The sequence below is a fragment of the Scomber japonicus genome, chromosome 16 (genome assembly GCF_027409825.1).
Source record: "Scomber japonicus isolate fScoJap1 chromosome 16, fScoJap1.pri, whole genome shotgun sequence".
NCBI lineage: Eukaryota > Metazoa > Chordata > Actinopteri > Scombriformes > Scombridae > Scomber > Scomber japonicus.
In genome coordinates, this window is record NC_070593.1 from 24,705,738 (window position 1) to 24,849,916 (window position 144,179).

Below are 144,179 nucleotides of genomic sequence, written 5' to 3' on the forward strand. Positions count from 1 at the left end.
CTTGTTGCTCTCCACCTTGTTGAAAACGTCAAAGTTTATCTCATCTCAGTAGCTCATGTATCAAAATGATCTCCCAGTTCTCCAGTTTTGGTCCAATAAACTTCCGAGCTGGCTTGCTCTGGACAATTTTCAAATTATCTCTAGGTTTTTTTTTTCTTTGACCTTTTCCAGAAAATGACCTACCCCATCTTTACTACTTTTACCTAAATAAAGAACTTCCACCACTGTAAATGGTCCTAATGGTCAAGCTGGATGAGTGTAAGGTTATATACTTTCAGATAAAGGTCAGCAAGATGGCAAGGTCAGTAAGGAAATTAAAATGCTATTTAATCCAGTAAAAGATGAGAAATAAAATGTGAAATAAAGGTTAATGAGCCTTCCTATCAGCTGAACATGGTTCTGTATTATTAAACCAGACTACTTAGACATGAACATGACATTAACTTTTTAATAATTGGTTTTTGCCTGGCAGTAAACAATATAGCTGTCATCAATAAGACAAAGTCTGTTTTTAACACGCTTTCAGACTACAGCCGCCGCTCATGACCAGGAAAGTGTGAGCCATTAAGTGGCCTATCATTCTTTATTTGATCTATTATGGGTTAATATGTTTTCCAGCCTCAGGGAGTGTTTTTCTTGCAGTATATGATGTATGGACTTCTTAGCTGTTATGTTACTCTTGCTGCTGGAACACAATTTAAAGTATCATGAATTTTCTATTGACCTTCTGTTATGGTGTTTGTTTCTCTGTATGGGAAATAAGAGAAATGTGTCCTTTACAAATCCATTCCTTCTGCTGCAGGCAAACAACATTTTCATCACTGTAATCATATTGATTTTGGAAAAACATACATATCCTTGGCTCTGTTGTAGGAGAATAATTACACAAAACCATCATCTTCATGATATCCAAGTCTATTGCTTGTTGACAAATTGCAAAAAAGCAGGCAATGTTCTGGTCTGCCTATCATTCTACCCAGACAGTCTTTTTTGTCATTTTAGGTACAGTCATTATACTCACTTAAAGGTTTGTGAACCTTTGTGTTCTTGTTGGTGGGGGCTGAGTGGGCAAGGTTTTGGGAAGGCAGGAAAAGGCACACAGGCAGTGTAAGCTGTGCCCCCAGCTGTCCAGCTTTGCAATTGAATTAAAGATGATGAGTCTTATGTTTTCCTGGCAGTCATTATGACAGCAGCTATCAGGAACTGGAGTCTATGTGCACTTAATGCTCTGCCCTCACAGATTTCAATTGAATTTACAAATGTATGTCTAATACACCTGGTGAAAGTTGTCTCTTCAAAGAACAAACCGATGCTTATGTGTGTCTTAGGATAGTGTGTACACTATATTCTACACCACAAATGATCATTTTTAAGTATATTGTCTTTTTAGTTTGTTTGTTTTGTCTACTTTCCAGGCAATCACTGGATTTATTTCAGCTCACTATGAAAACGGGCTCGATATTGGAGAGATTGTAAGAATCCATCACAGGTCAGCTTCATTTCTTTTTTATGTTGTTATTGTCATGAGGTTATGCAAGTTACAAGTTGCAAAAGTCCCTGTGTCACATAAACACCACTAAACAGTATACTAAGACTCAGCTGCTGAACAGTACATTTTTAAATTAAGGAAATTACTTTAATTCATATGGGTTTTGTGATGATATCCAAGTTTATCTACTGGATTTCTTAAAGTCTTTAACAGACATGGAAAAGAAATGTTTATTTGCCTTTTTCTGGTATAAAAATTTGAAGATTGTTGTACCTCCTTGTCACGCCCAACATGTCTGCTGAGTGTGGTTAGATGGTTAATGCTCCCGATCAAGAAACACTCTGACAATGTGAATGAATTTTGTTCAAATTTAACCAATAACAATGATGTGTTAATAAGTGAGATTTAAAGGTAATGGCAGATCAGAGCCAGGCAAGCCGTTTCCACCTAATTCCAGTCTGTGTACTAAACAAAGCTGCAGGTTGTAGTGTCATACTGTATTTGTGTACTAATATGAGAATATGATACAGCTGATACATGATACATCTAAGTCAGCAAAGGAAGCCATGAAGCTCATTGCTAAAAAAAAATGGAACCATTCCCGTCTGTTGCTTTTTAAGGAAGTTATAGATATTTATTGAAAAAAGTTTTTAAACATTTCTCCAAGGCTGGATTACCAACCAACAACTGGCCTTGGGCCCTGGTTCCCAAAGAGTCCCAAATGCCCCAGGTTCACTATTTGTTGGTGGTAAATCAAATAACTGCAAATGTGTTTAGGGATTTGTACCAACTAAACCTGTCCTGTCTTGTACATGGTTCTTATATCATAATCTAATTTTAACACTTCATTTTAGTTCATATGCTGCTCACTTATTGCATATTTTCCTTAATAAACCTCCCAGGGATCCCAGAACAACACATCCCACCACTTAAATGTTAGCAAAATGTAATGAATTGCTTTAAGAATCAGATTGAGAAGTTAAAATTTGGTTGATAAAGGTTAATCATCACGGTTGACATTAACTGAAACAATGGCTGCCTGGAAAATTGGAAATCAACTGACAGAATAACCATATGAGTTAGAAAATGCTTGGTAATAGCAGGCAAAATCACAGTTAATGAGCTAAAACAAGCAAATTTACCTAAGTGATTGTTTAATGTGGCATTATACATAACATTATGCAAGCTTCATACCTTGAATACTAAAGTGAGGCTGCAGTAGAGTGTAGAACACCCCTGTTTCCCCAAATCTCTTCTACCATGAGAGGTTAAATTAAAATGTAAGAATCAATACAAATGGACAAGTAATCACTATGTCCATTTTTCCTTTATTGTATATCATCTCTCTTATCTCTCTGATACCTGCTTTCCAAAATAAAGGCAAAAAAAGGAAAAGACAGCTCTTTCCTGAACTCAACATTGACAGATCTTTTGCCTCTTATGTCCTTTTGATGTCCCTTTGGAAGCAATCACAGTCTGTCCTTGGTGGGAAATGATTATATTGTGTTCACCTTACTGACATCACCTTACAAGATTTGAGGCTACCGAAGCTGAACTTTCGGTATCTGTGCCACATGAAGACCCGAATTCTCAGAACAAGGTTGTCCACTGCAGCTATAATGGTGACATCAGTACTCAGACAAGTACACTTCATCTAACTGAATGTCTGGCATGTCAAATAAAATGAAGGTGGTAAGAGATGCAGGCAATATAATATGAATATTAGTCCATAAATGTTGATTTATTTGGACATGTGTGATAACAGGATCACACCCTGGGGATGGCTGACACACATAACAGAGAGGAAAACACTCATCACACAAACTAATTCACACTGTTTCTCTCATCAGTATATAGAGCAACATTGGCACGATACCACCTGACCTGGTGTTAACTTGCTGTCTATTGCATTCTAAGAGCTGCATTCCTCACCACACTGGTGTCATGGCTCACATCCTCTCCATAGTAGTAGCTGTAAATCTCTCCCCCGAGGGTTCAACCCATTAGGATAAATAGGCACAGTAAAACACACGCTTCTCTAAAGGCTTATCCCCTATAGCCTCAACCTGCTGGCATGCAGCACCATATTAACTCTGACACTCTTTTATGCGTGAGACACATTTCCAGCTGTTGTACGGTACTCATCAACAAATACAGACACAAAGGCGTGCATTTCCCAAAGGAATTCTTGCATTACAGATCCACTGGAGTTCACAGGGAAAACTGATATCCATAATCCGTGCAGTGGTTTAGTGTTGTTGAGGTATTTTCCCTCAGAGAGGAGGCATATGTGCTTCAGCAAGCCATGCATGGGCTTTGTGCTACAATTTGTTGCCTTGTTAATGATACCTCATTTGCCTTTCATCTGAGTCAAATGAGGAGCCTATCCCTAGGATTAGCCAGGGGAGAACTGGGGCTGTTTCAGCTGTGGTGTATAATAAGGGATATTCATAAATTTCACTGACTGAATCTTAATCTTAACGCTCCAAGGATTTTTTTTAACACCAGTTGTTCAGAAATAATCTGATTGGATTTCAGCTATCAGATTGGTTCAAATCTTGAAAATAGGATGTTTTTAAAAGAAAAAAAAAGATTCTGAAATCAGATTAAATCAAATGATCTAGTTTTGGTTTTGATCTGAATCAAACCTTTAGTATGTGTTGTTCAAAACTTTTTAGTAGGATCGGGATGAATGATTCAAAAAAATCAGGATTATCTTGATCCCAACAGAAGGATGGATTCAGGGTGGATTTCTGGAGTATAGATACATTTATTTATATTTTGCACTTGATGTGTTTAATCAGTCCAGTGATAAAGTAGATAACATATACTATGTCTATTAAGCCTTTCAGTACAGTGAAGTTTAAAAAAGGATTTGGTTCCCTTAAAATAATCCCCCAAACAGCTGTCAACATCAGACACAATTATTTCTTATTTAATGCCATTTATCACTGAACATTAATTACACCAACACAACCATCAGAGATTAACCAGCCAAAATAAGTTTCTATATTGCATACCTTATTGCTGTTGCATGCTCCCCCTCTGGTTCCACTCGCAAGTAGTCAAAGCATGCAAAGCACCTCTTTAGACCTCCATTTAAACGCTCCATTGCACATGTTGTTTTACAGTGAGCAGCGCTGAAGTGTTCCTGCTCAGGTGTGTTGTTGCAAGAAAAGGGGTCATCAGTGGACCTCCTGATTCTATGCCATCCAGTTGGCTGGTTTGGAGCTCTTTGTATAGAGCACTCTCCCTCAGGATACATGCATTATGGACAGAACCAAGCCACTTCAAAGCTCAGGTTGTAATGAAGAGGTCAGCTTCACCCACAAGCTGGATGCTGATGTTGTGCCTCCCCTTTTGGTTGAAAAAAACTTGTGGTAGGTCTGTGAAATCTGGTCATCCTTTGGAAATTAAACAAAATGGTTGATCAGGCAACTGACACAGTTTTCACTACATCTTTCAGCTGATATGTCCACACTTATATTGTCACCAGCAATGTGGTAGAAACCATAGAAGCACAGAGCAATGAGGCCCTGTTCTTGGCCTGACAATGTATATATCAGCATTCCCAAAGTGAAAATGAGCATACAGTTCCTCAGTGGTGTATTGCCCAAGTGGTTTCAATGCTCTACGTGCATCCATTAATGGAATCCTCTCTTCACACAACAGTGGTGGTGATGGACAGTACTTGCCATGTCAGTACCTCTCTGTAAGTCCTCTGAGTAAGGCTGAATAATATGACTATAATTGGTCTTTTCAAATACACACCAAGTCAACATCAATTAGCTGATGTACTTCAGCTTGTGTTCAATTAAATCAATCATGCCCAAGGCCTATAAACTCTGTTCAATAGACCAAAGAGGTGGCATCATTGACTCAAAAAGTTGCAGTCACTCACTGTTACAGAAACCCATGTACTGCTGAAGGGTGTTAGATGTCATGCTTAAATAGTACAATGTTTTAATTCAACTTAGAGTGGAGAAGTGACTGACAAGAAGAAAAAAGTAATTTTGGGTTGAAATCACCCAGAATTTGAATGCTTGGCAAGACGAAAATTTAGAAAGAATCTAAATGTCGAGGCAACAAAGGACCCTGCTGAAGTAAGCATGGTGGTGGTAGACATTATTGGAAGTGAAAACTCGTGAGCTCTGTGTGGGATTAAAGGTGTTGTAGTACGGGACAGTGAGCCCATGATTATAGAGGAAAGCGAGGCAGTTCCTCCTTATGCAGAGGATCTCAGCCCTGTTAATGAGAAACAAGGTGGATCCTCACAGGTAGAGCCAATAGTTATTGCCACAGGAGATCAGAAAAGAGGCTGGAAGCGTTCTTTGCCAAAAAATGATGATGATGCCTATAAGTCACTTCTTAAACGAGAAACCAAAAAGAGCAGAAGTACAGATTTGTCTGGCAAAGGAACAAATCGCTGTTAAAAAAACATTTCACCAGGCACAGCTTAGTCACCTTCTGGCTGTGATGCTGTTTTGTTCCTTCCTCTGCATGCCATCATACACCACCGGGAACATTTCAAAAACAGAGCATTTTGTTCCTGCAGTGCCAGAGAGAAGAGAGCCAACCCTCTACCTGAAGAGGAAGCCGGGGACTGGAGCAGTCATGGCAGCAGTGGTGTTATATGAAATCTTGAGATTTTCCACCTTCAAGATGGACCACTTGTCATCCATGGTGACAAATATCTTCTGGTGTCACTGGTTATAACATAATGTTGATGTAGTGATGTAAGATACAATCAGGAGTCTGCAGAAGGTGTTTTATTTTGAAAATTTGACATGCACTTGTTGATTATACCTTACTTAACAAGCTGTTACAAGTCAAAGGAGACCATTTATTTCACTGAGGCTGTCGAATACACTCTGCTGTACTTAATTATTGTTAATTGTAGACACAAGTACACCATACTGTAATTTGTATAATATGTAAATTTGATTTAAATTTGTATAATTTAACTGTATAATTTTGATGTCTAAAAAACTAACCTGTCAACTGTTAGAAAATGACTAACATAGTGACTAGTTTGTATCTACACAAAGGATCTACATGATTAATTCACATTCATTTTAAATAGATATCTTACTTGTAGCTCTGTAGTTTTTGGGTGAACAGAGAAACTTTGATCATTATAGCTTATCTTAGAAACTCCAATTCAGGAACATATGGGGCTTTTTTTAAGTAGCTTGTTCCTGTCTGTCCTATCACTGGTCTAGTTAAGAAGAATTTTGTTTTTGTTTGTCTTATCTGACTGATAGGATTAAAAGCAAAAGAATGTGATTGTATTGAAGTGAAATCTGTGATAATGCTAGGCACAAATAATAGTTTCATTAATAGAAAATAATCACAATTTAGTACATACCCTGAGGCAGGGGGAGTGGTTTTACCCACCATAAAAGGAGATTGTGCTTTAGGGGCGGTTCCTGCTATGGAGACACGCCAACGGTCAACGGCCCCGTAAAATTACCCTGAAGTTCCTGCAGTGAAAATGGCCCTACTATTGGTCTGAAAAATCCCAAATTTGATATTTTCCTCAAAGGATTCAGCCCTTCACAGATCAATACTGATTCATATTTCACACAGGTAGCAGGTGCCTGTACAAGCCAAACACAGTTAGCTTATTTTTTCACCTCTGACCAACGAAGGGAAGGGCAAAGTCAGGAATAAAGACTTTTCCTTTGAGCTCAGACAGCAACGATGCTCTCTTCTCAGTGAACTGACTAATGCAACAGAAGTACAATAATATAATTTTTAAATGGACTCTTTCACTCTAAATAGTATTAATATGTAATCCAATCTAAAAATTATAAGTATCAACTGACATGCAATATGAAATTAAACAACTTTGGAATGTGACAGAACTCTACTAAAGCTTATTTATTTCTAATCAGTGCTGCCATTTATGAAATATGGCACTCGATGTGTACAAGAGACATACTGTAATAGCCATTAAATAATGGAAATTCTGTGGGATAAATGTCTTTTGGGCTGATAATAAGGCTCTCTTAGCTTACTGCACCAATAAAAAGTGGAATTTTCTCAGTGTTTCCGTTCCTTTAATTTTATTTCTGACATTTAAGATACAGAAAGAAAATGAGAGCAGATGGTTAAAATGTTCATTTCTTGCAGTATGACAGAATGTCCTTTCAGGAAGCCTGAAAATAGCTCTCTTAATTTGTCCTAGTTATGTTTTTCACCCCAAACCAGATCCAACAAAAGTGTATGCTATTAGAGCTGATACAAAATCTGATATTTATCTAATATTCATCTCTTGTATATTACTGTTGTCTAGCAGTGAGGACATCTTGCAGCAGGAACAGCCTTTATATAGAAACTATGAACAAAGTGCTGAAGTTCAAATGAAAAAAAGTGTTAATGAACAGCAGCACTTTGCCCATGTGGGTAATCCAGTCTTCATCAGGTTTATAATTCCCTTGCAGCTACATCCCCAGCCCATTCTATATGTCTTAGGGAATCATCCATTACTTATAACATTATAGGAACACATTCACATTACCTCTCTAGAGCTCATTAGCAAGCAATGCATTTGTTTGCAATTTTTTTTTGAGGATTTCTTCTTATTTCATAGAACCTTACTATCTTATGTATGCACAGCAGTAAATAACATGTCAGCGAATTAAACATACATTACATATATAATATCCTTGCATATTAATGCATTTACACTGAACACACATTTGCTACAAAGACAACTCTCCATCTCTCTTCTATCAGCATGTAGTATAGAGACACCAAAAGTCATTTTAAGGAAGAAAAGGTGAGATAGGTGAGGAATAATAGATATTTCAGAGCATTGGGATCCTTCTAGAGTGTCATAGGGACAAAATATCACAACCCACATGTATCAGACTGGTGAAACACAGACTAAGATGAAGCTGAAGCTATGTTTAATCAGCTTCAGGTTATTTAAAAGTTCCTCCAGGAAGGATATTTCCTGAAAATAAACCTGTCCCACTGAAATAAGCTTGTGTTTACTGATAGCGTTGCTTTGTGGAACAGCCCTCTGGTCGCAGGTTTATCACTTTCACTTAAAAAATGTTGACAGGTAAGTTATTTTCCCTTTAAATGATCCTGGTTAACAACACATTCCACTGTTATTATCCCCCTTCAAGTCACTGATGAAAATGACCTGACTTTCTCAAGCATTGTTCATGCTTCGTTAAATGGGGTTCTGTCACAGCTTCTGCCATGGCTGGAAAAAACAAAAACAACACTTCTCTTTTAAGGAGAAACTGAAGAAATCCACAAACTCACAGATGCAGGTTTGCTGTACTGGCGTTACTGTATCCTAATATAGGTGAGAAAAGTTTGACAGGTGTGACTTTGGCTGTTTCTTCATAACAACAACCTGCTTGTTATTTTTCTCACTTTTTTTCCCACGGAATTGCTGATTTATCACAGACAGGTATTTTATTCTGCCGAGACAGCCATGGTACAAAAGCATATATTTTAAACTCTAACAATAAGGCTGCAACTATTAATATAAACATGTCACACCTTGTTACTGTGCTTGATGGCCCAGCTCTTATATTTTTACATTATTTCCCAACCAGCAAGCAACTGACAGACAATTAGTGGAGGCATCAACCACAGGTGCAGAAATGTCTTCACAGTGTAATATGGAACATAAGAAATCACTCTGAAGTAGAAAAGGAAAATGACATCAAGGACACAGTGTCTATAAGTCACAAGAAACACAGGTGCTTTGCTACAGAAGTGCTAGGAAGAATCAGGATTTCAGGTAACAGAAGTAAAGACAGAAGTTAATGATTTCTAAAGTTATCAGCTCAATGTAGCCTGCAAGTGAATATTTAAAAAGAATAATCTGATAATTTACCAATCAAAACTGCTTTGTGGTTTAATAAATATATGATTAAAGGGGAAATATAAAGCTTTTTGTCTGAAATTTGAAATTTGTTTAATTGCCCCAAGTGATGTCACTACAAGTTTGAAAATGAAGAAAATCTCAGTATGTGGCCGTGGAGTTAGAAAGAAGTGTGTGCCACATCTCTGAAGCACACTCCTCGACTCTGCTTGAGGCTGGTGACTCAAGGCTACATTAGCCGCCAGCATAACACACCTGAGTCTCTACAGCTGAGTGAGTTGTGTTGCATTGTGGGTAATGTAGCCGCCAGGTTTTGACAGAAAAGAATATGTGGGAATAAAAAAGAAGATATCTCTGGTTCTGCTGCATCAATTTAGATACTTTTTTATTCTTAAAGTGTCCATTGTGAGTCTGACAATGTTATAGGAGTGCAACGCTAAATCAGTGGACTACCCATTTAAGTAATAAACAGAATAGCAAACATAACTGTTCAATAAGTGGTAATGAAGATTTAATCTCTACATGACATGCAATGCATTATTATCACTATTGATCAATTTCTTGCCTGCTGTTGAATTAAAACCTAATTTTATAGCACTGGCCACCCGTATAGCTCCAAGGGGCTACCTGATCAATATTCAAGATAGATAGATAGATAGCCTCACTTTATTGATCCCAATTGAAAATTCAGTTTCCAACAGCTCACTGTAAGCATAAACAGTAAAGCAACCACAGCAGACAATAAAAAGACAGTAAAAGACATGTTAAAGTACAATAAAGCCAATAGCAAGATTAAAAAACAAAACAAAACATGTAATATAAATAAATAAGGACACTAAAATGTGTTATAAAAACACATGATCTAATAAAGTGCAGGTTAAAATAAAAAAACATGGTACTGGTTAAAAGGTTCAAATTAAGAATAAAGAATAAATGATATGGACAGGTCTTATGACCTCCCTCACCCTCCACTCCTTCCAACATTGGAGTTGTACTGACTGATGGCTCAGGGGTACAAAACAGTTTCTGAGTCTGTTTGTACTGCACTTGGGAAGCAGCAGCCTGTCACTGAACAAGCTCCTCTGTTTGATGAGAGGCTGGCTGTCATCATCCAAAATGGCCAGCAGTTTTTTTAAGTGATCTCCTCTCCGCCACCAGCTCCAGCTCCAAGCCAACCACAGAGCTGGCTCGCCCAATCAGCATTTAGACATTGTGTGTGTGTGTGTGTGTGCGTGTGTGTGTGTGTGTCGGTTTAAAACTGCCTTGGTATTCATTTTTTTTTCGCAGATGATGAAAAAAAACAACTGAAATAACGAAAATAATTGAAGCATGGGCAGTGTGTTATTTTTGGTACAGCTAACGTATACCTAGCACATGTTAAAGTCTAAAACAGCATTTCAAGAGTCTAATTTCCTTATCATGACATATTTCCATTTATAAACAGGATAGACAGGTGGGACATAATGAATTTGAGCTTAACATTAAAGTGGGTGTGTCATATTGACTCTTTCCTACTGTGTTGTTAAAAGTTGAAAAATTGATTGATGGGTGGATGTCATGATATTGGTTGAAATCAGCTGTTTCAATCCTACCTGATTGGACGTCATATTTTGTTTTACAGGAAGAAAAAATGATTGGATTTTGACACACAAATACTAAGAAACTGATGTTTTTGTATTTTTTGGCATGTATTATTAGATATATGCAAAGTGACCAATGTGACCTAAATGGGTTAAAAAGGCATTTTTAATTCCATCTGAACATCAATAGTAAAAATTTGCATTTTCAGCAACTAATGGATATTTGAAATATTCTGGACCTGCACTATTTAAGAGGCTGCTTACATAAATTATCTTTGTGTGTTATCCTCATTTCACCTTATTTTAATTACATGAACAATGTTGCTTGTTTTCATAAAAGAACCGACATCATGTGGAAACAATAATCCTTCAGCATCCTGTAGAAAGACTTGACTGTCAACCAAGTAGCACCGGCCCCTTCAGGTGATTTCACTGCCTTTAGAGACTCATCAAAGCCATCCAATTATACCAGTAATGAAATCAATTTAGCGATTAAGATAGAAGGAGCAGATGGCCACCACCACACCCAGCTGAAAACCTGCAAAGCTCTTCCTTGAAGTTAATGAGCCAGAGGGAGGAGGCACGCTTTCTTGCTTTGAGAGTTTTTTTGGTATTTATTAAGCTGTTGCATAATGTCTGTGAATATTCTTTTTTTCCTCTTAACATCATGCAGCATATTTATAGCATGATCTATAATGAGCTACAGAAGGTAAAGTTAAAAATTTCACTGCAGTTTCTTTTAGACAATCCTCAGATACATTATTGAGTGAGAAATCAGATATATTCTCCTTCAAATGTCCCACAATACTAGTCAAAACACATCAAAACTTGCTGGTTGCGTGACATGATTGCACACAGCATACTTATGTTCTATTTAAAGCTACTGTGAAACTCACAAGTAGGCTACCTTTCACCTTGTCAGCACCTCCCACGGTACGCTTATCAACACTGCAAAAGCCCTGAATCACCCATGTGTGACCAGCTGTGACCGTGACGGACTGCCGGGCCGGGGGAGAAATGTGGAGCACAATGACCCCCGAGTGGATAATCATCGGTGTGTGAATGCCGGTGGAGCGGCACCAGCTGTGACTGCGGTCCCAGAAGAGAGCGAGGGGGGGTCCGTCTCTTTCGGGGGCTGTGACCTCGGTGTGGTCAGTGCCAGGCTGGTTTTTCCGAGCTTGGCGGAACGCGCGCTGACAAATGTTTAAAGATGCAGCGCACACACACATATATAGTCTACACACAGGCACACACACACACACACACACACAGGCTTATGTTGCTGAATTTCAGAGGATGCTCGCTGACTACATTACCCTCTGCAATACATTGTGTGCGTCCAAAACCACCCATGCCTTTAGTGCTGTAGACAGCTCTGTTAGCAAGGTAACTTAACAGTGTATACATGTGCATCCTAAGGCCTCTCACTTCAATTATATATCTCTATCTCAAGAGGGTTTTAAATTGTTTTATTCTCTTATGAAGCATAGCGAAATTCTCTTTTTGGATGTTCACATGTATAGTTTTATTTCTCATGCCTTGGTCATTCTGATCCCTCTCACAGCTCACTCATAATTTCCTTGCTGTCATTTCTAGGGCATCAATTAAGACTACGTTTACACATGCCTGGCTATTTTCATGAACGGGCATTTCATCCTCTCCGTTTACAAAAAAAACTGCGTGCACATCAGTCCGTTTTCACAAAAGTTTCCGTTTACACTAACCCGTGTATATATGCCGTCAAGAGCAGCTCAAGCCCACGTTAGCCAATCAGAATCCCGCATAGCAACAACAACAACGTCACTTCATTCCTCCACATAGTAAAGCACTTGTATTTGCAAATGCAAACAAATACAAAGGGATTGCGACTGCTATTCTGCATCCATGATCACCATAGACTGTAAACATAGACTGTAGATTGTAAACAATATCGCATTTAACCCAGGAGCAGTTTCCGGCTCCCCAAATCTCTGCTTTTCTCTGTTTATATGCAAACAAAAAAATCATCAATTTTTGGCTAAAAGAGAAGGTTCTTCTCTCAAATGCAAAAATGGGTCAGTTTAGACCTTGAACAGTATATAAGGGTATGTTTATTCCCTCTCTGCTTTAGTGCTTTCTTGTTTCCTGTTTGCACGACCCACCACCTCCCCATCACCACCTCCCCATCACCACGCAGTCTCAGCAGCAGTCATGAGCCAAACACCAAATCATTCTCTCTGGGTTTGGACTGACCCCTTTCACATTACACTTTTTTTTCTCCTTTTAATACAATAAAAATATCAGTGCAGCTTTAAACTCAAATTGAGGTGACAAAATGACACTTGCTGAAGCTTTTTTCATACAGATCTACAGCTTGGTACAGTTAACTAATTAACATCCCATCATGCTGTGTGACATGTATAATCATGCTAAGCAGAACCAATTGACCTAAATCTTGGATCACAATGACAAGAGGAAACAATCTATCTGACTCATTACAAAGACAAATCACCATATGAAAGTTCAGTGGTGCGAACCGCAACGCTACAGACATGTGGAAAGATGTTCAGATGAGTCATCCTTCACCATATTCTTGACAAATGGGTGAGCACATGTGTTGAATACCTCAAGCAAATGGCACAGGACAGAACTCGCCCCTCACAGTGAGGGGGTTTGGTTGGCTCTGTTATGTTATATAGTTTGGGTCAGCTTGTCTTGGAGGGAAAGGTCACTGCAAGTCAAAACAAACGTACTCTCTGTGATAACCTTTTTCTTTTGATAAAGCATTTCTAACTTGAAGAGAGTGCTCTCCTCCAGGATGACAATATTCCAAACTGCACGGAACAAGGGGTCACTGAAAGGTTTGTGTAAGAAAATGTACAAAATAAGTTCCAAAGATTTGGAGAATCTATAACCAGCAGTGTGAAAGCTGTTCTGAAGGCTCATGCTGACCAAACAGGTACTTACGTTTGAGCTCTTATTTTGTAATAAACATGCAATACCAGTCAAAAGTACAGAATAATGTGTGTGAATAGCTTTATATCTGGTGGTATATAACTGCAGGCTATCTTCTGAAGAAAAACCTCAGCTCCTCACCTCACATCAACTCTGGATTAGGGAAAGGTTTATTTGCAAGTGCTAATCCTCTTCAGTTACTTGTTGTGTGTTACAGTGCTCAGAAAATCCATGATGATGAAAAAATGCAAACTTGTGGTTTCAAAATAGAGGTCCACAAACCAGTGGGTGATGTCACAGTGTCACTATTTATTTGCAATTATAAATCAGCTGATAACCTATACATTGAATTTATGAATTGTTCATGATTTAGATGATACTAATCTCTTATGATCACTTTATATGTACATTATACTATTATACTGCACATTAAAGTTCAAGCATGTGTTCCAACATAGTTAGTAAGGGTGGCACATACAGTATGAAATTCTTCTATTCACTCTTAGGTAAGATGACTAGCTGGCAAACTCATTTTGTGGTCTGTGCGCAATATTGTCAACATTATTGACCCAATAGTCCTCAATCTTTACATTTCAAGGCATTTTGTCAGTTTTCTGCCCTCTTGAAAATCTTAAAATTAGGAATACCACCTCACGGTCATACACCTCCGCCAAACAGTCAAGTTGCACTCTATTCCAGAAACACCTAAGATTAGTGTCACCAAGGGAGGATCTGGCCAAATGGAGAAATGTGAAATATGGTCACAATCTCCCCTTCTGTTCCTGAGTTATGGTGTTGAAAAATGGCCAGAAAAGTTTTGAAAAACATTATGATGCCACAGTGAGGTTTACTTTTTGGATATTAAATGTAATTTCATCAAAAACATGTGTGGTGAAGTCACAGTGACCCTTGACCACCAAATTCTCATCCTTGATTCCAAGTGGACATTAAGTGCCAGATGTCACAAAATTCCCCTCAGATATTCAAGAGAATGGGACGGACATGAGGTCACAGTGACCTTAACCTTTGACCACTGAAATCTAACCAGTTCGTCCTTGAGTCCAACTGGATGTTTGTACAAAATTTGAAGGTGCTCATGATATATTATGTCCATTAAAATGGGATGGACAACCCAAAAACATAATGCCTCTGGCCACAGGTGTCACCAGCATAGAAGCATACACATACCTACACAGAATTTAACAGCCTCACTATATTATTTGTGTGATGCCCTCAAAATTTCAGCTGCTTGTAATGTTAAGTATGTTCTACATCAACAGGTTAAAAGAAAAGTCATGAAAAGTTAACTCTGCCTCCGAGACAGGAAAATGAAGCAAAAACTTTACCTGAGAACAAAAATTTCACTGTGCAATTCTAGGAATGAAACCACTGAGGCAGAAGCTGTCAGTTGTTGTGTTTCATTCAAATGATTGCTTGAAACATCAAAGATGGAATCGGAGCTAGTGTGTGTTGCGCCTTTGCTATTGGTAGATGCCAGTTGAAGAGAGCTGAATCGACGGCTCTTCTTCCTGTAAGACACATCTCAAACTGACTTTCATGCCAAGTTTGGCTGCTCATGCACCACTGTGCATCACAGCTCCCTCACTGAGGTGCCAGCAGAAAAGAAACCAGATCAAAGCTCCTGGGAGAGACTCCTGAGAACTGTGTGGACTAGGTGTAAATGCTCTAGCATTTTGGACTGATGCTTGTGCGTGTCACACTCCAAAACAAATATTACGTAGCTGGGGTTAAGGCAAGGTTTGCAGTTTAGGAAAACAAATCTCAGTGCAGGTTGCTAGTTGCTAAATACAGTGACACAGCTTTAAGAAAAAACAACTCTGCTGAATGCATTTTAACACTGTAGTCCTCATTCAGAATCTTTTGGACAATTGTAAAACAGATGGTAGTCTATAATCACAGCTCGAGACTGGTCCTCTCTCTTTGAAGCGCTCCCTCATTGCAGTTAGAATGTCAGGAATCTGCTTGATGCCATTTGGAAGCTAATAACACTGTTTAACTCAAAGATAGGAAAGCTAAAGATGTGCTTTCTGCTGTACGGCACATTCTTCAGGGTCCAAAGTGACAAAGCTAAACTGTACTCAACCGTGAAAGCAAAAGGCAGAATGAAAGTTACATCTTCTGAGAGGTATAAATATGGAGATTTGTGTGAGATTGTATTTCAAATGCACAATTTTGTCCGTGAATCAAACCAAAAATGATGAATTGTGTGCTGCCACTATTATTGTATTTACCTCTTAGCTGTAGTGACATCTTTATCATTTCAGGAATTTGCCCATTTCACATTGCTCTATTGAGATTAAACCTATACTCTACTCAATATGTTTTATAGTAACAAAGGATCAAATGACTATGTTCAATGTTAAAGGGACCACTTATAGTGAAGAATGCACAGACGTTTACTGCCCAAGTCTGCAGCTCTCCTTATCTTTACACTTTTTTAATCCACTTTCAGCTAAAATCCAAAACAATTAGCTACACTACCTGCCCTGCACCAAACAGCTAATACATGGCTAATAGTTAGCAGCAAGCTAGGTAGGGGAGAATTTAGCAGTTAATGAGCCAAATATTTTCTTCAGCTGTTTGTTGGATACCAAAAAAATGAGCAAAAAGGATTACATTAGGTTTATTATTTGCAGATAATTTAAATACAGTGGGAAAACTGAAATGCTTATTCATGACCCACTAGACTTGTTCCTGTCTCAGCCAAATATCTCTGAATTGTTAACAAGTGGTCCAAAATGCTGCTGCTAGACTTTTGGTCAGGTCCTCCAAAAGGTTTCATGTGACACTGATTCTACTCTTCACAGTCTACCCATCAAATAAAGTTTAAAAAAGGCCTTTATTGTCATGGCATCTGATATAGGCTATATTTAGCTTTTATTTTCTCCCTTACAATTTTGTTTCCATGGTTCAATATGAGGATGAAATATTCAATTTAATTCCTTTTAGAATTATTCATAAACAGACTCTGCTGGCACTAATATTCTTCTTAAGACAAGCAGGAAATTACATATAAATTAAGTTTACAAGTCAGTAATCATTTCTTGTACTCTCAAGCAGTGAGAGTGAAAGCCATTTCCAGAAGCCTCAGCACTGAACTGGGTGTGCATGCTGTGCTGGCTGATTCAGTTTAGTAGCTCAGACGTTCAATGTCAGGCTGCCTGAGCCAAAAGAGGATAGAAAAGCGTTCACCGAGCCAACAGTAGATCCAAGAGAGGAGTTAAGATTCACATTTCCAAATGCCAAGACGTGATTATTTTTATTGCAAATGTCAGGAGGAAAAAGTAGGCTGCAAATTTGTACAGTTTGATGCATTAGGGTTTCAAAATAGTTTTCCCTCCTTGAGTGTCGTAAATATTTAATATCGGTATAAATATGAATGTGTATGCTGAACAGTGATCTTTTTCATTTGAATTATATATACTGTATGTTAACTGACCTGTTTTAGAATAGAGATGAGTACTTGATTTCAATTAAGTCCACACTGGTCTTTCATATTTCTGTTAAATACCAAAACAATACAGTAAATGTTCCACAGACAGACTGATTAGATAGGAAGTAGTTAATTAAGAGGTGGACCAACTTCTAAAATAACACTTATTTACTTTTCGCTTCTCACCCTCGACTGCATTATCATAAAACTTGATTTTCTCTGTGTTGTATCTGTTTCTACACAATCACTACATTCATTCATACAGTGTTTTAATACCCAGTGTGGACTGAATATTAATGAAGCGACTAATTATTCTCCTATTTGTAGTGTAAATTTTGGCTCACTGGTATACTTCATAATTAATGTTGCTTGTCAGTATGGATCTGGAAGAATATAATAACCTGAAACGCCCTGTAGGGGAAATGAGGTAATTTATTGTAGCTATACATGTGGCCTGCACAAAACCTCACACTTTTGAAAAGGAGCATTCCAATAGTTTTGCAGATCAATGCCAGTTTACTTGCCTTTCAAAGTAGAAATGTCATGCTTTCTGTGATTCTTTATTTTTCAAACGATATGATGTTGTGTGTCTATAGTGTCAAAAGTCAGGACTTTAGACTGCTTTGAACTCTTTGTTCGACATACCATCAACTGGGATGGATTGGGATGGGATTGCGAATTTATGAGAAGTGGAGTGTTTTAGTAAAGGTTTAAGTGAGCAAATAAAGGATAAATTGGCCTCCCGAGATGATCTCCCTAACCTGTCTTCACTTGTTTCCCTTGCTATCAGACTAGACAATCGTCTGTGTGAATGCCACAAAGAAAGAGTCGGCCAAACCCCATTGCCTTCAGTGCCCCATACTCCGGTCTTCGAGAGCGTAAGGAGTTAACTAGGAACCTATGCAGTTAGGTCATGCCTATTTGTGTCCAGCTGAAAGACAGCGCAGAATTCAGGCTGGTGAGTGTCTGTACTGTGGTCAGGGGCATTTGGGCATTTGATTGCTACCTGTTCTGTGCAGCCAAAAGACGGGACTCACCAGTGGATGTGGGAATACTGGTGAGTCAGACTGTTCCTGCAGCCTAATCTAGACTTCAGATTCAAGCTACGCTTTGCTTTAATCAGCTCTCTTTGCCCCTTCTGGCATTAATTGATTCTGGTGCTGAGGATAACTTTTTGGATGAGGAATTGGCTTCACAGTGGAATTTCCATTGGGGTCCTGGAGCCTCATCTCAAGGTTAATGCCCTGGATGGAAAGTTTCCAGCTCACATCACACATCAAACTGTTGCAGTCACTTTGGTTCTGTCTGATAATTATTGTGAACAGATTCAGTCTAACATTATTTCTGCTCCCAAGACTCGACTGGTTTTAGGTCATCCATTGGGTAACTTTGAGTACCTAGTCATGCCATTCGGCTTGACCAATGTCCCCGCTATGTTTCTAGCCCTAGTCAATGATGTGCTGCATGACTTTCTCAACCGCTTTGTGTTTGCACCTTGATGATATACTCATCTTCTCCAAAGACATTACTGAACACATTTTTCATGTTCGCCAGGTCCTCCAGAGGCTTCTGGAAAACAAACTCTATGTGAAGGCAGAGAAATGTGAATTTCACGCCAGTTCTATGAGCTTTCTGGGCTACATCATTGAGAGTGGGCAGATGAGGTCGGATCTTGGCCACACTGTAAAAAAAATTACCGTTAAATAACAGTAAATTACTGGCAGCTATAGACGCCAGCAATTTACTGTTATTTTACAGTATCCTTACTGTAATCTAAAAAACAGTTAATTACTGTTAAAAATATTACGGTAATGTACTGTATAGAATTTTATTACAGTTATTACAGTTTATTACTGTAATATTTATTAAAACTGTTCCTGTACCGTAATGTGATCTTTACGGTGTAACACCGTTAGAAGCTAATGATTCTAAAATTTTACATTTCAAAATAAAACCCTTGAAAATAGAAATGGCTCAGACAAGAGATAGCCTTACAACACTCGGCATTTATTGAAATCAGTGCAGTGGTAAACACATTTAGTAACTGTTAAACTCAATGTAATTAAATACAGTCCATAAAAACACCATTCCTCATCCTGAATAGGTTCTCAATCTGCATGCTCTAGCACATGTAACCTGGATTCAGTGACAAGAGATGACTGTATAATATTACATTTTTACACTGCATCAAACACATTCAGTAGCTAAAAATAATCAAGTAATACATTTCTTGTAAAATATTGTAACGTCCCTCAATAACCACACGCCGAGACGTTAGCCGGTTTAGCTGGCTCTTTACTCTTGACTGTTACACAGCGTACTGTGGGCCGTAGCCAACGCCAAAACAACTAAAACTTAACATCAGTAGCTCACTAGCCACACACGTGCTGCCGTCTTCTTATGCAGAGGCTAACAACAAACACACCTGCACGCTAGCTGCAAGTCTCACTCTCAAGACACGTTCACAGACACTCGTAAAAACCAGTACTTTAACTGAACAGAACAGAATCTGGCTTAAACTCTCAAATTTATAAAACACAAAACAGTAACATGTCCAGTTCGTTACAATACATTGCATAACAACAATTATCATGTTCAGGTTCTCAACAAACTGTATACAACTTGCTTACCAAACGTAATGTAACCTGCCTTCAGTATCCATCTTTCATTAGTTATGATCATGTGCAATAGAACGCAAATGAAAGAACAAACCTGGAACTGCATAACTGAAATACACTGAAGTGAACACAACTCAATTCTGAGACTTATTACCTTAAAATGACAACATGAACATCTGGTTGCAGTGGTTGAGAGTGAGGTCCTGTGTGTCTCTCGTGGGCTAAAAAAAGCCCCACTCAAAGTCCATGAGTTTTTTAGACGGGTGGCCACTTCATATTTGCTGTCTTTTTTTTTTTGACCGGCTTCTCCATTGTCTTGGACATCAGCTTGGCCTTTGTTGATCAATACATTCCAGGCTGACCTTTGAATGAACTCCAGTGTCTTTGCAGCATGTCTTGGTGTTGAAGTTGAACAGTACAGTCCTGTGATGAAGCTTGGTTGGATGTCTTCACAGATGACATGACTTTCAATGCTGATCATCCAGTGTCCAACTGTGGCTTCATCACTAGCAACTAATGCAGACAAAAATGATAGTTAATGTCACAAAACAGTATCAAGTATGGTCATCAGGGCCCTATCCAGGTATTTTAAAGTAGAATTTGCTTCAGCACACTTGATGACATTTTGAACACGCAAAGACTATATCTTCCTTTTTTTACTCTATTACATGAAGTATCATTTATTTCCACAAAAACAACATTGATGAAAGAACTACATCTACAAGATACCACAACAAAACATAAGTTTATTAGACAGACAGATTGACGTTATACTCTAAGCCTTGCTTATGTGATACTTACCAGGCAGTAACAGGTGTTGTCTGGCTGGGAGGTTCAGTGACAGTAACACTGGCTGCAGGAGCAGGTATCTGTAAAACTTGGACAATGCATCCAAATTAATAATGAAATTATGCTTACATCACAAGCAATGTTCCCCTCCTTAGTATGACACACCCCACACACATTTTTACATGAAATAACCCCACAACACAACAAATGGTAAAGTAGAGACTACTTCACATATTTGATTAGACGCAACATTTGACCAAGCTAGCTAACATTAACTTGATTTAGTCTGCTGATCTGATCATTAATGCAGTCCCATGGATATGCTAGCTAACATTAGCATGCAACATGCGGTTCACAAAGTAGCTAATGCCAAGCGGTAATTTTGACTAATGTTAATCTTTTGGGGGGGAAAGGCAACCAAAGAAATGAAAATTAAACTTGAGACAAAATGCTGAATTTGATAAAATGCAATTACCTTGTTTAGTAAAGCACCGGAGCAGGGTGGATTACAAGACGGAGAGCAGATGGTGGTCATCTTCTCGGTCCAGTGCAGAGCTGGCTCGGTCAGAGTCAAGTCGAAAATCACGTTCTTAAATTCTTCCTGTTTCTTCCATCTATCTTGAATATGTTTTTGCCCATTGTATGATTTTCTAAGTTGACTGTGGGCTAAATGAGATGTGGGACACGAGGCAGCATGTTGCTCACAAGTTGTAGGCGGACTTAAACAAAAAATACTGTATTATACCGTAAAATGACACAGTAGCTTACCGTTAGTATTTTTTTGCATGAAGGCATCAACATTAACAGTATTTAACTGTATTTATGAAAAACGGTACATTACTGTATGAAATTCACTGTATTTTTACAGTAATTTGTTACAGTGCAGGTCAGAGTTGTGGGAGAATGGCCTCAACCCACCACCCAGAAACAGGTTGAGCGGTTCCTGCGCTTTGCCGACTTCAGCAAGGTCACAGCACCCCTTTCCCGACTTACCTCCCCCAAGGTCCCCCTTCTCACACACGAGGTAGAGTCTGTCTTCTCCAAGTTGAAAAGTCTCTTCAGTGCAGCTCCTGTCCTGGTCCAGCCTGAACCCTCTTGGCAGTTCGTCGTTGAGGTATACTATGTGGAATACCTGAAAAAAAACGTAAAGGGTAAAAATTGCAGTGTGGAGCACTGATCATCAAGATCTTGATCATGAGTTAATGATTAGAATCAGGTGTGTTAGAGTGGGGAGATACCTAAAACATGCAGGCCAGTAGCTCTCCAAGAGCAGGGTTGGTGACCACTGACCAGCTTAACCCAATGTCACTTTCAAGGGCGGCCATTTTTTACTCTATAATTTTGTGGGGTTAAAAAAAGCCCCTTCCACAACTAGCACATCAACTGTGTAGTACTTGAACATAATGTGGACGTACATTAGCGGCTGTGTCCTGCTAACCTGCTAACTGCCAACCATAGCTAAAAATCTGCTGTTTTGCTGATAGAAATGATAAGTGCAGTGTGAGAACAGAAAGCTTGACAGTTGTAGCAACAGTCACTAACTAAAGAGGTTAGACCTTAGCAAACAGTCATTTCAAGTTACAAGACTTTTGAGTGACTTTCTCACATTTTCAGTTCTCCTGCCTCTTGTTTAAAGCAGAAATTATGTAAGCAGCACTTTGCTCAGGTAACAGTCCCGTGGGTATTTAATGCAATACACTCCACTCTTCTCTTCCACCTTTTATGTATGTGTTTTCCTCTATCCTCCAACCAGCATTAGAGATGGCACCAGGATCAACATTTATTTTAGCTCGGAGGTCTTTTCTTCCCCACTTGTGCATCCTGAGCACATCCCTCTTTCTTAAAGCGAGCAAGCAGAGGAGAAACTGAAGGAGAGAGATGGTGCACTGTAGGAGAGAGGAGGGTTGACTGATGATCCATCCCTGCAACACAGTAGGTTGTCAGTGTAAAAATGGCCTAAGCCTCGGCCGAGGCGATTCTAGAGTCTGTTGGGGCCCTAAGCAAAAATTCCCAGGGGGCAGTTCCGACCAGTGTTATATTGTTATAAATAATCTGACACCAATGGAAAATGTATGAAATCAAAACTCTTTTTATTCCAAATGTTCACATATCATACCATACATATTAGAATTAAAGCAGCAGGTGACATGTCATGATGAGGGGTAGGAGCTGCTGTCCTGGTGGAGGTGGATGTTGCCGGAACTGATATGACAAAAAAAAAAAAAAAAAAAAACAGGGTATTGTCACAGTCTGTTCTGCTCTTCTCCTGCTGCTGGTAACTTTCCATTCACCACACTCCTGCTCTACCCCTGCTAATCAGCCACACCCACCTCATCAGTTAACTCTGTTCACCTGGGCACTCAGCTGCAGCTCATCAGTAAATCACCTGGACTCTCAGCTGCACCCCATCTATAATCAAGCCTGTATATATACTCCTGTTGTCCACTCACTCTTGGCCAGATCGTCATTGACAATTGCTTCATGCTAGACCTTCCAGCACTTATTTACGGACTGGTTTCGACCCTGCTTGCCTTGGACCTCCTCGCCTCGTGTCTACCCCGGTGAACGCACCAGCCTTCTGTCCCTGTCCCATACACCTTGACTCCGTGAGTGCTACTAGCATGATCTTACCTGCTGCCTTCTGTGTCATAAGTGACCCTGTGCCCTGCCTGTTGCCCTACGCATTCTGCCTGTACTTGTTCAGTTACCTTGTGGACTGTATAATAAAGACATTTAAAACTGTTAACTGGTTCTGTGCTGCATTTGGGTCCTACCACCTCCACCTGTTACAGGTATACATTGTCATAAAGAATCTTTACAGGGCATGGTATATGCTATCAATTAAAGTTAAAATGTATTGATTTATTAAAATCAGTCATCAGTATCATAACTTGGAATGGGCGCTCGAGGTGTCTCTTCCTGCTCATGACAACCACCAGGTGGAGCGGCCACTATCCCACTGGAGGAGGATGTTGCTAGAACTGATGTGACAAAACAATTGTGTATATTGTCATAAAGAATATTTACAGGACATCGCATATGTTATCAATTAGTGGGACACTGGACTTAAGGTTTTCATCGTCAGCATTTGGTAGGTGCACTTTCTGTCTGTTTTGTGGACATAAATTTAAGTAGTGATCCTGAAGAGAGAAGACTTTCAATTGTTCTCCTTGGGCATAGCTTTCATTATTCATTGCTATCATGGCATTCATAGATTAATGCTAGCTATTAACTCTTACACAACTTTATTAGTTAAAGAAAAAGCTCCAAATCACTCCAATACATGTTGTACCTTCAACAAACACCCATGTCCACACAGCATACAGGCACAGCAAGCATGGTACAACAAGTAAACTTTCCAATAAATACTGCATTAAAAGTTAAACTGTAGCATATAAATAGCTGTTAAGGGGTCAATACTGAATACCCCATTTCAATAATGTAACATAAGTTAGCTTATTTACTGTTACCCTGTTAGAGTGCTACTGCTTGCTGTCAAGGAGGACAGCAACTAACGTTAGGTTAACCTAGCATTTGTATTTGTAACTTGCTGGCTATGTAGTAGTTAGACAAAGTAACAGCATTTGTTCAATAATAGTCATTTACTGTTCATGTTATGCTTATTATCTGCTCCACTTACCACTGTCTTTTTTTTTTCTTCTTCTTCTTCCTCTTCACACTACCAGATGGATAGCTCCTCTTCATTTTCCTTCAGCTTCATTTCCAATTTACAGAACGATAATTTAGCATCATACAGGTTAACATGAGGTGGGATCATGGGATTGACATAGGGCCCTTTTTTAGGAAGGTTCTGAGATGTCATTGCAAATCGCCCAAGGGGGATGCGGTCACTGCGGTTTATACATTTTTGAGACATTTCGGTAAAAACAGCCCTCGGGCCCTGAGTCTCGGGGGGCCCGTAACGGCTCGGGGCCCCAAGCAGTTGCCTGCCTTGGCTGTTGACAAGCTGTGCGTCTGAGCCTCGCATCCATTCAATTTAAACGGTAGCGAGCAGGCAGGAGCTCGCTTCAACTCTTAATGCCATGCAGTTGCACATGCCTGGTTTCTACAGAATCCAAGTGACAGATGTCGACAGACAGCGTGATGTACGTTTTCTATCGCCTCCGCTAACATCAAACCTATATTATATTATATTCCCCATTTTCTGCTTTGACGTAAATATGACTTTGATTATCCAGCATAACCCATAATGCAGCGGGCACCTACCTACCGCTTTGTGAAATGTCCTCTTATACTCCTCTGAAGGCTGTGACAAAAGCTTCATTCAAGCAATATGTGAGATCACTTTGCTTGCATAACCCATCAATAAATCAAAGCGGAGACTTTTGCGAGCGTCATTTTGTTTCCTTTTCTGGTAAAAAGCAGAAACAACACTTCAAGTGTTAATTTATGAACAAAGGGAACTGAAAATTCCATTTGTCATTACAGACAACACATACCAATGTCTCTATGGGCAGTCATGTCTCACAGTGAAGCAGCATTGCTGACATTCAGTAATATCGGCCACCGCCAGTGACGTCAACGCTGTTCATGCTCCATTTATTGATGCTGAATTCAGGTTCAGTGCTTGTCTACAGATAAGCAGGTTTGAAAGACAGTTTTGTGACAGCAGAGACACTGGGTGAAGAGGCTTTAAAAGTGAAACCAAATGAGAGCGGAGGGAAAAAAGAGGGGAAAATAATGAAGTGGGGGGTGCATGAGGCTCATTATAAGTACAGAAATTGTCTGCATGGGTTTAAAAAATGGATGTATATGACAGCTCAAATCCAAGGAAAGTATGTAGGGGTCTCAATTACAGCAGCTTACAGTACAAAGACAAAGAACTGAAGGAATGTAATATAATCTTGAGAGTGTGACAAAGACAAGGAAAGAGGACATCTTCATTTATACATGTGATATCCCTCCATGTGTTTCTGTACATTCAAACAGTGCAGATGTCTATTCCCGTCTGCTTATCGTGAGTTCTCAAAAATTGGGTTTTTTATCACACTCTGCTGACATTTTCCCTGACTTTTCTCCCCATCAGATACTTGCATGACAAGTATTCCACTTCTTAAAGGAAACATATACAGTATTGATGCCATCAGGCCGTGACACCAACTCTGGATTACCTGTGATGACTAGTGTCTTGACTGTCTGTCACTTCCCAAGTCTTGCTGGATCAGACTCTCCTGCATCGCCTGCATCTAGAATGACGGATCTTGATTCAGGGGAGAAATTATGTAGGGGGGGTTGCCATAGCAACAGCTCATTCCCCGTCTGTCTGTGCAATCTGATCTTGTTTATCGAGTTCTTCTCTTGTCAGAGCAGCTGCATGGAAACAACCCCTGATGCCTCGGGGCCAAAGGAACAACGTCAGACCTGAATAAAAATTGATCACAATAGGAATAAGAATGTGGCTCCTCAAGGATCCCTGAGAAACTGAGTGTTAATCAGCCATTCATTTGTGAAATCTGTGTGGCCCTTACCTATTGTGGGCCCACACAGACTTTCTCGTGCAATTCTTTCATCGTTAAAATAGATAACTGCTTTGTTCTGTCTTTCAGTGCAGAGTAATTATGTTGCCAAGCACCATTAGCCCGCCTGGCAATGGCTATCTCCTCTCCCTTTATCTCAGGCTACGAACTCAACATTTGTCAACCTTCTGTCCACAGTTCTAAGATCCATTAGAATAACAGTGAGTGCAATTATAATGCTATGTCACATCAGGCATCTTTATATGATATGGTACATGGACAAAAATATGTGGACACCCAAGCATTCAAAATAGTTGAACATATACTTCCATATGCAGCTTTAACAGTCTCCACTCTGGTTTCAGGCTTTCCACCAGATGTTGCTATCTGGCTGCAGAGTAGCCACTAATATTGGGTGATAAAGCCTGGCTTGCAGTTGCCGGTATTGGATGGTGTTGAGGTCAGGACTCAAATTCTTCCACACCAAATTGGGAGAACCATTTCTTTACAGACCTGGCTTTAGGTCATGTTAAAACAGAAAAATGCTGCCACAAATTGGGATGTCTATTATAGAATACAATATGCTCATGAATGGAGTAGTTCTGATTTGGATGTGCCTGGGAAAGGCTGTTTTAGCTCCTGTCTCTTTAATATCCCCCTCTGAATGAGTCCACTCTGCTCTGATTGATTAGCTTTTGGAAGCTACACGTACCTCTGCTGGCTTCCGAAGCTACACAAACAACAGTAACCTGTTCTTACTCTAAATAAAGACTTCTCAAATATGTTCATACATGTTTGAGACCAAAACAAACCCAAAATATATGAGACCTTAAAAATAACCTTTGCAATAAATGCTACTTAATAGATATCGTTGGACATGCACAAACAATAGAATTTTGGGTATTACAGAAACATGTTTCCTATGTGAATTTAGGGAAGAATCTATCTTATATTTTGATAACAACATCTGTATGACAATGAAGATAGAAAACAAAATGAACACCAAAATATTATGACTGAATGGCTACTCAAACTGTATGATGTGGATTTAAATTTTCCAGACCATGTATTAATGCGTATACTGTGTGGACTGCCAAGAGGATTAATTGTGATTTTGATGGACATGCTACGTCTGGCTCTGGAGAGGCCTACATAGAGGCATGGGGCTCTGGGCATGTTTTTGTTTGTTTGTTTGCTGTTGTTTTTTCTTGCTAAGGGTGACCTCCAGACTGACGCTGCAAATCTGTCTTTAACATCACAGCCTTGTGTCTCATTCAGCCTCACAGAGGTCACCCACGTTATCTGAACTCTGGCACCACAATATACACATTTCCCACAAGGAGAAGAGGCTCAAATGAAGGCACTACAAATTAAGGAGATGTTTTTCAAGCAGAGCGGGTAGCCGTGGGTAATTGGGCTTGTTGATGGTTTGCGCTTTGCAATTAAAGCACCGAGTGGACCCGATGAGCCAGTTTTTGTTAGCCATAAAGGCTTTCATGCCATTAATGTGAAGGCCATCAGGGACCCAAATGTGGTCACATGGCATTTGGTGGCAAAGTGGCCTCGATGCACCCATGATTCTTTCGTCTTCAACACCAAGTAGGTTCTTTAGACCCTAATAGGTAATATTGCTTAACCGACTTAGATAAAAATCAGGAACTTCTTAGGATGGAATTTTAAGCCAGACTAATGCTTTGTGTGCTAACCTGTTTACTGTGACATCAACACATACTGTAAGGCAAATGGCTATCTGACAACTCTAGTCAGTACTAAGAAGACAGAGGCAGAGAGAAAATACAATATGGCTCAAAAGAAGTGCCATATACAACAGTAGACAGGAGAAGCTGTAAGTAGACAGGAGAAGCTGTATGGCATCTGGAAAGGAAGGTGAGGCAAATACTGCTAACACATCATTACTTGTGGTGTAGTCTTAATTGTAGATTAAGGGACTTCTTGGTGGGGAGAAGCCTATTGCCTCTAAAGAAGAAGGGGGTATAGTTCCCTATACATTTAATACAAGTTTATTTGTATAGCACATATAAACCAAGCTCAGCGGATTTGTCTGGTTCTCAGTTACATTTACACAACGAGGCAATTCAAAGTTAGAGCAATACATGGCAATATAAAACTACATTTAAAAATAATTAATTAGAAAAAAGTTGAAATAGGATAAGATGGATAAAACAGAGTAAACGTTATAGTGCAGTGAAATGAATCAAAAGTGTTCTGAATCAGCTGCAGCTGTTTGATTGACTTTTTAGAGACCTGTAAAGACACCATTACAGTAGTTGATTCTACTAAAGATAAATATTTGCACAGGTTTTACCAAAATCTAAAATCCGTAAATCCTTAAATTCTATTCTTCAAGTGACAGTAGGCTGACTTTATAATTATCTTTATGTGGCTATTGAAATTCAGGTCTGATTCCATGACTACACCAAGATTTCAGGCTTGGTTTGTGGTTAATTACCTCATAAATCAGTAGTGGATAAACTAAAAAAGAACAACTCAGTCTTTATACAATTCGGATTTTACAACAGTTCTCAATGTAATTCATTTAAATGTGCAAAACAGATTACAATCTCATACAAAATGTATAATAGGTTTTGATATGACATTATTCCAGGCCAAGTGGATGAGCTTTTAGTGCCTGAGCCTAAAGTCTCTAGTAGGAGGTGTGTGCCATCTACTCTGTATAAATTGTATACTTTATACAGAGTAGAGGGTCATTTTAATCACCAAATACTAATAAAAAAATACAGGTTGTTTTCTGACCTTTGCCTGACAGTAATGTGATTGCTGGAGGAGTATCCCTCATTTCTCTTTAAACATAAGCACTTACTGCACTGATTGTTGATGGAATATCTACTATAAATATGCTTTCATCAAAGTAGGCCCAAGAGGTTCTCTCTGGTTCTATCACAGTCCAGCTGTGTTGTCTAAGGACATGCTCACCCATCCAAATGCTCAAAAATGCACACTTCCACCTTCCACTTTGTTGCTGGTAGCTGGTAGCTGGGCTGAACTCCATACAGTCTGGAGGTGCCACCTAAAATGTCAGGGGCCATTGAAGAGGGAATGCAGGATAAATCCACAAGCCCACTCTGGGTTACCATGTATCCCCCTTGGCTTAAAGCGACACATTCTATGAAGCAGTTTGTGTGAGATCAGAATTCACTGCAAAAACGCTCTCTGCAAGGATAATTAAGGGTGTCATAGATCAAAGCAATGAAGAGAGGTTTGGAACTTGAGCAACAGGTTATTCAATGGCATGCAGAGACCTTCAATGTTAATGTTCTCCCAAGTGGTCTCATCATCCACCACGATGTTCCAAACCTTGGAGCCAGTCCAGATGGCAAAGTGGAAATGAGAGCCACCGAGAGGGTCCCAAGTGAGGACCCTCTCTAAGGCTTGATTGAGGTCAAGTGCCTTCATGTGAAAGACATTAGAGAGGCATCACACACAAAGTTTATTGAGGATTAAATAAAACTAGGAAAACATAGATCTACCACTGGCAAGTCCAGGGTCAGCTGATGGTCACGGTCTTCACTGGGTGTGATCTGGTTATAGATACTAGAAGGGATTTCTCGGTGGAGAGGGTGTGGAGAGATGAAGAGCAACAAGGCCAACACTGATAAATTCTACTTTGGCACATATATTCATGCTTTTCTGAGGATTAAATGTAGGCTATAAAACAAAGTGACAATACTGATAGTGGAGGAAGAAGTAAAACTACAGATACGACAATCTAATAGTACTCTTTAGCTGAATGTACTTAGATCAAGCCATTACCTTTTTTAGCCTCAAACCATTTTTTAAATACCTCAAAATTGTACTTAATCACAGCACCTGAATAAATGTGCTTAGTTACTTTCCATCACTACATTTAATTTTCCTGGGCTTTGAGAAAAACTGTTCTAATGCCCTTTTCATAGTTGAATTCCTCTGAGCTCAGACCATTGATGGAAACCCTCCGGCAGGCAGCCAGGTGCTCTCCTTGCAGCCTGTTACTGGACTGATTTGACTTGAAAATGAAGGTAACTGCAATTAGCTAAATGAATGAAAATAAAAGATGTTTTTGCAGCACACTATTTGCACTGTAATTTTAATTAAGAAGATTATGCAGTTTATCACATAAGTGCAATGGCTTAAATGTTTGGCACACATCTTGGCAACTTTATTCATACTGCCATGCCCCTTGTTCATTGTGGAGAAATCTCTCTCACAAACGCTTGACACTGGAATGACAAGTGCAATTGCTGCCAAACAGCTGAGTAATGTATACATCTGGCCCGCAGGGTCATTACTTTGGCTTGATTCTTGTCTTGAGGAAATAATTTTAATGAGGTGTTATTTTTCAACATTTAATTAAACTGGTGTGTCTGTTCTCTGTTTTGAAAATATGAAATATAAAGACATTTCAGAATGACTACTAGGATTTTCTTGGAGATCTCTTTACAAGTAAGTATGCGAGGTAAGCATATAGATAAGTGTTTTAAGTCTGGCATAGCAATAAGCATTAGATTGGGGATTTGATCCTGCTACAGAAGAATGACTAATTCTGGGAAAAAAGGATGTCAGGAGACGGGGTAAACAAAAGCTTGCCGCACAACAACACCGTGTTCTGGGCACGGGAGGTGGACCATCTCTCACAAGTGACCATCTAACGTCACCTCGCTACCTCAACCCTAACTCCAGATGTGCCATACACATCATGCAGCTCCGCTGGGTGAAGATCCTGGAGCCAGGCCCAGTATGCAGAAGCAGGGCGAAGCTGTGGAGGGAGCCGACCCAGGGTGAGACGCGGCAACATCATCTGGCAGGAGGACCACCCCTTCCTCGAACCAGATGTTACGGGGGCAGCTGAATGGTATCAGACGGAGCGTTGTGCGGGTCAGCAACCACCTGAGCCGTATCGAGAGACTGCAGCAGCTACAGGGAACAATAGCAGACAACCTGGGAAGGCTCGCTGAGGCGGTTGAACGGCTGATCCCAGTAACATCTCTTCCGTCCACGCGATCCACCAGGAGTACAAGTGCCCCTGCTGCTGCTAGACCCTCCCGTGGTGCGGTGCGCCGCGCCTGCAGACCCGAGGAGGAAGGAGACCAACGATTTAAGTAAACGTGCAGTTATTCGGCCCATAGTGTTTATGTTGAGGATCACAATGCAATATCTCAGGATCATTCACCCACTTTAAATACCTCTTCTCCGTGTTTGTGTTCCTTGAAGGACTACCACCCCTGGAGTATCAAGGTCTCCTTCACAGGTAGAAACCTTTTTGCCAGGGTCTGACGGTGGGAGTTGTTCTGATCATCATCACCGTAGCTGCCTGTGGTCCTGTCTTCTAGGTGGTGTGACAGGACACTGGTACCATACAATTATCAGAAAGAAAAATAAAAAACCCAAACTTTTCAAACAGCAGAAAATCTAAGGCACTTTCTCAATTAATTAAAATGTCTTAACTGATAAGAGCAAGTTTAAAACCAGACCGTAAAGTTACCAACAGTTAAAGTAAAGTTACCTATAAGTGAATATACTTAAAAAGAGACACCACCAGCATATGCTCTGTGGTAGTGGTTCCTGTGATCAACCTTGAAATCAGAAAATGAAAAAATGCTATATTTTTTCACTAGGAAAGAAATACCAGTTTTAGATCAATGTATAAAGGCTGAACGAATTAAATATTTGCACAAGTGTTTACTTTAACGTCGAGGAAATAGTCACAGCCGAGGAGCTGGGCCAAGCTTAGCAATTTGCCATAGTTGGTGTAGTGGGTTATCCAACCAATGACCAACCAATACAGGCATTTGAACCCCCCAATTACAGCTTCATGCTCCACAATGATGACAGGCATGAAGGCATTCATGACAGAATATCCTTCATTAAAAAAAAGAAAGGTTAAGTGACAACTAATTGTAGCCTCCCCAAACACTACCCATTGAACTGCATCTGAAATTCTTGGGACCGTGATTTGAAAGGGTTGATGATGTGATGGGAGAAAGGCTTAGAAATTACCTAATGCAATGGATTCATAGCATTTAACGCTCTGTTGGTGGTGCTGAGAATTGATATGGTGCTCTCGATAATCCTTTCTGTAATGGACAGCCCCAACCTCCACAAAGGCTATCATTTTAGGACTTTTTTTATAGGAGGCCTGCGCTGCTTGCAAGTGTGACAAACCAACCCTAAAAAGTAGAACAAGAATCAATTAATTTGCAAACCACTGCAATAATTCTGTTCGTAATGGGACATTCTTAATACATTTGGACCCTAATACTGACTTGGCTTCTCAGATCTTTTAGGTTTTTTACACAATTTATCTTGCATTACTAATATAACATAATATAAATTTATAATCTCAACAGATTTTTAATTTTGATTGTTTTATGCGTTAGTCTATACAGTATGATGTACACATGTTTGAAAGATTTGAGAGATTTATTTCTCTGCTGTCAAACTCACCTGCTGTCCCTCCCTCAGGGGAGGCTGTCTCAACTGTTGCCCCTATGGGAACTACGTTCCCCACTGCCCCTCTCTGAATGTCTGTCCCTCTCTAAGAGTCAACGGGAAGCTGTCTCTCCTGTAATGTAAAATTCCACTGTTACTCCAGGTTACTTCTTGACAAAAGCCTACGAATAATCTGTTTGGCTAAAGATTTGCCATCCAGCCATGCTAGCAATCTTAACTAGCCACCTCTACAGCTGTTTCTTCCTCATCTGGTGGTGGATTTTGGTTTTTCTTGAAAATTAAAAAATGCTCAGGATCTGACAACCCAGGGTAGCACTAGTAGTAGTAGCTGCCTGGAAGCAAGGGATGCTTTGCTGGAGATTATGATTATGAAGATTATGATAAGTGTAAAAGTATTTTCAGTTCATTATGAAACTGTGGCGGGGCAAATTAGACTGTAGTGGGCAGTTATGTAATTAATAGGAAACACTGGCGTAATATAACATGGGGCTCATCTTATGAGACAGCTCCTGGCTACACTTTTCTACACCAATTTAAGAAGGCTTAAAATGGCTGTTGTTGACTGGAGAGGAGACAGGGTGTTTGATGTTACTGCCGTGTGAGGAGAGGAGGTGTCTGGTGCTACTGACTGGCAAAGAGAGGAGTTTTCTGATTTTATTGACTGGCAAGGAGAGGACGCGTCTCATGTTACTGACTGGTGACGAAAAGTATATGATGTCACTGACTGATGAAAGGAGGTGTCTGATGTTACTGACTGACGAGATGAGGTATCTGATGTTACTGACTGGTGAGGAGAGGAGGGGTCTGATGTTACTGACTGACGAGATGAGGTATCTGATGTTACTGACTGGTGAGGAGAGGAGGGGTCTGATGTAACTGACTGGTGAAAAGAGGTGTGTGATGTTATTGACTAGTGCTTCAACACGTGTATCTAATTAAATAAATGAAAAGAGTAAGAAACATGAGTTTATAAGTCATACATCTTTCAGCATCTTCCAATGATCTGATGTGCAGTAAAAAAAATACTGCAACGGTACAGTTTCAGCTGGTAGGAAAACATTATTATATATACAGATGCTATCAGCTGCAGCTAGCTAACGAAACTAATCTTAATTCCAAGAGCTGGTTTAAAAAAACAGTTTGCAGATGACCTTTTAATGTTTGAAGCTGATTAAATTAAGAATTAAACCGATAGAGGTCTGTAAAGAGAATCTAAAATATGTATATCAAAGCTAACTATCAAACTAAAAGACGGAAGCTAATATATTCCTTGTAGATTTCCCCTATATTGGAACTAGGGGGGCCTAACCCATATCATAAAACATCCCCAAAGGAAATGTACATGTATATATACCTTTGGGCATATAGTGAAGAGTGAATGATAGGGTGATATTTTATATCGTATTGGCCTCTCCTCCCCCGCAACTCTGCATCTTTATTGAGATTGTTCTTTGGTAACAATTGGTAATAATCCATACACTCTTTTCACTAGATTGCATTTGCTGCTGGAGAGTGAAACAGAGAAAGGGAGACATGAGACAAAAAAGCTCTGAGGGGTTTCACTCCTTGACCAGCTGCGAGCAAATGGAAATCCCACTCCAAGCTTTGACCCTTTAACCCACAAAGAACTATATTATATTTTAATATCATGCATGCAGGCACACATTCAACCACTATCTGGCATTGATTGTCAATGTTATAATTCACAACATATAAAATCTAGTAAATGACAATGAAAATGAAAAACAGGCATCCACAGCCCTTAACTGACACCAACACTGAATGTACTAGGCTATAGATTTTCTACACCCATGGTATCAACAACCAGTTACAGAGCTATCTTCTAGGGTTTGTTTGTCCTTCTTTTAAAACAAAAGGTTTTCAATTCAACAGTAAATGCCAAGTGATTGCCTTTCACAGTTGGTGTAAAAACCTCTATTTTACAATCCGACTATTTTAATTGGTCTTTCAAGGCATTCAGTACCACACTGTCAGCAGGTCTCTCAATTTGAGAGTTCACCTTAACACAAACAAAAATTAGTTTGTGCAAAAACTGGGACTCTTCTCTTGTAGAAAGACTGAATTCATTATGGGAAAGATAGGGTTTTAATAGAAAATCATAATACAGGTGTCAAGGGCATGGGGAGTTAGCTGAGGTTAATTTCATTCTCTCCTCCCTCTCTGGCAGCAAAATGCTATCTCTGCTTGCACATTTAAAAGGAGGAGTAATTGAATAATTTGTGTAGCAAAGGCATTTGAAGGCCACAAATTTTATAACCACAGAGCAGAAAGCGCAAACTTCTCAGGAACACAATGAGTCTCAATAGGGTGCATTTTAAGGAATGAATGAGTTAATTGTGCTCAAGTAACAAAGACTATTCTAGGGTTGAAAAGGTTGTATTGTGGAGCAGATCATTAAGCAGATCATAAAAGAAAGTCTCTCTGGGGGCGTTGCATATCAACATGTACCCAAATGGTACTACAGTACTTGTTCATTCTGGTCTTGCTTCTGGTCATTATGTTGAAGAACTCTTGATAACTTTATTTTTCATATCTGTTCTTCATATATGTTCTTTTCACCTTCATATTTGCCTTGCACTGTTTTCATTCATTTAACACGAAAAAAGAAATGTATATTTGCTCTGGTATACATTTAAAAAAGCTTTAACAGTTACCTTAAGTTTCTTGGTCATGTTCTCTTATGTTGAAATGCCTGAATTAATAATAGATTAGATGAAATTGTGTGCTTGTCATGTTGATTTTGTTCCAACATTAAATCAGCCATAAGAGGTTGCTTATTGTTATGATTATGGATCATTGTCGTCCATGTGGAGTATGGAGTATGGTAGGCTTGGTTATTTAAATAACAATGTAGCAAAAGGCTCTGCATGCTCAACAGGCTTCGTCATACCTGTACGAGGTGTTTGCTGACAAAGGTGTCGCCTCCAAAATGGTGGTGTTGTCAGGAAGGAGGCAAATACTTGTTCCAGTCTTCACTTGCAACTTCACCAGAACATATTTATACGCAGCTGTGAACTGTCTTGCAGTAGAGTTGACGTGCTCTGACAGAAGCTGAGACAGGATCACCTTGAGCTGTTCTCTTCCTCTAAGTGAGGAGATAACAGCATTGGGCAGTAGGCTTACAAAAAACTTCCTGGAAAACATTCCATACACATGTGCAACTGGCAATGAAGCCATCTACACAAGTTTTTAGTTTTCCACCCTTTCCGATCTTTGTGAAATTTTTGTGCCTGAAGCAGTACTTCTTTAGCGCAATCTTTTTTAGAGGTTCTTATCTCATGCTTTTATCCTTCTCTAGGGGATTCAAAGACAGCGTCAATGGTTTTCACAAACTCCACCATCTCTCTATATCCTCTGAACTGTGGCAGATGGAGCTGTGTGTTGCAATATTCTAGAGCATCTGCCATGCTGCTGCTAAAAACCTGGGCTGCAAGCTTCACCTTCATCTTCAGTTTTTCTTCCTGTATATGGGCCATTTTCAGCATGTTCCCAAGTCGTAGTCCCTTGGTCTCCATTTGCTCAGCTCCTACAGATACTTCCAACTGATTTTTCCTGTTGGAGTTTGCAATGTCCTTCCTTCAGTCAATCCATTGCTGAACAGTTTCAGTATGGTGCACACATCAAGTACTGCATGGACCATGTTTGTGGGATCTGCTGGATTTTAAAATGAGGGTTTCATGTCACGCACATCTAAGCTTGCTCTCAGGGCTCACAACATGGCAAAGTACCACGATATACCATCACATGTCGATGACATTACATGTACTGGATATTATGGAGTCAAAGAATGGACTCCTTGATGATATTTGCAAACTCTTCCCCAGTCAATCCATCGATGAAGAGTAGGCTACTGGGCAACAACGATGAGGTCCAAAGCATCTTTGGCTGGTGGTTGCCTTATATCGACCAAGCCACTGGTCGACCAAGCCACATCCATGGGATTTTCCAGCAGCATATTCCACATGCTTACCTATGGGCATTTTATCCATCATGAGGGCACACATGGAGGCTGATTTTGCTGTACCACAAGGATACGGTAAAACATGGTCAAAGCATTCACACACGTAAGCATAAGCTTTTGGAGACTAAAAATGGCGAATGAATGCTACTTCTCAGACACTTTAACCTTTTTCCTTCACTTAACTACAGTGAATATCGTTTTTGTCACTCCATTAAAAGGAGGCTTCCAGCATCTCTGCACAGCCTGTTGACATATGACATAAGAATGTTCTGCTTCAGCTCACTGATAACCTTACTTAAACAGGAAATCTTCCTCATCAATCAAACTGGAAAGATAGAAGGTCTTTCCAGTTTCAGTCTTTTGCGGCAGTTGACCGATCTTTTTGCCCTCTCTTTCTGAATTTTTACCATCTAATTTGCACTTAAGTGTATTGGGAGATACTCCTAAATAACTGTGGTCAGCAGTGGCTGAAATGCCATTACTCACTGAAGTGTTGTGAATCCTCAACATAGTGTTGTAGTGTCACATCATTGTGATGAAGGACTGCATCCAATACCACATTTCTGGTATCATCATGCACTTCTTCCAGCACAATATACTCATTACCATTTGATGCAACTCTGACACTATCACCTTAATGTATTGTAGTCACAGTTGTGGTGCTTTACTGGTGGTCCATGTTAACTGTGTTGCTTACCTCTGTAGATGTATCTTCCATCTCTGACTCAGATGTTGTGAATTATCCAGCGGTAGAGCAAATACTCACAGCCTTGTAGTAGTACGAGTGGTCTATGTAAACAGTGTTACTTACCTCTGTGTGCATACTACCACCTGTATCTTGGAGGGCAAAAATAATTAGGACAGCATTTGAATTTAGCTGTCTCACTGCCAGAGTGAGAACACTCCTCGGTAAAATGTAGAGCATTTATGTGGGAGTGGTGATGTTATTTGGCTTGCTAATCTTACTTTAAAAATAATACATTAGCAAACATTTATTTTCACTAACTTTGGATCCAATCAGGTCTGTTTGCTTCATGTAGTCGTAGGCAACAGTAGATGGCATTTTTAACTATTGTGAACTTCTTGCTGTAAAGACAGAGGTTTACTGGCATAGATGCTGGAAAGAAGGATTGAGCTCTGCCATACTGAACTTGACCTGAACTAGACCCCTCCCCACTTCTTCACCCTACACACACCCACAGGCACATTCTTCTGTGTGTGATCCAAGATCCCAACACACAATCCCAATTTGCAGAGAACGGCATTAAAAACATCCCATGGCCCATTTACATACTGTATAATTCTGTGAAAAGAAAACCAAAACATATTAGCTATTGACAAAAGCATGAGCAAAAGTTGTGGTTTAGCTAAAGTTGGCTCAGTCATTTTTTGTATTTCCTTTCATATTTATCCAAATATCTACAAGCAAGGGTGAAGGTTTGGTTTTCACTAGGACAGGGACTTTTTTGTCAGAATCTCACTGAAATTGGACTTGTATCAGTAATTTCATTTTATTGAAAGACTGTCTACACCACTATCAAACCTGAGACCAAAATTAATATTTAAAACGTAAATATCATTGACTAGAATGCATGCATTGTTTCTTACTCTTTCAGTCCTTAAACACACATTGTTTAAAGAAAATGGAGTGAGGAGGTAACTTTTTACTTTATTTATTTAGAGGTGGTGGAATCAGCAACAGAGTTGTCCAGCAGGGATGAAAAGAAGACAACAGATCCCAGCCATACTTGAACAAGGTGTACTATATTCCTTGTAAGTATTCATATTCATTCTATATGCATAATCCTTTGATCAAGTTAATATAGTATGCTACAATACCAAGCAGTATTTCTGAGGCAGTTATCAGTATTCAGTTTGAAGACAATGATTATACTCATGTCACGTAGGTGCAGGACTACTGGAAAGCAATATCAATGAAAAAAGGTAACACTGCAGACTAACTCCAAGTCACAAAAGTTTAATCTGGAGAGCATTACGATCATTGTCAGATCATAATGATTCTGACCCATTTTTACACTGTGTTTTTTGGGGGGGGTTAAATAAAAGCCCTCAAAAACTAAGGTAAAGTAGTCTTTGAAGCAATATGTTTGAGTATATATGACAACTTAAACTACATGTACCAAACTACATGTTATATAAAGAAGACTATAGTCTGTAACCAATTTTTTTCTATTTCAATATTTAATTCTGTCTAGGTACAAAAGGGTAGTTTAAAGGGGACAGCTACATCTGACATGGGGAAGAAAGATCCAGACTACCAGGAGCAAACCTGGGCAGGATGTGTGGTGGTTTGGCTGGGGTTGTCTGAGAAGGAGGAACCTTCTCACCTTTCCCCTTCTGCTCATCCACTGTGGCAGCAACATCAAAGGTATAAAGCTTGTCAGAACAAAGAAACAGGACCTCCTGCACCTCCATGTCAACTTTATAGAGATGAAAATCATCCATCTTCTATCAACAGGCAGTGTCTCTGGAGGAATGCAGATCTGGGAAAGATCAGCAAGGTCAGAATGTGGCTGAACAGAGTGATGACCAAATTTGTCATTTGGTCAATTGGGTGAAGACAGTGTAAGGCATCCTTGCATAAATTTTGATTACCCTGGCATAATTCTAGTGGAGTTTATTTTACTAATTTGAGGAATTACATTTTCTTTATGTATCATCACACACTCCCTTAAGTCTACAATCTAAAGTTGGTAAAGTTCTTATTTCAAGTTTTCTTTGTCTGAATTTGATCCCAGTTCTCATAGATTGTAGCCTCAACAGGATGTGTATTTTCACCAATAAAAGAACATGACATTTTACTCTATACTATCACTCTATTCACACACATTCTGTGTTCTTCCTCTCCCTCTTACCTTTATTTCCCCCTGCCTTTGCTCTCTTGCCTCCACTCTCTTGCCTCACAAACCTGCAGTGTGTCTGTTCTCTTTCTTCCTCATGTTGGATGTATCTTTTGGTAAATGCCAACAGAATGTTTTAGAAAAGACAACAGCATTATGTTTTGTTGTGTTTTTTCTTGTTGTCTCTGTTGGATGTTTGAGCTTCACTGTGCAGAATGATGTATGTGCAGTGTATGTGAGTTTGACACAAGAAGACTGTTTTAATTTAATCTGCTGAAGGCGAAATGTTTATCTTGTGTTTGAGGTTAAAGTGTGTAGCTGTGAGTATGATTTGTGACATAACTAGTTTGGAGTGTACATGTACTGACAAGTGAAATCATTAAAGATTGTTACCCATTGCACCTGTTTTGAAAATATTATCAAACATAATGTATATGTACAATTTTACCAGAAGGTATGGACTCATTGTGAAATGTATGTTTTCAAATATTGCCCCGCCACATTGGAGATAAATTCATTTGATGGATGCTACACAGCTGGAAGATGGCTGATGGAATGGATGCATGCATGGATGAACCCTTGATAACTGTACTCCACCAAGGTTGGAGATGTCTGTGACAAGAGAGAAAAGTAATCAGCGAGTGACAATGTTGGGGAAACAAACTGTGATGAATTATAATACAACTTTAAATAAAATGCATGATTTACATTGTTAGGCTTGTCAGTTACATATAAAAACAGGAGAGTACACATAACAGGGATGTCCAGGATTGGAAAAGTGAAACATACAGTTGTCCACCAAACGTTTAAACATAATCGAAGTGGGGTCCAAAGTCAAAGTCTAAGACCACATTGAAGATATCTATGTTCATGTAAACCTGGAAATAATCAGAAAGTTTGAGGATTCAGGAACATTTAAAAATGCAAGAAGTTATGATGTATAATGAAAAAGAAATATGTAAGATTGCACTCTATTTTATAGGTCAGCAATCAAATCTAATTAAGCAAATTTGTGGCATTGACCAATTAACTTGACTTGAACTTTGTACAAAAGGTCAGATTTCACTGAGTTGTATCCCGTCCACTGAAGCATTCAGATGACACAGGTGGATTTGATCTACTCAACAGAGGCTTGTTCAAGTAACTCAACCTATAACCAGTGTTCAATAAGTATGGCTGTGCCTCAGGTTTCCAGCAGATTATTGCCCATCAGTAGCATTATGATAGTGTGAAACATGGCATCAGAACAAAGTGAAAGAAGTTACATTGTTATTCTAAACGAAGAGGGACTTCCTCAGTGTCAAATTACGGCTAGACCAAAGGTTTCTAAGGGGGCAGAGAATGGAGCTCTAAACGGCTTTGCAGAAACTGGATCAGTTGTATTCAAAGCACGATCAGTCACACTAAAAGTGACCACACCATCAGAAGATCAATAAATCAAGCTTAGTTCCCTGAGAGATAGAAAAGCAACTTCATCACAGATACAGAATTTGTTAGATAACGAACGCAAGACTCCAATCAGCAAAATCACTGTCAAAAGAAGGCTGGGTAGTAGTGGCCTTAGAGGACAAGTAGCAGCTTCTAACCCACTTCACAAGACAGAGAACAAGGCCGAACACTTAGAATGGGCTAAGAAATACCAGCATTTCACAGAGGATGACTGGAAAAAAGTCCTATTTACTGTTGAATACAAGCTTGACATTTAAAGCAGTAACAGAAGGGTGTATGTGAAAAGACGAACAGGAGAGAGAACAATACCAAAGTATTAAACCTACAGTGAAACATGGTGTTGACAAGTCTTAGGGTGTTTTGCCAACTCTGGAATTGGACACATGCACCAAATTGACAACACCTAACCCTAACCCGAACCCTAACCATTTCATTTGGTGTGATAAATAAATGAATAAATAAAAAAGGCTGTGTCAAATGTAATGACTTTGCACAAAATATGCTTAATCTAGGGCAGCATGGTGGCTCAGTGGTTGGCACTGTTGGTCTTGGGTTCGATACCTGGCTGGGACAGTGCCTTTCACTGTGGAGTTTGCATGTTCTCCCTGTGCTTGCATAGGTTTCCTCCAGGTGCTGCACAGTGGCTTCCCACTACTCCTAAGACCTAGGATGGGTTAAATGCAGAGACTGAATTTCATTGTACAACTGTATGTGTGACAAATAAAGTACATTTACCTTGATCTTAAGAAAGTACTGATAAAGAATTATGATAAAGTAAGTTACTTAAAAAAAGTATACCCCATTTTCATTTATGTACAATATGTCATATCACACTGTATGACAATTTCAGGCACTAATACAATAAATTGGTGAATATATTCTGATTCTAATACAGATCGAAAAGACCACAAATGATTGTTTTGAATCTAGGAGTCAGTACAGCAAAACTCAATCATTTTCATGCCAAATATTTGAAGTTTTTTCAGGCTCATCCCCAGGCACACTGTTATGTTGGCATAATAAGCATACAGCATTTTCAAACGAAAGTATAGGGAGTCTTCTCTACAGTGTCTGACCTGTGCTTACTTTCCTTTTTGATTGGAAACCAACCTGGTTTTCCAAGAATGGCGCTCTAAAGGATTATACAGTGAGGTAAGGTCACCATTTCATCCCCAGTAAACAAACTCCCTCCCTGCCAGGCATCCCTCTGCACATCAAAATTCAGCAGTTTTGGAGGGAATACCAATGAATAACCATCATGATTGAATGGTGTCACGCATATCAGAAGAGAAAAAAAAAGAAAGAAAGAAACGAGCTCTTCCATTCCGAGCCGTGGCATCTTTCTGTCAGCTATCGTCGCTTGCACTCAGTTTTGCACAATCTCGAAGTGTTTTGACAGTTTTGGAGAATGTGCCAACGGATAGCAAGATGGAATGGAATGGTGTCATATACTCAGTATCAACAGGCTGACACTGAGGACTCATCAAAGTGTCACAGCTTCACAACCGTAGTGTGACAAACCGACGCGGGCTGACAGTGTGTCAGACTTTACAGTCGGCTTTCCAAGAATGGGCCACAAGGCGGAAGGTGAACCGACCCAGTGACCCTTTTTTACTGGGACAGTGCCCCTTAAAAAATTACCCAGCATGTCAAACTGACAAGTGTACTGTAACATGTTATTTATTATTAGCAATGGCTAATGGAACTTTGCTAAGCCTGCACACCATTTGCAATGTGCTATGCATGGTGCTAATTTATGTCTAGGAAATCTGAAGCAAAAAAGAACAAAAGCAACATTCTTTCTCTCATATGGATGAATGCACAAGCACACAGTTGAATTTTAGCCCTGTTACCCATGAAAAAGCAATTTCAGGCACATTTAAATTTGAGCCAGTATAATGAATATGAACACTAAAAGCTTGTACTGTACAGTAGATGGTGCGGTGAGGGATTGAAGGCTTCTTTACGATATCAATACCATCATCTAAAGTGCTTTCAGCACCTGATGTGAATACATTACCTCTGGTCATATCAATTGTGGTTGAATGGAATAAGAACATCATGGTGCTATTTTTGTGTGCATGCTGCCAGCTATATGCAGGCACAATCTCTAATTGGTTACCCTAGCCCTTATGCTGCAAAGGCAGATTTGGGCAAACACCCACCTCAACAACTGGCTGCCACGACTGACAAGCAATTAGGGATTGAGAACTGATTTTTAGGTGCACCTTTCAGCAAAGTGAAATGCATATTAAGATCAAAAACTGGCATCACAGCGGGTAAAGTCCTGAAAACTGACAATCCTGCAGAAATATTTTTCATCTTGACAAGGAACAAATCCAATTGATTGTTCACTGTGGTTGGTGGTTTGGTATGAAATTACAGGTTTGGTTTCTTAGACAGGCCTACATCCCAATCCAGATATACTAGAGGGACAGGGACATGCAATAGCAATAGGGAGATAATTATTGTCATGTAATCAGGACATGTATTTATTTGGTAGCGTCTAGCCTGTAATACTCTGCAGCATTCTGATGGCATGAAACTACTGCTCGTTCAGAAGGTCTGGGAGTGCCCAGGTCTCTGTGGTTATGGGAGAATGCTAAATCCTGCATTTGAAGATGAAGCAACACTCCAGCCGCAGTTTGCGTATGGCACAAGACTGCCCTCCAGTGGCAGTATTATGAACTGAAGCTAAAGATCCCAGAATACTGCACCACAGAAATGTGTCATTTCAAAAGACCAATATTGTTTCCAGTAAAATGGATTTGCAGTAGAGTGGTTCCATTTTCAGAGTCTACTTTATTCTATAAAGATGAAAGCAATCATATGAAAGCACATTACAGAGGGCTACATGGAAATGGACATTGACTCCTGCCTCCCCCACTGAGCTCTACCAGTCAAATGCTTTGTGGTTATGGTTATGGGTTAGGGTCTGCCAATCACTGTGAAGGCGGTGGAACTAGTGTTCAAGGCCTGCCTGGAAGGCTTACCTTAGGAAAAATGATATAGACTGGCCTGAATATAAAACACTGGCATGTTTTTAGGGGACAAATCCTAAAAAGACAAACTTAATGTAACCTCAGATAGTTACTACTTTTGATCTTTGCTTACTTGAAATACAGCTATGTCTTGTTTCAACTCCATGTCAGTTGGTAAATGTCAATGTGTGATGGCCAGTTCGATCATAGAGTGATTTTTCTGTCTTACTTTTTTAGGATGAGTATGAATATTATCCACATTCTTATTTTCAGTTTATAATCTCGCACGCCTTCAGGTTTATTTTAGCCCCAGGTACTTAATTCATTGTTGTGATCATGATGTATCGTAAAAATACTTACAAGTTACATAGATTACATTAAAAATAGATTACTTAGATAGTTGATAGTTAGATAGTTGAGCAGTAGTAATAGTAAAATATCAGTAAAATATATTTAAGGTATAAAAAATAAAAAATGTGACTGAGATATGAGTATATGACATTATTAGATTGCTACGACAGATACAGCTATGTTGCATTTTACTGTTGCAACTGGTCAAGGTGGAGCTAGTTTGAACTACTTAATATATATATATATATATACATACATATGGGTACAGTCCAGTGATTCCCAACCTTGGGGTCAGGTCCCCTCAAAGAGTCACAAGGTAAATCTGAGGGATTGTGATGTATGATTAACTGATTAGGAAAACTTAAAAATAAAGTTCTCCTTCACAGATTTATATTAATCTTTTATTTTTCATTTTTGGTGGAACTACTAACAACAACTAATCTGAAACATGACATGGAGCCCCAACAGCACACTGCTCTTTTTTTTAAGGCAAGGCTCGTTTATTTTAGCAACCAGGCAATTCATAGTGCTTTACATGAAACATTAAAAGTATCAAGATCAAGTGCAAAATAAATGTATTATTAAACACATTATTAAACATTAGACATTTAAATACAATTAAAAACATTCATTCAATGGCTAAGAGAATAGAAAACAAAAGCAAGCTAAAATAGAATAAGACAGATAAACATGGAGAGTAAAAGTTACAGTGCAGTGTAAGACATAAATCAAAAGGTTTAAATCTGATTTAATAAAAGGCAGTGACAAATAGAAAAGTCTTCAGCCATTTACTTAATAGAACTTAGAGTTGCAGCAGACCTGCAGGTTTCTGGCAGTTTGTCCTAGATATGTGAAGCATAAAAACTGAACACTGCCTCGACATGTTTAGTTCTGACTCTAGGGACATAAAGCAGACCTGTCCCCAACAACCTGAGAGGTCTGGATGGTTCATAACATAGCAGCATATCAGAAATGTATTTTGGCCCTGAACCATTCAGTGCTTTAAAAACTACCAGTTGTATTTTAAAACCAATTATATGACAGACATGAGATCACAAGCCAAAGGGTTCAGGAAGCACTAGTTTAATCTTTAACAATGAATTATATTGGATCAAATAATGCAAAATACTTCACTAAGGCACAAGTACCCGGATATTGTTCAATACTTGAGTAATTACTACTACTTAGAGTTTGTTACTTATTACTCTCTTAGGTTTCATTTGCAACTCCTAATTACAGTTTTTGGCCATGATTCAAACAAAAAGTGAACCAGACGATGGATGAATTCCAAATTGATGAGACTGCATCATATCTTGCAGTCATTTTACATTTTTAGTTGGGTCATCCCAAGAGAGAAAATATCCATTGATTCAGACTAAGGCGCTGACACAGTGCAATCAATTCTCTCATCTCTTGGGTGCAGTGAAATGGCTGCAACAGTGGCATGTGTATCAAGGGACTCTTTGTATCTGTCACATCGTATATGTCTGGCAATTCATCATTCTGTTGATATAATCATCTAGTCTTGTAATTCATTATTTGCCTTCATTGCAGATGTACAGTATCTCTTATATGATTACAATCTCTCTACTGAAGGAAGGAATATCTGTCTGTCTGTATGTATTCATGTACTGTATGTATGTATGTATGTATGTATGTATGTATGTATGTATGTATGTATGTATGTATGTATGTATGTATGTATGTATGTATGTATGTATGTATGTATGTATGTATGTATGTATGTATGTATGTATGTATGTATGTATGTATGTATGTATGTATGTCCTTCGCATATCTTGAGAGTTGTTCACCCGTTCGATTTCAACCTCTCCAAGTGTATTGCTGGGGAACCAAGGAAGTGCAGTCTGGAATCTGCAACTTGGATATGCAACACGTTCAATAATAATAAACTCTGAATAAACAAGTGAATGGCAAGCCGCTCTGCAGCAGCAGGGTGGGGCTTTTAGGCTCTGCCACTGCATGTTCACTGCACTGTACAACCCAAGATGAGGGGAGGCCACCTCTCTTTATCTGATCATGTTAAAAGTTAGGCATTCTTGTCCATGGATGGTCTCCAGCAACTTTTTGTTAAACGATTCAGTATTAATCATAATTCACATCCTAGTATCTCTTTTATATAAAGTATCTCACCTATGTCCACTCACTGCCATGATCTCCCTGACCTCGAGTCCCACATCAGACAGTCCCTGTATGGCAGTGGCTCTCAGGCTGTGGTTGGTGTAAGATGTGTGTGTCCCTGCCTCTTTGCACATCCTGGGTAACATCTGTGACAGCTGGTTTACTCCCAGGGGAATGGCAGTATACCAGAAGCTGTCTGTCAGAGCTGTTACCCTCCTGGCTGCAGATAGAGGGCTTTTACACCAGACAGAATTTTGCTCAGGAATTTTTTTAAAGAGATGCTACCCCAGAGAGGGGATTTCCCTGCTCCTTAAACATATCATCCTTCTGATTTTCTCTTTCTCTCTCTCCACAGAGGCTTCATGATTTATTTGGTTCTTCATTGACTATCATGGTGAAATACTTTGCTCCATTCTCGTCACATTTTAGGCTGAATGAGTTAGGCTTGAGATCCCAATTCCCCTGTTTGCCCTTGAGTCCAAAATGCAACTAAATATCATACCAGACCTTGTTTAATAAACCTTTTCGATAGTTTGGACTCAGTTGCTGAATATTTTAAGATGCGCTGGTCTTCAGGTGCTGTGTTGTTTTCCCTGTCATTCTTATCTCTTTTACACATTTGAAAACATTATCAGTTGATATGAGGTCTGGGTCCTGCATTAAATTCCATTAACAGCTCACCAGAGGCTTGTTGACATAATGATTTAAACAAGCTTGAAGCACAAGGTAGCTACTGATGCTATAGAACTCCCTTTAGTTGTCCAGGTGGATCCATAAAACCGCCTCAAGACTGTATTCAGCTCAATCTTCTTAACAGACCAGATGTAGCTGTTTATATGTACTTTTGAGACTTAGCCAAGTCTGAAAGCAGTTCAAAGCCTGTGTGCCTTACAGTGTTACCTTCATTTTTGCTCTTCTCTAACTTGTGTTGGTCAGCTGATGACCTGGAGGTTTGCACTAAAGTATCCAGGTTTCTTTTCCTATCGTCATCCTCTACTTACAGCCATTCATAATTTAATTCAAATGTAACTCGTGGAAATATGTTTGAAGTGCAAAGTTTGTTACGATCTAATTTAGATCATTTGTGACAATACGGTTTATCTAAGACCCAAGAGCAGACACTGAAACAGTAGGTAGTGGAAAAAAGAAATTATTTAGACAAGGGTTCAGTCCAGTAGATGAAGGCTGGCTGAGGCTGAAGCGTGAGGATGAGGTGGAGAGGCTAGGCGGTGGAGTGGCAATGGTGGCAGAGCTGGAGATTGCATGTAGTCTGGAAACAAAGACAAGGCGAGCTAAGCGGTCACTAGAAGTTTCACTAGAATCTATTTACTCTTTCTACTCTTCTTTCTTTTTTTTATAAAGTATATTTTTTCGGGCTTTTTTTGCCTTTAATGTACAGGACAGTGGAGAGAGACAGGAAACAGGCAGAGAGAGGGGGAATGACACGCAGGATAAGACTGCTCGGCTCGGGATTCGAACCGGGGTCACCTGCAACGAGGACTGTAGGCTCAAGACATGGGGCGGGTGCGCTACCCGCTGAGCTATGCTCAACCCCGCTACTCTTCTTTCTAAGGAAGAGTAGAAACTATCTGTTGAAGACAGAGACCAGTGTTCTCATGCTGTGGCTGATATGTAGATGGGAAGCAGGTGCAACAGGCAGCAGCTCCATCCAATCAGGAAAGCCACACCCAGCCTCCGAAAGAGAACATGAGATCATGACATAAAGATTGTTAATGTCATTCATTCTAATTAGAACACCTGTAAAGCACAGTGATACATGTATAGTTTAAGTCCCAGTGCTGTTGTACTCTGTATTGGCACTCAACATGCCTCTTGTCTAATTAAATGACCTGATCAGAACTAACTATTGTAAAAGCATCAAACATTCAACACATGATTTAGTTTTTGTTTTCAATCCTCCTTTTCATTTATCCATTACATCCAACTAATGCAGCTGTAATTAAGAACAACAATAGGATACATAGGTTGTTTTGTCCTAGTGTGAATGCTGTTTTTCAAGTGTGAGGGATTTTTTGTGTCATGTGTGTGTCTTAGCCTCAGGGTTTTGTGTACCTTAACTTCTGTAAACACCTAAGCCTCAGGCACTGTGTTAAATCAGTAAAGACACCTGGTAGTAAAACTGACCGTTTCTGATGTAGCAGGGGGTTAGGAAAGGTTATCAGTATTCCTTGGTTGGTTTCTGTTACCTGTTACTTTGTTACCCTCTGTTATTTAAATTTCCACTAGGAGCTACAGTATAATGCTGAAACTGTTTGTTGTTCAGGAGAATGACTGTGTGTCCTTCTCCGTGCTGGCAATGAGTAAAAGACAAAGATTCATCACTCCGTCGTCTGGGATTCTTCAGAGAAACATCTAGTAAAAAACTTCTACTACACACGCATGGCAGCTGAAAAAGAGAGAGAGGGACGCCAATTAATTTTCAGATTTATTAGATTAATTAATTTCAGATTTCAAAGAGTAACCTCTCAAAAGTAAAAATACCCTGAGGAGAATAAGACAGGACATATCAAATATAATATCTATCCATATGATACAGCCTGAGTATGCATTCAAACACACATGTACCCACTCAAATGATCCAAGTCACAGAAAACTAATTATACAAGAGCCCAATATGATTAATCCACTTTATATAAGGATGTGCATTTTTCAAAAGCTCTGTTATGTATTTTATTTGCAAATCCAGCCACCATTATACTTGAAATGAGAAAAGATTCACTATAACAGGGCACTCAATAGAATGTATAATAGAAAGTTAGTTGTTGATACTCATTCACACCTCACATCAACAGTATTCATTTTTATATGCACTGAAGCAGCAATACCTGAGGCAAAGCAGTCAGCCCATTTCAAACAGGAACATTTTGGCACTGCACTAGTAAATAGAATTATGAGGAATCCAATGAGAAATCCAGCGATGACACACTGTCATTTCCACTTTTCACGTGGATTGTTCAGAAACAGACAAACGGGAACCCAAAGTACCATCTGAGCTCATTGTGTAGAAATTAAACATATTCCTCATTCCACTCACAAACTCCAAACTCGGCTGGAGAGATTAAATTTCATGCTAAATTAATGACTCTGCACGTAGGAAGGTAATTAATCATTTGGTGGGGTCCTTTTCTTGAGCTCTCACCATGGTCTGGCCCCACTCAGAGACCCCTGCTCAAAAACCATCTTGACATTTTTGTAATTACACCTTTTCTCCCCAGCGCGAAGCAACTCACAGCAGCTGTTGACAAACCGAGAGGTCACATTGCCGCAGCGCAAATGTAATAAGGCTATAAAAACTTTTTCTATTTTTTTCAAGCTAAAAACTTTCTGACCATTTATAATTGCATTGTTATGCAGAATACATCAACTTGTGCTAAACAGATTGGATTAGTGTCACCTATTTAGTGTAAATACATGACCACAGCTGTTTATATCTTGAATGTACTGAAGTGAGAATGTAGCTCCATAACAAAAAGTTTGCAGACTTTTATTGATATAATTTTGACAGGACGTAGAATGTATATATAAATGTAAATAATATGTCACCCATGTGGTCTGTAGCATTAAGAAAAAGTGAGTTGGACTCAAAGTACATACATACAGTTTAGTTAACAATCCACCATTTAAATTGACTTTAAAGTTATGCATATTTAAGAATGAAATGAAACTTCACTGTTAATAATTCAGTCTTCTAATCCTGTATCAAACCTGATTTAAGTTTCTGCTAATGCTAACAGAATATCCTACTGCCACTGCTTCATGATTAAATTAGCCCAAATGGTGGAACATGAGGTGGTTGTTATTATGAAGCAGAAACACAATGTGGTTGGTGTTGACAGCAGCTGTTCATCAAATATGCATCTACCCAACAAGATGTTGTCATTTTTGGTATTTTTCATTAGTAGAGGATTTTCAGTTTTTGCTACAGAGTAGTGAAACAAGACACTGTATCACTCCTGCTGATACCACCAGTAACCACCAAACCAACCATGACCAAAATATGAAGGATTACAACTTTAAGTCCAATTTTGGACGTCCCTTAATAAGGCAAGTCATCAGAGACATCTTGTACCATTACAAGACGATTGTAACCTGCTATGCCACAATGTTGTGATCTATGAGCTGTTCAAGGAGCCGCTGTCAAACAGGAGGTAAGGCCAGCAGAAAAGCTGGTTTATCCTCATGCTTTCCCTAGGTCACTCCATTATAGCATAGCTCGCATAGCTCGCATCATAAAAAGGCCTAGCTTTTCCTTTAGCTCTCCCATGAGTCAGGTCCAGCTTTGGGGTAGGCCTAGCGTTCTGTTTGATCTTCAGTAGCAGTTCAAAAAGCAAGCTTACCAAAGTCATTTTTCACTGGAAACTTGAGGTCCCCGGGCTCCATTCATTCTGCTGACTTGCTCACGAGTTCCACCAACGCTACTCAGGCAGGCAGTTTTTTTTTTTCTCAGGATGACAACAGTGATTTGATGGGTAAGAAGTCAGCTTCAAACAGGCCTCCATGTTTTTTGTTTGTTTTTACGATTAATTGACCTTCATCAAACCTAGCCTCAATCTGATTGGCTAAAACCTTTTTTCTCTAATGGAAGTCAGGCAATGCTGGCCTCCATTGAGCGATGCATTTCACCAATGAGTAGACCAGTCATTCTCAACTGGTGGGCCTCTGAGTCTCATCTAGTGGGCTGCAGAGGCAGTGGTACTGCAAATGGTTAGATTAAAAACATTCTTTAATTGACTCAATTATTTATTTATTTTGGTAATTTACCAAACTAGTTATTTTTATATCTAAGTGTGCTCAAGAATTCACATCAGTAAAAAAAAAAGTCAGACACAATGACATAAAATGGATAATTTCTTCAAATAAAAAAATCAATCCTGCAAAAAAAGCTCCAAAGTGTGTGGTGAGGAAATATGACCCTGAATACAATAAATTGGGATTCATAATGGCAGGCAGTAATGCTGAGTTGAAAGTATGGTGTGTCAATTGTGAACCATCGAAGCTCCAGAGAAACCTAAACACAAAGCATCCAGGATGTGTTGGGAATCCAGAAGAAAAACGGATCAGCTTCAGGCACAACAGAAATAAAGGCAAGCCCATTCTTTGCCATACCATTTTATTGTTAGTTTTTGTGTGATACTGCAGGGACAGTAATCTTTACGAGGATCTACTGCTTTGCATAAAGCTTCCCTCAAGAACAACAGCAGATAATGTAATGCGCTGCCTTGATGAGTCCTTCACTGAGAAAGGTCTTGATTGGAAACACTGCACAGGTGTTCTGCATCAGTGACAGGAGTACATTGTGGCGTTGTCAAACAGATCCAAGAGAGGGCACCACTGTTTGTTACATAGTGGAAAGTCTAGCAACAAAGCAGATGTCACCAGAACGGCATAAAGTCATGAATGTAGCTGTGAAAACTGTTAACTATATTAAGAAAAATGAACTCAACTCAAGGTGGTTTACTGCTCTGTGTAAAAGACTTGCAGCAGATCATTTGCAGCTCAGTGACGTAAGGTGGCTTCAAAGAGGATGTGCTTAATTGCCTTTTTGAACAGAGAAAAGGTGAGATGGTAAAGCTACTCAGATATTTAACAGCATAGTGTTTTTGGTTTCAGACAAAATCTAGGGCTTAAGAAAATACTTCTTCTTTGGAACAGAAGCATAAAGAAGGCACAATATGACAGTTTCTTACTCCTAAATGAAACTTCGGAAGCCTCTCCTGATGTCAACATATCCAGTACTAAATAACCCAGCATCTGACTCAGTTGTCACAAAAGTTTTTCAGACTACTTCCCAGAGGATCCATGAATGGAAACCTTTAGATTTTGGACCATTTCTCTGTGGATAAGGCTTTTGAGGACATGGCTCTGTCCACTGTTTTAGACAGCAGACAGCAGCCTAAAGCTTCAGCTCACACAAGTTGACCTTGCATCATTCTGGATACTTGCTGCCAGTCAGTATATGCCTCTCTGTCAAAACGTACAAGTCACATTTCTGCATCCTTTCACCACCAACTATTTATGTGAGTCAGCATTTTCCATTGTGACTGCCACAAAAATCAAAAGCAAGGAACAAACTGAAAACAACTTTGAATGCTACTCTACATATAAGCCTCTCACCCATCCCACCACCACTTGATCTCATTATTTCCCAAAAGCGAGCCCAAGTGTCTGACTGAGGGCAAGCAAAAATATTCATTTTAGTCATTTCAGCTGACAGCAGCATAACAGTTATTTTTTCACCTTTTTTGTAATGTTGTTTTTTCTCATTTATATGGAAAGGCGCAGACCTCAGAAAAGGGCCTTAAGTTACAAAAGCACTAGACATAAATTACACAGCACTGTTTCGCTTGCTACACCAGGTAAAGAATAAATATGATGATACGTGGAATGTTTTGATAATGGGGGAAATGTCAAAACTCAGTAAAAGACACAGATGTGGGAGTAATACATTTTATTTTGTTTATTGGAATATATTCATGGGGAGGTCAGGCTTTCTCTGGCCTCTGAGAGAAACTGACTGCAAAAATGAAGTATAAGAGAGGCAAGACACACACAGTGATACATAGGCTACTGTGTCCCTGCCACTGGCCCACTGTGGCCTTTGTTTTATAATGGGTTGTTGTCTTTAAAACATATTTCTTGATATATGATCCATCAAATGTTTTAGTCACTGTTGCAAAAGGTTACATACATCGTTTTTATATATGTTCTGGGGAGCATGACTACTTAGTTATTGTCTTAATGACTGTACTTTGAACAGAAATGGCATTCATTCTTATCATATGAGGTCTATAGTCTGTATACTAGTGTCACCAACTGGACTACATGAGCAGTCTAAGCATTGCAACAACACACCACAGTAGCACTATGTTAATATCAAATCAATCTCGGAGCACATCTGCTATCTGTCTGACAATGATTTGGCCAAATGGTCACTAACCCTGCTCCCTGAGAGCTACTGCCCTGCATGTTTTAGGTTCCTCCCCACTTTAACACACCTGATTCTAAAAATGAACTGGTTATCACACAACTGAAGTTTGTCAAGGCCTTGATAATGAGTTGACAACTAGAATCAGGAGTGTTAGAGTGGGGAGATACCTGATACCTGAACATGCAGGGCAGTAGTTCTCCAAGAGAGGCAATGGCTGATATTTCGGGGGTTCCAAGAAGAGACAGAAAATGACGAAGAATACCAAGAGATCTACAAGATGAGAGAGATAAGATATGTTTGCATTAGCCATTAGGAAATTAGGTGGAGTGTCCAATGGAATTCAAACCTGTACCTAGGAATGTTGAAATCTAGAGGGTAAATATTTGATGTAACCCTGCTCACAGAAAAACTCCTCCTGACAATATTTAGGTTGGAAAACTGGTAGTTTTTTTTGGTCATGGGGAAGAATGGAGTGAAAGATAAGGTTTTACAACTACGTTTGTTATTGTAAAAAGCTGATATTTAATGAAACCACTTGTTCAATGAGCACAAACATGTAGAAAAGAGATATTTCCAACTGCTTTGCCCACAGTGTCCCATCCACATCCACAACTTACTGTTTGACTAATAACATGAAAGCTGTCTGTATGTAGCCTAACTGTTTACCTGAGTATGTCATGCATCTTAAAATTTGGCAAATTCTTAAGGTAAGGTAAGGTAAGGTAAGGTAAGCCCCTCCTATCTAGTAGTGGTACCTGCAAGCCATGACTCACACCAGCAGCAGAGGACAGAGGACAGGAGGACAGAGGACAGGAGGACAGACTGCCTGTACAGAGAGCAGCTGTGCACACGCCCTTTGAATCAGTTAATGGTGACAGATGGGTTGAAATTGTGTGTTGTGTGTGTGTAGATTGTGTTTCATAGACAATCTGGCAAATTGGATAACATCAGACAAACATAAAAAAAACCTTATGGATCCTTGTGTACAACAATTATTCATAATACAGTTTGAGGGCCATGCAAATTACAGAAGTTTGCTGGGAAAGAAACAACAAAACGAGAGCACAGCAGGAGACAGGGTGAATATACAGCAGAAATGTGGGTGAAATGGGAGTGTTGGCAGGTCTGACTACATTGTTAGAGACAACTGCATCAGTCGACTGATCGTTCTCCAAACTGAAGGTGATCAAAGCTCAGCATGTTTCCGAGTGAACAGCATTGTTGTTTCCTGCTGATTACAGTTATACTGATGGAAATGTCTGCTCACAGAGGAATTCACACAATTCCTCTGTTACTAATAACCAGTGCTAATGGCTGTGAGAAGTTTGCACAAGTTGTTGTACAGTATTTGGAGCGAGAAAATAAATTGCTTGTCATGTTGTTTTGTAGTCCACAAAAGCCTTGTAACTGCTATTGTTCCCAACAAAAGGGTGATGTAAAGGTGAATGAAAAGCACCAGGCCTACCCCAATGATACTGGATTCATTCTGGTAACTATGATATCTCCATGTGACCATATGGTGATTTTCTAATGGTCATTTGTAACAGTTTTAGAAGGCACTGACAAACAAAGTCTTCCTGTTGATCCTGGTATTTAGATTTGAGGACTTGAGAAACCATAGTACACATACCTCTGCACAATTTACACCAACACTACCAAATCTAAAAACAAGCTAACGTTATCAAACTGTAACAAGATAATAAATGGTAATACATGACACAGGTTTCCATCAGTTGTTGCTTTTACATCATGTTCAGGAATCAGGTCTACAGCTATGCTAGCAGCTCTGTGAGGTTGTACTTATGTGGCGCTGCTTTGAGCTAAATGTTAACATTAGCATATTCATATGTTCTTGATCACATGTTGCTAATAATCTGATGTTTAAGAGGTATTGTTTTTACAGGGTTTATCATCTTTTAGTGTGTTAGCAACATGCTAATTAGAACCGAACACAAAGTTGCTACAATTCATCTTCAACAAATTTCCTCCATCTAATAGCTGTCGAGATATTTCACTCAAAACCACAAAATGTCAACCTCATGGTGGCGCTAGAAGAAAGCCAGAGTCTTAAGGATTTATTTTCTGGGAACTATGAATGTCTACAAAATGTCTCAAATTCCCACCTATGCAAATTACACATTATTCAAGGTATGGTGCAAAAAACGCATAAAACAACTGTCATTGAGGCTAATTGAATATCAATACATATGACCCCACCAACAATTTCTATAGACAATTACCTGCTTAATTGAAAAAATTGAGAGTCCAACACAAAAGAAAACCACATGTATTCAAAGCAGGCCCTGCTCATTCAGCATGGAGAATTATGCATGCTGTAATTAATTTGCCGTTAAGTCTGGATTGATGTTGCCTTCATGATGCAGACAAACCAAGCCATAATTGCCTCTGGTGTTGCATTCACAGCTTTGCCTCATTACTGAAACAGATGCTAATTTAGCGGAGTGGCTTCAGGTTGACAGGTGTGTGTGAAGTGTGTGTTTCTCAGAGTGGATCGTTCCGCTGTGTTGAGCTACGTGCAAAGTGCACCGCCGAGGGGAGGAGTGGGGGCGGGGGGCTTGGAAAATACATCATAATATGCAACGGCATGTTTACCGGGAGAAAATATATTTTCCTTTTCGGCGGCGCATCTTTTAATCGTAATGAACAGCACAGGCACTAATTGGTATGTGAGGAGAAAAGGACTTAATAGCTCAGGAAAACAAACCATTCTGCTGAATTATTAAGCTGTTTAAACAAATTATTTTCTTGTAGACCTCTTAGTTTCTACCTGCTCTTCTTTCATTAGACTAATTGTCAGACTCCTTATATCTAATAAAAGCATTTAATGACACAAATGAAGAAAACTGATACTTGAAAAGATGTTTATTCTCCCCATTAATATATTTAGTGGTAACATCTTCAGCTATTTAAGAAAAACTATACTCATACAAACAAACGTGAAAAACTACAAAATATTTTGTTCCTCAGCAGTTCAGTTTTTTTCTTAGTCAGAGTCCACTGTCTCAAATGATTTCACATCTTCTTCGCCCGTTTCTTGGGTCTCTGGTTGAAGACGGGCGATGTTCCCATCAGGGAGTCGGGCGAATGTGAGGCGTAGCTGCCGTCTGACGCCGCGCCTCCAGGAGAAGGCGCCATGGCTCCTCCTGACTCGCTCATGGTGGACATGGGGCCCCCCTCCTCGAACACGTCCCCACCCAGGACGCCGTGGTGATGGTGGTGGTGGTGGTGATGCCCGGAGCCCTGGCCCTCCTCGCCGTCTTGAGGCTCCATTTTCACCTGAGGCCACAGGGGGGAGTTGTTGGCCACGCCGCCGCCTTGTAAGAGAGGAGAGAAATGTTTTAGTCATCTAAATTTAAAGCATGAAGCTGCTAGCAGTGTTTAATCAATCAAACTTTATTTATATAGCAGCTTTCATACAGGTTAATGTAGTTCAAAGAGATTCATAGTTGATTGACAAGCTGATAACGACAGGAAAGGTGTAGACAGAGGACAACATGAAGAGAAGGAATAAAAAAGAAAAAATTGGACCAATGCACGCATGAGAAATAAGAGATAAAAAAGAATGATTCAAAATCTAAAATTAGAGATAATAAAAAAAAATAAGTGATGGTTAAAAACAGATTTAGGATTGACAATAAAAATCTAAAATTGAATAGAGTAAAATAAAGAGAAAATAAAAATAAGTAATAAAAATGTAAAGAATTAGGATTTATAATACAAATCTAAAGTAAAATAAAATTATTAAAATGTTTAAAAAAAGATTTAGGATTTAAAATAAAAATCTAAAATTAAATAAATTAAAATAATATGACGAAATTGTAAAACTTTTTTTTAATGATTTACATAAAAAAAATAGAAAATTAAATAAAGTAAAATAAAGGGCACAAGAAAAAGTTTATTAAAAGTTAGAGTAAAAATGAGGTTAAAATATATTAAAAAGACAAAACTAAAGTAAAATGAAATAAAGATAAAGTTCAATAAAAACTAGACTAAAACTATGTTTAAAAAGAGATGAAAAAGAAACAGATAAATGCTCGCAGTGTTAAAGGTACTGAGGCAGTCTTAAATGTCAAACCATATTTCACATGTTTTGGTATTTGAATGAGAGGGAAAAATATAAGCACTAGTAAAACATTGAGGGTCTAACAGGGTTCATTCTTCATAAATGCAGATCAGACATTGAACCAGGACAGCTACCCTCACCTGAGGTATGAGGAGAATGGTCACCATCCAGGCCCGAGGACAGCCGCTCCCCGTGGGCCCCGAGGACTCCCATGGGCAAAGCCTGGTCCCCAGAGGCCAGGTCAGCTTCTGGTTCCTCGCTGACAGGGAAGGAGATGTCACTCATGGGCTCCTCCTTAATCCTGGGGGGTTTGGAGTCCTCCAGAGCTTTTTCTGGATTCACCAGACGCTCGTATTCTTCTGACAGTTCCTTACTAACCTGAAAATAGAAAAGTCCATTTTACTGATTTTAGGTTGGTAGATGATCAATGAGCAGATGATATGAGACTCAGGTCAGTTTCTACATGCGTTGCTCATAGAGACTGAGGATAATCTCCCACATGTATATGTTTAGAAGTCATGTTGGCACTGAGGACGGTGAATCTCTCACTTGGGTTTCTGTCTCACTTTTAAGCAGCTCACACATGAGTTGCCATATGTTTTATTGTTCTCACTCGTATTAAAGTGGCTCTTGCTTCCGGAGATGATTCAGCATTGTTGCTAGAACACTGAGAACGTTCTTGAGGTTTTTCACACACTGAGCCATATGTGATTATATTCCTTATGGATTCATCTGATGATTCATTTAAGATGAATTGTTTCATCTATTAATATATTTCTTAAAAGCAAATAAAGTTTTCCAAAGTGTAAGATAATGTCCTTCAGTTTCCCTCAGGGAAGTGACTAGCAGACTGATTAAACTGTTGGCCTCTACTTTTCCAAACTAATAAATATGAAGGCTTTCTTTTTTCCCAACATAGTCACATGCTGCCCTGATTAATAACTGCTGAGCAAATGTAGAATGCGATCACTTATCTGCTGAGCTGATAAATCTTTTTTGTAATCAGAGTTACAAGATGATGATTCAAACTGTCATCTCAGTCATTACATACATGTGTTTTACTGTGTGATGTAATGTTGATGTAGACTAACTCTTTAGTTCAGGCAGGGTGGGCCACTTGCACTGTAAAATGCTGTGGGAACCTGGTCTTCAAATGTCTTGATACTCGATTTATAATGATAAAAAAAATAGAGAAAATCTGCAAATCTACTCAGAAAGAAACTAGAACAAGAGAATGTTTTGTACTTTTGGTTAATTAATGACACCATTAATTGATTTATTTCCTGTTGACTGGACTATTTGATAGATCAACTGATTGTTTCAGACAGAGATAAGAGAAACCCCCTAGCAGCTAGTCTGTGTCACAGCTCCCATTCTGCTTCAGGATGCAAATTAAATAGCAAAAAATGTTTGTGGAGCCTGGGCAATATATACATATAAAATCTATAAAATTCTATAATTTGATATCTTGTACCGGAATTAATATATCATTGTTGTTCATATTGTGTTCATATTATTGTTATTTTTTACTGTTCAAATATTTGGACAAATTGTATTTTAATGCTTTGGCTACATCATTCTCATAACTTTCCAATAAAGCTTACTGAATTGAAATGAGTTTATATTGTCTTGCATACATATTCCCACCCCTCCAATATCCTGTCCCTTTCTCTAACCTTTATGACCTCTTCCCAGCCTCACCTGCACCATGTAGCTGTGATAGTCCTTGATGCGCACTTGCCAGAAGCGCTGCAGGGCCAGCACGCTGCCGATGCCGACCTCATGGAACACTTGTTCCACCACATCTGGAAAGGGACTGGCCCCCAGCCGCGCCTCCCGGTCCACCGCTACACGCAGCAGGCGGGTCAGGCGTAGGTAATGCTCGTGGACCAGATCAGTCAGGGTCTCCAGCACGCTCTCCTGAGCCGACTCAAAGCCGGCGTGGGCCAGGACGGTGGCCACGGACTGATAGAGGAGCTGCCTGCAGGAGGGCCAACTCAGCTCTGTGACGGGCTCGCCTTTACCCCTAAAGACAGAGGAAGCACAGAGGGAGAAGATTAAAAGGAGCTACATGATGACTAGTTGCTAAAAGAATAAAGCCAGATTAACTTACTTATAGAAGTCACTTTCAGGGTCACTGTGGCGGAGCTGGAAGGGCTGACGGGGGGCTTTGCTGTCAGCTGGTAGCAGATCATCTGGCATGACAGGTGGGGTGGGAGGACGCAGGGGTAGGTTGGTATCACCATCCTCCAGTCTGCTGCCTCCCTCAGAGGCTGTGGAGCTCTGACCCTGACCCTGAGCCTGGGCCGTTGCAAGGAGGCCACGGAGGCGGCGGGCGTGCTGGCACAGCTGCACTGTGTGGATGGTGAGGCTGCAGGGCTCTGAGGGGATGTCCAGCATGGTGGTGGGCCGAGGGCGCTGGGCAGAGGGTTGATGCAGGGGGGGGTCCTGCATCTCCACCGAGCGGAACTCACGCTGGAGCAAGTCAAAGGAGCTGCGGCTGGGAGGAGCCCCTGCAGGTCCAGGGATCTCGCCCCAGTAACGCATCATGATGAGAGATCAAAGGCACGAGCTGGATTCAAACCTGCATCAAGTCTGGAATCTGAAAAACAGGAGAGAAAGATAACAGTGACTAACATAGTCAATGATGTGCTGTAAGCATACACCAAAAGTGGATGTTTAAATACATTTCAGATAACCTTTACTCTACTAGAGAGCTGATTTTAAATTTGTATTACTTTTTTTAAATCACTGAGCAGCTTTGCCCCATCTGCCACAATCTTCCCTCTCCCCTTTACACCCCTGCTGGTACTCTCAGATCTGCAGAACAGCTGTTGCTCTAGGTGCTCAGGGCACGGCTGGAGACACAGGTTACATTTACCTTCCACAAAACAATCAGACAAAGTAGCTCAGTATCCTCTTTAAAACTCTTTCAAAATCTAATTTTTTTTTAAAAGGGCTGTTAATTAGAGTTTATTTGTTTTATGCTTTTATTCATTCATTAAGATTATTTATTTATATTTCTTGATTGAATTGTGTATTGTAACTTCTTTTTGAGACGAAAGATTGAATAAATAACAAATAATAATTATTATTAATGAGTTTATCACTTAATTGTTTTTCTAGGTAGGTAAACCTGTGCTGTTTACCTTCATGTGCCAAAGGAACATCAATTCAATTCGATTTACTTTCACTAGGTTAATCCACTGAGCACCAATATTGTATTTTAATGAGTCTCGGGAACATATATTAAAAGGTACTATAAAACAATTAATAATTCAAGTGTTTATATGTCCATATAAATGTCAGTGGACGTTTTCAACTGCTTCCAATGACCAGTTGAAAACCCAATGGACAACATATAAAAACCTATAACAGCACTGTCATTGTCTCCTGACACTGGTCTAATTCATGCTAGAGGACGGTGAGAATAACAAACATTAACCTACTAACTAGTGAATAGCTTCAACTTAGACATGAAGGTTTCAGCTTTACAAAGACAACACATAAATAAGTCTGACTGGAGTTCAGAGCGAAAAACAAACAACCACACATCAGCAAACACAGCGGCTAAGCTACATGCTAGCCAGTTAAGTACTTAACATGTATGTTATATGTTACATCGTATTAAAAAGGTGAAAAACTAAACAGTTACTCACATTAATGGAAGACGGCTGAAACGTTACTAATGATGTTTGTATTCCGGAACACCTTCACAAAAACTAACGCTTTCCTGTCCTTGCTGCGAAATATTCCGGTGAAGATGTTTGGTTCCGCGATAAAATAATATTTTTGACATAGGTTTATTTGACATGGGTGAATTCTTTAAACATGGTGTATAGTTGTAGCTTTATTTATTTTTTCGAATATACATTTCAGAGTAGACCTCAGAGTATACGTATTATTGGTTGTTTTTGAGTTTCATAGATGGTTAAAATAGCCCGAGCATCATTCACAGCCGCACCACACAAACATGGCCGCGTCCCCGCCGTCAGACGTGAGCGTGAAAACTAAAGAAGACATGAACTCTGCGATGGAAACAGACGAGTGCTCGGCTGCTGAAAACGGAGGGGACGCCGAAAAGAAAGACGTACCTCAAACTGAACCAGAAACAGAGGAGCCTTTTAAAAAACCGTCTTTTTTCGCCATTAAACGTGCTAACGTGTCCGCTCCGTCCAAAGCTGCAGCGACAGAAACACGACATAGAAAAGACAACAACGGAGCTCAAGATGGAGATACCACTGAGAGTGTACCTGTCTGTCCTGTAATTGAGAGCAAAACGTCCGAAAAGGGAGAAGAAGAGAAGAGAATAGCTCATAAAGAGAAAGAAGTCGCTCCTGTCAGAAGTAAACCAGAAGCCAAACCGAGGGTGCTCCCTGCTAAAGGTCCTCCAGCTGGTAAATTCCCTCCTCTCCCATACACAGAGCCGACCTGGGGGGGCAAACCTCCAGATGATTCTTACTCCCTCGAAATCCTGAAAAACGGCACCATAGTGGACACTGTGCCCCTCACACACACTAGCTACTTCGTGGTGGGGCGCTTACCTGTGTGTGACGTCTCTCTGGAGCACCCCTCCATCTCCAGGTACCATGCCGTCATTCAGTACCGCGGGCAGCCGGGAGAGGAGCAGTCTGCCGGGGAGGAGAGCGGCTTTTATGTCCAGGATCTGGGCAGCACACACGGTACAGTGGTGAACAAGAATAAGATCCCCCCGAAGACCTATATCAGGATTAAAGTAGGACACGTGTTAAAGTTCGGTGGGAGCACGAGGCTGTTTATACTGCAGGTGAGGTCACGCGTCACACCTGCACGCGCACATCTCTATTTATACAGTTTTTATTTTGTTTTTATAAATGTTGTATTACTACAAACTACTAAAAACTGCAACAAAATAATACAAGAAACATTTCAAATTAAAAGCTCACTAGCTTTTTAATGTACTTAACTGTGAAATATTAGTTATTCATGTATACTACTACTTCAGTTCAACTGTACAAAATGCGTATCTATATGTATATCACTTAAAATCTATATGTATATCACATCAAACTATTACTATTACTACTATTGTTTTTACTGTCATTTAAGTGCATATTAATTTATGGACTTCGTCAAGGGCAGAATATCCATGTTTAACATATTTTAATACATTCATGAGTTCATATAATATTCTTTCTTAATATAAATATATATATATATATATATATTTATATATATATATATATATATATATATATAAAAGAAATGAAAGAAGGAAGCTTTCAGAATAAAAGCTCTCTAGCCCACTCCTGTTCATGATCATTGATATCTACTGCAGGCTGCAGCTTCTCACAGGGCTTAAACTGTATAATGAGGCAATCATTCAAGCCTTCAAAAGCTATTGTTACCTACTCTTATACAGCACAAAGCTTAAAGTGAAGTCAGACGGGCTCATGATTAAAATAAACACAGTGACTTATATCTGATTTTATTGGTTGTGTTTCTCGGTTACATCTCAACCAGATGCCAAGTGCAAAGTCATGTTAAATAAATCTAAGAGTGCCAAAACCACTTTTACCAAGTTTAGTGTTTACAATGTTAAAATATCCTGACACCTGACATTATAGGTATTGGATTTGAATGTAAGTGACAAAGAAAAAAATGTCAAGAAATGGTGAAAAGTGTCTGTCACAATTTACTTGAATCTGAATTTGAAGATGTCTTTACATCTTTAAATTGAGTTTACTGTCATGTAAAACAGGCAGAAGCAGCAACTCCTTTCAAAATAAGAGGCTGAAGCTTGAGTATGTCTGAATTTCTGCTTGAAATATAACTGAAGCGAATTAATAAATTATTAAAATAGTTGCATATTTGCTACAGGACAGTGGAGTTTTTGTTTTATTTTATAAAAGAGACACAAGTTAGTGTTAGGAAGGGTTGAGATTTTAATCTTGTGGTAATAGAAGAGTTCATTCCAGAAGAGAGAAGAGACTTAACCAAGATGAACGAGTGCAAGGTCATCTGAGTGATTAGACACCTGAGTGTCCAGAGGAGAGCAGTGGTCAGAGTGCAGGGTTTAGCACTGGTTAGGAGTCAGGAAGGAGCTGTGTGTGTGTGTGTGTGTGTGTCAGTGTAGTTAATCCAGATGGGTCTTGTGAGTTCAACATTTCTTATATGCTAGTAATAGCTTTAGGAAAGGATCTCCTCCTTTCTCTGAGTTACAGCAACCTATCACACTTTCCTTTAAGATGACAGAAGAGTTAAATAGAAGTGAAATATCTTTGACATTTCTCCTGCATTGCATCATCTGCCCTTTCTACATTTTCCTTCATCATTTTTTCATTTCTTACAAGAAACTATAAAGCATTCCTTCCCTCAAAACATACCAATAAAATAGTTCAGAATTACCCTTAAGCAAGGCTACAAATCATGTCTATAAATCTGCTGCTAATGCAGAACAACTCTCTGATCTCCTCTCTCTTCTCTTCTCCTGCAGGGTCCAGACTTTGACGAGGAAGAGGAGTCCGAGCTGACAGTGACGGAGCTGAGGGAGCGAGCCAGGAAACAGAAGGAGGAGTTGGAGAAGAGGATGATGGGAGACGGGTCCGACAACGACGATGACGACGATGACGACAAGGAGGGGGAGGAAAAGAGGGCTGGTGAACGCAACAAGGGCAAAGTGTCCGGCGAGGATTCAGGCTGCTCTTGGGGAATGGGTGAGCTTTTATTTCGGCACATCTGTGAAACGCATTTAAAGTGAGTAAAAAAAGATGCAAGTTTAATTTTTTTCCCTTTCACTCCATCTGCCTCCCACAGATGAGGAGGCGCTCCCGGAGGAAGACGAGAACGAGGAAAACCCCTTTTCAACAGAGTTCCAAGAAGACCAGGAAGCTGCCTACCTCAAAGACCCTAAAAAGGCTTTGCAGGGCTTCTACGACAGAGAAGGTAGGACAGGGAGCCACAATGTCAGAGACAATGTGCAAATAAAAAGAAAGTATAAATATGTTGACCTTTTATCTCAGGGGAGGAGCTGGAGTTTGAGTATGAAGACCAAAGCCATGGCAGCTGGCTCTGCAGAATAAAGTAAGTGACTTAAAAACACTAGATTTGTGATAATGAAGGTAAAGACGGTGCTTCTTGTGGCTCATTTTGTGTTATTCTCTGTCTTTGTCAGGCTGCCGGTGGACGATGCTCTGGGCAGACAGCTGGTTGCCGAGGTGACGCACACAGGGAAGAAGAAAGACGCAGCGGTCCAGTGCTGCCTGGAGGCTTGTCGGATGCTGGAAGCCAGAGGGCTGCTGCGGCAGGAAGCAGGTGAGACACAGATGAAAAGGAGGAATTGTGGAGAAGTTCCAGCTGGTTAGGATTGTAACGAGAGTTCTTCCTGTTTTTTTCTTTCTCAGTGTCCCGGAAGCGTAAAAAGAAGAACTGGGAAGACGAGGACTACTATGACAGCGACGATGACACCTTCCTAGATCGCACTGGTACCGTTGAGAGGAAGAGGCAGGAGAGGATGAAGAAGGCGGGAAAGATTGACGAGAGGCCTGACACCTATGAATCTCTGGTAAAACTCAAAATTGATCTGGTCTGGTTTGACTGTTGATAAAGTATAAAGTATAAGAGTTACACCTTTTTAGCCAACTTTTTACAAAAGGAAATTATGTTATGTAGGCCTCATTTTGACAACGCTTGTTGTCTTTTCTGGTCAAAATTGACCTGAAAGGACAACATGAGGGTTATACTGCTGGGAACTAGTGATATAATATAATAATAGTAAATTCATATTGTCTCTACCTTCTGTCATACTTTCATACTTTGCCAGATAGAATAGTGAAACAGGTGTTCTATTTAATTCTGTGTTGTATTGTTATATGTGCATATAAGTAAAGTATTTGTTATATTCAATGTGTATTGTTGTCTTCAATTCATGTATTCATCTTCTTTCATACAGGTGAGCAAACTGTCAGAGGTAGAGAAGGAGTTGGCAGAGACACAGAAAAAGCTCAACTCTGATGCTAAAGGTGAGTCTCTCTCTCTCTCTCTCTCTCTCTCTCTCTCTCTCTCTCTCTCTCTCTCTCTCTCTCTCTCTCTCTCTCTCTCTCTCTCTCTCTCTCTCTCTCTCTCTCTCTCTCTCTCTCTCTCTCTCTCTCTCTCTCTCTCTAGCCTGTGTGTGTGTGTGTGTGTGTCTCACTTTGCTCATCACCCCCCTCCTTCTCAGGATCATCCGGCTCTTCTAACGAGGACTCGCTGGACGCCTTCATGATGGCGGTGCGAAGCGAGGCAGCGATGGACGCCGTGGAGCGCAGGAAGCTTCACGTCCACATGGCCGACCTGCGCAAAGACGCCCAGCGTCTCCGCAAACTGGTGGAGCTCACACGACCTGCGCAGATGCCCTCACTGTTGCCCAGGTGACACTTAACATCCTATCAGATTTTATGGAACATCCCAAAAACTGAATGTTTGATGTTGATATTGACCTGATAATATGGCAACATATATTGCATTGTCCAAGAAATACTATTGTGGTCTGTGTTTGTGTGACAGTGGCAGCTCAGAGTCGGAGAAACCTAAGAGGAGTTTACCACTGTTTGGAGCCATGAAGGGAGGAAGCAAATTCAAACTAAAGACTGGTACCATTGGGGTCAGTGTTGTTTCTTATGTTTTCTAATCACCTGACTCTTTAATTCCCTTTTTAAAAAATAATTTTTATGTCTTTTATAGCTTTTATTTTCTACCATTGATGGGCTTTTTTTTCTCCTTATACAGAAGTTGCCTCCTAAGCGTCCAAACTTGCCGGCAGAGCTCTTCAACATGAAAGAACTTCCACCTAGTGGAGTGGAGGAGGAGGATGAAGAAGAAGAAGAGGAGGAGGAGGGGGCTGAAAAAAAAGAGGACGACAATGATGATGATGACGATGATAAAGAGTGTGCGAGTATCACTGAGTCTCACATGGACTCTGAAGAATCCAGCAGCTCCATATCCAGAGACAGATCCTCTTCAGGACAGCAAAGACCAGCACAGTCTCAAGATACAAAGGGTTAGATGTCAAAATAACCATTAACCACCTTAAAGAAACATACTTTTAAAAATCCTGTTACAGTATGTTTGTACGTTATAATAATTAATACCTCATAATACCACTGGGTGGCAGTAGATATGTAATATATAGAAACCAGATTGCTTGCTATTAATGCTTCTATGTTCATTTTCAAAACCTCTTATTTTTTTATTGATGTAATAAACAGCAACGTGCAGTGCTTTGATGTAGTTTCTCATATTTAAGTTTGGCATTTTTAGATACAGTCATATCTTTATGACTCACACCTGCAATATGAAGGTCATTAGAGAATTGTAGATGTGCACACATCCTCAAATAATCCATGTTTTATTATTTTTGTGTGATTTTTGCATCAGATCAAAGCCACAAACAGACGAAAGGCAACAAGTCCGCAGCAGAGCAGGCTCCACCGCAGAGCAGCAAACAGACCCCGACCACATCCAGCACAGGTGGGTTCTGTGTTTTATTATGGCTGCGTTAACCTGCACTCTATAACACTCTGATGGTGCTGCTGCTCTAACCTCACTACTATCTCCCTAGAATCCAGAGCAGAAGGAAGAGACACAGAGCCAGGTCCCAAAAAACCAGGGAAGAAGAAAGTCATGGGCCCCAGCAGGGTAGATATACAAACACACACACACACACACACACACACACACACACACACACACACACACCCCCAAAGGTATAAACTTAAATTCTAACTTACAGGAAAATGTGTGTGTGTATGTGGAATTTACTCCCATTTGTCTCCACAGCCACCCGTGCAGCTGTCAGGACAGTATCCAGAGGATGATCCTGATTATTGTGTGTGGGTGCCTCCTTCAGGTAAACTCACACATTCACAACCAGCTGATCCTGATTAACCATGCAGAGTTAATTAATGCCAATTTTTAGAATACAGCATTGCATGTCAGTGAGCTGCTGAGCTCATTGAAAGGGGAGGAAAAACCCCAGATTTTTGGTGAGAGGAAGTAAACAAGCTTTCATGGTCCATTTGTCAGCAGCAGAAATTGAAGCAACATTTTCATTGTTGGCCGAGGAACGCAGATCAAAGTCGCTTAAAAATGATAAGATAAAACTGGAGTAAAATCAACTTTGAACAGCTGCCAAACAGCTTCACACTCAGGGTCATGACTAATTGCACCGTGTCCTGTTTTAACACTTAGATTGCAAATCAACAGATGAAGAGTTTATTATTTTATGAACTTCTCGCATTTAGTTTCTGTGTAAACGTGAATTGATTTGACGCTGAAATGTTGCTTTTCTGCACTCACAGGTCAGACTGGAGACGGCCGCACGCACTTAAATGAAAAGTATGGCTACTGAGAGGAGGAAACATAAGAGATAAAACCCCAAAACACACAGCTTCTAGTGTCAGCACTGTCCATTAACCCTCCACCCATCCCATTTCCTGTGTGTGTGGCGGGGCGGGGGGGAGTTTGGCAGAAGTGTCCCAGCTCCTCTCACTGCTGTCATCGAGGGATTCAGAGAGCTACAAGTAGAGATGACACACGCCCCTTCATCTTTTTGAGGCTATTTGCACTCTTAAAAAAAAAAAAAGCCCACCAATCTAATCCACATTAAGTTGGCAAGCTTTTCGGGGGGGAATTGCCCCTTCACCCTCCTCCCTTCAGAGCAGACACTGGGCAGAAGGCCCGCTGGCACTTTCCACCCCCCCCTCTCCTCTCTGCGTATAATAGAGATGGGCCACAACTTGAGTTTTGTCTTTTTTTTTTCTCCACTCTTTTACATCATCCAAGCAGAAAATAGAAAGGGACAGAGCAGAAGCAGCTTAACTGATCTGAATTCAGCTTTCTGGTCTTTTGGCTGCTCCTCTTTTCAGTTTAAATCCACCTGACATCCAATCTGTATCCACCTCCCCTTATTTTGGCTTCAATCAATCGACTTGGCATAACCTTTTATTTATTTATTTTTCTTCTCCAAAGGAGAGAAAGAAAGAGAGAGAGAGAGAGTGTGTAGCAGGGAAGGGGAGAAAAGAGGGAGAGCATTGAAGCAGCTTTTCTGACCATCTGGACACTTGGATGGCTTACTGGATGAAACACAAGCTGATAATGACTCAAGCTACAGTAAGTGGAGTGTATGTGTGTGTGTGTCTATAGACTCAGACACTCACACACACACACACACACACTACCCAACCTTTTTCGAAGTTCTCTTTTTAACAAGATTGTCTTTATGAGCGAGTCAGCTTTTGGTGTTTGTTTGCTCATAGCAGGATTCCCACTCAGTGCTGTATAGTTGGGTAACTGCCATACTTTCCACTTCTTCTACTTTTGTCTCTTAAATGTAAACTGTATTTTCTTATATAAAATGTATAATAAAATTGTCTGTACATAACCTGAAAGTTGGTCTAAGTGCTTTTTTTTGAAAAACATACTTAAAATTCACCCCATTACACCCTCATATATTCGCTTCCCTCCAGATTTTCCACCTGCCCGTCCTCTCTGCTGTTCACCACCAGGCCTTCCACACGCCCAACCCAGTTTTGACGTCAGACTTTCTTTCTCCTCTCTTTCAAGCTCTCACACACACAAAGAGTGTTTCTCAGGGTATGATCTGGCACAAAGAGGCTTGCGGTCTTGGCTGCAGATCTTTGCCGTGATGTTCTGTGCTGTGACCTACTAATCACTGATGGAAAACAGATTTCTCTGCCTCAAACGCATAAGACGAGTCCTTTGTCCTTCCACCTGGCACATCCTCTTTGTACACACACGCACTGAAGATGATGTTCCGCTGATTATAATATAAGCCTATGATGAGGTGCAGTGATTCCTAACAGGCTTGATTAGGGTTATAGTGTTTACAGGGCTATTTGGCATGATCAAGATATTGTCTTATTAGGCCTTACATGTTTGTATCTGTGTGGTTGTATGCAATAAGATCAGCATCTTGAACAAGCAACCTAGCTTTAACTAGCTTGTATAACATGGGTGAATGAAAGAATTAAAGCAGCTCTTGATGGTGGATGCAAGCTGCTAAACAAGCGTCAACAAGTATTGGTGCATTCCAGTTGTACTCGGAAGTCAGAATTTCTGAGTTTCCACTTGGAAATTTGAACTGGAATGCCCCCTGAAGTTGGATTTCCAACTTGGAAAGTCGGATGAACCTCACCAGCTCCGACCTCAAAATCCAAGATGGATGTCCTGTGAATCAACAGTGTGAAAGTTGTACTAATATCCTGTTTATTAGCAGTTTTTCCATATTTGTGTCTCATTAATCAGTGCCACACACAACACTGTCCAACTTCTATCAGTGGGCATGTTGCTGTACTGTATGAGCAAAATACAGCAAAATGCACTTTTACTAACTAGTATTGCTATCAGTAGCTAACTAACTGGAACGAACAAACTTAGGTTTGACATCATTCCCTGCTCCAACTTCTGAGGTAAATGGAACGCAGACTATATATTAAGTATGTCTTCATATTAGCGTTTTATTTTGAACTTGGCAAGATTGGCTAGGAGACATTCTGTTACAGCAGCATTTATTTTTTTGGTCACTTTAGGGGCAGAAGGCTAAAAATACAAAATTAATATCTTACAAAGTGGATATGTGTTGGCAAACATTTGCCTATTTACACTAACAACCAGTTACACAGCAGCAGTAGTATTTATTTGGAGTTATGTTTGTCTTTTCTGTTTTCTAGCTCCTGAGGGAAATATCTGCATCTTTAACTTCTAAATCTTTAACTTCATTGCTAACTGTGTGTGTGTGCTGTTTAGTGCTAGACAAGTAATATACAGTATGTTTTTTCACTGAAAATAGCTTAAAACCATAACAATTAGCTAAAATATGCTATGTTGAGCTAAGGTGAACTGTGTATTCAGGGGATAATTCTATATGGGTTTGCCTCCACAGTTAACTACATTCACATTATGGACTGCCATTTGACCAATTATGAATATCACAAATACTAGTTAGTGCAGCTTTAAAGATTTACTGTTTGCTATGGGATTTAGGAGCTGTTTTGCCAATAACGTGGAAATACCTCAGCAACATTTATGGTAGGCTAACACTGAGTTTCAAGGAGAGAAAAACATCTTGAAAAGTATCTTGTGACAAATTTAGCTTTGATGCTTCTTGGCATAGATTCTACACGTCTCTGGAGGTCTACTGGAGGAATGAACAGCAATCTTCTAAAAAATACCTTCTTTGGTGTTTTGATGATAGCAGTGAGAGCACTGTCCATCACGTCAATACAAAATCTCCCGTGGGTGTTCAGAAGAGTTGAGGTCAAGTAATTTATCACCAACCGTTCAATGAGCCTTGAATGGAAGCATCTGTATTCATTATGTTCCTCCACTCTTTCATTCATGCATTTCCTTGAATTGATCACCTCTGAGTATTTATGTCACAGGATGATATTGATTCAAATAAAATAATCTCCTTAACAAGAGGCCACAGGGCATTTATTGATTCATTTTGTGCAACAAGGGACGAAAAACATGTCACATTGTTACATTCACTTCGGCGAAATCTTAGTTACAGTGGTGACATTGTGTTTAAATCGATTATCAGCTCGTTTCCAGAGCTGAGAACTACCTCAAGTTTCATTCAACACAACAGGAATGTCATTTCAAGGCATTAAGAGATCTTTAGAAACACTGGGATGTCTTACATATACCAGTGGTCCTCTTCTACCTAGAAAGTAATGAGGTACAATATTGGAAAAAAAAAATGGCACACTACAAGTAGGCTATGCGTAACACAGCACCAGATACACTTGCCAAATGTGCAGCAAACTATACTCATACTTCCTTATTTCAACATACCGCTCTTTCTGCAAAACAGTGGAATTCATGCAAGAAAAGAGGATACAAGTACTTACAAGTACTTTGACCTGGACTAATATTCATTAAGAAACGTACATCATCAAAAGGTCAAAGGTCGACTATTGAACTACAATCATACATTTTTGTTACAGCTCGTCATGACCTGCATATTCAAATAGCACATCCAATAAAGGTTGTTTCATCTCGACAATTACAGGACATCCGTCGACTCACCTCGCTGTGTTTACAATATGAAGTTACCAAGAACCTTACAAGATGTCCAGTAATCACATCAAAGGAAGAAACCTTGGAACCATTTGATTGTCTTACATGCATTATTTCCCTTGAAAGCCCAAAACTTAAGTCAGGTTGTAGCCATGTCCCTTTTGTACCACCTCTGGTCCATCGTCCATATGTGTTTCTTGATCGTTCCCTTTCCAATCATAGGATCTTTTTCAGTGACGGCAATACAATATGCAATACCTGAAATATCCTTAGAAATGTTTCGTTTAGGCCATTTTATTCTCCAAATGTTCCTGATGATTCCACGTGGAGAATAATGATCAAAGTGACAGCGTTTACAGGGTGGGATTACCTGAGTGTGCAATAGTTCGACCATCAATACAAATGTCTTTCAAGCGGTCCATTTCATTAACAGTTGCTCCTTGGTCTCGCTGCAGAAGCCACAAAAAAAAGAAAGAAAAAAAAAGCAGCTGTCTGGGAATGAAGAAGCGGGGGGGAGGGCTGGTGTGGGGAGAAGATTATCTGGCAGTGAGTAAATTTCCTTATGAGCAGGGAGGATCCTCGGACGGAGTCAGGGGGCCGCAGGAGGGCACTGTGCTCAGGGACCGGAAGGCGAAGATGGAGGGATCGTAGGTGTACCTGGGCGGTGGACGACTGCTGGTCAAATTCTGTAGATGTAAAAAGAGAGAGATAAGTTTCATGTTGAGTGACAGGCGTGTCAAGAAGTAGGTGTTTGGGTTAATCCAGCTTGTGAGCTTTATCGGGTGGAGATGGCATGTGCCAAAGGGTCGGGATTACCTGCCAAACTTTAATTGGTATGGTATGATTGGTGTATCGGTTTGTGTAAGTAGTGATGTTGGATGTCGGTAAATGTGTAGCAGCGTCATGAGAAAAGGGAACTGAAAAAAGCAGCGGTGGGAAAATGACTGCGCTTCGTTACTACGTTTTCACTCTTTCCTTTTTTTGTCATTCGCGCCGCAGGTTCGATGACATAAATGCTTTTCCACTCACACAGACGCCCCCCCCCGCCCCCCCTCTCTGAGCTGAACCCTCGCTTCTTGTGGCTCTACAAGCCCTCCGTCTAAAATTAGCCCTGGTCATTTTCCTCCCTGCAGGAAACGACAGGAAATGACTTTGTTGGATTTGGCAGTGAGGCAGCACTTTCTCCAGAGCCTGCTGAAGGGGAGCGAAGTTTGAGAAGGTGGTGAGAGTGAGAGAGAACCTCGGGATAGATGGACTCAGTGTAATTAGTACATTTTCCCATGGGTCTAACGGAAAGCTTAAGTGAGCGTGGGCTGTGTGTGTGTGTGTGCTCGGTGTCAAGCATGTTTCTCTTTGCAGGCACCTCTCTGAGAACTTGTCATGAATGCGTCTCTGCGACTGAGTGAGATAGTGAGAGAGTGCCCACTGCTGCTGGAAAAGTACTCAGTGACATCAGTGCATATGAAATAAGCTCCATTAGCAGTGCATGTGAGGCTACAGGTGTTGCTATGACTTCAGACGACATCTTCGGGGATTCGACGCTGACAACTGAGCCGCAGTAACGTGGCAACAATTCCCATAACCACTTAGAGCGGTTTTATCTACCAATGTTAAAATAAACAGGCAAAAAAAAAAGGAAAAAAAAGTGAGAGGTAGAGAGACAAGTCGCAGCTCGAGAACAAGTTACAGTAAAACTTGATAGATGTGAACTGTTCTCCATATGGTAGCTGCAAGTCAGTCCAACTGCGGGGGAGTCATAGATCAGGATGGCTCCCTGTCCACGTTTGCAATCCCCCTTGGAGTTCTGTCTTGGTCACATCTGCAGTTTGATGGACATTTAAGGCCCAGACGGGTCAAACAAAGTACAAGTCCCACAAGTCCTTCAGTTTGTGGAAACCACTAATATCACATGCAGGAGTTGGAAGGCTAAGTTAAAACACCAGTAAGACCTCACTCATCTCCCGCCTGCTGCTAGATATTTATTTTGCCCCTAATCTGCACATTGAAATACTTTCAACAAGTGGTGTCAGGCCTTCTGTTGTTGCAATGGTTTGACACTGTGGGAAATATTCTTGTCTACTTTTTTTTTGTTTTTATGATAAATATGACGCTACCGCTAGCAGGTCAGCTAAGTGTATAGACTGGAAGCACAACACTCTTGCTATAACCTGCGAAGCCACATGACCAATGACTGTCACATGACTGACAGAAACATCCAAAGGTGTCAGTTGGTTACTTTTTGGTAGGCTTGTCAGCTTGTCTGTGTGTACTATAAGAAGGTACACACTAAAGGAGAGAGAAGTGCTTCTTCGTTCTTTCACCTCAGTTTCGACAAACTGATCGAAATAATGCAAGAAACAACTCCAAAATGTTCACCAAAAATTCACCATAACTAACAGTTGTTCATTCATTGTGTCTAGAGTACCCTTTTCTAAAATTAAAGCAACAATGTCCAACCCAATCCTATTAGAGTTCCCACTCAGCCCATAGCCTTTACATCGTGATGATGTCACCATTTTTTAAAATGGCTTTTCTCAGCTCAAGGTAGGTTTTACAAAAATAAAACCTTCATGAATCAAAACTTCTTAATTGACCTTGTCTGCTGTTCGTGGTGTCTTGTCAACAGTTTTACAGACTTCTCTTTTGTCGTCTTGTAGTCTCAGGGGGACTTTTTGCTGCAATATCACAAGTTGGCTGATTGGATGAGAGGCAGTGCCCTAGTCAGTTCTTATAATACAACCATGGACAGTGCTAGCCTGGTAACCTCATCGGTCACCTGACATATTGTAAGCAGCTAGGTGGCTTTGCCCAAAGGTAACAAAGTTACCATCATTTAATCCATACAAAGACCAAGATGGAAAAAATATTCCAACATTCTTCATTCTGAGATAACTTGGCTGCTGGCAGTAGCTTCATATATGATGGACAGGCATGAGTTGTATCAATCTTCTCATCTAACTCTTAATGAAAAATAAAGAAAGTTAATGACCATATATTCAGAAATGTCAAACTATTCCTTTAACATCATTGTGTTCTAATGCTAAAACAAAACATAACTTTACATCACATCCACATCATGTAGTTTCCTTCAATCAAAAAAAATCAAAGCGCATTTTCCTTTTACTCTCTCCATATCTGCCCCATTTCCCTCACCTCGATCAATCTTCACCTCCCCAAAATCTTTCTTTACGGTGGCTGAAACCAGACGCCATCACTTCTGCCTGTTACAGCCTGGGAAGCTCTCATCACCCCCCCACCTCCCAAACACACATACCCCTAGAGGGGGAAGGCCTCACCGGCAGCGGCCAAAGCTGTGTTTTTCATACTGCTTCCACATGACCCCCACCCCCAACCCCTTAAAACACACACACACACACACACACACACACTCACTCACTACCACCACCATCGACCTCCTCAACCTCTTAACAACTCCCATGCTTGAATGCTTGAATCCAATCTCCAAGCAGGGGCCCCATCCAGGTCCAGTGTCTCTCCTGGATCCAGGCCAGGAAAGTGAGGGTCCAACAGATAAAAGGAGGGGGGGGGGACAAAGAGAGAGAAAGCAGCAGAGAAAAGATGTAACAGAGGAGGAGAGGTGGGATGGGCTCACGGTACAGAGTGGTACAAAGGGGGAGCGAGAGTCAACACGAGCCTCCAAATGGCTCATCAATCCCCAAGACTGGCTGTGTACTCTCTTCAAGGAAATCTATCAACTGGAACAGACCCAGGGCCCACAGACGTCACCGACGGGGACGACAACACTACCAACTCCACCAGTGAGAACACGGGATAATGAGCAATATCTCTGTGTATCAGCCGAGCTAAACAGATAGCAGCCGGTCAGGCTATAAATGGAAAATGACTTCATCCCTGGAAATACACCACGAGGGAACCGCAAAAAAAACACTCTTCCTCCTCTTCTTCCTCCTCCTCCTCAGCTCCATCTCTCATCACCACTCTCTTGTTCTCCCTCAACCGCTCTCAAGCATCACTTTATGTACACAAATTTGCTCGTACCTCCCTCTCGCTTCTATGTGGAGCGACCTAGATGCTGTTACAGTTTGGTGTATAGATGTGTGTGTGTGTGTGTGTGTGTGTTTGTGTGTGTGTGTGTACATAAACAAGTGTGTGATGAGCTTTCCATTGACACCATCCCACACGAGGTGATAATAACGTCACTTTTCTCACCACACTGTGCATCCTTCTGGAGTGGCCCGCTCCGTGCCAAGATGCCCGGGCTTGTTCCACTCCGACTGCTTTTCTGACGTGCTTCCCTCACTCACTACAAACACACTCTACCAAAAACCTGTGCACGGTGGCAGTGCTCAGTTGGTGGATGTTTATAAAGATATAATGTTTAGGCCTGAACTAGGCCTGTCATGATAACTATTTTGGTTGGACAATATATTGTCTCAGAAATAATCGCGATAAACAATATTATTGACGTACACAGTGAGGAATGGAGGACACTACTCACTTAGCCAATGTGACATGAATAACCTCTTAGCTGCTAATGTGAAGTGTGGCAATACTGAGGTCCATGATAAGTCCATATATAGACATGATGACGGTGATAATTACATTATTGTACAATAAGCCAATAATTATTGTGACAGGTCTAGGAAGATCACTGGTGATGAAAATGTCTTTGTGTTTACAAAGCTATTTAGCAGAGTAGAATGTACACAACAATTTTAAGACCACTAATGGGACAAGTGGAAAGCCGGGCGATTAAAGGTTGTTGAGTGAGATCAAGAGATCAAATGAGACCGGCCTGAAAAAAAGAGACAAGGGTGCATTTTTTCCCTTTTTGTTGCTTTGTTTACCCCACTGATACCTATAAGACATAGTTTAGCTCGTGTGCTGTTTTGCAAAAGGAATGTGATAGCGCTATCAGATTTGCAGACGTCTCAGGCATGGCTCTGTTGCTCGAATGGCATGGGAACAAACGCTGTTGCCAGATGCTGTCACAGTATGCAGTTGGACGGACATCAAGGTGCTGGCGACGAGACGGGCCGGGCTGTTCACGGGGGCCCGAGCAACCCTTATCGTGGCTGTAATGGACACCCTGATCTGGACCGGCTATTGTGGTTGAGCATAAAAAGGAACAGCAGTGTGTGAGTGTGTGTGTGCGTGTGTGTGTGCATTCAAATTCATACCACTTGTGTAAACAACTTATCTTTATGACAGGCAATCACAGAAAAGTTTTTAACCTAGGGTAAATTGAGCACATTCATCATGGTGATATACAACAGGAGGGTTTTTTGTCCGTTTACGATGGGATAGCGTACGTTGAATAAAAAATGAACTCACCCGGATCTTTATAGTCCGCGTTTTCCCTCCGCAGTTCTTTTTCAGCAGCATTTTCTGTGGAGGACAAGAATGTAGAATGACAACTATGAAGAGGATGCAGCTCCTTTCTCTCAACATGAGTAAACCTTCTGCGGCGGCGTCTTTTATGTGTCTCACAAACCCCAGAACTCTGCATGCTTTATCTCATACAGTTTAATAAACAGTCACTGTGTACATACCAGGTTTATGTGCATGTGAATGTTGATTCTAACTGTATATATTTCACTGAAATGAAACCTTTTCAAACATTTTAAGAGCAACATCGTGAACATCGGCAGTCAATTGATTCAAGATGATCAAGGAAGTGGGGCGAATCCAGCTGTCGCACTAAACAGTCAGTCAATGAAGCTTATGCAATATCCTGTCTCCCACTCCCCTCCATGTCCACGCAGCTACACTGTTCTCCAAAAAAAAAAAAAAAAAAAAAAAAAAAGCAGCGGGGGTGGAGGGACCACACAATCATGGAATTGTCTCGAGTTGGGGAGGTAGCTTCTAAGGGGGAAGGGAGCTCAGGGAAGAATGGAAACACAAGACTCCTGCTGTTGTGATGTGGGAGAGAGCTGGTGTGCACTTGCCCTCATGCTCACCTCCTGCCAACCCTTATCTTTTTTCAAATCACTGGCACCACAGTTCATTTGGGTGCAAGCTGCTTGAAGAAAGAAAAAACCCCATCAAGATAAGGTAAAAATGATGAGCATTTTTATACTGTATGGGATCAAATGACTCAGTGTTGTACAATTATCAACTTTCTAAGGTTGAGCTTTACACATTATCTCCCTCAATATTAAAATGATAACTGATATTGATCTTTTTTTTTTTTTGTCCTGATCTTGCTTCAACCTACACAATAGAGTCATCGTGACCACCACCAGCCCACACAAGCCCCCTACATACATGAGTGACGTCCAACAGGTTGGGAGTGACGCACACATTACAAATAAAAGGAATAAAATATAAAAATGGACAATCTTTTCAACAGTTTTAAGGTGTGCTCTAAGAGTGGATTATCTTTATTATTGCATTTAATTATTGGATTTGTTTTGTTTTCAGTGATTTATGACATTTTAAATTGAAGAATTGAATGGACCTCATCCAAATAAGCCTTATCTAGGCCAGCTGTTGCTTTTTTTTTATCTACTCTTCCAAATGCTTATCTACTTTCTAAATTGATGATGCTTTGACAAAGTTCCCATCATGAGAAAGTTTCATGTCTCAGCAAGCGGCTTTGCAGACTTTAATGACATGAACAGAAAGCCAGTGTCTCCTCAGACGTCAGGAAAAGTCTCAAAAACAATGTTACGCTTAAAAAATGTCTGGCAAGAATGTACGCTAGTAAGAAGAGCCACTACATGTTTAAACACTGTAACAGCCCATTAAGCAAAGCATATTTTTTCTTCTGTTTATAGAGTTGTTCCACTTGCGTGTGCAGATCCCAACATTTTTCAAAACGTCATCGAACGAGCTGCTAAACAGACATCTGCCACGCAAACTGTTGCTCTCCTGCGATAATCAGGTTAACAAACAATCGAGCCACCACATCTGAGCAATTGGACGTGGATTAACATGCACGGGGGATTATGAGAGACGAAAAGAAAACAACCTGCTGACCTTTTAACTCTGCCTCAGAGGGAAAATGATGAAATAAATGAATATAGGCCAGTCACATGGCCGTGGATTAGCAGAGTGTAACAATGACAACTTTGATCGCAGGTTTTTATTCTTCCCACATCAAAGAGGAATCTTCACCAGTTCATATATAACATCATAACTTCTCAATTGGAGCTCTAATAAGAGATATTTGAAAAGTCTGCTGTCTAAAATGGATTTCTTTGGGAATATGACACGAAGGATGTTTTGTAACACATCCTAAATATAAGTAGTGCACTGCTCCTCCACCTACCTCACATATCACACACTATTCCCATGGATGACACCTTTAAATTGCTTTTTTTTTAACACTCCAAAGCAGCATCCCTGAAACAAATGACATGGTGACAGTGTGGAAGTCAAGGCTTACTTTGAGACTGGAAGTTGTCCAGCTAAAGGGTTAATGGGAGACTGGAGCCCTGTCTGCAAGCTACCTCTATAGGCCCCCTATTGTATTCCTGCAGCACCTCCCATTCCACTTGACTGAGTGCACACACACACACACATACACACACACACACACACACACACACACACACACACACACACACACAGATACAGCAACAAACTCACAGACAGGAGGATGCACATGCAGACACAAAAAGACGAGATGATAGACGCGTACCCCAGCGCGACACACACACACACACACACACTCTCTCCTCTTCTTTTTTTTTTTCCTTTTCACCCCTCTTATTGCTGCCCGCTGTCTCTCATCATCTGTTCCTTCCCTCTAAAAACCCCATGGACATATGGACCCCTGAAACCTGCAGTTTCTCTATCTGCAAACACACACACACACCCTTTCCCATCCGTAGTGTGGGCCAACAAGTCTATTGGATTTTAATGATTAGTGAACCGGCTTCTCCATGACTCATTAGTGGCTGTCGTTTTTCTGTTGTTTATTTAATCCTCTCCTTCTGCCTCCACCCCTCCATCGTTTCCCCTAGCTCGCCAGCCTTTGTGAGAAAACGAGGGCGGACATCTGCCGTCCGTGCCTCCCTCTCCTTCATCCCTCTCCAGCCAGACCACCGTGGTGGCGAGCGTCCGGCTATGGAAAGGGAAGACTTTGTTTGCTTGTGCGAGCGTGCGTATTTTGTGTGGCCGTGCGTGTGTGTATGTGTGTGTGTGTGTGTGTGTGTGTGTGTGTGTGTGTGTGTGTGGAGGGAAACCGGGTAGACCTCTTTGTATTTATGGAGCAAATCCACAGCCCAACATAACTGTTTGTGTTGTTCAGTGGGTGGCATCATCTGTTTGGTGCTTTCGACATTTTCACTGGAAATCACACATTATTACAGAGGCAGGTAGTAACAACTGTACTGATGCTGCCAGGATATATATATATATATATATATATACTTTTTTAGACCAAGTGGCATTCACTGAATACTTTAAAGTATTTTGCATAAAGTGAATTTAGCTAACAATAAGACGTGTGAGATAATGTATCACATCCTGTTAGAAAGGTTCAGCATATTTTATAAATATCCTGTTTAGTTCAAAGAAATGTTTGTTCCTCTTTTCTGCCCCGTAGACAAAAGCAGTTCAGAAAACTACATAAAGAATAAGAAGGAAAGTGATTACGTGTGTTATATGACATTATTTTGGACCCTGCTAATTAAGAAGTAAGGTTTTCTCCAAGCTAAACACTGCACTGATGCTGACTGACGGATAAGTAGTGCATCAGTGATATTAGAGATTACTAATATGATAATTATGCAGATAACACTTATTAGTTGCTAATTATCCTTAGAACATGACTACATAGTTACTTTGCAGTGCATCTACTCAACTACTGTTATAATGTACAGATATGAGGTGCTTCTACTTTACTTGACTATCTTTATTTCATATTACTTCTTAGTCTACTGTACTTATTACAATGAGTTTAACAAATACAATGTATCGCTACAGATTAAACTACCCAATAGGATCTAAAGTAGTTCTATCTAATAAAATATATCATAGTGTACCACTCACTATGGCCATTTTACTGCACTGACTTCTTTTACTTTTGATTTGGTTATATGTGATTTTACTTAGGTAACATTTTAATACAGCACTTTTACTTGTAATAGAGTTTTATGTTTAATGATGTAGTATTGCTGGTTTTAGTAAAGGATTAAAGGATCTTCCTTCACCACTGTCATGTTTTTAAGTCAATAATTAAGCCAAACTAGCAGCCATCCATACTCCCAGTTCAAAGTGTTACATGGAAAGAATAGCATGGTGATGATTTTGCTGTTTCTAAACATAAGCTCATTATAGTTTTAATGTATATTACATTATGAGATACCTTTTGACACAATGGGCAAGTAAAGTAAAGCATTTCAATACAGTGTGGGCAACTAACCTGTTGCATTTTCTCCAGGTCAAGACTGGGCCTCCCTTGTTCCCCACCGTAGCTGTGTCTGTACTTCCTGTAAGGTGCCGACTGGTCGAAATGGGTCAAAATGATGGGCCGTGCCACTGGCTGCACCACCTGAAGCTGAAAGCGCATGGGGGGCGGCTTGAGGCTACGTGGCGGGCTGGAGCTGAAGAGCACTGGGCTGGGGGAGGCGGCCAGGCAGGCGCCCGGCTCGACGAGTGGCCTGGCGGAGGCGGCCGGCGACCCGCAGCCGCACAGGTCTCGCACCTCCTCGTCGCTGGAGGCGCTGCTGTGGTGTTCGCCGTGCCGCTGGGGGAGCGACACCCACTTCCTGTTGTCCCCACAGCTGATTCGCTCCAGCTCTTCCTCCGAGGAGTGGCGGTCCAGGTTGGCGTCTAGCAGGAGGCGGAGGCGGCGTAACCGCGCTGGAGAGAGGGGACCCTGGTTGTGCTGCTGGCTGGTGGCCAAAGGGGTGAGGGCGCAATTTCTCCGTCTCTCTGGATGAGCCAATAAACAGGAAATGTCAAAGGGGAAGGAGGAGGCGCTGATACAAAAGAGTTTAAAATGCTCTTTATTTACAACAGCGTCTTTGTGCTCGGTCAATCGAGGGGGCATTACATCATCATCAATAAGTGATGGAGAGTATCATCATCTATTGGCTGGCAGAGAGCACATACCTCTGTCAATCTGTGCAAGCTCCTGGTTCTCTCCCTCTGAGTCATCACTCTCTCCCCCCTCACCGCTGCCATGGTAAGAAATCTGGAAAAAGGATGGAGCCCACACTGTAGGTCAAATATGCCAGATAGTAATATTAACCGTTACATAGATAGGGGCTGGAAAAGAACCCCTCAACAAGACTCTAGAGACTTCAAAATTGTATTCAGTTTCATTGAGTCAGTTGAGGACAAGATTATTAATTACAAAATAGCACTAAATCCTCACACAGAAACCCAGCTCATTACAGTTTATCAGACGTACATGAACACACACATTCATATAAAGTCCACATTTATCCTAGCTGACCACAAAAAACAGACCCTAATTTGCAACATCTGATGTCATTCCTACAGCTGCCTTACATTAAATATGGATGTTTTAAGTCATAAAAAAGCAGCATCGGTAGAGTGAGGATGCCGTCCAAGTTAAGTTCAGGCTGCTTCCTTCTTTCTTTTTTTTCCCCTTCACAGACTGTCTCTTTAAAATCAATTCCTGGTCTACAGCAGTAGCAACAATACAGATACCCTGCAGACTGCAACGCTAAGAGTTAAGTAATGCGCCTCGCACTCAGTAATTACCACTCTGAGGCCTCGCTGAGCAGCTGCCATCTGTGCTTGTGTGCTTGCGTGTGTGTGCGTATGCTTACACACCGACATACAGTGTCCTCCCTTCTACTCTCTAACACACACACACACACACACACACACACACACAAATGCACGCATGCAGGCACACACACACACACACGTCCTCTTCTTTCTGAAGCTCTTGAGAAAGAGGGAAAGGGGAGAAAGGAGCCGCAGCCTCAAAACAGAAACCATTCAGTTCATTTTGAGTGTGAATTCCACTGTTTCATTTCAATAACTGTCCAACATCAAAACCACCATTGTCCTTGTAAACTCCACTATGTGGACATGTAGTTTCTAAAAAATGCTAAATTCAAATCTGATGTGAAAACACTGAAATTATAGTCTAATGACCCAGCACAGTGTTGAATACATTAGCATAAAGATAGCATAAGATACAGCCTAATATTCCAGTGTAAGATCATCATTACTGACATTTGGACGAGGCCTGAGTGCAGCTGTCTTGCCTTTCAATGCTACACGAGTTGAGGGACGGATTCTCAATGAACAGGCCCGCAGCCAGCGTACCAGACTTTGGCTGTCGAGTTAAACTGGCTTCATGAACTCCGTATAGGAAAAATTAACAGCGGAGTAACAACGGTGGGAGGGGAAAATGCAGTTTTGGGGGTTGGAGCTCAGGTGAATTATTATAAAGTTGAGCAGCGTCCACGAGGCAGCTGTTAAAAGAACAGAGAGTGGAGTGATGCTGGTAGGTCATACACTTTGTGGTTTCTTAATTGTGCATGGAAGATATGTTGAAATGTGTGTTCCTGCTCAGTGAGGTCAGCAGGATGATTAGTCATTGTTTTAGATCTGTGCGTCTTTTTACCTGGAAGTCTGTCAAATATGAGATGACACTAATAAGTTGACCTTTTCTTGTCCTTTGAGACCTCCTCACAGTGGCTGTGAATGCATCAGACAACATCAGAAATACACTGATGGCTGCTGACACCTGTGTTTTTTCTGATGACCTCCTCACTTCACCAACCCACAAGTGTTCTTTTGTCACACCACATTGACATGGACTACAACTTGAATATAACTCGTTCTCTCTGTCTGGGGAATTACTACTTATGCAAAGAATGTCTGTGTCAACACCCCATAAAAAGCACACACATGCAAATAGTGTCTGTCTGGGAGTGTAAAACAAAGAGTGAGCGCACGCACACCTTATTAGAACTTTGAGTTTCACTCTAGGTGTGTGGTGTGTCAACCTCGAATCGAGCGTGAGCTTTTTAGACTCAGCAAACATGAGATGTCATTTCTCACAATTACCTGCTGTTATTATGGTTAGACAGGATGAGCTTTCCTCTCCTTTCCTTTCACACCCCTTCATACTTTTTCATTCAAGTATTCTAGATAGATTATTAACTTTAACTTATTGAAGCTTTATTTCTTTTATTTTGAACTGGATGACTGACTGATTGTATATTCTGTTCAATAAAGAAGAAAAAAGCTCTAAAATATGCTGTTAAATGCATTTTCTCATCCATATATGACACATACTGTATTATATAACTGAAGTCCACACAACATCTACTAATCAGCAACTAAACTGATGTCCAAGACTGAATTTACAGTCTGCATCTTCATCATCATCATCATCATCATCATCATCATCATCATCAGATGTTACAGTGTTTGATGCATTTTGATGAAACTTTTCTTTTTCCCTCTGGCTAGGTTTTCTGGCTTACTTGCAGTTCTTTATAAAGCTGTGGTTAAGCCTGGATTGCAAACACTGCAACCTGGATAGGCAGCTTCACACTATAATCCCTGCAGCTAAGCATCGATACCGCCTTTACACAGAAGTGTCAGTTTTGGATGAACTGAGGTATGACTCCGGTGCTCCTGGTGATATTACACATTAACTATAACGCACCCATGTGTCTTCTGAGGAGAGTAAAAGTACATGTGATGCATTTATACAGCGAGATAAGTACACAATGTATAGATGATGCGCACAAACACGACCTGATGTGATGTTCAATCAGGACCACCCACAGTCACACCCTTCCCCACACACTTATTAGTCATTAGCGTTGCATTCACACACACAAAACAAACACAGTGAGGGAAAGGTGCTGAGTGAGAGTACAAAGTGTGAAAATGACTCTCTGCTGCTGCTGTGAGCTAGTCTGCACTCTGTGGAAGCTTTAAAAAGTAATACATCCTTCAAATATTATCTTCAAGTGATGGTCACTGATGGTGGTTGTCACTGTCTCATCCAGCTGCTAAATTTTGCTCCGCTGCTACTTTGCTAGACAAATATTCAAATAGTGTTGAAGGTGAGGATTTAGACCTCTGCCAGCTGTGAGAGCAATATACACTTGCAGAGTATGGACATTGTTTATCTATTTCTAACACTGTGTATTATCACTGCTCCATTTACAGTTCTGAACTAGAGCCCGACTCATACTGGAGTTTTGGAGATGATGCCAATACTGATATTAGGGAGTTAAAAAAAAAAAAATCAGATATCGATATAGTAGCCATGTACAGAATATATACATAAATACTTTTTTGTAGTGACCACTCAAATGTGGTTATTAAATACTTTTGATAAAGATGTGTAATGGAGATGTGATATTTTACAGTTTCACAATAAAATGCATTGTATAACATAAGTAAGTGCATTGAGACAGTAAACTTAATGATTATAATTAGCTATTATGAATGAAAAATAAAAAATAAAAATATCAGCACATGTCAGACAACATATTAATCGATAACGATATATTTGAAATATCGGCTGACTGATATTTTAGTCGGGTAGGCCTGTCACAATAATTATTGACTTATCATACAATAACATAATTATCAACATCATCATGTCTATATATGGACTTATCATGTGATACATGGACATGACCTTGATCATTTTTTTACCTCAGTATTGCCACACTTCACATTAGCAGCTAAGAGGTTATTAATGTCACATTGGCTAAGTGAGTAGTGTCCTCCATTCCTCACTGTGTATGTCCTGAGTGGAGACTACACAATAATTAAAGGTAAATAATCTGTCCCCAACTGTAATGACAGTCTGTGTTTTTACTCTCCAATCCCACCCTCTACCCCCTTGCTTTATTATATTATATTATCATAATATCAGTGGTATTAAATGATCTTCAAATGACAATAATATCATTTATCGTGATTATTTCTGAGACAATATATAGTCCAAAGTAGTTATAGTGACAGGTCTATGGTCAGGTTCTGGTCTGAACCTTTGACTGAATGTCAGTCAAGTGAGTTAATGTTAACATGATGATTTGATGTACAATGCAACATCCAGTGCACATATTTGTACATATCAGGTGTGTTAGGGTTAGGATATGATTTTATCTATCATTCTTACAAAAGGTACTCGTGGAGAGTTTTTTCATATATAATTTGGCTGGTTTCAATATGAAACATTTGGCACATTCTGGTTTTACTTACATTTATTCTATCCTGACTTTCTTCTATTATTTATTTATTAGATTTGGGTATTCTGAATGTTTCCTCATTGTGGATTCATGAGCGTTACGATAGTGTTTTCTCACTTCCTGCTTTTATTCGTTTTTTGTTTTGTTTTCACTTTGTAAAGCACTTAGTTTTACATTACTATGTATGAAAAGTGCTATACAAATAAAGTCTGATTGATTTATTATTATTGTATAGAAAGCTGCACAGCCTCAGAAATTCTAGCTTGCACTTCTCATTGATATTACAGTCAGTGAGCAGTGTGTGTTAAGAAGAGTAATAGCAAACTAACTGGATATCATTCAGAGAGTGGAGACACATGAGTGTGGTGAAAGTGAGCCTTGCGTGAAGAAAGCATAAAAACTGCTTTTGTACGTACATGCCGGGACAAAGAGTTGTGTGTTTGTGTGTCAAGAACAGTTGAATGAAATCCTTGTCAGTCCCTTGCATCGCTGAGCAGCTTGCTAAGCTGGATCAATGGCAATGTCACAGTGTACACACACACACCGCCCAGTTCACACACATATCAGCTTTGCTCTGCCCTTCCACACTGACATGGACACTGTCACACTCCGTCCCCCCCTCCTCTCATGAAAACACACCGCACAGGGTCAGACGTGGTTGATACTCCCACCCATCCCTCACACACACACACACACACTCCAGTGAATCTTCCTCATAGTGTGGTGGAAGTAGTCTTGATTAAAGTGAGCTCCTGGGAATAGTGGTGTAACAAGGGCTGAGAGACATGTAGTCCCACTCCTCTAATGGTCATTAGCCCAGTGACCACTGAGACAGACCTCAGTCTAGGACTGGACCATATAAACCAAACTGCACTCTACTCATCATATAAACTTTAAACTATAACAGAACTAGAAACGTTGATTTAGTGGCTGACAATGCACAACAACAATCAAATCATAGGAATTAAGCTATTTATAACCAATCATATGGCAATATTATAAACAACTGATTAAGCTAAACAAACTGCATGCTACCGTTTTAATTATAGAGAGTGAGTGAGAGAGAGATACACAGCAACAACAAAAAGGGCAACAACAACATTATAATAAAAATGTATCCTCAACTTAAGTTTTTTACTGGATGGCTCCTTTAATTAAATGTCTTTATTGATTGGTAAGCTGATCTGACAGGACAGTAAATAATTCAGCTGTTGTGAAAACTGATATTAATAAATCAGTAACACTACAGGAATGACTGCAAAAACAATAGTTTTTCATTTTCAGGAAATTAAGGTTGAATGAGTCATGAATCAAAAGTCTTGTAGCTTTATTCTTTATCAGCCAAAGACACCTTCCTTCCTTCTTCTGTTTCAGTATGTCTCAGCTCCTTCAGGAAAACATCACGTCACACAGCTGAGTGTCTCCTATACAATCATCCTGAGACTGAAAAGGATGTAATATTTTATTTAAACATATTCTGCAGGTTCTAGCTGTTTTTATTGCTTTTTCATCAGGTCTGTTATTTCAGTGATTAACAGGTTTAAATGGTCTATTTGTGTCTTACTGTGTGACAGCTATAGATCTATAATCAAATGATAAAGAACTGGAGCAGTTATCAGGTGTTTGTTGACATTTTTAAATTGTACATGACTTTGAGGTGTAAACTTTTTAGTTTAAACTGCTACTTAATAATTCCTACATATTGATGATGACTTGTTCATATTTGACAGTAAAAATGCTGTGACACTGGAGTGAGCAAGGACGTTGAGGTTGAAGTTTATTTTTGTATAATCAATTTATTCAATTTCATTTTCAGTTTGAAGCTGACACAATTCTTGTTCATTTTTCACATTGTGAATCCCCTCTAAGGAATTCCTAACAGGGAAGGGGACTTTAATGTTCAAATCATCATGATCAATACTAACTGATACAAAAAAATGGTGATAACATTTTTTTAACCATTTCATCCAATACGCTTCAAACTAATATATCACCTGAGCGACCTCTGAAAAGCATGATGATGTAGGAAACCCCTCTGCTAGAACAAACCCCCAACTCAAAACCGTATCACTATTAAAGCACACAGGAAACATGGAGTGAAACTGGCTTCACATCTGGCCAGCAGTGGCTGACTGATACTGCTACTTTTGCTCAGTTTGCTGACATGAACAAAAACAGGACACCTAAAATAACCAATGATGACTACACCTTTAAGCACTTTCACTACTTGAGTCTTTTTTGATACATGCTGATAAGTCTACTTGTCATGGGAAGTACTTCAGTGAGTGAACACAGTTGCTGAATGTGGAGGGAACTTACATCTTGTGAAAATAACCCTGATGATGTCATCAGCTCTTGCTATGAGACTTTGAAAAAAAAGCCTGCTTTACAAAGTGTGAATGTACAGTTCGAACACACAGGGCCATTTATGATGCAAGAAAGCTCAAACAAAATCTACCACTGAGTTGCATTGTGGGAAATGTAGTAAAAAAAACTATTTGAATAATGGATTAATTGTTTTGAGTGGAACTGCACTGATTAGTTGATTAATTGATAGCAATGGCTCTCAAAGTGGGATCCAGGGACCCCAAGGGGTCTTTAAGGTGGTTCCAGGGGGAGCCGAGTAAAAGGGGGAACCATTTATTTTCACTATAATTCCATCCATGAGTAACATTAGGACAGAATGTATGACTGCTTTGGTCATGGGTTTCCTACACTGTGTAATAAAACATGTGAAAGCAACAATCTTATATATATCTATAGGAATCAACTATTATTAACTAAAAAAAGTCCAAATTGTCTGATTCCAGCTTCACAAATATAAATGTTTTCTGGTTTATTATCAAGTATTAATTAAATATATTTGGGTTGTGGATTGGTCAGCAATGGTCAAGTCAGAAAGAAGACATTTGAAGACATTGCTGTTGGCTTTGGGAAACAGTGACTGACATTTTTCACCATTTTCACCCATAACCAATAATGAAACTAGTCAGTTTTATCCCTTGTAGCATGCAGTGTCTCCAGAGTTTGATCCACAGACTCAGGTTAATCCATCCTCTGCTGCATCAATTCTCTCCCAACTTTCTTGGAAGTGTGGTAAGTCATTTAGAGTACCCCTTTAAAAAAAGAACAGTTCCAGTCTACTGATTCCCATCAGTGGCAACGACTGCCATACTCACCGAAGTTGTCGGGGCAAAGAAACACGAGGGTGTTCTGAAAGAATCCCACGACCGCTGAGCAGAGCAACAAACACACAAACACAAGCAGACAATGAGGACGGCACACTTTACCCCCCCTCCCCACCCCCAAATATCCTCAGCCAGCCATGCCTTTGAACGGGAGCCCCCTTTGGCACAAAATGGCTGCCATGCGTCTATACAGTTGGTTGACACACAATAATAGCGTTGTGGATGGAGCAAGTTAGTGACCCATGCCGGATACAATTCACCCTTCTCCTCACCAAAAAAAAAAAAAAAAAAGAGGCATTATGTAAAGTGAGCAGGGAGGCACTGCCATGGAATCTGTTGTGGAAAATTGCAGGGTGAAAAACACTGAACATGTCTGGACAATTACATTTCACAACAATAAGGTTTTTACTGAAATGTTTATTTTTTTTAAGTCTTTGTACACATCCAAATGAGCTTCCGTTGCTACTCCCACCACACTCTCTCTCTCTCTCACACTCACACACACACACACATCAACCTCTTGGAAACAAGCTGTTCCCTCTGTAGATGAAGAACCTGGACTAGTAGCTTCACAGGTATGAGTATGCCTCTTAAATAGATTATCCTCCCTTCCACACCAGAGTACTCTGGCCAGTTAGTGAGGACACATTATTCCCACTCGCTCACATACGTGCGCACACACACGTACGTATGATTTACTTGCTCGAATGACAAACAGCTGAACTGCTGAGCTGATGAGTCAATGAGTGTCCATCTGTGTGAGTGTGTGTGTGTGTGGGGGGGGGGGGGGGGGGGTGGAGGGGGGGCAGTTTGTTGACATGCTGCATGTTTACTGATGTGTTAGTGGAGCGATGTGGATCTCTAGTTTCTTCTTGTAAACATCTGTAAGCCATGAAGAGAAAAATTCCCCCTTAACGTGGTAATAAAAGGGTCTGAGGTGCTTAGAGGAAGAAAATACCTCAAACGACACATGCTTAATCAGAACACACACACGCACGCAGGCACACACACACACACACACACACACACACACACACACACACACACACACACACACACAGACTATTTCAATAGAGTGGCTCAGCTGCTTTCATGGCTGGACTGTAAGTATACTGTCTGTCTCCCTGTGTGTGTGTGTGTGTGTGTTTGTGTGTGTGTGTGTACACGTTTGTGCTACCTCTGTGGGACCTTTTCCGCTATAAACACCAACCTTGGGACCTGTAACCCTCATAGGGACCAAATCTCAGTCCTAATGAGACAAAAAAATCTGAGGCTCTGGTTATGGTTAGTGGTGAGGTGTAAAATTGAGGTTAGGTTAAGGCTAACCACAATGAATGAAAGTCAATGCAATGCCAGCTTGTGTGTGTGTGTGTGCGTGTGTGTGTGCATGCGTGCGTGTGAAAGAGAAAGAGAAAGATAATGAACTCACTATAACCCCGTTCAGGTTACAGGCTGATAACTGTGAGTGTTTAAGTTACTGCGTAGTCAACTGGCCTACAACATGAACAAGTCACAAGACAAAAAGTAAAGCCACGCTGTTCACAAACAAGCTCACGTATCCTCAGCTGCACTGAACTGTAGTATTTGAGTACTGCGCAAGTGAGCTGACAACTATTCGCAATGGCTTTAAATGACGTTACGACAGCACTATTACAATATGAAGCAACTTAGACAAACTTACCTTCAGTTGAAAAGGATGTATTTCATTGAGCGAGTGTCTTCTTAGCTTCTTCGTCAGAGTCTTTAGCATTTTTGCGTGAGTAGCTTATGGCTTATCCCCTACAATGACGTGTTTTTTTTTTATAACTGTCTCTTATGTGACGGTTACGACTTCATTAGCTTAACATGAACGACTTTAGCTCATTTATAGAAAGAAGGCACACAGGACTATCACTTGACTTGCAAAATGACAACCGCACATATACTTAAAAAAAAAAAAAAAAAAAAAAAGCTGCAAAGTCTTAGCTGCGAGTTAGCTGGTGTCGAAAAAAGGAGATAAATTAAACTGCGTAGATGTGGCTTGTTTTCAAAGGCTGTGCGTAGCAAACTTGTTATTTTCGAGTTCATTGGAGTCTGCTGTTGTTGTGTTGTTGGAAAAGTCTTTCTTTTTTCTTGCTCCTCGGTAGGCTCTGACAGACGACCTCTCTCTTCGCTGCTCAGCCGAGTTACTCACGGAGCTTCATTCAAAAAATGTTAAGAAAAATGAAAAAAAAATAATAATTAAAAAATTAATATTAACTTGTTCGCATTCAGACACTCACACTCACTCACTCACTCACACACATACACACAACCAAATGCACACCAACTCGGACGAACACACGGAGTGCTCCTCCAGCCTGAGCGTCTAAGCTCTATGATTGGATGTGCTGCTTGTGACGTCACGTTACTCTCTCAAGGAGGAGGGTTAAGAGTTAAAGCCACATTATCTGTCTGTTTACTTCCCTCTTTCATATCAGGATCATATTGTATGTGCCATTAAATAAGGTTCAAGAGGTTAGTTAGTGAAGTGAACATAGTAAAAACTATCATTGCATCAGAGTAGTTGTGTTTTTAACATGCATACTAGTTCTTTTAAATCCTTCTAATGACTCACACACATGATGTAATAACAAAAATTAATGCTGTTTTCATTTAGGTGCAATTGTGCATGATGCAATAGACACTTAAATGGAATAAAGCCACCTGTGTTTTCATATGATAACAAGTTCAAATATGTATATTCTGTCAACAGTGTCCGTCTTTAAAAATATACTCCAGGCCACACTTTTAACAAACTGAAAGTCATGTCATTCAATCTATTTGCTTTGTCTTAAGTGTAATGCCACATCCCTTATAATAAATAAACTTGAAAAGGGATGTTGAAATAGTAGGTCAACAGGCGTAAGTGGTGTAAGTGCCAAAAAAAAAGTGGAATGTGTTAAAAACATTAAAGAGCCTCTTCAGAAATATTTTAAGTCTTTTGAAGATACTTCTTGGAATTGCTTGAAATAATAATGTGTGCCTGATATGTTTATTCTATCAAAATGTGCAATCACCTTAGTAAAATTATGACTATTTCTTCCTTCTTATTGAGACATTCAGATATGTAAATATTTTTCATTCTAATAGTTGAACTGCCAGACACACAATCTCTTCTACTTCAGTGAAAAGTTCATTCTCAGTATTTGTTCACTGGAGGATTCAAGTTTCCACATCACACTTGAGTAAGAGTTGCATACTGGAACTGTGATTGACTTCCAAACTACTTTCCATGGCACAAATCATGCTTGAAATGTATGTACGTGTGTCAAAGTAGAGCCCAGAGAAACTCGCCTTCAGTAGATAAAAGTGAAAACAGCCTTCTAGTGTGTGGAACCGAGCCATCGTTAACGTTATCAGTTACAGCTGTACTCTCCCTTCTATGATAAGAATGACATTCTCAGCCTCATCTCACCATTGTGTGAGTCAAACTAATGCAAATCTGTCAATGCATACATATGTATATGGGCACATACATAAAAGTATTAGTGCATTACAGGATGTCAAACAGAACAAAGTTACCTTTCCTCCCTAAACTTGACAGTATCCATTAATCACTGCTTAGATGATCTAATCATGCAAAGCCGATTTCACTATCACTGATTAAGTAGATAAGTTATAATTTAACTGGTGATATAAAAGTAGTAGTATGGCAAAATGTCAAGTTTGAAGTAAAAGTACTGCATTGAAAATGTTACTCAAGTAAAAGTATGTACACATTATCAGCAAATGTACCTAAAACAGTGGAGCTGCTGCCCTGCATGTTGTAGGTATGTCCCCACTCTAACACACCTGATTCTAATTATTAGCTGGTTACTAAGCAGCTGAAGCTTGTCAAGGACTTGATAGCGAGTTAATTATTAGAATCAGGTGTGTTAGAGTGGGGAGATACTTAAAACATGCATGGTAGTAGTTCTCTAGGAGCAGGGTTAGTGACCACTGACCTAAAGCACCAAAACTTAAAGTACTCAATGCAGGAAAATGGCCTGTGTGAGTGCCATACTATTGCATTTTTTGATTATTATTATTGTTATTATTATTACTGATGTATTACTGACGTATGACAGTAGCATTTTAGAGTTGTAGTTGGTCAAGATTTCAATCATACACAGGGACGTTTCTTACTAGAGTATGCAAACATTGTGAAACTGTGAAATAGCTGCAGGTGCTGTTCTCTCAACGACAGACAAGCATCCAAATCTGAATTAAAGTAATATTTCCATCATATTATATCCTCCTGTGTGTGCGCTTGTCATTCTTCGTGATACTTCAACCGGATCTTTTTGTGAAACTCCGGCATAGAGAGAAAAAAACAGTGAGACACACGGAGAGAGACAGATAGAAAGTAGAAGAGCAAATGTCAGGTATAATTGGTGTAAGTGAAGCATCCAGTTTCAGTGATGTCATTCTTTGCACCCACTGTCTTCTCTGAGATGTAGATGCATGCTTGCATATGTTGCACGCATGTCCTGCAACGTAGCTGCAGATACTGTTGTCTTGAAGTTAATTTTTACATTCATTCAAAAACTATTATCTGTATTAAGTAGAGCAGATTTCAATCATAATCATCATAAGATTTATATTTATTGGAGAAATGTGTTTATGCATATGAGGAATTTTAATAACACTAATCAACAGTTTCTTGCTTAACATATTCCATCATAATGGTTTTGCATAGCAGTGCTGGTTATTCAGTAGCATTAACATTCCTTACTTAAACGACTGCTCTGCATGTTGTATTTCCTGTTGAAGCATATGTTGATGTTAGATTGGTGTACAATCTTTCAGCCAGCATTTTCTACTTGCATCTCACACACAAACAGCTTGCTATGCCTTTAAATGCTTCTGGCTCACTTATTTGTGTGTGAGAGGCTTTCTCACTTAACGCGTCCGGTCAATGACCTAGTAAACTATCCAAGGAACCTGTGGCTTGGCTCCAGGTCAAGCTCAATGCAAATCCAATTTACCGCTGAATATAGCCAACGAGGTCTGGACGAGTTTTTTTCTTCTTCCCTCTAATGAATATAAATTGTCCTGAAATCACGACAAAACAAAAGCTACATTATAGTTAGGACCATGCACTGTGCTTGTGAAATTATTAAGAAGACTAATGGGGCTGCTTGACTCATTTTCTGGGCCCGTGTCTTGACATTTCTGCCCACAAGAGGGCAGCATCTGTATTCCTTTAGAAGCAACGAATAAATGGATTACAGCAGAGAAAAGATCCTAGATTGCACGATTAGTCACAAATCCTTTGAACAGCGTGTGGGTGGTGTTAGTGTATATTTGAAGTTTCTGCCACTAATATGACCTCTGACCTTACCACAAGTAAAAACTGGTAAGAATTATGATCTATTCTTATAGAAATACTCCACAATTTACAATGTCTCTATCTGAAAAAGGCAAATAAAATACATCCCATGTAAGAAGATGAGGATGAGTCAAGTTAAATAATGTGCATCCACCTCCAACACACTACTGTAAATAGAAATTCAATAGTATGTTGGAGGAGTTCCTTTATTGAGTGGCCAGCTCTGTAAATTTAAGGGAGTGCACTCTTATCAAGAGTAAGCAATTATTCAGTATTTTTTTCACTATGGAAAAATGTACGTTAAGTTTCCAATACCATACCATACATGAATGTACTGTATGAGCCACAGCAAACCCATTTATCTACTATGTAAGTCCTAGTCTTGTTTGCTCTCTGCTGGCAGCTCGGTGATACTGCAGGGATCACGTGGCGTGTAGGTTGAGCAGGTTCCACATGTTCACATTTGAAGTGTTTGGCAGTGAAAAGGCTGTTTGTTCATTCCTCTGTGTGTGTGACACTGAAAAACAAAAAGCACATCATTTACGCACTCTAACATTGCATTAGACATCATTTCCTCAATGTGTTTAACAAGGAATGTTTATCTCTTCCTCATTTGAGGTTTAGTCATTTATCATTCATCTGTGTTTAAGTAATTCCATGATATGTAAGAGAAGTTGCGGTAATAAAAAAAGTTGTATCAAAAGGTCATCATTGGCTCATGAGGGTTACTCATCATTGCAAATTTACGTTGTCTGAGGTCTAAGTGGACACCAAGATTCAGAGGACAGATCCACACTTACAGGACACGTAACAATAATTGAAAGAGAAGATAAGAGAAGGGAAAAGCAAACAAGAGAAGCACAAAGAAGATCTTGAGTGACCTAAAGGTGACGCTATGAGCCCAGTATATCAAACCCCTTTGACCCAGTATTGTCCTGCATACCAAATATGGCACAATCTCAAATCCAGGAAACATTGTTTGATTTCTCCACCCTTAATGATTGCACAATCGGAAAAATGTGGGGGCAAGTGATGTGAGCATGCACCGGTGATGTCAACATTTTCCCTCTCCCTCGTCAGTTGTTTAACATTGCTGAAATAGCTGATGACAAATCAACCGGCTGACCTCAGAGCGTCATCATGTCCATTTTTAGCATTGTATACTGCAAACCTCGGCCCACTTGGCCTTGGAAGTCCTTGTCTTTCTCTTTCCTGCTGCCTGCGTCGCCCACACTCTCCCCTGGATGGCGGCACACGGCCACAGCCTCTCCTCTCGCCTCCACTCCCCACCACTCTTCCCTCACCCACTGACCCACTGGCGGAAAGCGTGGGGGCCATCTGTGGTGGAGAGGCTACTTTTAGTCTTCCAGGCTGCTATTTTCTGTTCACTGATTGAAAAAAAATCCTCACAAAGCACAGGCTTACTTACGCAATACTTGTCTCACTCTCTGGATCTCTATCCCGTTGCTTCACAGGTCCTGTTTACACAATAGCGCACTTGGCCCTGTGGCAACACACCCTTACACGAAGAATGAATTTAGACATGAGATGTATTCTTCCCCCGAACTGCATGAAGGAATCAATGGTTTTTTAAAACTGCTCTTAATTCAAATGTTCACACAAAACCTTTTAAGCAGCAATAATAATGACATTTTTATAAGATACAGATACAGTCTGTTTAAACTCAAAATGGATAATGACTGGGAACATTTTAAACCCAAACTGAAAACAGCTGTTGAAGAGGGATCAACCATGGAGTCATGATCTGATCTGGTGCTTATTTACAAAACCTTTATGCCATGTTTGTGAGTTGTTTGTGTTTTTGTGCTGCTTTGTATATACTTTGTGGTGAGTTTTGTGTTGTAATGTGTGCATATGTATTGCTGAGTTTTGTGATTTGTGCTTAAACGCATGTGTATTGTTGAGTCTTCTGCAGTGTCATGTGTATTTCACTGCTGAAATGTATTTTTAAAAAAAGACTATCTAGTGATGCTAACTGCAAACTAGCTTAGGCTATAAATGCTGTGCTATCTTAAGTCCATGCTATGTAGGCCTACATGTCCTACACAAATAACATCATCATTAAATCAAGAAAATGTACTTGTATTAACATGAATAGGCATTTATAATGACAAACATTATCTTGTTACAATAATTATTTGTTTCGTTGTTACCTGTTAGCTAAACCAACAAAACTGAATTTTTTTTTAGTTCCGTTTTCTTGGTTTAGCAAACAGGTACGGACCATACTGCTGTAATATCATATGTAACCACCAACTTTTTTATTCTACCCCACATTTGTAAACGTATTTAATTAGCAATGGTTGGCATATGAACACTCTACACGAAGAACTATATCTGATAAACAGCAACCCAATATCGTAATTGTGGGTTTGTTAGCATGCTGACGTTAGCATGTAGCTCAAGACACTGCAACTGCCATGGATATGTTGGTTCACTTTTATTGGTTTAGCTAATAGCTAACGGTTTGGATAATGTTGTGGCTATATTTGGTTATTTTGCAGGCATTTCATCAGATTTCACTTCAACTTTCCAGCTACTTTTTGAGTGTTGTTTCTGATAAGATCTCAACACATTTGGAGAATTTTTGTTGACAGAAATACAACATTATGGTTACTGTAATGTAAACTGAGTTTGGGAATACACACAAATACCCTTCAGATATTTGGAGAACAGAGAGGAGGTGATATCACAAGGAACAAACTGTGGTGAAACTTACTGTTAGAGGTTAACCCTTAAACAGGCAATATGCACCAGAAGATACACACTGTTTAACACCCTGTTAAAAGCATGGTTGAAGGTTTTCACCCAGACAAGTTATCATTTATCAAAAGTTTTATCTGGTATTAGTATGTCACATAACTTCATGTCAAGTTAATTGTCATTGTTTGGTCAGCCTGATCAGAAATGATCATGACTTTTTTGTGGTGAAGGACATGCCTACCAGGTGGTAAGTAATTATAAATGAATCATAGTAAATTTAATAGAACAATACTAATTATGACTAATGCCCCAGCATGCTGTCGAAAATAAAATGGTCTAAAGATGTTCATGGTGTTAATCAACACCTTTTGAAATGTCTCTATGTGGGTATAAAATTGGTCAATGTGTACTCAAAATTTAGGTTAAACTGGAAAATATGTTGAAGATAAGTGGCAGGAAAAGCTGAGGCACACACAGTTGGAAGTCGATACAAATTACAAGCATTTTTGACACCCTGAACCACAGCCAGTTAGCAGTTGATTTGAAAGCCAGCAATTTCAACTTATTAGGAGGACTGGGAGCCTAGCTGGAACTGTGGGCATTATTGGTTTGCAGCAGCGGAATCAGTCAAAGCACACAAGAAAGTGTCCATGGAGCCAAAAGTTCATATTGGTACCATGAGGACATTGGCAGGGTGGTGGTAGACCTGTCTGGTATTTTGTTAACCTCAGTTGCTTTTGGTTGGTCAGGTGGAACATTGCATGCAAAAGTTTTGGTTTTGATAACATAGCATTGAGCATCAGTATTTTGGGGATAGGCAGAGACAGGCTACCTTTTCCCAGATGTCCCAGTGCTTGAAGTCAATCAGTTGGTTAAGATGTAAGATTTGATTGTATGTGCCTTGTCCTTTTTAGAATTAGTGAAAAAAAGGAATTGGTAGAACTGGATTGGTAGAATTGAAGCTCATGGGGGTCCTATACGTTGGTAGAAATGATCAAATTACTTTAAAAACTAGTATGTGTGATGTTAATGACTAGGGTAAACAAGAATGTATCACTTCCTCATCAAATAACACATGAAATAGTTTACCATTAAGACCATTTTCACACGTTAATAGGGCAACGTATCCTGGGAGATACAACTCATAAAATCCAAAACGTACAAAATATTTTAAAAATATCTGTATCTTATTTTCCTCCTGCCTGTATGTACTCAGCCATTCCAACAAGCTGTTAAGGGGTTTCTGTACAGTGTATAGCATATCCATCTCAAAAGGCTATTAAAATTGTTGCGTTCCAGAGGAGTACGTTGACATTCTCAACAAGTATGTTTATTTGAGTTAGAGTCAGAGTTTGCCAAGGAATAATTTAGCTCTTTTAAACTTCCCCTGAAAATCCCAGCTTGTAATTTTTACATTTTTGTTTGTGTGTGGAATAAACACACAAGATGTATGTGTTATTTTATATAACAGAGGTCAGGCCAGCTTTTTCCAGTCTTTAGGCTAAACTAAGATAATCCCCTCCAGACGAGAGACGAGACACCACTCTCATGTCATTGATCTTCTTGTCAAACTCTCAGCACAAAAACGAATAGGCCTAAACATAGTCACAAACTTCCTTTAAAATATCTTTTTTGAAACAACACACAATGTGACACTTTGAACTTTACTACTCAACACATGATAAGAACATATGTTGTCATACTGCAGGTGTGTCACATGTTAAGAAACAACACCACATGTGTGTTGACCCAAAGCAGACACGCTGATCTCACAGATGTTGATAAAAAAGATGACACTTGCTATTCTGAGTAAAATATCCCTTTATGCTGTAATACAACGAGTTAGATGGATGACAAAAAACACATGGTTTCATATGATGTCATGATTTTTAAACGCTGACTGACCAGAGATTTATGATGACTCTAGAGGGAAAAAAAGAGAAATGATCTAAGTTGCAGGTTAAACAGCTGATACAGGCGCCGTTGCTAAAGATAGCTGCTTTGACCACAAGTCTGTCTTGTGCCCTGGTCTGTGTTGATCTTTAACATGTGACATCACTAAGGAACAACATATTTTTTTCCAAGGATCTGAGCTATTTTAATCTTTTTAATCTGACCTTTCAGTCATTCCCATTTAGTTTGTCTATAACTCTAGAGGTTAATATTTACTTACAGTGACACCTTGCTAGAAATATCTCTGCAGGGGAGAGAATTTAAATTTACAAGTGCTATATAAGATGTTAGCCACAGCATGCTGGCCTTTAAAAGCACAACTTTCCTCTGCAGCATATTTCTATTTGAGTATTATTACAGTCGCGTTCATTCCACTGGAACAAAGTGTGGCGAAACTAAATGGAAAATACAGCATCTCTCTCTGGAAACACAACCTTGATTTATGTCCTGTTGTCAGCTTCAAATGTCAAATTAATGTGCAGTTGCTGTCTGACCACATCAACATAGTGGTTCAATGTGTTTGTGTGTTTATCTACCAGCAGGTCATGTTGACCTGAGAGGGTGTAATTGATTTCTGATTGGTGGTACAAGCCTTGTTTTTGTCAAAAAGCTGTGTTACTGGATACACAATTATACCTCTTTGTTGCAACAAGTTATTTTCACTATGATACATTCAGCCAGAGAACATAAAAGAATGACCATGAATTGGATTTTTTAAGGTTGTTTTCATCCTCTTTTGTATTTATTTGTGAAAATTAAAAAAAAAGAAAGTAAGTCCGGTATTCACTTTCCTTGAAGCTGTTTTCGGTATCCACCAACTCCTCTGAAACATATCTGACTCTTTAGCTGCATAATGCAGTGAGTTTATCTGCCTGCAGCTGCTGGTTGATGGAAGTGGTGAGACTGTACTACACCATGTAAAATATCACTCCTAATAGTCTTAATTAATGCAGTGGGGAAGGATTTCAAACTATCCAACTATCCAAGTCCATTAGCACATTGTACTGTGTTGTATAAATGAGTTTAACAGTGTTTCAGCCTTAAAGATGAATTTGTATGAATCCATATTTTCTGTTATGGGATCTAGGATCTAGGAATTGTTACATTTGTAAGAATGTAAAACAATGACTTATCTTTTAAATTGCGTTCTGATTATTGAAAAAACAAGAATCAAATTGAATTTATGGTTAATGAAAGATATGATTATATTTGGAGGAGGGGGAAAAACACTTAACTCTTACATACATTCATAAATTCCCCATCAGTCATTAATACATGTTTGATTGATCTTATGGAAAAAAGACATTCATAATCACTATTTAATGGTCCAGGAGATTATATGATAGAATATGATGAATACAACAAGATGTTTGAATGCTACATTTTGATATATTGTTTCTAATAAACACAGGTCAAATTTGTACATTTGCATATTTTAAAATGCATAACATTTCAAAAATGATGCATTTTATTTCCATTTTTGTAAACTGTGGATCACATTATGAAAGTTCAGCTAAAAGAAATGTGTATATGGTGTTTTTACAGCTCTCAAATGTAAATATGGGTCACATTTGACCCTGAACAGTATGTAAGGGTTAAAAAATAAATGATATGAGGCAGTAGAGAACTTTCTGAATGTCCCCCTACAGACAAAACAAAAACCATAGAGGATCATTCATTTCTAATATATAACAAAACTGACATTTTTGTGTGAATGTAGAAACACATCAACACATCATTGTATTTCATGTAATAAATTCCTAATTCTTAATAGTATTTTAATAGACTTTTAATAATTTGTTGTCTGTCCAGACCTCAGCTGCCAGGACTCACTCCAGAACTAAAATGTTTACTATTGTATTTCAGAATTGATTTTAAGATCTTATTGATTACCCTTAAGACTCTTTGTGGCCTTCATACTCTGACCTTTCAGGCCCATACAAGCCTGATTTAACTTTAATGTTGTTTTTACTTGACTATACTCAGTCGTCACCTTTTTCTTTTAACCTCATAGATTCAGATTCAGAAACTTTATTGTCTGTCGTGACAGAAATTTGTCTTAGACATGGCTCATCATTTAAAACTCAGACATACAATACATTCTCCTAAAACACAGAAATAAAATAGTACACTGTTTTCACATGTCACATTTTTTTGTTTAAAATGCTTATGGCAATGATAATGAAGGAGTTCCGGTATGTGTTTTTTTTGGCCAAGGGAGCTTTGTAGGGGAGGCCTGAAAGTAGTAATTTGGAAAGACTTGTGGGTGGGAGAGATCCTCTGTGATGACGTTAGCTTTTCTTTCAACTGATAACTGAGTTTAGATTGTGCTGGTTATTTAACTTGCTTGGTTAATGATCCAGGGCAGCTTTGATTTATTGTTAACAGAGATGAAGTTGAAGCAGATATTATATTGCTTAAATTTACTTAACCTATTTCATTTTGATACCATAAATGTTTTTTTTATTCCCTATAAGTTTTTAATTAGACTCATTTTTGAACTTTTAAATTCAACCTTACAGATATTCATAATTTATCCGTGTGGAACAACAGAGGGCAGCAGAGTGTTTTGGTGCAATCAGCGACTCCATCATATACCTCCCTACAGCCGGCTGTATCTGTAGAGCACAGGAAAGAGAGCTGATTTAATGAGAGCAGTAGGAAACACATCATGCTGAGGCAGACCTCGTCACTGGCCTGGTATGGAAGCACTGCACTTAGATAAAGGATGGAGCCTGACCGGCCGCAGCCAAGATGATGGGAGGCAGGGGGCCTCGGGGTGCTACTTCCTCCCTTCCCTCTCTTGGCAGTGGCATAATTGCTGAGGTTGCCTAGCGACCGGAAGCATGGAAACAGAAGGTGTCACTTGTTACCTCAGAGCTGGATTTAGCCAAATTGTAAAATAGCCACCTATGCTTCACAAGGGGCACCAAGTTTCTAAAGATAAGCAGCGGAAGGCAGGAAGAGAGGAAGGGATGATAAAATAGATGGAGGTCACGAAGAGGACACTTCATTCCTGACTTCATGTTGTTTTACTGGACACATTTAAATAGCACGGAGAACAATGTGATTTTGTGACAATACTTAAATTGGGGTAATAATGTTTTTACTGCATCTTGGCACAGAGGGAAAAAACATGTGTAAACTAAAAGGGTTTCTGTTTATTAAAATAATATGTAGCCTTAACACCCACTGGTGTTTATGACCACTGTCACGAGACTCTTTCTGAAGTTTAAAAAAGCACATGACAAAGTCGTTTTTTATGAGCAGTATTTTACAAGATAAATCTCTTCACCACACACATTTAGTGTTTGGGTTCTAATTAACCAGCCTGCTTAGCTTGCTGGGGTCAGTAACAGGCAGCTGTAGAAGTGGGAGTGAGGTGCTGTAGTGCCAATATGTAGGAGGAGAGGTCAGTTCTATCAGGGTCAACCATAGAGGACAAAAAGGGCCAGTTAATGAATTGCTTAATTCAATTATATAATGACTTTGTGCCAATGAATAGTTTAATATGAACAATAGATTAACTACAGTATATATATCTGCGTTTTAGTGTCTTTCATCTCACTGTTTTGCTCTCATTGGTGTAGTCTCTAGTTACAGTATGCAGCTGTATTCAGTTAAAAACCTTGCACCTAACAGCAGAAAGACAAAGTTAGAACATATTGGAGCATAGCAGCTAATGTGGAGGTGACGCTCTACTCTTTTTTCTTTTCTTTAAATTTAAATGTCTCCTCTGTGCCACATCCAACCCATCCTCACTCTCATCTCTCATCTCTCTCTCTCTCTCTCTCTCTCTCTCTCTCTCTCTCTCTCTCTCTCTCTCTCTCTCTCGCTCTTTCTCCCCCCCACCTCTCTCTCTTCTCCATATACCTCCATCTCTGGCTCCATCTCTGGCGCGCGCACAGCGGATGGCAGCGGCCCACTCAGTCCTCTCAGGGAGCAGAAGGTTTGTCCACTCCCACTCAGGCTTTGCGTCATGGAACACAGAGAAATAGAGACAGAGGAGAGAGAACAGATGGGAGGAGGACACACTGGCTGCCTGTTTTATAACATTACTCCTAACAACGCTGTGGTCATCAGGATGACTATGTAAAGTAGCAGGCTATTGTAGACTCATCAAGCGAGCCTAAATATAGGCCCGCGCTGAATATAGAGGAGCAGGAACTGACATTTTTGGTGTGAAAAGGACATTTTGTCCCACACTTTGGGAAATGTTACAGGGTTCAGGCATGATTCAGAAAAGGCAGAGACAATATTTTATAAGAATTTTAACCCTCCATCAGTGTGTGACTGATTTCATACACATCAGTGATCAGAATCTTGTTTTTTAAATTATTTTTAAGGTATTCTATTATTTACCTGACCCAACTTTTCAGACCATAAACTCAATATCACAGACCTGTTGCCTGTGTGGAAATCCAATCTGAGGGCTCAACTATCACAAGATTGGTGTAACCATAGCGACCTGATGCACATCAGTGCATGACATCATATCTGACACAATCATACCCATTTACGCAAGTGGAAAAACAATTCAGACCATTCTGCTATAACCATTTTCTGCCTGTACCGGCACCTAACTATGACTTTTAATGAGCATTGCATAAGACCCTGGTAGCAAATGATGATTATAAAAAAAGCACATCTTATAAATAGTACAGAGGATACTGATAATACAGCACGTTCAAATGCAAATGCTGTTTAGTGGATTTACACAAGAACAAAACCAAAATGAGATTTGCGGCGCCATGTAAACAAGAGATTAGATCTTCTCATTGCAAAACTGAACATGAACAGTTAAATCTGGGTCACGCTGAAAGCAAAAATCCACCCTGGGAGAGAATTCCCCCATTTTCCTCAATGATGTTGGACAGCTGGATTAAGACATGCAGACATACACAAGTTGCTTCAAAAGCTTTGGATAGAGACAGAGAGAGAGAGAGGGAGAGAGGGAGAGAGAGAGAGAGAGACAGTAGTGTGTGATGTGATCGAGCAGCGTTATCTGGAACAGCCTCACTGATAATGAATTAGAGGCTGAATGTGAGGACACGCTGACGGTACCTATGGTGGTTTTTGTTGGTAAGTGAGAACGTCTTTTTGGTGCAGCGCTGCGATGATGTAAAGAGGTGGGCGTATTAAACATAATAAAATATTCTAAAGGTTGACAAAATCAGCCACCTACAATTTCCACTGGTGCAGACCCACTGCTTTGCTTGATTTCAGCATTACTTAACGGGCTGCTGAGTTAATTGATTAAGATCTTGAATGAGCAATCACATTCAACTGTGACTTTTCCCACTTCAACACAAAGGCCAGCTGTTTCCAGCCATTATGCCAAGCTTATCTAACCAGCTGCTAGCTCTGACCTTAAAGTGTATTTAACAGATATGTGAGCGGTATCAATCTTCTCACTTGCTCCTTAGCAAGAAAGAAAATACTGTCATACTGCAATTCCAAAAATGTTGAACTGCCCGTTTAAGCCAATTAAAGTTGATTAGCACTTTAGTCTAGAGCAGAATATCATAAGATCTACTGGCCAGATTACAAGTATGGGGATCCTTTGAAAGTCTGTACCACAAAGTATGTAAACACTACTGGTCTCTGTAGATAAAGCTATCGAACTTTTGGTAAATATGCATGGTTCTCAATACCACAGTGCATTTCTATGAAGCTCATTTAGCAGTAATTGTTTTCCCCAGCCAAATCAGCATTCATTTCCCTTTGTGATTTTATTTTCCAGTTGGAACTCAGGCTAATGTGACTTTATATGTCTGGAGGCTTCTGAGTCACTACAAATATGCTGAACTGAACACTTAGACCAATTACAGCACTAAAGTGTGTCAAGACCATTGTCCAAGGTAATAATCCCAGGACCACCAGGGAACTGTCCAGGGTACCAACCATCATGGAGTATGGGATTTGTAGTTCCAAACACTAATTTTATTCTGGGGAACTGGAAGTCTAGACAAGAAAATGTCAGTCTGCCGGTCAGTTTAGTCTTGGTTGAATATCTCAACGACTATTGGTATTGATTGCCATTTTTCAAAACATTTTCAACAATTTTCACTGATGCGCAAACATAAGCAGGTCAGAGTTTATCATGTTAAATATTTCAACATCTACTGGATGGATTAGCACAAATCCACGTGTTTTTAGTGAAATATCTCTATAATTATTTGGTGAACTGCCATGAAATTTGACACACACATTCTCAATCCCCTCAGACTGATCTGTAGTAACTGTGGTGGGCGAACTTTTTATATTGCACTGGCAAATGTTGTCCAATAGTTTGGTTTATGTTTAAATACCGGCTAAACTAATGCCATTCCCATCAATCAGCTGTACATTATGTTTAGTGCTACTTTTGAATGTTAGCATGCTAACACGTTAAGCTACGATGGTCAACATGATGAAGATTATACCCACTTAGTCTCCGCATTGTCACTGTGAACATGTTAGCATTAGCATTTAGCTTAAAGTACCACCGTGCGTAAGAACAGCCTCACAGAGCTGCTAACATGGCTGTAAAGTCTTTTGATGGTCAATATGGTGAATATTACACCTGCTTAGGCTCAGCATGTTAGCATTGTTATTGTGAGCGTTTAAGCATTCTGACATTAGCATTTAGCTTAAAGCATCACTGTGTGTAAGAACAGCCTCACTGCTAACATGGCATCTTTTTTTTAATGTATTAGCGCCATTTCTGGGCAGCAGTGGGCCATTTCTTTTTTCAACTGTTGTGTATGTGCTTATATCAGTGTGGTGCTGTCACCAATAGGCTACAGTGTTTTGAACTAGCCTGTTGACATGTGAATTTGACCAAAGAACACATTTTATTTGGCATCTCTCTTCCATCAAAATCTCCCCTTGACCAACACTTGACAAAGTACTGTACTGAAACATAATGTTTTTGTTGACCTCTAGTCTTTCCTCCAGCCTGACTGTAGACATTTCCATGATGACTAATAATCTAATAAGCGGATTCCCCGCAAATTTAATGAGCACATTTGCTTCCCAAAGAATGAACCCCCGACCTTTTCTCCAGCACCACTTACAGAGCAAATTTTACAATGTTTATACTAGCCACTAATAATCAACATAATCAGTGTGTTTGTTTTCTCAGGTGCTTTCATATTTTGGGACATAATGAAGATTGCGTCAATGAGGTAAAGTTTGAGCCTTTAAAAAAATCTTGTTCCATTTTGTTAATTTCATGTAATATAATCATTAAAAATGTCTCTGTAATGTCCCTCATAATTCCAGATACATCTACTGTATATGCACTTATGATCAAAGCTGAGCAATACTGGTCCCTTTTATGATAAATGATAATACTTCTGATGTTAAGCTGTAGGCACTGCCCCCCTCCTTCACTTTAAAGGTCATACCTTCCCTGCACCCTGTCAAAGGTACAAACTACAGATCATGTGCTATTGAATGCTATACAATGTAGACATGGTGAGGTGAAATGATGAAAGCACTTCGCCAGATCATCCATTGTTATTTATTCCTTCCCTTTATATAATACTTAATAGAGCATCGTGCTGACGCAAGCTGGGGAGTTGTGGTGGTTGGTGCCTGTGATTCTGTGTGTGTGCGTGTGTGTGTGCATGTGTGTGTGTGAGTCATCATGTCACCTACTGCGATTGGGTTGGTAGGTCAAAAGAACAGCAAACCGTTGTTGTGACAGCTAATAATATGGGGCTTGTTTGGTGGAGGTTGTCTGTATCTTTCTCTCTCTCTCTCTCTCTCTCTATGTGTGTGTGTGTGTGTGTGTGTGTGTGTGTGTGTGTGTGTGTGTGTGTGTGTGTGTGTGTGTGTGTGTGTGTGTGTGTGTATGTATGTATGTGCACAGGTGTGTTTGTGCTGGAGCTGTGCCCATGCTGCAAAAAACATTAATAATAATCAGCCAGCAGAAGCAATCAACAACAGTACACATGTACCTACTCAGCCTGTGCTTTGGTTGTTAATTCAATTAGACTACATTTAATTTAGAAACTAAGAAACTACATTAATGAGTATGTCAACAGTAAATAGGTCAGAGTGACAGTCAGTCTTTCTCAATTGTTAGAAAGGTTGTGAGGAAGTAAGTTTGTGAATTAGTGAAGGGCAGAAGTGAGCAGAGTGAAGGTATATATGGAAGTTTATTAATGAGAAAACAAACTTTTTTAAAAAAAAATTATTTTGAGTGTGCTCGGTTTTAAATCTGCTGTCCTGTTTCCTCCAGCTGTTTTGGCAGATTTTGAGGTCTACATACCCATACCTAGTTAAAAGGGTCACACCTTTTATTGACTGTAAGTGTAAAATTGGTCGGACAAAAATAAAGCAGATGGCAGCTTACACTGAAGGTGGAATCTTCCACACATATGTGTGTGTGTATATATATATATATATATATATATATATATATATATATATGTGTGTGTGATAAATAACAATACAATACTCAATGGGCAAAAAGTACAAGTGAAAGTGCAGGTGCACTGCAATATCTAAAAAAATGCAGTGCAATAGATAAGATATAACACCTAAATATATATATAAATACAAAACTGCTGTCCTTGTAAGGTCTTCAGTCGTCGCTTACCACTACAATTACATTTGTTCCTACTGCATTGTTTGGTTCATAATAAATCTAAAAACTCATACGACATTGACCCAGCACCTGTTCACTCACTGTATACCCTTTTGACTAGAACCTGAGTTCAAAAGTCTAAAATATAAATGTGCGCAAGTGATACAGGAGCTGGAAAATAAGCTGTGGATGAGAAGAAAGAGCACGTGAAATACAGTGAAGAGTATAAGTGCAATGAAGTGGGAGAAGGAAAGAGTAGCTAACGTCCGGAGTGGCTGTAGAGAGCGCTGAGTGGGTGGGGTGGAGGAGGAGGAGAGCTGAAGCTGGAGCTAGTGGTCTCAGCCTCCTTCTCAGAATTATCCCTCAGTGACGCAAGCTCCTCCACACACACATCCTGACAGCTGCTCCCTGCCTGGTTACAGCGCTCCTCGGACTGTCCAATAACATTCATGTTCATTTCCGCTTTAATGCATGGCTTGCCCCCACTGGGCTTACCAATACAGCTCCATTTAGGCTCATTAGTAGATGTTCACTTACTACTTCTTGTTTTCATCTAATGTTTGCTCTAGTGGGACCTGAATGTCACATAGACCACTTGATCTTCTTTAAAAAAATAATTAAAATAAAGATAAGCTGTGAAGGGAAACAACAACATTCTTCTTGGGCATTGTTCTTCCTGAGTGACGGCATACTGTCCAAAATACACCGGATGCCAGAAAATACACTGGAGAGATTGTTGAAGGGCCATCAGTGATTTCAGAGAGATGCCACCCACTGCTTTTTTATGATGATTTCCTCATCGTATAGCAATGACATGATTCCCTCTTCAGGAATCCCTCAATAAAACATTTAAAGAGTCATATGGACATACACTGAATGTGGGAAATGGGAATCTTTAAAAAAGTAAGCCCAATTTAAGTGGCTATTAAAATGTTAATACTGTCCAAAGAATAAACATGAATTTCAAAGGGCTAGAAGAGATAGATATATAATAAAACATAATAAAAAAGGCTAACTTGCTAAAGATCAAGTAGCTCTTGGCTTATAACAAGTAATATCGAAGACATGACATCAATATACCTACTCCTTGTTAACCATCTAATCAATATTCAAAGAATAAACACTTCAAAGAATTATTACCTGACTCTTCTGTTCTCCATAGCTCTACAGAACCTTTTAGCATCATTAAGCTAATTAATTTGGTTTTATAGACTGCAACTTTACAGTTTTAGTTCACTCTTACTGCTCTCTCAGTGGTAGGCAGGTATTTTAAGGTAAAAGTCTTTAGGCTATGCAGGCTACCTGCCAAGCACCAGATGTCAGCTAGGAAAAGTTAGCAATTAGCTGGTGAATATAGTGTGTTTAACCTCTAAAAGAGCTAGCTATAACATAGTTTGAGTGTTTAACCACAACAAGAGCTGGATATAATGTAGGGGGTTTGTGGAGACCCAAAACGTAGAGTAAATATTGGACTTATATTCATCAGGTGACTAGAGAGAAAACTTCAAATAAATGCTAATGTTGCACCATGCGTGCTTGATGGGTTAGCAGCGAACAGTTTGCTAACTTGTTTGCAGAAACAACCTCAAAGCTGCTTTGAATTCAAGGCTAATACAATACATGATCATAATCAACATTTAGGAAACATTGTTAAACAGTGTTAAATTATATGAACTTACAGCTAATGTTAGCTAACAACTATTCACAACCCATTTCCATCATGTTTCCTTTCGGCCCAATTCATGATGCTAAATATATTTTACAGTTTTAATTGACTGTTGTCCATGTATCCAGACAAACTGGTCTTTTGTCACTGATGTAGCATCAAAGACTTTGTATGACTGCCTCTATTGTGCCCTGAGAGGTAAAACGTCATGAGAGTGAAACCAGTAATTAGCAATGTCATCCCAACACATTCTCTGAGCATGCCCAGTTATGAAAACCTTTTCAAACATAAACCTCCTTTACCCCAGTGTTTCCCTTTGACTACAAATGAGGATATAAGGTTACGTCTTTCTAAAGAGTGTTAAGGGGACTTCCATGGTGACATTATTAGTATCACATACATTCATCTGCCAAGTCCTTTGAGGGAAAAAAAGGCTTTGAATAAGGTTTTGGGACATTCCAAAGTGTCTTCTGTCTCTTCCCTTATAGTCCATTCATGAAATCTGAGTTGTTTCCCCTGAGGCTAGAGACATGATGACCAGCAATAAAGAACATTCTGATCTTTTTCCATCATTATTTAATTGAATTCACGGAACAGAATTAAAACAAATTAAGATGAAAATGAACTTAAATGTAGCACAACTGAATGAATAACAGAAGTTACAATATGCCTGAATCATGGTTTTAGAGGAAAATAATACTTGGGTACTTGGTTGGAAGGCTCCCCTTTTAGAAACCCTTTGATTCTTTCTGTTAGGAAAAGTATTACACAACCACATTCACCACAACTGAATTTAACAATCCCATCTCGGTTAGAAATTCTCAGAAGATGCTCATTTGCTCTCATGGCAACCACTAATGTCTAGCAAAAAGAACAGGAACTACTGGAAGACCTCAATGCCCCCTTTTGCCCAGCAGAGGCTAATGAGGTTTGTGCAGACATAAGAGTAAAATCCAAACCATGAATCCCCTCAACATTCACAAGGACCCGAATGTTGAACAGACAGAATTTAAATGTCTTTTGTTAGGTCTGTAAAGGATGGAATTTATCTGTTAAATCCTTCAGTTAAGCTCACATCCACCTCCTCATCAAAGGCCTGAGATTTTCCCCTGTCACACCAGTCACTTATTTCAGCGTCTCAATTGGCTCACACTGATTCTTTTGGGATAATCAGATTAAAGGACTGTACACACCTGTTCCAAACCCCTTTAAGAAATGATTCAATTCACCCAAAATCTACACTGATGCTATGCTTAATGTACAACCATACTGTAGCACTATTTTGGAGTGATAAAAATAGTTAAGTGAAAAAATCAATCGCTGAGCTTTCTGAGAGGATGATTGTGGTAGATAAACACTACTATGTTGCTGCATATGATACGCCCTGTCAACTAATTTAACAGGCCTTTGAAAAAAAGCCCTACAGGATGATTTAACTTGATCAGAACACTGAAAGAAATGGTTTGACATTTTGAGAAAGGCAGTTACAGCCAGGAGATGGTTAGCTTAGCTTAACACAAAGACTGGAGACAAGTGGAAAGAGCTAGCCTCATTAAACCCAAAGGTCAATTTGCTTTATTTTTACCAAAACCAAAGCGTAAAAACAACCAGGTGTGGTTTTGCGGGTTTTATGTAACTTCCTCGAGACTCCACTGGTTGCTTGGCAACCTTATGACAATGACAAGACTCCAGGAAGTCACTATAACTGACTAAATATGAGGGTGGTATTGATTTTTTTTTTCATCTAACTCTCTGCAAGAGCACAAATAAGCGTATTTCCTAAAATGTCGATCTATCCCTTTGAGGACTGGTGAATTTATTTTTACTCTAAGAAATATATGACCCCTTAAGTCTGCTCTTTTTTGTCTTGCCTAGATACACAAGCTCTTCTCAGACATGCAAGAAGAAAAGATTTCATGTTCACCATCCCCAGTCTACCCTCCTACTTAAATGACACCAGTGGTTTCTTGAATTGTATTTATAGTAGACAGTGTAGCAGAGCCACACCTTGTGGATTGTGTTGTTTGATGTCTAACAGTGTTCATTTTTAAGACACAAAGGAATCTCCAGACTTCACATGATCCTGCCTAAATTAGTCCTTACAAAGAGCAGTGTAGACAACGGTCTGAAACTCTGCAGTCAGGTCTTCGCCTGATTCATTTATTAACAATGTTGTGATGCTATGAGAAAGAGACACAGCTTCACTTCCAAAGTTTCATTACTGTTCATAACCTCAATTTCAAAACATCTTAACTTTACATTATCCTTACTAACAAAAACAATTATGTGCGCATAGGTTGGGAATAACTACTACTACTTGGCTTAAGGATACATGCTAGGATGTGCTGGGACACATCATTAGTGATGTTCCTGAGATCATCGGATGTTTTAGGTCTCGCAGCATCAGACATTTTGACCTTCTGCCTTCAGGGAGGTGGTACATGTAGTTGTATGTATGTATGTACTGTATATATGCATGTATGTGATAGTAAGTCTGAATATCACTGTGGTGGGCACTTTCAATTTCATTGTATTACGAATACAGTAACAATAAAGGCATCTTACCTTATCTTACCCTCAATCAGGTGACCCAGCTAGGGTTGATCAGGCCCTGACTTGTGTCCTAGCAGCATTGGCCCATGGTTCTGACCTAATGATCCAAACCTACTTAGAGCCCTTCCTTTTCTCTGCAGCCTATATGGTGGACTTTACGACTCTCCTTTTGGCAGCTCCTGTAATGCCAAGAAAGGTGTCGAGCTTGCACAATGAGCGACCAGCAAAGCCTCTACACCCTACCTCAGTGGGCTCACAGCGAGCTTTCCAGCCGCGACTCTGGCACTTCTCCACCAGCTACTGATACTTGGACCGCTTCCTTTCGTTTACCACTTTTATGAGGTTCTCCCAGGGGACAATGAGTTCTATTAGGAGCACCTACTTAGAGAAGGCAGATGTAAGCACCATGTCTGGCCTCAAGGAGGTCACTGTGAAGTGGTCCTTTGCTCTTACCTTTGCTTTCTGTTTCAGTACCATTATGTCCCCATTGGCTTTTTATTTTAATCCCTGTTCTACAGCCGGATCATGTGTGTGTAGTACTTTATTTATATATAGTGTATGGATCCATGGTTTCCATTTTTTGTTTTCTTCCGATTGACCAGTAAATCACTTATCTTTTTTTTTTTTTAATAAAAAAAATTCCAGCTTGTCAAGATTGTCCTATTGATGTCTTACCAAAGCTTTTTCATGCCTGTATAATGTTGTCAGTAATCTTCTGTAGAAAGTTTTAATTTAATTATGATTGTGGTTTGCTTTTAAAAAAACTTTGAGATAACCCTCCCCCTCAAAAACGAACTAAAGGTCGAACAGATCACACTGAAATTGGGCCAGCTGGTCGATTTTACATGCAGGGTGTATAAACTATAACTTCAATTCAGCTTGGACATTTGTGTGTGTTGCTAAATATACCTGTACAGTGTACACTAATGATGTTAATGTTAATTAGAGAAATGTGACTCCAGCATAAAGTCAGCTGAACACCATCTTTAAGGCAACTTGGTGTTATAGCCTACTGTATTTAGTGACCCATCAGATTTTTATTTTTGTTGGAGTAGTACTCAGATCCTTTTCTTAAGTAAAAGTATCCACAATATAAAAATACTTAATTAATGGTAAATTTCAAATAAAAATCCTGCATTTAAAATTCTACTCATTTAAAAGTAAAGTATTATTAACAGCTAAATTTAAATAAAGTACTAAAGTATTTCAGAAGAAAATTATAAGGCGATTTTCTGCATAATCAGTACTGTCACTTTAGTACTTTAAGTAGGATTTTAATTGCATTTTTACTTCTTAATTATTTTTACATCGTTATTCTTTATTGAACCGAATAGGCCTATATAATAGAACAACCAACCAGTCATTCCAGTCCATAAATAAAAAAGAAGTATGAAGAGGGTCATATCATATAAAGTAAAATAAATAACTAAATAAATAAAAAAGTAAAGGTAGCCTAGGTAGTGACAGATATCTTCAATTAAAACATTCTATATGGATTTTTATATCAGATAGATTTTTTATTATTTTTTATACAGTGTAGAGACCCGAATAATATGTTATTTTTAATTAATAAACAACTTAAATGTTGGTTACATTGTTGTATTGATACTTCAGTCAAGGATCTTACAACACTGCAGGTCACAGAACTTGACGTGTGACCAAATACGCTGTAACACCGGAAGTACCAACATCTCAATGTGACTTACTGAAGCTAACGCAGCTAACACATTCATGCTTTAATATCTCGTTCAACAAGTGATTTAAAGACTACAAAATGTTCCTCACCACCGTTAACTGTGAGTATATTAATGTACACACACAAATATGGCGGTGCGTGCACATATAAAGCTATCTCTAACGTACATTTAACAAGTAGTTAACTTTGATAGCTAGATGCTAATGACACTGTCTGTCATTTTGCGTCTATTTATATTAAGTTGTTTGTTTTTATCTAGTTATTCTGTTGCCTGTACTTACTGTATGTTTTATCTCTGTGTCACTGCTCCGTTATTGTCAATTATTGTTACGTTAGTTTCTATTAGTCCTATTCCGAGCTAGTAGCTAACTGTTAGCCTTCCCCTTGAAAATACAGTAGCTCGCTAAGCTTCACTGTTGTTATCATGCCTCATTCATTTACACGTGTTCTCTTCTGTTTCATACTACAGTGGCCAAGGCTAAATCCAAGTAAGTCAAAAGTTGGTGATTGTTATTAAAACATGAAACATGAAATACTTGAATGGTTGGTGGTTGATCAGTGATGTTGTTGACTTGCTCCTGCAGGACAGTGCTGGTGCAGATGATGAGCGCTGCAGGGACAGGTTACTTCTTCAACACGAAGAGGAACCGACTCACACAGAAACTGGTGCTGCGCAAACATGATCCAGTCGGTAAGATGTGCCCGATCAGCTGTGTTAGGGCCAAAGATGACACATACACATGGAAACCTTTTATTAATATGTATTGTAGTAAAATAAATAAAGTAATGACAAACCCATCAAACCTGCTAACTGTAAATTTCAGCAGAGAAGCACAATACCTTGTGTCATGATTAATAGTTTAGATTAAATAACAACAGAAAACTGCACCTTTTAGACTTATTTTATATCATAAGGCTTTTTAAAAGATGGAAAACATAATGAGATATCACAGTAGGAAAAGCATAGGTGTGTTGGTGGCTGGATTCCTTGTATGTGCAACCTTATTTTTTGCATTAAATCAGATTATGATACAAGGTCAGGTGTTCAAGCTTGAATAGAATAGAAACACTGTTAATGTTATTAGTTATATACTGTAATTGCTTTTTTTTTACTGTCAAAATGTAGCAAGCTTGTTATATCTAAACTGCTATGCACATTTATACTGGTGTCATACTTGGGGAAACCACCTATTAGACCAGTGAGATAGGGCTGCAATGATTATTAGTCTGACAGATAATGAATCCGCAACTATTTAGATTATTGAGTAATCGATGAATTCAATCACAGGTTTTTTGCACCAAATAATTAATGAAGATGATCTTGAATGAATTGAAAGTTGTCATTATACATCATGAACCTAGTATGAACCAGTAGTAAGGGGATGTATTATGTTAATTATGCTAATTTCTTCAACACCGTGTCTCATCTGAAACTCCTACTGATAACTTAAGTGCACATAAGTTGGAAACACTCGATCTGAGCATTGGGCCGTTACTTTCTATATCACATCAACTACAAGCAAGTCCCTATTGCGCCTCAAAGACCACACATTCTCCTGAACACTAAGCATGTAGTCTGTTTTTTTACTCTATTCACACCCTGTGACCTACATTAATGACCTGCTTTCTGTCTTTGCAGTGAACAAGCACGTCCTGTTTTTTGAGAAGAGGAAGATCAGATCGATTTAACAATGCACAGAAACATGGACAACAAAAACCTGCAACGGTTTTAAACAGACAATTTAACAGTTGTGCATTATACAAAGTGCTCTGCTGAGTTGTTTTTCAGAGGATTTCATCATGGATGTATCAAAAGGCCTCTATGCTCTGTTCCAACGGCACCAGGTCATTGGAGATGGAAACCTTCATTACCACCTTAAGAAGAAACTACCCACTCAGGTGTAGAAGAGATGTTATTTATTGGGACCACCACATCTGTCTTTGTCTGTGGGGGTCGTGGAATGACATAGTTATGGTGCTGCTCTAAACAAGTATCACTGATTATGATTCATTTAAGTGTTGTACAGCTTTTATTAGAACTGGGTGTACACAAACCACTTATGAAACATTGTCTACTTGAGGAAATCAAATAAATTAAGTCAATTATGTGTTGTATAAGTGCTGAGATGCTCGTCAGTCATTATTTTATAAAGAGTTGAGCTTCTGTGTTATCATTAGACTTGTCTTATAGGCACGATACATATAATTATTATTCTGCTCTGATTTATAAAAATATAATTACTTCCATTTACAATTCTCAGTAGTTCCTGAAGGCAGCATATTTAATAAGACAGTTATGTTCCCAGTTCAGTCAGACTCTTTCCAGTCCTTGTTCAGTACTAGGTGTCAGTTTGCTGCTCTCAGAACAGCTCAGCTGGTAGGTCCTTTTTGAAGGGATAAGAGATCTGCGTGCCAATGGCCTGGACGCTCACTGCCGCCACTTGATTGGCTCTTCGGGCGCTCTCCTCCAGAGGCATTGTGGGATAATGAGCCATGTAAAATGCCAGCGCTCCAATAAAGCTGTCTCCGGCACCCTGAGGACAAAAAACAATATCACAGCGATGCTTTATTACATTTGACCTGAAGTGCAAAGAGTCCCACAGTGTAGTACATAATCATAATATATAAAATACATCTGGAGCTTCATGATATGGAGGTGACGACAAACACACAAGCCCAAATATGTTTTAAAATAAAACTGTCATAGTGTAACGTGAAGAGCACAGGAACATTGAAAGTGAGGTTCATTTTGAAAATGGGTGAGCTGTCAACAGTAGGGGGTGCTATGGCATTTGACAGTTGTTCCAAATCAAGTTTCGCTGCCTGAAGTCTCAACTAGTTTATAATGAGTTACTGAATTCTTGGCTACGTGTGAAAGTGTCTGTCAGCACTTTAATAGAAACATCTTTTTTATGAGCAATTAAAAGCACATAGAGCTCTTCATTATCCCAACAGAATAATAATTAGTAATATAATAATTCAAATGAACATGTTAAATGAGGTAGGATATTGTATGATTGTTATACAACACCCTTTAGTATTAAGAAAAGCTGAATACTTTTACAGAATAAAAAAAACTTAGGTGCATTCACATCTGTTCAAATGGCTGCTGGATTTAAAATACCTGGCATTATGCTGTCTAATTGCCAAATAAAGGTTAAGGAACAAATAGTAAAAACTCTAGGCTTGTTAATAGTTTTTCAGAGTCAGTTTGGTAGCACATGAGTGCTTTGTTCATCAACCATCAGTGGTTTCAACCAGAACTGCCAACAGCTCTGGTTTTGGCTATCTGTATGAACAGATAAATCATCCTTTCCCCCTCCTCATCTATTGATAGAGATGGAATGTGCTGTCTACGCCCTGGAGGGGGGTTGGCTGGGACGGGACTCCACAGAGGGGGGTGGAGGGAAGGATAGAGGGAGCGGGAGGAGGGGGGGGGGGGTCGCTGATGGGAAAAGGCACAATGGTATGTGGCGACACGCTCATGTTTAACCACAAACGGCCCCCCAATGCCGGTTCTCACAAGCCTGCTCCATTAGTCATCACTTTGGCTCTGAAAAGAGTTCATTGCACTCTCTCCTCTGAGCACCTCTGATGCCCCCACCACCCTTCCAACCTCAAACTAACCCTTTTGTCTAGGTTTTGCCAGTGAACAGGCTGAGAGAGAAGGTTGTCAGTTGTATGGGGATGAATCAGTGACACGGGGCAGAAAACATAAACCCTCACCCTGACCAGGGCAGAGGGGGCCATGCCCTGTGATTGACTTGGCACTAGAAACAGAGAGGGCCAAACAAGGTCCATGATAGACAGGGCACGTGGAGGGGGGGAAGTTGCAAAAAGCAGATATTGTATTGTGTCTCCTGTTTATATCTTTTTTTGGCTTGACTGGCCAGATAACCGCTAAGAGCAACGCATGAAGAGAAAAAAAGTGCTTTTGATTTGAATTTTGAAAAGGGCGATATTTGCACCCCCACCCTCTGATTCTGATCTTAGGAGTGCACAGCACCGGTGTCACTCCTGGACTGGAGAGATGCTGGAAAGAGTGAGATCAGAGCTCAAACATTTCACAGGCCTGGTGGATTTCCATGTTTAAACCCATGGTGTGTTTATGTCTCCTGTCTGGTAGCTGGGCTGGGCTACAATACAGTGAGGGTTTGGAAATAAGGCTTTGGTGATGCAGTCCCAACGGTTTGGCTCTGGCCCGTCTCCCAGGTTGTACGTCATGGTTGAAACGATGATACCACTCTTGACTGGGGGTTGATGCTTGAGGACTGATGATCAAAGTAGCAGAGTACAGATATAGCAATAATGATGGAAAAAAGAACATATTGCTCTTCATAGTCGTGACAATCAATCATTATAGCATCTTATCAGTTCTTTCTCTCTTTATGTTTTGAATCACCTGTTGATACTTAAGTAATCTATCCCCAAATCCCTGCCAAACATCCACCTTTGTCTTCTCAGACTACAACAGGGTGCGGCTGGAACAAGTTTTAGAAGGTTAATACTAGTATTTAGGGCTTAACTTGGCATAAGGACAATTACACAATGAAACACAATAAATATTATGTTCAGGATTAAAAAACAGACAGTATTAACATTTGTAAAATATTTATAGAACTGAAATGTCTGCGTGAATACATGTGGTGTGATATCTCCTCATATCTTCCTCATTAGAATGTCTGGAATTTCCAGCTGTGCATTTTCAAAAACTTTACATTTAAGCGTGTAATGTTCATATATTTAAATTCAAGAGTCCATTATTCAATAAAGTTAATTTAACTAGTCGTTTTTGGATCCAAAATTCAAGTCAAGTCAAAAAATCAAGTTGCTTTATTTGGATTGAAAGTTAGGCCTAAATTCACGATGACAGTTTCACACTGGAACAGGCTACTGTTGATGAGCAACAGAGTCTGAATGCATGACATCAGACCTCTGTCCTACTCCATTGCGTTCTGTCTACTATATGTCTGAAGCTCCCAACAAGAATGTCAAATTACCTCCTGGAAACTTTAAGGAAGGGAATTCAGATCAGGAATATTTAGATATATAGGTTTCAAAGTAAGATATTTCAAAGTTATGCATTTAAACTTCAGCAGTACTTAGTATTTAGTCAGTTGTTTATTAGATTCAAATCCTTGTGGCTTCAAATCCTTTTTTAGCTTTAATTAGCGAATCTTAGCATGCTAACAGGCTAATTTGGTGAAACAGCTAAACATTAACATGCTAGCTTTGTCACTGTGAGCATGTTAGCATACTGATAGGCTTACTATCATACTAGCAGTATGTGTCATAGTAGTATTATCATTGTAGCATATTGTTAGTATTCCCCTCAGTACAGCCTCACAGAGCTGTTAGTTATGTTAGCTTATTTTTGCACAAGTTACTTCTAATAATCTGTACCCTCAAATTAAAACTTCTTGCTCTTCGACTCATCCCCAAATGCTTGTTTTAGTGTACAGTAAATGGTAAGTAACCAATAAACACATGTACTATCATAAAAAGAGAATTTGTAATGCTGGATGGCCCAATAATACAAAACGAATGGGACTGTAGAAGTCATATAAAAGAGACAAAGAAAAGGTCACTTTTATATGACTCTTTTTCTACTGAGCCAACACATCTAAATAAGTACCTTCTGCAAACTCATTGCACTACCTCATGTTTACCTATGCTGCTACTTTAAGGCTTTTATACTTGTGTACTTATGTGTATTCATATAAATCCTCTATCTTCTTGAAACTTTCTTAACATATTTGCTAAGTTTATCTTACATTTTTAGTGGTTAAGTTGGTTTAAATCGTTTATTCTGTAAATGAACTGAATTTCATTTAAGTGTATATGAGTATTGAAAAATGATAACAAAAGAAATCTTGATAATTACAGACACAAGACGTCACTCTTCCCCATCTAAACTTCAATTCAACTTCAAGTGACTGTACGAGCCACCATTCAACCTTTATGTGTCTTATTAACAACGTCTCCTTCCCTGAGACTGGCATGTGACGCTACTGGATCTACTGAATGAAGCTCAACCAGACTGACAAGCGTTGCCCCCTTCAGCCCCGCTGCCGCTGCCCTCGACACAGTTTGGTGAAGGTTAGATCTGGAGGCCTGTCAATCAAGTGACACAAGCGCTTGCCGCGGATGAGCTGTGATGCTCGTGCTGGTCGGCTTCGTCCACCGCTTCTTGACCTTCGTGCCATTTCTCTGCCTGTTCTCTGCTGGTACTCATACTGAAGTTAGAAATTAGGATGGCAGATTTGTTTGTGATAAGCTCAACAAATGACCAAAGTATGATTTTGGAAGGTCTCTAGAGTTGGATGTGTTTTTAAAGTGATGATGCAGTAAAAGTGAGCTATAGGACTTCTATGTTTTGTGTGAATCAAACCATCTTCCTGGAACCTTTATTGTTTCGGTTGAGTTAAATTCAATCCATCAAAATCACACGTTACTAATTTAGAACATTTAAAATAAAATTACATCCGGATGAGTAAACTTTGATTTAACGCAACAAGCAAACCTATATAGATTTTGAAAGCTTTCCAATTTGCAGCTCTTTTGTATTTGGTCGGCTTTCACTGACAGATATGACCTTTTTTTTCACGCTTTTGACAGCAGCATGAGTGGTGTGTTTGGAATAAATAGAAGAAGAAACTGAATAGTTAACACAAGCAGCAGTAACCGCCATGGCTGTACAGACAAACAAAGAAGCGCATACAGAAACTCAGTCCAAGTCCATCAACAGAAAATCCAAGGACAAAGAATACAGCAGCACCCACACGCTTTGATTGACAAGTGATCTTTGTAGAGTGCAGCACAGAAGCACCACAGCAATGAGTGCTACACAGCAAAGATATACAGGAACAACACTTATAGAAAAAGAAGAGCTCCACACCAAGTCTTTCATGTTACAGAGTTTGCGGTGCTCACTGAACCTTTGGAACCTCCAGAACCTATGACTGTGTTTCTCACCCAGAGGCCTTCTGCGATCTTGATTCCCATATTGCTATGACAGATGGAGCTATGTGCAGCTAACTCCTGAAGCCTGCCGCCTTTGTCAATGAAAGGCACCCTAGGGAGAGTAAAGACCAACTCGGGGGCAGCGTTGACTCACAGTGGCTTCCACGTCCGGAAGCTTCCAGTATGACTTGCAAACAGCCGGGGACGACTCCTCCGAGGTTACGAGAGAGGAAGCTTCGGAGATTAAAAACACATTTAATTGGACCAATTAGACCTTTTAAATCTTTGATGCATCTGCAGTGATTTGTCTTCATCCTCTTTCACCCCTTTGTGTGCAACACTGATTTACATGACGATGCAATACACACTGGCAGAGGACCGGCCGAACATCTGGGTTGCTAAACAGCAGCTGCTGGAGCATGTGTGATCCATTAAAACATGGTGATGTGGCAGTTTTCTCACTGTGTCATACTGACCCCGAAGTCTGCAGAGTTAAGGAATGCAGTGCTCAGGAGGTATTCCCTTACCTTTGGCTTCCAGGAAGGAATCGTGCCATTGGTCCTTACACGTCTCCAGTCATGAGAGAAGACTGGGAACAATTTGACTGTCCAGACCCACCGTACAGCTGTAATGTCTGGTTTAGACAGTACTGTCTACCTTTCGCCGTACACAGTGGACCTCCCGGAACAGTGGAAACTGAGGCCACCCACGTCCTGCTGGGGCTAAGAGGCACTGGGTGTGTGTTTGTGTGTGTACTGTAGCCTCATCTAACTGTCCACACAAAACAGCCAAGGCTCTGATCTCAGTGAGGGAAGCCTGCACTCAATTTAAGACAAAAGGGAGACATGGATAAAGGGGGAGCCACAGCAGATGAGAAGCTTTGCTTTGTTATTCATCCAGATTCATGACCCTGATTCAGCCCATAATTGCCCATGCCATGTAAAATGTGTTATTCAGGCCGATGCAGGAGGGGCAGAAGGCTTCAGAGATGATGACAGAGTTACAGTCAGAGATAGGCTAAACGATTTCACCGCCATAATGTCACATCGTTAACAAAGCTAGATCAATCAAAGGACACAAAGCGACTGAATGCTTCCAATAAGAACAGTAAAAGTGGGATTCTTATCCAATCAGTAACACGTCATGCCACCAGCGTTGCCCAGCTGAGCGGTAGCTTAGCTAAAATAGCAAGAAACCGCAAGTGAGTCATTGTGATGATATCGAAGAATCACAGGCTGAAATACGGCCTCAAATCACAGTCTGATACTAGTGACAATAAAGCAAATCCTAGAGCTGACAAGCTGGGAGCCAATCTTTCAAAGACATTTCTGTCATTACTGCTAGAGAGAAAGAAAAAAACAAAAAACAATCAAAGCAGTAATAACATAAGAGGTAATCATAACTAACAGGCCTACGTTACCAGACAGGCTAAAAGAAGTGAATAATGATCTTGATAACAACCTGTTGTTTTTTCCCTCTCTCCAGTAAAAAAAAGAAAAGAAAAGGGCTTTACTGGAAGAGGGATTATGATGTCCAAAAGAGTTAAACACTCCAGAATTTATGGGCCCATCAAAGAACAGAAAGGGCTGGGTGTGTGTGTGTGTGTGTCTAAGCGGGGGGACATACAGCAGGCCCGACCACAGCAAGGCTGCGCAGCTTTCTGCTGACTGATGCAGGCCCAAGAGGTGAGTCATGGGAGAAGAGCGGAGGGAGGAGGTGGGGGGGGGGGTTGTTGGGTAAATTCTTCTCTCCTGGGGGCTACTGGGAAGCAGGGAGAGTGAAGAGACAGTGAATAAGGGTTGTATGTGTGTCTGCTTAGAAACGTGGGGGGCACGGAGCAGGTCACACACCGTTTCCAGAAAGCGAGCCCTTTGTTCCAGAGATGCCAGAGTGACCTTGATTTATAAGCTGCAAACACACACACTCTCAAGTCTAACTTTTTACTACTTTTGCTATGCTTTTTTTTCTCACTTTCAAAAGGTGTGACAGGGGTTTCATGTGAAGCAATGACTACATGCTTACCGTAGTTTGACCCGTTTTTACTACACTGCATGATGAACAGCTTTTTGGAAATTACAGCACAATAAAAGTTCCTAGGGGGGACTATTGGGTAAAAGAATCCATTACACAAACAATTAAAAGCCTTTAATTCAAGCATGGTAAGCACAAAGACATGATTAACACCTCTGTGTGATGACGTACTTGGTCGGTAGAACACAGTGCCCACAAAACCCTCAGAGGCAGGAAATGCAAACATCTAGCTGAGACTCCTGTGACGAAAACAAGCTACAGAGGCCGGTGTGAAATGAGTCAAGCATCGGCGGTCTCTTTTTAAAGATTAGAATCAGGAAGGGGGGGAGACAGACCATGGTCACCACATGCCGATGATCTTAAACCGTTCCACTTGAGCAACACGTAGATCAGTAGCTCCGAGTAGCAACATGATGAATGTGCAGATTGAAGCGGTGCGTGACAAAGTTTTGTTATTGAAAAGCAGAGTGGAATCTGAGGATGTTCTCTGAAAAATGTGTGTTCCACTGTTATTACAGAAAAAGACCAATTTTGAGAGAAATTCCTTCCACTTTTTGTATGACAATCAGGAGGTGGCACAATTACATAATTTTCCATTTGAGCGTTTTTCCCTCTTACTAATATGGTTAGTGGCCTCACCTTCTCCTCAGCTATTACCTACTACTGAGATGGAAAAGATTGATTTCTGTAATAAAAAATCTTATCACTTACAGGATGAAATTAAACCTTACATGATATCAAACAGTACAAATTATGAAAAGGAATGTAGAAGATATTATCTGGCCATCAGAAATGTAACAATTTGCTTATTTTCTGGATTACATAATTAGAAGTTGAATATCTTTGGAATTAGATGAAGGCACCACCTTGAGCTCTGAGCGATTGTGAATGACCCTTTCACTATTTTCTTTTTTCATTTTAAGGTTAAATTAATAATCAAATAATTTAAAACAAACAGTTAAGAAATAATGCTGATGTTGCGGCTGCACAGTGTTGATTTGAGTTCAAATCAGCATGCTAATGTGGTCACAACGATAATACCAATACGCTGATGATAACATTATTTACATTGGGAATATTAGTTAATGATGCAGTTAGTTAGTCTTTCATCAAAGTTTGGACAAACTGAATGTTTCACTTGATGATTTGGATTAGATGAAAAGCTAAATCACCAAATATTACAATTAATCCTGAGGGGAACATTTAATTTCTGAACCACATTTCATGGAAATCCATCCAATATTTATCTTGACATCTCACCTAAAACCACAAATGTCAATCTCAATGTGGCTCTAGAGGAAATGTCAGGGCCATAAACATCTGTATAAAATGTAATAGCATAACAAAATAGTGATAGTTACTAATATATATAAAGCTAAAAATGCTAAACCTTTTGTTCAAGCTTTATAATATAAGGCTATACATATTTATATATAAGGCTAAAAATGTAAACATTCTTTGGTTCAATCTTTTTTATAATATATATCACTGGAAATTGAACATATTTGGATATGGGATGTTGGTAGAACAAAACAAGCATTTGATTTTTTGGAATTTTATAGACTACATAATTAATTGACTAATTGAAGACATAATTGTCACATTATATATGGTGTATATCCTTACTGTAGTGTCCACTGCTGTGGTTGCCGGGGTTGGAACATGTTTTGAGATAGACTCCTTCTCCTTGAGCACCACGCAGCCTTGTGGTCCCAAAGTAATGATGACTGACCCACAGCCTCGCTTCAGCAGCTCCTGCCCAGCGCGATGTGCCTCCTCCACATTAGTTACTGAGGCACCGGTGAGCAGCTCAGCCTGGATGGACACAGCAGGACAAAAATGCAGGGTTGCTGATCATATATAATCATATACCAGAGACACTCTTCATATACAAAACATAGGATGATCATTGGATACTATTTCTTTCACATTTTTGTCTAAACCAGTGTCTTTTTTATCTTTCAACTGGGGGCCAAGTTAATCAGAGGTTAGGAATTAAAATTAAAGATAGGACAAAACCAGCAGCGGTGTGGGATACTGAGAGGATAAATAAAGACCTGCATTATGGAAATTCCCCAAGGCCAAAACCCTGTACCATGGACTGTGTGTGACATGCAAGACATCGAAGCAGTGGCTTGAGTCTTTTTTGCCTTTGAAAATAAAATCTAATAAAAAATAAAAGCTTGTGTTATGCCTCTAATGAACACGGTTAAATATATCACAATCATTTACTATGTCTAAGGAACCCTAATTAGTAGTCCATTACGACTATTGCTTACTTGCTATAGTTTACTGTTTCGTATTAACAGTTCTGGTGTGAGTCATTTTCTAATTACACACTGACCGTGGTCAGCCAGACTCATAAAACAAACACAGTCTGTTAAGGATTTGCTGGATTCGTCAGCAGTCTGTGGGCCAAAGACTTTCAAAGAGAATATCCTCTGACTGCTCTGCTTCATCTGGCTCCAAAATGACTAAACAGTGACAAAGCAGGACTCAACAGCTGATGTTTGAGGAACGTCAAGGAAACTCAGAACCACAGCAGTTCTTCCACAATAAAGGGGCATCCTTAAAAAAGAAGGTAGACAATATTATTGTCTGGAGATTAAAGGCAATTGTGCAGCAGTTTTGTAAGATTAAATAGTATCAGGTATCTAAAATGATGTCTTTACTACTCATGCTCATTTTTACTGACTGACTGAAATGACTTGATCAGACCTGCAAGCCAAAAACAAATCAGTTTTTAGTGTTAATCACATTTATATTACAGTATTTTACAATTCATTTGGGTCAGAAAACAACATTTCAATGCTAAACTCCTAACTGAAAGAGCCAAATTCTTACCTTTAAACACAAAATACTGTATATGAATGCAAAGTGAAAAACACAAAATCACATGCTCAGTCCTCAGAATATAGAAACCTGATATACAGACTCATCAGCACATTTATTGATAAGCGTACAGATCACTGACTCTTTGCAACATGTGTCTATTTGAGTGTAGATTGTGGTTTAATACAGTATAGATCATTTTAGTAAATTAGCATGATTGAAATATGCAAGGTTTAGTGTCCTGAATAGAAAGAAAATGTTTCTTGTAGAAACCATCATTGTGGACTGTTTTGAGGAGAATTGACAGCCTTATTTGATGATGACAATTTTAGTTTGAAATGCAACAATTAAAATTCAGTGATGAACACAAACAATAACACTCTGATGAACTGAAACTGAAATGATAAAATCAGATAAAATATTATGATATTGAGGCCAATATTGTATTTTTTGAGTTTCTCAAATTGTAAGTCTGTTGAGCTAATTGAGTGAAAGAAATTGTTTAATACTGTCATGCATCATTTTTACTATCTGAATATTTACCTTACTGATTTTGTTTTTTTTTGTTTTCTTTTCCCCTCTACCTTTTTTGTTTTATGACAAAAATAGATATACAGACAAAACCCACTCACACACTCACATGTAGCACAAATGCAGTAAAACATCTAATTTAACTCTCAAATGTACAACATTTTGTCTTTTATTTATTTATGCTTTTTACTCTCTATTTTGTCTCCTGTCTTATTTTGAAATTCCTTTGATACTGATTGTACACTCTCACAGTATTTCTTGTCACTTGCTGTCACATTAATATTGTATTAGTGTAATTGTACTAATTAAAAAAAAATTATACTAAAACAGAAAAAAACTAAATGACCTGCTATGAATTAATAATAAATTAAGTACTGCAGAAAAACATTTTTTAAATACCTTTCAAAGTATTAGTTTATTCACAAACCGCATGTAGAAAAATGTGTGTTAAAACAAATCCTGTTATGATATGACATAGAAGCATAAAGAATATCATTGTTACTCTATGCTGCTATATTATGCTGCTATAAAAGGGTGTGAGCTCCCTTTCAGATTGCTGAATGATAAAAATGGTGGGTCCATTTTTGCACGTGAGCTCGTCAGGTGGACATCAAAGATAATTCCCCTCTCTATGAAGCACTTCAGCGGACTATGTGGGCTGAGGATCAAAGAGTTCCCGCACTTTGTCAGCCTTAAAACCCCCTCTATAACCTCCTCCTCTCTCCCTCTATCAGCCTGAGCATGGTACAGTGAGACCACACACAAACATACACACACACACACACCTGTACACCGTGCATGCAAGCTAACCCCACAGGGGAGGGTCAAGACACGGCTGACACCAGTGCTGAATGAGGGTCTGACGATCTGATCCTTCTCGCTTTTTGTGATCTGTCAGAGTGAACAATGACCTTGGACAGTTCAAAAATAAACCGCCGAGTGTATCGGTGCTTTTAGAGCCCGCAGCCACCCTGGTGCTGTCGGATGCCAAAAGAGAAAAAGAGCCGTTTTTTTGTTAGTCATCAGCTTCACACCAGGGCAGGGAATCAATCTACCTCCCTCTGTGTACAAGAATATGAGAAAGTTGAATTACGTCTCTCTCTCTCTCTTAGTATGTGTGTGTGTGAGTGTGTGTGTGAGTGTGCTTGTATGCATCATACACACACAAGTGGGTGCCTTTTAAAAAAAACAAAAAAAAACATATGCAGTATTATACTGTTCATTTGGTGGGTGTCCTTCCAAGAATATGTATATTTAGAGACATCGCTGAGGGGTGGAAATAATGAGCTGTCATTACGGTAATTTTGTGTATTTATATTTATATTATATAACATGCAGTTTTCAATTCTCCTTTACCCATAGTTCAGATTTAAAATGTATACCATGAGTTATTATTTCAGTTTATATTTGAGTTTCTTCTCTTGAATTAGTCGGTCAAGTACATTCATATCTAGACTGAAGCTATTTAAATTTACATTTATTACTGTACTCTATTACTATATTTTCTGACCTTTCCAGGTCCTCATTAGCATCACACCATACATCGTTTGAATAGGAAAATGAGGCAATAAGTCTTGGTATTTTTTAAATTTTTGATTACATAAATGGACACTTAAGCAAGCATCTGGACAGTACATAAAAAATGATGGTTTTTTCAAAGATTTAGAGGTTCACAACTATATGCTATAACAGCTTTACTGTAGGGAGACAACAGAGCTTAAGAGTTTCAGTGAGCAAAGCAGCAGAAACATTAGATCATAAAACATGTAAGATACTAAAGAAAAACAACTTAAATGCACCAATACAAAATCATGGTTCTTATTTACAGGAATTTGTTTTATACCTACTTTAGTGAAGAATTAAATGTATTTAAAAAGTAAAGCATGTGTACTGCAAAGGTAAAACTTTTGACTTTTAAAAAAATATTGATATTGAGAAATATTCAGTGATTAATTGCTGTGATGAGGCATTATAAACATGGTATGTAGTGTAGTTATTTTGCCTTTGGCTGGTGAGGTTCATAGACACAGTAAATTCCAGTTCCAATACTTCTATATAAAAATACTTAATTACAACTAAAAATCCTGCATTTAAAATCCTACTGTACTAAAATAAGAACATTAAGAAAAGTATTATCAGATAAAGTTACACAAAACATTAAAAGTAAAAAAATCTTTGTTTTCCACAAAATTGTCCCGTGACTACTATGCAAGTATTATGATTAAATGACATAATGATATTATTAACATAATATTATATAATATTATGTATTTATCATTATAGAAAAGTTATAATATACATTTTACATTATTTTCTGACATATCTTTTTTTGTGTGAAATACTGTTAAAATGTTATTATTATTTTTGGACCACAAAAGGCTATTGAACTGAAACCATATTTTCTAGTAAATAGAAGTTATTTGCAGTTTTAAAACATTTAAACCAAAGTCTGCTCACGAGAAGGGGAATACATTCTACCCAGGAAAATCAAGGTCCACTGCTTCCATAAAATGTACAAATTCAAAAGCTTTTATTTTTGGTGACTGTATGACTAGAAACAAGACCTATGTGTATCCACTGCACATCAGTCTTCCTCAGGGTCAAATACTCACACAGAAAATACTACATTTACTATACTTCCTCACACACAACAACTTGTGCAGCTTGCTTGTTGACTGAAAACTGGCTAAAACACTGTATTTGACATGCACTATTACACTTTTAAAGTCCACTTACTTAAAGCTACTTATTTGTAGTAACAATAGTTACAGACAACAATGTACTGAATTTGAAATTTGAGTCTTTCATTTTTAATCATAGACTAAAAAAAATGTCACTTTAAAGTGTTTATCATTAAAAACAAATGCTATAAAAGTGCTGGTACCTGTGTGGGATATTTCTTTTGCTCTTTCCACCTCTGCACACTGCATAATATATAACATGACTGTACCTCCATGGCCTGACACTCTTTAAAAAGAAAAAAAAAGACATGTTGTGCTTTCGTCAACTCTCCCTTTCATGTTCCCACACCTGGCTACAGCATCTCTCCGCCCTGCATCACCACATCAAATAGATGCTCCAGGGCAAACTCACATCCACTTTATCCCCAAGGGGGCGGCTGACTCAGCCAAAGAGCACATCTGTCCTATTGTTTTTATTACGATTCCCATCTATCCCTGCCCCGTCGCTCATCTGTCATCACCTGACAGTCAAGATGTTGAGGTGCCATGACACTCGTTTTTACCGTAAACGTGTGGGGAGATATGTACTCCCCTCTTCATACCAGAGAGTTTCCATGTATGGCTAAAGGCTACAGTGGTGCTATTGATGTGCTGATGAGGGTCATGACCCAGGAGGTAAAGTTGAGTCACTTTGAAAAGCTATGTGTATGTGTGGATGCTCATAACATCTCAGACCTCTGATCTTTTCCTTTCACACATGAGGAGACATTTTTTTGTTTTTTTTACCTTTTCATAACTTAGGACCACACAAGTCTACTGTTACTAAGTGTTGATTGAACATATTTAAAGTGCATTATGTGTTGATTTTAACAATACTGAGTTGACTATCTGCTAAACCCCTCCTTCCAATGATAGCTTAGCAACTGTAACTTAGCACAGCAGGCCCACCTCTCTTAACAGTGAGTTATCTGCTATACTGTAAGCTGTAATCATTAGCATTTACCGTTAATTAGCTTACATTGGTAATTGGCCTTATATATATGTAAATAACTGACTACATTAGTTTGTATGATTAGCGGTTTAATTAACAAAGGCTCGTTCACAGCTAGCACATCTACTGTGATATTTCCACAATGTGTGAAAAACAGTCATGGATGCTATCATAGTTTAGGCTAATATTAGCAACTCTGTCTCTGTTTGGGATGTTTAAGCTACAGCAACCTCAGCCAACTTCACTTTTAGATAGCATTATATTATGAAATATACTGTTTGCAACTACGAACAAGTAAGCTAAGCAGCCAAACATGGTTATGACATAATTAAATCATGTTTTCTTTATCACTTATATGGCTAACTAACTTTACAATGAAATCATCAACTACTGAGGATGCTCACTTTTTGTGTGGGACATGAGCTTGAATCTTATTTTAAATGGACTGGAAACATTAAAAAGCCAGCTGGAGACAGCCTGTTCAAAGAACTCATGGACCTAAAGTTAGCTTAATTAGCGAGTTAGTTACAGACGATAAAAATTTGCTGGTGAGTCATTTCAGAAAGAAAAACTTTCAGTTTCCTTTTGTATACTTTTTAATGTGTGTACACATATGAGAACACTGTGAGATACACTGTCTAGTAACTTTATTAGGTACACCTTGCTGCTACCGGGTTGGACCCCCTTTTGCCTTCAGCACTGTCCTGATTCTGTGTGGCAGAGATAAACATTCCTCAGAGATTTTGGAACATATTGATATGAAATACAGATTTGTTGGCTGCAGGTTCATGATGCAAATCTCCTGTTCCACCACATCCCAAAGGAGGGTATTTGAGTACAGTGAACTCATTGTCATGTTTAAGAAACCAGTTTTAGATGATTTGAGCTTTGTGACACAGTGTGTTATCCTGCTGGAAGTAACCACTAGAAGACAGGTACACTGTGGTCATAAAGGGATAGGCATGGTCAGCAACAATACTCAGGTCAATACTAGGCTGCATGATGCTCAATTGGTACTAAGGGGCCCAAAGTGTACCAAGAAAAAAAACCCCACACCATTACACCACCACCAGTCTGAACGGTTGATATAAGGTAGGATGGATCCATTCAAAATCTGACCCAACCATCTGAACATTGCTGTTGAAATCAAGACTCATCAGACCAGGCAACGTTTTTCCTATCTTCTGTTGTCTAAATTTAGTGAACTTCTGTAAATGGTAGCCTCAATTTCTTGTCGTTTGCTGACAGTGGCACCTGGTGTGGTTGAAGATGCTCTTCCTTGGTTGTAAAGAGTGGTTATTTGAGCATTTCTATCAGTTTGAACCAGTCTTGCCAGTCTTCTCTGACCTCTGGCATCAACAAGGCATTTTCACCTAGAAAACTGCCGCTCACTGGATATTTTCTCTTTTTCGGACCATTCTCTGTAAACCCTAGATCAAAAGTTCATGGAATACTCGAACCAGCTTGTCTGGCAACAACGACCATGCCATGTTCAATGTCACTTAAATCACCTTTCTTACCCATTCTGACGCTTGGTTTGAACTTCAGCAGATTGTCTTGACTATATCTTGAGTTGCTCAGGTCAGAGTCATGTTTGATTAAATACTTGTGTTAATAAGCAATTGAACAGGTGTACCTAATTAAGTGTTTGTGCGTGTGTGATTCATTACCTCAGACTCATTACAGCAAAATACATCTGAGACTCTGTAGAAATCTGGATCCAAGTCAGGAATGGCCGGCGCTGGATTGAATATCGTCTTCACTGCAACGAGAAAGCAGACAGTAATCCATTTTTTATTGACCGTGGTGTCAAACAGTATAATGTACAGGTCACTCAGGATAACACGCAGGGGTGAAAAAATATAATTGTTCTAAATAATGCACCCAGTTATAGCTGTCAACTTGCTCTTTTAAGGACACATTTTCTCAATGTCCCCCAGTGACACATTTTACAATTGTGTGATGCTTTTTTTTTTTTTTTTCCTCCATTTGCTAAGCTTCACTGTCAAGGTCTGGCATTACCTTAATTAAGCTTTCAATGGGAACAAAGGGTAGTGGGCTACCGCTGGGGATTGCTCTTGCAGGCAAAGCTCAAGTGGATAAGCTTCTATAAAAAGACACCTTTTAAACGATTAAATTAGCATTCCCCAGAAAAGAACGCAGTAAAAAAAAAAAAAAAAGGCTGCTGGAAACATCCCGCAGCTGTAACCCCTGCATTTCCAGGATCGTATGTGTGGAAAAAAAAGACTCAGCATGAGGTATATAACCCTATATATGTGTGTCAGTGTGTGGGTGAGATGAGTTGTGACCCTTTCTGTGTGTGTTAAGGAGCGCAAGAGAGGGCGAGAGAGAGAGAGTGAGAGAGAGAGAAAGAGCAAGAGTGTTTGTCAGAAGTAATCCTCTGTACGTGTTGCACATCACTGTCTAATGCATATTCATGAGCGGCAAGCTTTAATGCATCTAATACCATGATTTCTGTGTATGTGTGAGGATAAGCCCAGCTGGACGAAGCGATTAATTCCGATATCTCTGTGTACAAAATAAAGCCTCATGCAAGTGTTTGTGTGTGTGTGTGTGTGTGTGTGTGTAAGAGAGAGAGAGAGAGAGAGAAAGAAATATATGTTTAGCATTGGTGACATCAAAGTCTGTTGTGTTAAAGTGTGTGCCTACTTTCTGTGTGTGTGTGTGTGTGTGTGTGTGTGTGTGTGTGTGTGTGTGTGTGTGTGTGTGTGTGTTTGCGTGGGCCCGAGTGCATCTGCGTGGGTTTGCGCAGGGCTTTGGCCACCTGGCGCTTTGAGGTGGATGCTGCGTTGCTCGCTAGTGAAAGTGGAAATAATGTCTCCCTTTTTCTCAACACACACACACTCGTACTGTACTGTATGTATAACCACATGAGCCAAGGCCATGTTGCAAAAAAAAAAAAAAAAAAGTGACACTAGTCTCTTCCTGTCTCTGTCAACTGAATTTCACCTCAGTTTTCATCAATTCGGTTTCCAAGACAAGTGCGAGATGTCGATGTCTCCGTTCTGCATAAAAAGAGGCTTCTTCTATTTTTTTCTCCTCCTTGCCTTTTCCTCAGCCTTCTGTATCTGCTTTCTCATCTCCTCTTTTAATTTTCAAATGCGATTCCTACTTTGAGTGCTCACAGACAATTTAATAGCTACTACGTCAATTTAGATTTTAATATTGCATGTTTAGTATTTAATATATAGACACATAAAGAAAGCAGAGGCCAAGTGCTCTTTAAATTTTCACGGCAGTGACTGTGAAGAACACTGAAGTGCTCTTGAAGAGGAAAAAGATGGTCAGAAAAAAAAGAAAAAAAATTGTCTCTCTCAGGCAACTCAATCATTTCATTACATAATATTAAAAGCTTTTACTTAGTCTGAGAGTAAATAGAAATGGAAATCTATTGGAATTTTCAAATGTTATCCCTTATTATATCTGGATCTAAAGGAAGAAACAGATAGTGATAGGATGGTATACTTGATGTTTTAGTAGTACAGCTATCGTATTGTTACCTTGATTACATTTTTTTTGAAATGACTGGAATAGTGTTTTATTTGTATAACTTCTGGTTTATTGTCAATCAATTTCTTTTTATTACCTTCACCTTGATGAAGACACTGGTTGGCATTCTAAAACATTACATTAAATGATGCCTAAAGGCTCTTCCTCTCTCCTCCTCCCCTTTCTTCCAGCAGCAGAATCATTTTGACTCTTTTGACTTTTTTCTTCTTCACACATCTACTTCCTGTGTGCAACACGACGAATGCCTCTTGAGGTGAAACTGTCTGGAAATGTGTGACGGTATATTCATTTACAACTATTTATTGTGTTAAACCACAATAAAAGACACACAATAAAAAAGGCAGCCAGGAAAAGCTTATGATAGTAGGTCACCCTGCATTTAGTGTGCTAGTTCTTTACAGGTATTAACACTTTTGCCTTGAAATGTGGTCAAACAATGCACCACGCAACCTACTTTTTTTGACGCATTGAACTCTTCATATTACTAATACTAACAATAAAAAACTTTATTGATATATCACATTTCATGCAAATAGATGCAATACAATGTGCTCCACGCAATATAAAAAACACAAAAAGAATTAAAAGCATTAAAACAAAGGCAGATTAGAAAATGAATCAAATCAATCGTGCATTAAATGACAATTAACAGGCAACAGTAGGTGAGTGATACAGGAAAGCAACTACACTCAACTATTTAGCTCTCTTCTGTACAACTGTACTGTCAATAAACAATCTTGCATCTTCAATAAGAGGAAGGTTCTTTCCTCAGAAGCTCAAATACACACTGAACATTACACTTAACTGTAAAAACGTAAGGCGTGTAAACCCTGTGCTGATTATGTAAGCTTGATTATGTTGTTAATTGCGGTAACATATGTGAACTACTTAGTGGCATTAATAGACATCCATCAGTCACAACATGTTTTTGAAGTCAAGCGCTAACCGCATATGCTATGTAAATAAGATTAATGGTGAACATATCACTGAATCATGTAAAAGGATTACTCATACTGTTGTTTTACACAGACTATTGTCAACAACTGAATTATTGTTTGCCGTAGTGAACTACACTGAGGAGGAAGTCTAATTTTCATCTTCCGCTATCTGCTCCCGTATCAGCCATCTGTGGCGTGACCACAGTGTTTGTCACTTCGGTGCTGATGATGTCAAATGCATGCTCTCATGAAGTATACATGCAATAAGCAACTGGGACACTGCTGAGGATGGAAGCTCATCAATATGCACACATGAGCAGCTTGTGTGTGATCCGTCATACACTGATGCATGAAGGAATCCGCCTCGTTGATGCAAGGAGCCGCTACTGTAGACGTCACATTAACCAGCGTGTCAATCTCAGGTTGCTTTGTTTTGCTGTCCAGGTGTTAGAGAAACCACACAAATACACTCAGGCACGTCAACAAATATACATACGCGCACACACACACACAGCTGCTGGGACAGATGTGGTAATACTGGGCTGTGTGTGCGTACTGAGTCATGTCTGGCAGGAGTGTGTGTGTGTGTGCGTGTGTGTGTCATGACTCTGGGCTTTTTTGCTCGGAGGTTCAAAGTCTGGTCGCATATGTGCTGGAAGAGTCGGCCAAGAACGCTGGGAGAAACGTTTTATGAAGTACAAAAATACAGCAGTTTGTTGCTGTGGTCGATTTGAGAGGGAAAGGTGGATGGAAAACAAGGGCAGAGAGAGCCGGAGAAAGACGGAGATCACTCACACGCTTTTACATGCATGAACACGCACACGTATGCACACACACACACACACACACACACACACACACACACACACACACACACACACACACACACACACACAAAAGAAATGAGTCATCAGTGAGTATGTGAAAGGGCTTTAAGAGGCTCTAATTGCATCTGGTGAGAAATATAAAAGCGGCTTCTTGCTCAGACAAGGAGAGGGCGGGAGGATGGGGATGGAGGGAGGGAGTACGGGGTGAAGACGGAAGAAGAAAGAAAGAGTGAAACTACACAACTCCTACCATTTCCTCACTTCTCTCAGAATTAACTCCATCAACTTCTGGATGTTAAATCGTAAGAAGGCAATAAAATGACGTATATATTCACGTTTTCTTCTCAAATGATTACACGGGAGGAGAATAAACTCTTTTCAATAGGTTATCTTGATAAGTGTCAAGAGCTGGCATCCGCAGTATGTGTGGCTTGATGGTGACATTTGCGTAATTTGAGCGGCGCCTCACCCCCGCGTCATTAAATCCTCACCGCAAAACCCATTAACACCCATTCTCTCCAGAGAACTCCATTTACGCAACGCTGTGGCGCGGCACCGTCGAGGTGGCATCTTTGCCAAGTGTCGACGTTCGCTTTGCATCTCTCCTGCCACATGCCGAGCATAATCCCGCGGTACGGTCGACGCGGCGGGGAGGGAAGGAGGGGGTGCTCGGAGAAAGAGGGTGGCGTTCGGCGAGGCCATCTGGGTATCCCATCTGCAACACAGTTATGGCTGCGACTCTTTGGTTCTGGCAGCCTGTAGCGAGCGATTACCGGCGACAGGCCCTGATGACAGGGGCGAGAGGCTCCCCAGACATCTCGAATGACGTGGAGGGCTTCTAATAATAGGATGCTGTTCAAGATGACTAGCTCGGTAACCTGGTTATCAGGAAAAGGTGGAACGAGGAAGGGACGGAGGGAGAGGGTGGTGGTTAAAAACAGGCCTTCGTTGTTTGTGCAGGACTACAAGCATTCTGTTGGGTTTCGAGGAATGCATGTACAAATATGGTGGTCGATACAGAACAAACATTCATCTAAATACATTTCCATTTAAAGTTTGTCCACTTCCCACTCTTTATTTGATAAAGTGATAGGAGTTCGTGGGAAGCCTCTCTCTGTAGCAATGCAAATGTAGAATAAAAACAGAAAAGCCTAATGACTCTCTATCTTACAAAATGGTATTATGACAGTGAGGTCAGAGTTTATAAACACTGATAAATGAATAGATTAATAAAAGAGACAGACAACATTAATGATCTTGAAGTATTCTGCTGAAGAGCTGCTAATGTGGCCATAAGTGGTAATTACCAGATCCTCTCGAGTCAGTTGCTTTAAACTTGTCTTTAAGGCTTTGTGTATCCTTGAAACAAACTAGTGTCTTCTGACTACATCTGAAGGCAAAAGCTCTCTGCTGTTCCTGTCTCCTAACCTTAATACCATAACACAGTGTTACACTGTATTGTACACACAAAAAGTGATGAAAGTAGTTGTGTGAAGAGTGAAAAAAGAAAGTAGCTCCAGCTTAATTTCACACTTACAAACACCTGGACGATGGATGTGTGAGTGGGTGTGCTTGTTGAAATGTCCGTAGTTACTGATGCCTTTAGGCTACTGCCAGAATGTGAGTGGAGGAGACAAAACACATGTCTACTGCTGAATGTGTCTGCAACTTGTTGGAACTTTGTGATAAGATCTGTGTGTATCTGTGAAATGATACAGTAGCACACATGGAGTCATACAGTCAGCAAACTGACCCAGTGAAGTCAGTTATTCAGAAACAAACATCTAAGGTTGGCTGACATTAGCCACCATAAATTACTGGTCACACAAAATGTAGTTTGCTTTCTCACAGAAAATGCAGAGTGAGCTCTATTTGAACTCACAGCTGCAAAAATGGATTCTAATCGTTTTCTATAGCTGGAAAAAAGTATCCATATAAACATAGATAGATAGATAGATAAGATATATAAGATAGATAGATAGATAGATAGTGTTATGTAACATATGTATATATATATATATATATATATATATGCATACAATTCTGTTATGCTTTTTTTTTCCAATCGTAGATCATTTCTGACTTTTTCATGACCTGCACACGTGCTGCAGACTACAGTGTCACACAGTACACTAACACCCACTCACCTTTGTTCTCCTGAGCCATGCGTAGAGCCTGCAAAGATGTTTTCGGGCTGATCTCCAGCTGGCAAACCAGCACTTTGGTGCAGCTGATGGCTGGAAGAACGTTCTGCAGTTCCTCACTGCTTAGTAGCATGTTGGCACCAGCCACGATCACAATGGCATTCTCACCTGTTCATGGACAATGAAAGAGAGAATGGTGACTGCCAGACTCCATGGGAACTCTCAGGTCTATAATGGGGGTTCATTATTCATTTAAACACATGAATGCTCATATTTCTATATCCATCTTTATAATTTACTTACTGGTTTGGTTCCTTTTTACCCATATGGGAAAGAGCTAAACACATATTGTTAACAGACCTTTTCACACTAGTGCACAATGGCAAGAGCACAGTGTTTTATGGATTATTATTTGTGCATTTCTATCTCCTAATGTGCCACATTTAGATACACTTGTGTCTACATGCAAAACAATTGATTGTACAAGAGGATGTACTCTAAAACATTTCCTGTCTATGTTAAAATGGTAGAAAAAGGATGCAGACGCAACACATCACCTAACTGGCATTTGCTATATGACGGAAATTGCTCTCCGTGTGAAAATGCTTGGATTGTGCTTGATTGGAACCTGTAGATACTAAGCATTGTTTGGTGCACTTAAGCATTTGTGTATGTGAGTGCATCTGTGTATATGCAGTGATTACAGTCACTTGAGTAGTGGTGAGTCTATGGCCTTACTTGAACGCACGGGTGTGCAGTGTGTGTAAGAAAGAGTGTGTTTGAAGTACACACGCACTCCAGGTTGGGTGTGCATGCTACCATTTCTACAACTCCAAGAGCTTTTAGGATCTCAGCAGGGTGGTTTAGGCTAGCGGCAAGAGCATTTACCTGCATCGTTAACAATGATGGAGGCAGCTCCTGTGGCTGCGTCAGAGGTCTGCCCTACAAAGTCTGAGAGATAGAGAAGAGGGAAGATGAAAGGTGCAGAACAGAGTTTGAAAGCATTATTTGTCTCTCTGCACAAAAAAATAAACTCTTATTTTTTCTTGTTTTATTTTTCTTCTTCAGGCTGTGGCCAAAAACTTTCAACAAACACATCTATAAAAAGACAAAAATGTCAGCATGCTAATCTCTACTAATTGCTTGCAAGTGCATTTGGCTGTATCACTGGTTTTGGCTACGAAAAGTAAACAGGCCACAAACATCTGGAGTCTAAAATGTGTACTGAGCATAGCCTTTGAAAAGCAACTTCATTTTACAGAAAATCCGTTTAGCTTAACAATCACTGGCCATAACACTAGGTTCTTTCAAAAATAGTGAAACTTTCCTGTATATCCAAAAGCCTTGAGTAACAACAAAGAATGTACAAAATGCAGACTGAAAAGCATGGCCCTGAATGTGATCTTTGTGCCATGCAACATGGAAATGGCAACCAAGTTGGCAAGTAAAGCAAAACAAGCATGAATCTTACATGTGTGTACGCCATTGTCCTTGAAATTCTGGATATAATTGTCTCCAAAGAAGTCTTTACCAACCTAGGAAAGATGGAAGGCAAAACGATTACAACAAAGAGAGTGTCAAGCGGGGTCAGACTTGGTTAGCGGCAACTTTTGAAAAGTGGTATACTCAAACCTCAGTTGGGTTGGATTTTCGTGTGCCCTGCCAGCATACTGGCAAAGTGCCGCCGCCGAAAATGTGCAACAACGAACACACAAAAGTCAACAAACGCACACACGTGCAAACACACGACCAGCTGCGCCAAGCCTTGAAGACACGATAACCCCGCCTTCACGCCTCTTCATGCCCACCTCGCTTTTCGTTTTCTTCCCCTCCTTCCCCTCTTCGCCTGATCCGCACTGGGATGTCCACATCTGTAGCTACTTTGGGTTGTGTAGGGGTCCCCACCTTGCCCAGAGGCGCCTTCTTGGAACCCACGCTTTTCAAAAAACGTGCCAAAACGCGGGCACTTCTAGCTGCTTGTGATAGCGGGTTGGGCTGGTATTGGCTGCTTGGCCCCATTCTCTTTGAAGAACGGCCTTCCGTCTTGGATGTTTTTGACAAGCCCGGGTGTCTATTTTTGGGTTCTCCCCATGCCCGGAGAGCTCCTCCCGCACTGGGTTGTTATCGATTGGGTCTCTTTGTTCTGACAGAGGTGGGGCCTCGTTGCTTTAGTGCTCGGGTTGAAAGGTTACTCTGAGCTTACTGATTGGAGACTTGAGGTTGTATGGAATGGGAATAGGCTTGTTTGAAGGCGCGCAAGCGTGGGTGGGCGTATGCATGCGGTATGGTATTGATCAAGAGAAAATGAGGCGCGGAGAGTTGATGTGGTGAAATGACTTAAGTGTGAACAATGGTTTTTGGGAGTTGTTAACTTGTTGGTGGACTATGGTAGCTGATGGCTGATAATTTGTGGTGACTAAGACATGGACGAGACAAAGGTTGGATAACGAAACCTTTTTTTTCTGCAGACGTAAACACATTTGCGCTAGGATCCAAACAAACACACACTGAAACACAAACTAATACCAGTTGCAGTATGTGGCTGTGAACTTGATGCTGTTGCGCGTACCTTGCCAACCATAGCTGTCTTAGCCCCCAGTCTTGCCGCCTGTATGCATTGATTGGCCCCTTTTCCTCCGAAGCCGATAAAGAACTTCTGGCCGTGGATGGTTTCCCCTGCTTTTGGTAGCCTTGGTGCCTGGCTGGGGGTAAAACACAGGTGGTGAGCACAATCTCGAGGAGTATGGATTAAGTAAAAGAATTTACCTGATGGAATTTAGCGGCCAAAGAAAATGTAGGTTCCTCTATTTAAACAGATGCTTAAACATGCATGGGTTTTGAATTTGAAATGTCTTTTTCATCTCAATTGTCCACTCTCTTCAAATCACAGACAAAATTTGTTGGATTTTCTTCAAATTTTGAAAAATGTCTTTTTTAGTGTTCCGCATTGAAAACCAAGGTACAAGGGGAAACGTCAAACTGTGAAGGTAATCCTTCAGGGCCAAATCATTCCCTGGTTAAACTATTTATTTATACTTGGAAATTGTACAAAAACACACACAAATGAGAGCTTTTTGTACAGTCTGCAGAGGATTATATCACTTGGTTTCATGAAGGTCTTTCACTGAAAGGTCAACAAAACGCAAATGTTGCCAGAATGAATGGAGCATAGGAAACTTTTTTTTTCCTTCAGTGTTTTTTCACCTTTCCCATATTCTATACTCATATGCAACAGTTGCAATAAAAACAGACAAATCATGGCCTCGAAAAGTGCTTCATCACTCTAATAAAGTAGTGTGTTGCCTAGACATTCAGTCAGTTATGCCTGTGCAATGTCTCCAGATTTGCAAATGATGCAACAGGCAAATGGCATAGATGTCTCAACTTGACACTGGCACCAGTAATGCCTGACTCATCAGGGTTGGGTAAAGTCCCTCCCCTCCCCTTAAGGTTGAAATGCCACAGGTGGGTGCCCTCAGGGTGAGCTGTCTGTTTCTTGATTCCTCCAATCACAGAGCCACAGTGGATGGTGAGTAACATGGGGGAGAGACAACAGACGTCTTCATACTGTATGTGAGGACGCTGTGGTTTGGCCCCTGTCCAGTGCTGCCCAGAGCCAAAGGATTTGCGGATGGCAAAATGTTGTCATAAACTTGTTTTTCACCCTGTTGTTGCTCTTTTTTACACTTTTGTGTGTGTGTGTGAGTGTGTTTGTGGCAGGTGTGCTATTACAGTAAGTTCAGTCAATCCCAGGATTTCCAGTAACTGAGACGCTGATGGCAAACACTGGAGGTTGCTGCTGTTTTTGCACCGGCGTGTGAAAACACTAAAATGCCCCAAGCTATAACAGGATGTAGGGTCAGTGAGGCTGAAGTATGGTGAGAAGGAAACGGAACAAAGGCCGAACACATGTAAATACACACGCACACACTCAGCTCCTCCACACACACATTATCTACACTACTTATTGGTGCTTCCGTCTCGAAATTTTTACCACCTGTGTCATTGCTGTGTGACTCCTGGTGAGAAAAATATCTCTCACACACTCCAATTTACAAATACAAATTCACACTTTGTGAAAATGGAACTCCAGGAAGTTACTGTGCCCAGCCAAAAACTGGCACATTTCCACCCCAAAAACCACAACATGCTTAATCAGGTTAAATGAGATATAACGTGTTGCTTGGGTATTTCTACTGATGCTACTTTATACTTCCACTCCACTAAATTTTAGAGGGAAATATTGTAGTTTTGACTCCACTACATTTATTTGAAAGCTTTAGTTAGTTTTCAGATTAAGATTTGACACAATGGATAATATAACAAGCTTTTAAAATACATAAAATACAACACATTGTTAAAGAAAAAAACCTGTGGTTTCCAACCTTTTTGGCTTTTGTCTAGTTGGGCTCACATTTCAGATGTCTATGAGTTGTTAACAGCTCCACCAAATAGTGATTTTTCCCTCTAAACTTCTCACACGTTTTCATTTCAATAAATGTTCAAATGATCCAATATTTCAGCAAAAATCAAAGATTAGAGAAAAAGTCCAAAAACTGAAACACATTTGTGTATCAGAACTTTGTTTTTCTTCTGTCCTTTCCCATTAATCATCTCAGCAGTCCTCACATTTATCTGCTGACCCTTTGGAGGGGCCCCACCCCCAGGTTGGGAACCACTGGACTAAACTAGCTAACTGTATATAAAGTAGTGTAAACTAGCTAACTGTAGATAAAGTAGTGTAAACTAGCTAACTGTATATAAAGTAGTGTAAACTAGCTGTGTATAAAGTAGTATAAACTAGCTAACTGTATATAAAGTAGTGTAAACTAGCTAACTGTATATAAAGTAGTATAAACTAGCTAACTGTATATAAAGTAGTGTAAACTAGCTAACTGTGTATAAAGTAATGTAAACTAGCTAACTGTATATAAGGTAGTATAAACTAGCTAACTGTATATAAAGTAGTGTAAACTAGCTAACTGTATATAAAGTAGTATAAACTAGCTAACTGTGTATAAAGTAGTGTAAACTAACTAACTGTATATAAAGTAGTATAAACTAGCTAACTGTGTATAAAGTAGTGTAAACTAGCTAACTGTATATAAAGTAGTATAAACTAGCTAACTGTATATAAAGTAGTGTAAACTAGCTCCACCTCCAGCAGCTACAACAGTAACATGCTGCTCTAACACTGATGCTTCACTATTAACAATCTAATGATGTCATATATAATAACACATCACTACTTTTACTGTAAAACTGCATACTACATCACTCATAATACTGCAGTACTTTTACTGTAATACTGCATACTACATCACTCATAATACTGCAGTACTTTTATTTTAATACTGCATACTACATCACTCATAATACTGCAGTACTTTTACTGTAATACTGCATACTACATCACTCATAATACTGCAGTACTTTTACTGTAATACTGCATATTACATCACTCATAATACTGCAGAACTTTTACTGTAATACTGCATACTACATTACTCATAATACTGCAGTACTTTTACTGTAATATTTTAACTACATCAAATATTACTTATGTACTTTTACTTAAGGAGGATTTTTCATGCAGGACTTATTTGTAATGGAGTATTTTTAAATGACTGTATTGATACTTTTACTTAAGCAAAGGCTTTGAATACCTCTTCCACCACTGGAAAAGACTGATGGACACATATTGTTTGGAAGTCAGGCTACCACTTTCTCCATATCAATCTTTGTGCTTAGCTAAACTAACTGGCTACAGGTGGTGTACAGACATGTTACCCATCTGTCTCAAATACAAACACTAATTTACTGTTTGGAAATTCTGTTTCATAAGGTCTGTTTTCTTCACATAAGCTGCAAAGGTATTCAATAAATTACGTTTTCAATGGAAGATATGATATCACCATCATCATTTGATTTTCTGCATTCTGCTTTTGTAAGTGATAGTAGCAGTATATCTGATTTAAGAAGCATTTCTTAGATTTGGGGGACACTTTCACAAACTTTTGGGGGATTTTAAGGTCATTTTGGTAGAGATTGATGCTTAAACATTGGAGAAAAGGTTAATTTGCTTTCCTGCTGAGTTAGAGGAGAAAATGAATACCATTCTTTTATCTGCCTCTTTATTACAAAACTAAAGCCATGAGCCAATTAATCTATGTATGATGTGAACTGTAGTTCCCCTGCTTGTCCTTTTGTTTAGTACATGATGAGACCAAACTAACCGAGTCAGCCTCTTTGTCACGTATTGTAGGTGAAAGGCTTTGTCATGTGACATTCCTACACAGGACATCACCAAATCTCTGCCTTCCTGTTTTATGAAAATACCAATATAACTGATGTTACGGTGTCATCTTTGATCTTCACATTTAAGCGAGACATAAAGTTTTAACATATGGTGGGTTTAATAAACACATTTTGAAATTCTTAAATAAACCCACCCACGTCTCCTTGTGCCCAGAGAGAGAGAGAGACACACACATGGCTATTGTTGTCTGTGGTGAGTGCGCCAAACAAACAGGACAGTTATGTGCTAAAGTGCAACCTCAGTGCGTTTTTCTCCCACGGAACCAAAGCAGGTGTTCAGTGACGTGTTGGGTGAGTGTTTGCTTTGAGGCTGGCTCTCATTTCCCTGTGCTCTGACTCTATTAAAGTCATTCCTCAGCTGTTGGTGAAGAACGTGGGGAAGTAGACTTGGACAAAAACAAACTGAAATTTCCAAGGTTTGAACTAGAGCTTGTCTTTCCAGTTCCGCACACAGTATCCAAAGTACTTCACAGTAACATTAAAAAAAAAAAAAAAAAAAATCAGACTTCAATCAACAAATAAAATTGCAGAGTGATAAGTATGGATATTACATGGTTAAACTGAACACAGGAGCCATTTAAGGATGATAATCTTCAACTGATGTCTCAAAAAGGAAGCTCTTCATGAAGAGTTTTTGTTCTCATTTTCTATAATTGTCCTCGTCTGAGAATGCCCCCTTTTGGTTGAAGCTCCGGTAAATCAGGGTAAGGTGAAGGGACTTCACGAAGAACAGGTTGAGCAAAGACAGCATACCTTACATGGACACGGTAAAGCTGCTTTCGCTAACAAGAGGTTCAGTGTCGGAGTAGGACGTGGGTGTTTATTTTTGTGTGGTCAGACCATTTGTTGGAGCCACGTGCGTGTTGCTATTATTCACTCGGCGGTCAGAAGCGGCCTACATCTGGGGATATAATAAGCCACTTATCAACCTGTTCAATCTCTGAATTGGTCGCACTTATGGAAACATCACATATTTGTTTCTTTTTTTAACATTTGCATAAAAGGTTGTCAGACACAGATCTCTGACGCAGCTTATGGTGTCG

At 39.6% G+C, this 144,179-nt stretch overlaps 5 protein-coding genes across 8 annotated transcripts in view; 2 read left to right on the forward strand and 3 right to left on the reverse strand.

Moving 5' to 3' along the window:
* Window positions 1-56,247: 56,247 nt before the first annotated feature.
* Window positions 56,248-61,169, reverse strand: supt7l (SPT7 like, STAGA complex subunit gamma). 2 transcript variants are annotated; one of them, XM_053335695.1, is made up of 5 exons: window positions 61,120-61,169; window positions 59,574-60,062; window positions 59,162-59,486; window positions 57,601-57,838; window positions 56,248-56,711 (listed from the first exon to the last, which is right to left on the reverse strand). In XM_053335695.1, the coding sequence occupies exons 2-5, from the start codon at window positions 60,008-60,010 to the stop codon at window positions 56,410-56,412; spliced, it is 1,302 nt and encodes a 433-aa protein (XP_053191670.1). In that variant the 5' UTR covers window positions 60,011-60,062; window positions 61,120-61,169; the 3' UTR covers window positions 56,248-56,409. The 2 variants fall into 2 exon arrangements, with proteins under 2 accessions (XP_053191670.1, XP_053191669.1); XM_053335694.1 differs by lacking the exon at window positions 61,120-61,169 and adding an exon at window positions 60,199-60,311.
* A 183-nt stretch (window positions 61,170-61,352) lies between these two features.
* On the forward strand, window positions 61,353-68,947 carry slc4a1ap (solute carrier family 4 member 1 adaptor protein). The gene is made up of 14 exons (XM_053335551.1): window positions 61,353-62,246; window positions 63,936-64,155; window positions 64,256-64,384; window positions 64,462-64,522; window positions 64,614-64,753; window positions 64,843-65,003; window positions 65,391-65,460; window positions 65,658-65,847; window positions 65,984-66,080; window positions 66,206-66,476; window positions 66,854-66,946; window positions 67,038-67,114; window positions 67,256-67,325; window positions 67,777-68,947. Exons 1-14 carry the CDS (start codon window positions 61,434-61,436, stop codon window positions 67,824-67,826), a joined length of 2,442 nt encoding a protein of 813 aa, XP_053191526.1. The 5' UTR covers window positions 61,353-61,433; the 3' UTR covers window positions 67,827-68,947.
* Window positions 67,924-91,133, reverse strand: si:dkey-16j16.4 (uncharacterized). Of its 2 annotated transcripts, XM_053335554.1 has the most exons (6): window positions 90,529-91,133; window positions 81,566-81,647; window positions 80,874-81,385; window positions 76,835-76,888; window positions 72,035-72,204; window positions 67,924-67,934 (listed from the first exon to the last, which is right to left on the reverse strand). In XM_053335554.1, the coding sequence occupies exons 1-5, from the start codon at window positions 90,595-90,597 to the stop codon at window positions 72,079-72,081; spliced, it is 843 nt and encodes a 280-aa protein (XP_053191529.1). In that variant the 5' UTR covers window positions 90,598-91,133; the 3' UTR covers window positions 67,924-67,934; window positions 72,035-72,078. The 2 variants fall into 2 exon arrangements, with proteins under 2 accessions (XP_053191529.1, XP_053191528.1); XM_053335553.1 differs by lacking the exon at window positions 67,924-67,934 and having other exon boundaries at window positions 70,915-72,204.
* Window positions 91,134-113,314: 22,181 nt separating this feature from the next.
* On the forward strand, window positions 113,315-115,127 carry mrpl33 (mitochondrial ribosomal protein L33). The gene is made up of 4 exons (XM_053335040.1): window positions 113,315-113,449; window positions 113,819-113,837; window positions 113,934-114,040; window positions 114,989-115,127. Exons 1-4 carry the CDS (start codon window positions 113,428-113,430, stop codon window positions 115,036-115,038), a joined length of 198 nt encoding a protein of 65 aa, XP_053191015.1. The 5' UTR covers window positions 113,315-113,427; the 3' UTR covers window positions 115,039-115,127.
* A 122-nt stretch (window positions 115,128-115,249) lies between these two features.
* rbks (ribokinase) overlaps window positions 115,250-144,179 on the reverse strand; it is a 35,611-nt gene continuing 6,681 nt past the window's right edge. Inside the window, exons 3-9 of one of the 2 annotated variants that reach the window (XM_053335039.1) lie at window positions 139,388-139,516; window positions 138,290-138,353; window positions 137,707-137,769; window positions 136,822-136,986; window positions 131,049-131,140; window positions 123,970-124,158; window positions 115,250-115,883 (exon numbers count right to left, since the gene is read on the reverse strand). In XM_053335039.1, the coding sequence (XP_053191014.1) occupies window positions 115,710-115,883; window positions 123,970-124,158; window positions 131,049-131,140; window positions 136,822-136,986; window positions 137,707-137,769; window positions 138,290-138,353; window positions 139,388-139,516 (876 nt within the window). In that variant the 3' untranslated portion in view covers window positions 115,250-115,709. Of the gene's footprint in view, window positions 115,884-123,969; window positions 124,159-131,048; window positions 131,141-136,821; window positions 136,987-137,706; window positions 137,770-138,289; window positions 138,354-139,387; window positions 139,521-144,179 lie in introns of both variants that reach the window. The other variant, XM_053335038.1, reaches the window with a different exon arrangement.

Coding starts and splice junctions, on each gene's coding strand:
- supt7l (XM_053335695.1), bottom strand. CDS start 60,010: ATGATGCGTTACTGGGGCGAGATCCCTGGACCTGCAGGGGCTCCTCCC. Junction 57,839..59,161: donor ATCACAGCTACATGGTGCAG/GTGAGGCTGGGA, acceptor TTCTATTTTCAG/GTTAGTAAGGAACTGTCAGA. Junction 56,712..57,600: donor CCATTCTCCTCATACCTCAG/GTGAGGGTAGCT, acceptor CTCTCTTACAAG/GCGGCGGCGTGGCCAACAAC.
- slc4a1ap (XM_053335551.1), top strand. CDS start 61,434: ATGGCCGCGTCCCCGCCGTCAGACGTGAGCGTGAAAACTAAAGAAGAC. Junction 64,156..64,255: donor AGGCTGCTCTTGGGGAATGG/GTGAGCTTTTAT, acceptor TGCCTCCCACAG/ATGAGGAGGCGCTCCCGGAG. Junction 64,523..64,613: donor AGCTGGCTCTGCAGAATAAA/GTAAGTGACTTA, acceptor TGTCTTTGTCAG/GCTGCCGGTGGACGATGCTC.
- si:dkey-16j16.4 (XM_053335554.1), bottom strand. CDS start 90,597: ATGCTAAAGACTCTGACGAAGAAGCTAAGAAGACACTCGCTCAATGAA. Junction 81,648..90,528: donor TACATCCTTTTCAACTGAAG/GTAAGTTTGTCT, acceptor TCCTTTTTCCAG/ATTTCTTACCATGGCAGCGG. Junction 76,889..80,873: donor ACCTGGAGAAAATGCAACAG/GTTAGTTGCCCA, acceptor TGTCCTCCACAG/AAAATGCTGCTGAAAAAGAA.
- mrpl33 (XM_053335040.1), top strand. CDS start 113,428: ATGTTCCTCACCACCGTTAACT. Junction 114,041..114,988: donor GCGCAAACATGATCCAGTCG/GTAAGATGTGCC, acceptor CTGTCTTTGCAG/TGAACAAGCACGTCCTGTTT.